Source organism: Ranitomeya variabilis, chromosome 5 (genome assembly GCF_051348905.1).
Source record: "Ranitomeya variabilis isolate aRanVar5 chromosome 5, aRanVar5.hap1, whole genome shotgun sequence".
Taxonomy (NCBI): domain Eukaryota; kingdom Metazoa; phylum Chordata; class Amphibia; order Anura; family Dendrobatidae; genus Ranitomeya; species Ranitomeya variabilis.
In genome coordinates, this window is record NC_135236.1 from 298,644,804 (window position 1) to 298,788,982 (window position 144,179).

General features: G+C 43.9%; 1 long non-coding RNA gene across 1 annotated transcript; it reads right to left on the reverse strand.

Moving 5' to 3' along the window:
* Positions 1-2,849: 2,849 nt before the first annotated feature.
* LOC143773628 (uncharacterized) lies at positions 2,850-77,445 on the reverse strand. Its single transcript, XR_013215263.1, has 3 exons — positions 77,250-77,445; positions 48,384-48,481; positions 2,850-4,310 (listed from the first exon to the last, which is right to left on the reverse strand). It is a non-coding gene; the product is annotated as an uncharacterized LOC143773628 (long non-coding RNA).
* Between the last annotated feature and the right edge of the window lie 66,734 nt (positions 77,446-144,179).

Sequence of the window (144,179 nt, forward strand, 5' to 3'; positions counted from 1 at the left end):
GCACCTGATACCTCAATACTGAGCCGATGCTGCCGTATGTGTCCCTATTACTGCACCTGATACCTCAATACTGAGCCGATGCTGCCGTATGTGTCCCTATTACTGCACCTGATACCCCGACACTGAGCCGCTGCTGCCATATGTGTCCCTATTACTGCACCTGATACCCCAATACTGAGCCGATGCTGCCGTATGTGTCCCTATTACTGCACCTAATACCCCGACACTGAGCCGCTGCTGCCATATGTGTCCCTATTACTGCACCTGATACCCCAATACTGAGCCGCTGCTGCCGTATGTGTCCCTATTACTGCCCCTGATACCCCAATACTGAGTCACTGCTGCCGTATGTGTCCCTATTACTGCACCTGATACCCCAATACTGAGCCGCTGCTGCCGTATGTGTCCCTATTACTGCACCTGATACCCCAATACTGAGCCGATGCTGCCGTATGTGTCCTTATTACTGCACCTGATACCCCGACACTGAGCCGCTGCTGCCATATGTGTCCCTATTACTGCACCTGATACCCCAATACTGAGCCGATGCTGCCGTATGTGTCCTTATTACTGCACCTGATACCCCGACACTGAGCCGCTGCTGCCATATGTGTCCCTATTACTGCACCTGATACCCCAATACTGAGCCGATGCTGCCGTATGTGCCCCTATTACTGCTCCTAATACCCCGATACTGAGCCGCTGCTGCCATATGTGTCCCTATTACTGCCCCTGATACCCCAATACTGAGTCGCTGCTGCCGTATGTGTCCTTATTACTGCACCTGCTGTGTGGTTCTCTGTGCCCTCTAAATTCTAAAGCACCCCTCTATAATGCCGGGTGCAAGTGCCCTAGAAATCAGTGCCCACATTTTGTCCCCTAGAAAGTAATAATACCCTCTGTGTGTGACCCCTTGATAGTCACAGTAACCTGAGTTCCCCTGTAAGAATAAGTGCCCACTTTACATTTAATAAAGTCCCGAGTCTCCCCCACTGTACAGCTCCCCTATACACAGTATGATGCCCCCTCACTGTATATACTGACCTCTTAATATCCCCCAAACTGGCTCCAACACTGTATGATGGCCCCGTCGCTGTAATCTCCACACTGAATGATGGCCCTCTAGTTAGCCTCCATATAGCATAATACACCAGATAGTCCTCAATATGGTATAATACATTCCCCATAGGCCTCCATATAGTATCATGCACTCCCCATAGGCAGACCTTATAGTATAATGCCCTTCACATAGGAAGACTATATAGTATAATGCAGCTCCCATAGGCAGCCTCTATAAGGAAGGCTGTAAATGTGTCCCCAATCCCCTCCGCAAGGCATAAAAATGACCTCTCATTATACTCACCAATGGCGCTCACCAAGGCATAGCTGGTCTTGACTTAAGATCGCCATCCTCCATTACTGCTTTATCTGGATGACACATCCTACGTCATCCACACAGTGTCACCCATCGCGCTCCTGTGCAGGCACACTTCTCTCTGAGTGCATATGCGCTGGGAAAGGCCAAAAGGCGCTGATTACCTGGAAATAAAGCTGGTGCATGCGCACTACAATACTGTGCTCTGACTTCAGCAGGGCAAAGAGAAGTGCGCCTGCACGGGAGTGCGATAGAGGACACTGAATGCATGATGTAGGATGCATCTTCCACATGAAGAGGGACAGCGATCACAGGAAGAGGGTCGGTGCCGGATCAAGACTAGTGACGCCCGGACTGCGCCATCCGTGAGTATAATAAAAGCTCTTTTTTGTGCCTTGCATAGAGGATTGGGGACATAGAGAGCATTCTAGAACACTATGTGAGGGCGTACAGATGCTGGCCGGACCTTATATGGTGACAGGCTCCCACATGTAAAAGCCGTCCTGCAAGATTCCAGCCGCTCGCAAACTTAAGAAAATAATCATTCTCCTTCTCATAAGCTAATCAGCAGTAAATAAATTATGTGCGAAGACACTTATCGATCACGTCAGTTTTCAGTGTCTGTCCAGATTGCAGGATAAACAAGACATACAAGTTTAAGAACCTTCATTGCTTTATATACTGTGCCTGTATGTATGTATTCAAGGCAACAGATCAGACATATTAAATAGCAAATGACATGTGCCAAGATCCTCATCATGCTGTGTGGAGAGTGTCCTCTGGTCCTGGGGGCTGCTCCTCAGGCTCCTCCCAGTCAGATGCAGACATCATGTGCAGGCAGTGAGCTCAGGTCACAGTCAGAGGCAGAGTCCCCCTGCGTCCCCGGCTGCTGCTGATGATGATGATGATCACTTCTCTGCAGCACAGGAGCTTTGAAGCAGAGCGCGCTCAGCCGGGATTGGGTGAGTGGTGAGTGACCTCCCTTCCCCCTCTCCTCCACAGACTGCAGAAGAGCGATCACATGACTCACTCCCTGCACTCTGATTGGAGGCCTTCTCTTCCTTCTCTGCTGACCCCCTGTGAGCGTTTGTACCGTGCATGTTACGTTAGCTACATACACAGTACAAACGCAAGGGAAATAAAAGATAATCATTGCCCGGAGGCAGGGGCCCCTAACGCCGGCCCTGACAGTAGCGTAGCTCCGGGTGGGCCCCCTCAGAGCACAGGGCCCGGGGCGACCGCCCCCTCTGCCCCCCTGGTAGCTACGCTACTGATAACGTTCCAAGAAAGACTTGTTCCACCACAACCGGGTTTTTTTCTGTAGCAACTCCTTAAATCTATTGGTCAGTTCAGTCAAATCTCTTGATCTGGAATCTAAAACCGCACACGCATCAACGTTAAACACTTTGTCAAGTTGAACAAGCCACGTTTTTTCAAGTCCATTTCACCAGTGCAGATAGCTGTGAACACACAGAAAAGCACTAAATACAACAACCACTGATGCATGTCATTTGCAAAGCTCCAACCGGGAATACGCCCCGCAATGGACATGAAGGATAACAGGGAAACTCCACTAATGCATAAATCCTATAGAACAACTACGGAGTATAGATATCCATTGAGTCATAAGTAAAAAATGACAACTTTTATTAAGCGTAATCAAATCACATAAGTTACAAACATTACAGACAAAGTGCACGTATAATGCATGTGCGGCGGACAAACCACACTGCAGATATCACCTGTGGTATAGAAGAGGCAGAAATTGCTGACTACTCTGGGCCTGCTAATAAATCAGTAGAGCATGTTTATAAATTTAAAGTGCATAGTGCTCCTTAAAAAACGGCATGTGCCTGGTCCTTCCATCCATATCACTGCTCCATAACCCACAGTATGTATAAGTGCTAATCATATACTACTGCCAATCTTACCCAAATGTCGTTGGTGTCAGTGTGTGTCCGGCGGCCCCGACGCGCGTTTCGCGTGGGCTTCCTCGGGGGGACGTGATTGTGTGTCTAACTGGGGCTGCATTTTAAAGGACATCATCAGCTGTGGCGGCCATAGCGTTTCTTAATTGGCGCATGCGCACCGTCACTTCTGGGACGCCGCGCCCATCATCCCCGGCGCTCACGGCGCTGCGAACAGGCAGAGGAAAAATCCTCAAGACGTCATTTCCTGTTCCGCCCCTACTGAGCGCAGGTGGATGATGGTCGGCATGCCCCAGTGCGGCGCACGTGCGCGCATACACCAGCGGCCATTTTACCTAAGGGATACACTAAGGGCAACTAAGACACGTAACGTATCACTATTTATAAAAGTGTAGACCTAAAGTGACCGTGCCAAATAGAAAACAATCAAAAGAAAAGGGATGAACCAAAACAAAATGAAGAATTAGTACAACTAACTACTATAATGAGAATTAATTCTCACATAATTCATATATAGATATAAGGTGCATGACTTCGTGACTATTCAGAAATATAACAAAGTATATAATATTGGACTACGCCAAACAAAAAATTATTATTATGTGTATACCTCATGTGCCAACTGGAACCATCATATGAGCGAAGCAAACTAATACACAGTCCCCACCAAATTAGTGAAGAATGTGTAACCAGGGAGCTAGCCCCAGAACAGTCATATAGTAATACAAAGGCACCGGTCACATCATGGTCCCTATATCACAACTATACAAAGACCAACCCTATGAAAATATAAGATAAAATAACAAACAAAATTCTGATACAGGTCTTGGCCCAAATTCTGCTGTCATCCAAAGTTCTGAATTAATTCTTGGAAGATATATGACTGCAGTCAATAACTCATGAGATTCTCTTTCAATGTGTATATCCTCCAGGAAGCACAGCTGTCCAGATGTCCAATACAAGCCCAGATGAACAGACAATGAAGATGGATACGAGCATTACAGGTACTATAAATAGACAAAAAGACACACAAAATTAAAATCCAGATACAAGAGATTTTAGTGATCCGGAACTCCAAAATTATAGAAAGGGTGCAAAGCTTAGTTGTTCATTAAGCCCGTGTGGGGCCATGGTGCCTAATACACTTATCCAGCGGCATTCCAATTGTGCAAGTTTTTTCTTAAGATCCCCTCCTCTTATTCCTCCCCTAACGTGATCAATCCCAAAGACTTTTAGCTCCTTAGGGTTACATCCGTGGTACTGCTTAAAGTGTCTAGGTATAGACTTAAGAGGAACATCGTCAGTTGTCTCCTTGGCCGCCATAATGTCCCTGATATATTCACGGGTCCTAACCCTCAGTTCACGTGACGTCAATCCGACGTAAGATAGCCCACAGGTACATTTGGCCATATAAATCACAAATGTGGTACTACATGAGATGTAATCTGTGATTTTAAATTCTTTGCCATCCACAGAGGCAAATGACAATGTCCTCACGTGGTTTCTACACGCCAAGCAGTCACCACATGGGAAAAATCCCCATTTTCTTTTCCCAATACCAAAAATTGGTGGAGTTTTTTTGACGTAGTGGCTCTTGACCAAAATGTCTCTCAGATTTTTTGCTCTCCTAGGGGGGCTGTATTATATTTATATTCTATGAGGGGTGATTGCATCATACTTTATGGGGGGGCTACATTATACTATATGAGGGTGGCTGCATTATATTCCATGGGGGTTACATCATACTCTGTGGGGTGGCTGCATTATGCTATATGTGGGCTGCATTATACTGTATCAAGGACTATGGGGAATACATTATACTATATGAAGAACAATGGGGTGCATTATACTGTGGGAAGTGAATTATAGGACTGAGGACTGAGGAGTGTATTATACTATATGGAGGATTATGCGGTGTGTATTTTACAATATGGAGGACTGTGGTGCACATTATAATATATTGAGGACTATGAGGTGTATTATACTAAAGAAGTAAAATGCTGCCTATTCATCCATTGATTGGATTGGTTATGCTGGAACAGAAATCATTGTTCTCAGCAGCACATCGCCGTTGTAAACTGTAGGTGTGCTGCTGGTAACATGATACTGTATGGTGATTAGTGTTGAGCGATACCGTCCGATACTTGAAAGTATCGGAAAGTATCGGCCGATACCGGCAAAGTATCGGATCTAATCCGATACCGATACCCGATACCAATACAAGTCAATGGGACTCAAGTATCGGACGGTATCCCTGATGGTTCCCAGGGTCTGAAGGAGAGGAAACTCTCCTTCAGGCCCTGGGATCCATATTACTGTGTAAAATAAAGAATTAAAATAAAAAGTATTGCTATACTCACCTCTCCGACGCAGCCTGGACCTTACCGAGGGAACCGGGAGCCTTCTTTGCTTAAAATGCGCGCGTTTACTGCCTTCCGTGACGTCACGGCTTCTGATTGGTCGCGTGCCGCCCATGTGACGGCGACGCGACCAATCACAACAAGCCGTGACGTAATTTCAGGTCCTGAATGCCTAATTCTAGGCATTCAGGATTTGAAAATTACGTCACGGCTTGTGATTGGTCGCGTCGCCGTCACATGAGCGGCACGCGACCAATCACAAGCCGTGACGTAATTTTCAATTCCTGAATGCCTAATTCTAGGCATTCAGGATTTGAAAATTACGTCACGGCTTGTGATTGGTTGCGTCGCCGTCACATGAGCGGCATGCGACCAATCACAAGCCGTGACGTAATTTTCAATTCCTGAATGCCTAGAATTAGGCATTCAGGACCTGAAATTACGTCACGGCTTGTTGTGATTGGTCGCGTCGCCGTCACATGGGCGGCACATGACCAATCAGAAGCTGTGACGTCACGGAAGGCAGTAAACGCGCGCATTTTAAGCAAAGAAGGCTGCCGGTTCCCTCGGTGAGGTGCAGGCTGCGTCGGAGAGGTGAGTATAGCAATATTTTTTATTTTAATTCTTTATTTTACACATTGCTATTAATCCCGATACCGATTCCCGATATCACAAAAGTATCGGATCTCGGTATCGGAATTCCGATACCCGCAAGTATCGGCCGATACCCGATACTTGCGGTATCGGAATGCTCAACACTAATGGTGATCTGTTAGTGATCTATTAGTGATTGTTCTGTTCCCATCATTCTTTCTCAGATGGTGTAAAGAGGCCGGGAAACAAGCGTTGAACAGCTTCAGTATTGTCGATCACATTCTTTTAGTGGCCTGAACTCAGCGCTTGTAAATACAACAGAAATGCATCTGTGTGATGTGCAATATGTTAGGATTTGAGGCCCCATTTTAAACTTTGCCTAGGGCCCCACTTTGCCTAAAACCATCCCTGCCTGCAGGGTGGCTAATAATGAGGGCAATCTGGCCAGTTTATCCGTCTCCGGGGGGCCCCTGGCCAGATTGCCATCATGGGATTGCAGCTCTGCTGCCTGCAAGAGATAAAGGCAGCGGAGCTGCAGGGAATGGATCCATCCTGCTTCCTGCCACACAGCAGCGGCTGAATGACATCATCATTTAGCGCCACGGTTGTGTGAGACAGGAAGCTGCCAGTGATGGTGCGGCTTCAGGATACTGTGTGAGCAGAGGTGAGGTGTGTGTGCAGAGAGGTGAATGGTGCTGTGTGTGTGTGTAGGTGGAGGAGAGGGCAATGATGGCGGTGACGGGGCCGAAGGCAATGATTGGGTTGATAGAGAGGGCAATGATAGGGGTGGTGGGGCAGGAGGAAATGATGGTGGCAGTGGAAAGGACAATGATGGGGATGGTGGGGAAGAGGCAATGATGGAGGTGGTGGAATGGGCAATGATATGGGGTGGTGGGGGAGAAAGCAATAATGGAGGTGGTGAAGAGGTCAATCATGGGGGGTGGGGGAGAGGGCAATAATGGGATGCGGGGGATTTATAATGGGTTTAACAACAGGGGGAGGTGGAGGAAGACATTATTATCGATTATTATGTCTAACAGTCCCTTAGTATAAAGTGTACTCACTTATGTATAGCACAGTCCCTTAGCTTTGTCGCCTTAAAAGGAGGGGGGCCCAGGCACATTTCCTGCACAGGGGCCCCAAGCAGTCTGTGTCTGCCCCTGATGAGTACGCTGCCTGTTTTAGTACATTGTATTCATATGCACAAAGAAAACAGAACAATAAAACTGGCTCTAATAAATAGTGGTTCCTTTGGTCCACGTCTGAGACTGTGCATACAACAGTAACAAGCCAATAGGTATTCCTAGGATATGCCACAAATGGATGTGATTTTCAACTATAGGCGGGGTGCAACAAACACATTTGCCAATAATTAATCATTTTTTTCATATTGTCCAGTGGTGAGATCATGTATCAATTTATTTACAATGCAATTATTAGGGAAATGTTAATGAAAAGTATGGTGTAGGTCATCTTCTTTCATGTACTAAACAGTCTTTTTTACTTTAACCCCTTTCCAACATTTAATTTAATAGCATGCCCACATCAGACTCCCCCTGTTTAGTGCGGGCTCCGGCGCTGTGCCTGCACCTTTCCAGGTACATGTAAGCTGATATATACAGCTGACATGTGCCTGCAACAGCCGCGGGTGGAATCGCAATCCACCTGCGGCTGTTAAATAGTTAAATGCCGCTATAAATCTCTGACAGCGGCATTTAACTCACACTTACCGGAAGCACGTTGGAAATCCCGCTCATTGGTGACCCCGTCACATGATCGCGGGTCACCGATCGGTCAGCATGACAACCAGAGGTCACAAGCAGACCTCTATTGTTGTCAATGCCAGATTGCTATGCTCATAGCAAGTGAGCATTTCTGCTACACTCAGGCATTCTGATCATCGCCTGTGTGTAGCAGAACAGATTAAAGTACCGCAGCTTCTACTGAGACTATTGAAGCATGCAAAAAGTAAAAAAAAAGTTTTTGAAAATATTTAAAAAATAAATAAATAAAAGTTCAAATCACCCCACTTTCGTGCCATTCAAAATAAAACAATAAAAAAATCAAATATACACATAATTGGTACTGCCAGCATTCAGAATCTCCTGATCTATCAATATAAAAAAAAGCATTAACCTGATCACTAAACAGCGTAATGAGAAAAAGTCAAAATGCCAGAATTACATTTTTTAGTCGCCGCAACATTGCATTAAAATGCAATAATGGGCGATCAAAAGAACATATCTGCACCAAAATGGTACAATTAAAAATATCATCTCATCATGCAAAAACAAGCCCCCACCCAACTCCAGATCACGAAAAGTGGAAACGCTATGGGTATCGAAAAATGGTGCCTTTTTGTATTTTTTTTATTTTCTTTTACAAATTTTGGATTTTTTTTCACCACTTAAATAAAAAATAACATATACATGTTTGGTGTCTGTGAATTCGTAATGGCTTGGAGACTCATAATGGCAGGTCAGTTTTAGCATAAAGTGAACATGGTAAAAAAAAACAACTGTGGAATTGCACTTTTTTTGCAATTTTACTGCACTTGGAATTTTTTTCCTGTTTTCCAGTACACGTTATGTTAAAACTAATAGTATTGTTCAAAAGTACAATTCACACTCCACAAAAAACAAGCCCTCGCATGGCCATTTTGACCAAAAAATAAAAAAGTTACGTCTCTGTAAAGAACGAGAGCATAAAATGAAAACACCCCCCAAAAAAAACTCTGGTTGTTAAGGGGTTAAATGTTTTGTTTTTATTGAATTTTAACAACATTGGAACAGAACATTCAAATTACATTCAATAATAACAATTAAAAAAAGTTGATGATTATTAATATTATGCTGTTGTTAAATATTAGAATATGAGAATAATATCTTTGAGTAATTTTGAATATATTATTTTACATAAACCAAATATCTATGTATGTGCAATGTAAGGACAAAAGTATGGTGGAAAGAGAAAGAATGGGGAGGAAAGGGAGATGGGGGGAATTAAAAAAAAACACCACAATTTACTGAAGCCATCACTTTAAAGGGGTTGACATCTACCACAACACTCTATTTTAAGTATTATTTTCTGTCAGCCAAATCACCAGGTCATCCCCTCAGTATGTCCATTGGCAATGAAAGGCCTGAGGAGATTGTTATCATGTACAATCATGTTTTCCATTTTCATATTAAAATTAACCTCTTCCACACATTCACCCAAAGTGGGAGTTTTTGTGGATTTCCAGTGACGTGGAATGATTAACAGTTGTTAGACAGTGCCTAAGGATATTTTTCTTTGCCTTTGAGATTGAATCCGGAGTAATGGAGAGCAGTCCTATTTGGGGAGATGGTGTGACTGCTACCAGTAAGGCTATTGCGTAGTGAGAAAATTGAATTCCATAACCCATAAACCAGTGGGCATTCCCACCATATACTGTATGTAACATAGACCCAGCTGATCCGCCACACCGCCAGCACAAGTCGGACACAGAGAGGAACATCTCATGTAGCATAGTGTAACAGCAGTACAGTCTAGATAGGATATTGTAGTTTTTCAAGTAATAGGTAATTTGTTAAAGAATATACATTCTTTTTGCCAATCCTCCACCAAAATGTTGCTGTCCAGTTCCCTCTCCCAAGACCCAGTAAAGGGTACAGGGTCCTTTTCATTGCATGTGTCCTTTTGTGTTGCTTTGTATATACAAGATAGAAGTTTAGTACAAGGACCTATTTGTACTAAACAGTCTTCATCATTAGCTGAAGTCAATTTTTTATTTCATTTTGGAAAAAAAAAGTAATATTTGCATACTGTCTATGAATTTATGGATAGGTGTAAAAAAGGCGTACATTTATTACTGTCATTATTCTTTGCATGATAAATATGAGATATTCAGCTTGATTTCCCAGCAACTGCCCTGTAAATCCATCAGCAGAGACATGAAAATTCTCATGGCTTTCCTGCTTGGAAGCTGGGAACACTTCTACTTGTAAAGCTAGCAATTCTGGTAATAAGTACATTTCAGGGAATTTGTGTTTCCTTTTCCAGAGCTGAATCTATACTTTTAATCTATTTACATATGAGAAAAATGAATTAGTATGGATGAACAGAATGGCTATATAGGGATGCAATGTCTTAGATTACTGATTTTTTTTTTATTACAATTTGTTATATTTGGGTATAATTCTAAAAATGCATACAATCTGTGGAGATACGGGTTGGGGGGGTTGACGGGCACCCAGGTCTGCTAGCCGGAACTGCAAGAACCAACGATCGTCCCATCGTACACCCACTCTCCCTTTAATGTTGGCATAACGCTACTCAGACAACACAGGGTGAGGGTAAAACAGTGTGGGAATGCTTTATTGAACCGCAAAGCAGGCATATAACACGTAGAAGAGTCCCGGCAAAATGCCCCAAGATGGTGCACATTACAGAGCCTCACCCTTCCGCTGACTCGCCAGGATAATGGCAGCTGTTACTTCAGAGCTCCCAGGGTCGCCTACCCCACCTGTGGCACGCACACAGAGAGGAGGTAATGACAAGCAAAGGGAGATGACAGTTCATTGAGGTACAAAGCCAGTTGATTTGAGAATCACAACCTAGCTTATCCGAACATCTCCATGGAGCCATGCGGGTCCCAATCCTGGTGTTCTCCAAACATATCCCTGGTCCAGTGATGGTCAATGGAGCAGATCTGTAACCGGAGCCGAAAACCCCTAGGTTGTTTCCTGTAGAATTATAGATCCGTGTCCCTTGTGATGGTGCCATGATATTGGCTGCTATCCTGTCTCCTGTCTCTGCTATCCTTTGGATGTATGTGTCTTGGCAGAATCTTTGGCTGTTTCTCTCCCTCTGTTTGTCTGTCTCCCCCGAGGCATGTAACCTATTTTTAAATATAACAAGTGTCCTCCAATCCAGCATCAAGATAAGGGAAACCATGGTGATGAGATCAAGTAGGATTACTTGATTATTTACTCTACTTGCATAGTTTTTCCTCGCTGCTTTCGGACTCAACAAACTGGCTCCATAATACAATCCATAGTTAGCATATCAGCAAACATCACTAGTCATCAAAGATAAGCGCACACTGTTTTATATGGAATATCAGCTTACAAGTCACTATTACAGGCTTACACAAGCAAAAGTATAGATAACAGCATATTCTTCTTGGTTTGCTAAAAATAGTCGTCTGGGTAATTAAGATATAATTTGGTTTCTTCATGCCATCTACTAAAAAAAAAAACAATCTTCAACATTTATTTGAGAAACATATGGATAAATGTTGGCTAGACATGAGCAGCAGTGATGATGACAGTGGCCAGAATATATTTCCTATGAAACCTCTCTTGGGATGTTAACATTTATGGCTAGGAAATCAGTGGAAAATGATAAGGTGACCAGAGTTATTTCTGTGAACCAAAATAGCAAAAATAACATTTTCTAAAAATGGGCAAGGGATATCATGAAAACCAACAAAGGTTTTTAACTATGAGAAATAAAAGATATATATTTATGCATTAATCAAATGCTGTAGGAAGATATAGAAAATTGTAAACTCTGGGGAAAGAAAAGAATTAGTCTTGCATTTTATAAGATGCTTTTTATAGTGTATTCACATGCATCTTAATAGGTAGTACTTTTTAATTGTTTCTTTAGACCACTTTAATTAATAATTTAGCTTCTCAATAATAACACTTGCAGCGCCCCAGAGTCCTGGTCGTTGCAGTACTGTGGCTCCGCCACTAAGGGGAGCCACGGTGCGTTCGATGGCACTGAAGGAGTTCCTCCAATCAGGTATCACAGACACCAATATGTTTCACAGCTGGGCCTCCGGGGGGAGCTAAGGGTGCTATTCATTAGGCCACTCCCCACCATAGTGGGTAAACTGGGGGTCAGGCAGGAAGTTAGTAGAGAAAGCTGACTGGATCAAACGAAGCAACACCTAGTGAGAGAGGGTGTTGTGGAGGAAGAGACAGTAGGGTCTCTGCCAGGGGTGGGATCCTGGCAGAGGCTTGGCATTGAAAGAACGTAACGGGACCGTGCCTGCTCAGAATAGCGGCGGTGCCCTAAGAAAGGATTAGAAGCGAGATAGATTGTGCTGAGTGAGAAACGAAATCAAGCAGAAGGAGAATACCAGCAGGGGTTTTGTTGAAAGAGGCAGCACCTTGCTGAGGCGCATTACCGGTGGCCGGAACGCCGAGGGAGTGGAATAATATACAGCTTTAAGCCATACTCCAAACAGCGGCAGGACAGTCAGTCTCAGGCGGGCTGTCTACCACATATCACCTATGAAGTCTTGGGGGGCAATTGCGGGAGAGGGGCGTCTCTAGGGTCCCGGAAGAACTCCAGGCCTACCTGACAAACGGGTGCCGTTCTTACTGTAACATCAGGAAGGGACGGAAGATTAGCAGAAGATCAGTTAATCGAGTTGTGAGGGAACTTAAGAAACAGACACAACAGTTGTGGGGTACTTTCCGTAAGCACAGCAGGGAAGGACTACAACACAAAGCGCTAAGAAGGAAGGCACTGATTTCCACCTGTGAGGAGAACTCTGGAAGTGCCATTGGACCGGCCGGACTTGCGCAGCCTGGTGGACCGGATTCTGGACTGAGGACCGAGAGATCTCCAGTAAAGAGGTAAAGAGACTGCAACCTGGTGTCCTCGTTATTTACCACGACCTGCACCCCACAACTGCACCGCTACACCACCGTTAACAGCACCTATTTGCAACGGACGTCCCCCACTGACAGACAGGGCCACGGACCGGGTCTAGCCACCGTGACAACCCCAGGACTGAGATCCCAGAGGCCCGGCTCCGGGTACCCCTCGGCCCTGCGGCGGTGTGGGGGCGCTCCAAATCTTGGCGTCACGAACAGGATCTACTTAAGCCTGAAGAATCAGGTCATGTGTGCCTAGAGACTGTGATTTACTGTACTTGAACCGTACTTTATTGAAAAGACTGTGTGTTGTGCCATTTGCCGCCAAAATCCGCCGCCATTGCAGCGCTGAGGAGAGCGCAGGAAGAGAAGAGGGGCGTGGAGTGGCCGTAGACAAGTTAGAGAGCGCGAACAGCAATGGCCGCCCAGTCTAAATATTTCTGTGTGTTGAGGACGTGCCCGTCAACAGCTGAGGTCCGCCTCCTGATCCTGGCTGGAGGGTGGAGACCATGGGGACGGGGCCGCCCACGGAAGAGACCGCGGGAAGAAGACGCGGGAAAAGAACAAGAAATGGCGGCACCAGGAGCACAGCGCGGAGCTGACCCGGCCCAGTCCGAGGCCGCACAAGCTGGGACAGGCTCCGAAACGCCAACGCTGCGGGGTCTGACCCTCACCGAGCCACTGTTGGGCCGACCCCCTGTGCCACTGTCCGAAGAATGTGTGGCTGCAGCCGAGGCCCGACAGCTGGCCCGCCGCCTGAAGGCTGATGCCCGTGCCCTCACCCGGGTGGGCCAGCCCACCGAGATCAAGTTGTCTCCTGTTGCTGCTTACCCGGCCGCGGCGGAAGGTACGCTACCCGCACCGGGCCTGAAAATCATGCCGGATGCTGAGCACTTACGGCGTCTTATGGCAGAGTGGCGGAGCCGGCCCCAGGCGGAGCAAGTTAATTTGATTAGTGTTCCGGAGATTCCGTCCTCACACTGGGGTGTGGTGGTGGCCTTTAACCCCCGGTATGGAAGAGGGGTGATCCAGGAAATTGGAGAGCCGCTGCAGATCCGCGTGGACCGGGAGTAGGTGGAGCCTTGCAGCGGAAGGTTCGATCGTGACCTGGAGCCGGGAGACGCCGTCACCTACACGAGGTGGAGAAGGGGCACTGGAGAGACGGGCTGGTTCGCCCGAGGTGTCCAACGATGCGTCGCCCTCCAGGCTGCGGCGGGAGCACCGGAAGGAGATAATCCCGTAGGGAAGGCAGCAGGACCCGGCCCCGAGGAATCGTGAGAAGCTCGGCCTCGCCGTGCCCCGGAGGGACGGGTGCACCTGCCGACAAGGAGGACCTCCCGGCGAGGGATTTTATCGTTACTGGGACCGGAACGGCGTCCTGGCTCACCGGTGCGATCTGTTGGCCTGGTGAGGCCGGATAAGAGGTCGCCTTCCGCAGAACCCCAGTAAGATTTTATTGCTTCTAAAATGTAAATAGTTACTGTTTGTTCTTTAAGTTGCTGCTAAACCCGTCCAGGGTAAACTTTAAGAAAGGTGACCCCTTTGTTGACCCGGGGTCACTATTGTTGTTTTCTTGAAGTTTTGCACAAAGTTACACAAACTGCGAAATCATGGACTGTGCATGATTTGAACTTTCTTGTAAATAGTTTGCACCTTCTTAAAGGTGCTTCCTACTGGTTTTGTTTAAAGACATTTTGCGAGCTCCATTCCGGAGCCTTTGCATGGACTGGTAGGCTGAGAAGAAGAGCTACCTCAGAAAGACTTGATCTCCTCTTAAAGGGGAGGTTAGAATTGAACTTGAAAGTGATACTGTTTTAGAACAGTAATGTCAAGATAATGCTTTGAAGGAAATGTAACTGTTTTTCATGGAAAAGTTATGTGTGTTTAATTTGTTTAAAATGTGAAACCTAGATAATGTTCTTTGAAGAGAAAGATGCAGAAAGCCCGTAGGGGTAGATGTAGAGTTCCGTTTAACTGAAAGTAAAGAAGTAATAACGAAGGTGAGGATAGAAGGTAAACCCTGCGTCCCCATAGAAAGTTAGTTCGTTACTAAGGACAGAAAGTAGACCCGTAGGGGTTAGTGAGTGAGTCCTTATAGGAGCCAAGCAGAGTGGGCTCCATGCTCTCAAATTGAAAGGAATGTTATGTCTATACTATGTATAGTAGAGAAAGGCAGTAGGCCCTGGCTGAACGGGGCGGTCCTGTAAAAGAAAGGAGAGGCAGTAGGTCTGGTGCCATAGGGACAGGCGGTCCTGCAGGTTCAAAGTAGGAGAATGTGAAGTTACCTTGCCCTGTAATGTGATTATAGGAAGGCCTTTGATAAACTAAGAGTGTATGTTTCTTAAAGGCAATGTTAATTTATTGTTCCAGCATTTGCACTTAGTAGAATACCCGGTTGGGTAATGAGAGTTAATTGTAGCCTGTTGCTATGATATTTGATTATGTTTTGTAACGTTAAAGTGTCCTCACCTCCCATAAAGGGAAGCCTGTTCAAGTATGCTTATTGTTTTGCACTCAACAAATTTGTATGTCTTTTTGCTAACCTGTATTGTTGTTTTCTTCCCAGTCCCGGAGTACTGTGTTTAACCAGGGGGGAGTGCAGCGCCCCAGAGTCCTGGTCGTTGCAGTACTGTGGCTCCGCCACTAAGGGGAGCCACGGTGCGTTCGATGGCACTGAAGGAGTTCCTCCAATCAGGTATCACAGACACCAATATGTTTCACAGCTGGGCCTCTGGGGGGAGCTAAGGGTGCTATTCATTAGGCCACTCCCCACCATAGTGGGTAAACTGGGGGTCAGGCAGGAAGTTAGTAGAGAAAGCTGACTGGATCGAACGAAGCAACACCTAGTGAGAGAGGGTGTTGTGGAGGAAGAGACAGTAGGGTCTCTGCCAGGGGTGGGATCCTGGCAGAGGCTTGGCATTGAAAGAACGTAACGGGACCGTGCCTGCTCAGAATAGCGGCGGTGCCCTAAGAAAGGATTAGAAGCGAGATAGATTGTGCTGAGTGAGAAACGAAATCAAGCAGAAGGAGAATACCAGCAGGGGTTTTGTTGAAAGAGGCAGCACCTTGCTGAGGCGCATTACCGGTGGCCGGAACGCCGAGGGAGTGGAATAATATACAGCTTTAAGCCATACTCCAAACAGCGGCAGGACAGTCAGTCTCAGGCGGGCTGTCTACCACATATCACCTATGAAGTCTTGGGGGGCAATTGCGGGAGAGGGGCGTCTCTAGGGTCCCGGAAGAACTCCAGGCCTACCTGACAAACGGGTGCCGTTCTTACTGTAACATCAGGAAGGGACGGAAGATTAGCAGAAGATCAGTTAATCGAGTTGTGAGGGAACTTAAGAAACAGACACAACAGTTGTGGGGTACTTTCCGTAAGCACAGCAGGGAAGGACTACAACACAAAGCGCTAAGAAGGAAGGCACTGATTTCCACCTGTGAGGAGAACTCTGGAAGTGCCATTGGACCGGCCGGACTTGCGCAGCCTGGTGGACCGGATTCTGGACTGAGGACCGAGAGATCTCCAGTAAAGAGGTAAAGAGACTGCAACCTGGTGTCCTCGTTATTTACCGCGACCTGCACCCCACAACTGCACCGCTACACCACCGTTAACAGCACCTATTTGCAACGGACGTCCCCCACTGACAGACAGGGCCACGGACCGGGTCTAGCCACCGTGACAACCCCAGGACTGAGATCCCAGAGGCCCGGCTCCGGGTACCCCTCGGCCCTGCGGCGGTGTGGGGGCGCTCCAAATCGACTTGCATTGCCCCATATACAGTGGGGCAAAAAAGTATTTAGTCAGTCAGCAATAGTGCAAGTTCCACCACTTAAAAAGATGAGAGGCGTCTGTAATTTACATCATAGGTAGACCTCAACTATGGGAGACAAACTGAGAAAAAAAAATCCAGAAAATCACATTGTCTGTTTTTTTATCATTTTATTTGCATTTTATGGTGGAAAATAAGTATTTGGTCAGAAACAAACAATCAAGATTTCTGGCTCTCACAGACCTGTAACTTCTTCTGTAAGAGTCTCCTCTTTCCTCCACTCATTACCTGTAGTAATGGCACCAGTTTAAAATTGTTATCAGTATAAAAAGACACCTGTGCACACACTCAAACAGTCTGACTCCAAACTCCACTATGGTGAAGACCAAAGAGCTGTCAAAGGACACCAGAAACAAAATTGTAGCCCTGCACCTGGCTGGGAAGACTGAATCTGCAATAGCCAACCAGCTTGGAGTGAAGAAATTAACAGTGGGAGCAATAATTAGAAAATGGAAGACATACAAGACCACTGATAATCTCCCTCGATCTGGGGCTCCATGCAAAATCCCACCCCGTGGGGTCAGAATGATCACAAGAACGGTGAGCAAAAATCCCAGAACCACGCGGGGGGACCTAGTGAATGAACTGCAGAGAGCTGGGACCAATGTAACAAGGCCTACCATAAGTAACACACTACGCCACCATGGACTCAGATCCTGCAGTGCCAGACGTGTCCCACTGCTTAAGCCAGTACATGTCCGGGCCCATCTGAAGTTTGCTAGAGAGCATTTAGATGATCCAGAGGAGTTTTGGGAGAATGTCCTATGGTCTGATGAAACCAAACTGGAACTGTTTGGTAGAAACACAACTTGTCGTGTTTGGAGGAAAAAGAATACTGAGTTGCATCCATCAAACACCATACCTACTGTAAAGCATGGTGGTGGAAACATCATGCTTTGGGGCTGTTTCTCTGCAAAGGGGCCAGGACGACTGATCCGGGTACATGAAAGAATTAATGGGGCCATGTTTCGTGAGATTTTGAGTGCAAACCTCCTTCCATCAGCAAGGGCATTGAAGATGAAACGTGGCTGGGTCTTTCAACATGACAATGATCCAAAGCACACCGCCAGGGCAACGAAGGAGTGGCTTCGTAAGAAGCATTTCAAGGTCCTGGAGTGGCCTAGCCAGTCTCCAGATCTCAACCCTATAGAAAACCTTTGGAGGGAGTTGAAAGTCCGTGTTGCCAAGCGAAAAGCCAAAAACATCACTGCTCTAGAGGAGATCTGCATGGAGGAATGGGCCAACATACCAACAACAGTGTGTGGCAACCTTGTGAAGACTTACAGAAAACGTTTGACCTCTGTCATTGCCAACAAGGGATGTATTACAAAGTATTGAGATGAAATTTTGTTTCTGACCAAATACTTGTTTTCCACCATAAAATGCAAATAAAATGATAAAAAAACAGACAATGTGATTTTCTGGATTTTTTTTCTCAGTTTGTCTCCCATAGTTGAGGTCTACCTATGATGTAAATTACAGACGCCTCTCATCTGTTTAAGTGGTGGAACTTGCACTATTGCTGACTGACTAAATACTTTTTTGCCCCACTGTATATATTTTATACTATATATTGCATTGGCCCACATATTCTACAATTCGGGATCAATAAAGTGTATCGCACCGTATTTATTCACCTTATATTTTTGTATAGATGTAAATAATGCTATAATTATTCAGAAATAAGTTACACTAACATTTGGTGCATGAAGTCAGGGCTGTCACCAGAAATTTCAGGGCCCCATACCGGCAAAAATTTTTGAGCCCTCTTGAGACTCCTCCCAGGTTCCACCCCAGCTGCGCCTCCTACCCTCGAACCTTCCACAGTCCCACCACCCACTCTTGGAAAAACTCCACTTCTTCAACATGTCCTCACGAATCACACAGTAACAGTTCCCATCAAACACCATATCACATCCATAGCCATCAGCTTTTGTTTTGGCCAAAAGATTATTTAAGCAGACACCACAACATTTGTTAAAACATCCTGTCCTCTTTTTAGGTATATTTTTAATTATGTTTCTTTAAGGGAATGTGTCATATACAGTACATATTTTTAAAATGAACAGTTATACTATATACAAGGGACAAATACAGCCAGACCACATATTACTACCCCATAGTGACCGAATAATACCACATACAAGAAACAAATACTGCCACACCATGACCAGACCACATATTACCACCACATACAAGGAACAAACACCACCACACCATGACCAGACCACATATTACCACCACATACATGGAACAAATACTGCCACACCATGGCTAGGTGATATATTAGCACCACATACAAGGAACAAATACCGCCACACCATGACCAGACAACATATTATCACCACATAGTGACAGAATAATACCACATAAAGGGACAAATACTGCCACACCATGACCAGACCACATAATACCACCACATATTGACCAAATACTATAATATTGATCATTAATAAAAAACACAATACTAATATTACCTTAAGTGCCATTATACACAGGAGTTTTGTATATAGTACACAGTGTATAGTGTCAGTGTACACATAATACAGTGATCACCATTGACATTATACACAGGAGCTCTGTATATAGTGTCAGTGTACAGGTAATACAGGGATCACCAGTGACATTATACACATGAACTACATATATAGCATCCGTGTACAGGCAATACAGTGATCACTGGTGACATTATACACAGGAGCTCTGTACATAGTATACAGTGCATATTGTCAGTGTACACATAATATTGTGATCGCTGGTGATATTATGCCCAGGAACTCTGTATAGTGTCAGTGTACAGGTAATACAGGGGTCACCAGTGACATTATACACAGGACTTCTGTATACAGTATATCATCTTCATCTTCATTCAGCACAGACCTCCATAACTTCTTCCAGACAGGATTCATATCTGCAGAACACAGTTATCCAGAGCACATTCCCTAATTTTTCCCCAACTTCTATACTGTACCAGATGAAGAAAAAAAATCAACAATTTCACCCTGCACAGTAACAGGACCCTCCCACAACCCCTCCACTGAAAACAGTATCCTCAAAAATAAAATACATCACAGCAATAATAATAATATCCCTTAATTAGCCCCTATAGTAATAATGTCCCATATCCTGGCCCCCAAGTGTCTTTGCATCCTGACCCCAAGTCTCTCTCCATCCTGGCCCCAAGTCTGTCTCCACACTGCCACCATGTCTCTCCACACTGCCTCCATGTCTCTCCACCCTGCCCCATGTCTCTCCTCACTGCACCCATGTTTGTCCACACTGCCCCCATGTTTCTCCACACTGCCCCCATGTCTTTCTACACTGCCCCCATGTCTCTCCACACTGCACCCATGTCTCTCCACACTGCCCCCATGTCTCTCCATACTGTCCCATACCTCTCCATCCTGTGGCTTTACAAAAAAAAATTCCCTTGCCTGGCCGAGGTCCAGCGGTGTCCTCTCCTTGATACATCTGAGGCGCAGATGTACCAGCATATAGCAGTGATGACATGCTCGCTGATGTCAGCTGCCGGCCTGTGATTGGCTGGCGGCTGTTAACTGTTGCTTTGTGGGAAGCATTATTAGAACACAAAGAAGCAGGATAGGTCATATGAATGGGGATCACCACACATTTGGATAAGTCAAAAGTTAAACATAGCTTTATTTGGGTAAATCAACAAACAATAACACGGCACTAACATTTAAAAACATTTAAAACAGGAGCATATTTATGCCCCAAACTTTCAAGCCCCTAATAAGGCTACAACCCACACTTGACTCCTAGGCAAAATAAAAAATGACATGCAGTAAGGTATCTATATAAACAGCATTGCCCCAGTGTCTATAGAACCAATAAAGACTTAGAGCTTTAAGGATATAATAATCCTATGGCGGAGTAACCCTGTCGGTGGTCAATACTATATCAAACCCTCAGATAATCAGAGGGACAAAGACATGATAATACCAGGTACCACCAATATTAAATAAAGATAAGCAGAGTTACTACCTTGCACTGAAAAAATAACGCATAGTTAACGATCAACAATGCACTCAAATGGGTGAGTAATAATAACCCCTTAATAAATATACAGAGCAGCCCAATAGAGAACTCAAGCCTTGAAGATATACTAATCATCTGACAATGCAATAACAAACCCCCAAAACCCCAAAATAACAAAAACCCATAAATATGCTCCTGTTTTAAATGTTTTTAAATGTTAGTGCCGTGTTATTGCTTGTTGATTTACCCAAAAAAAGCTGTGTTTAACTTTTGCCTTATCCAAATGTGTGGTGATCCCCATTCATATGACCTATCCTGCTTCTTTGTGTTCTAATATTGGTTACTAGGGTTGAGCGAAACGGGTCGATCATTTTCAAAAGTCGCCGACTTTTGGCTAAGTCGGCGTCTCATGAAACCCGATCCGACCCCTGTGCTTGTCGGCCATGCGGTACGCGACTTTCGCGCCAAAGTCGCGTTTCAATGACGCGAAAAGCGCCATTTCTCAGCCAAAGAAGGTGAACGCAGAGTGTGGGCAGCGTGATGACATAGATCCTGGTCCCCACCATCTTAGAGAAGGGCATTGCAGTGATTGGCTTGCTGTCTGCGGCGTCACAGGGGCTATAAAGGGGCGTTCCCGCCGACCGCCATCTTACTGCTGCTGATCTGAGCTTAGGGAGAGGTTGCTGCCGCTTCGTCAGAAGCAGGGAGAGCGTTAGGCAGGGTCCACTAACCACCAAACCGCTTGTGCTGTAGCGATTTCCACTGTCCAACACCACCTTCGGTGTGCAGGGACTGTGGAAGCTATTTATTTTTTTTTTTTTCCTCAGCGTTGTAGCTCATTGGGCTGCCCTAGAAGGCTCCGTGATAGCTGTATTGCTGTGTGTACGCCACTGTGCAAACCAACTGCTTTTTTCAAAGCACATATCCTCTTGTTCCTTTCTGCACAGCTATCTTTTTTGTTTGTCCACACTTTTTATTTAATTTGTGCATCAGTCCACTCCTATTGCTGCCTGCCATACCTGGCTTAGATTACTGCAGGGAGATAGTAATTGTAGGACAGTCCCTGTTTTTTTTTTTTTTTGTGGGAGATTAAGATTGGCATTTCTGCTACAGTGCCATCCCTGTGTGTGCCATCTCTCACTGAGTGGGCCATAGAAAGCCTATTTATTTTTTCCGTGATTTGTGTTCTAAATTCTACCTCAACACAAAAACACTACATGAATCAGTGGTAGAAAAATATTGGCCTCAGTCAGGGCTTGTGTGCCACTGCTGTGTGTGCTATCTCTCATTCAGTGGGCTATAGAAAGCCTATTTATTTATTTATTTTTTTTCTTATTATTTGGTTTCTAAAGTCTCCCTGAAAAAAAAAAAAAAAAACAGTGGGAGAGTAATATTGCCCTTTCAGCTTGTGTGCCAGTCTTGACTCCTGGGTGTGCCACCTCTCTCTCATTCAGTGGGCCATAGAAAGCCTATTTATTTTTTTGGTTTTTTTAATATTATTTGGTTTCTAAAGTCTCCCTGAAAATAAAAAAAAAAAACTTAAAAAAAACAGTGGGAGAGTAATATTGCCCTTTCAGCTTGTGTGCCAGTCTTGACTCCTGGGTGTGCCACCTCTCTCATTCAGTGGGCCATAGAAAGCCTATTTATTTTTTTTTTTAAATATTATTGGGTTTCTAAAGTCTCCCTTAAAAAACAAAAAATACATAAAAAAACAGTGGGAGAGTAATATTGCCCTTTCAGCTTGTGTGCCAGTCTTGACTCCTGGGTGTGCCACCTCTCTCATTCAGTGGGCCATAGAAAGCCTATTTATTTATTTTTTTTAAATATTATTGGGATTCTAAAGTCTCCCTTAAAAAACAAAAAATACATAAAAAAACAGTGGGAGAGTAATATTGCCCTTTCAGCTTGTGTGCCAGTCTTGACTCCTGGGTGTGCCACCTCTCTCATTCAGTGGGCCATAGAAAGCATTTTTTTTTTTTCCTTGATTTGTGTTCTAAAATCTACCTCAACACAAAAACACTACATCAATCAGTGGGAGAAAAATATTGGCCTCAGTCAGGGCTTGTGTGCCACTGCTGTGTGTGCTATCTCTCAGTCAGTGGGCTATAGAAAGCCTATTTATTTATTTATTTTTTTTCTTATTATTTGGTTTCTAAAGTCTCCCTGAAAAAAAAAAAAAAAAAAAAAAACAGTGGGAGAGTAATATTGCCCTTTCAGCTTGTGTGCCAGTCTTGACTCCTGGGTGTGCCACCTCTCTCTCATTCAGTGGGCCATAGAAAGCCTATTTATTTTTTTGGTTTTTTAATATTATTTGGTTTCTAAAGTCTCCCTGAAAATAAAAAAAAAAAACTTAAAAAAACAGTGGGAGAGTAATTTTGCCCTTTCAGCTTGTGTGCCAGTCTTGACTCCTGGGTGTGCCACCTCTCTCATTCAGTGGGCCATAGAAAGCCTATTTATTTTTTTTTTTAAATATTATTGGGTTTCTAAAGTCTCCCTTAAAAAACAAAAAATACATAAAAAAACAGTGGGAGAGTAATATTGCCCTTTCAGCTTGTGTGCCAGTCTTGACTCCTGGGTGTGCCACCTCTCTCATTCAGTGGGCCATAGAAAGCATTTTTTTTTTTTCCTTGATTTGTGTTCTAAAATCTACCTCAACACAAAAACACTACATCACTCAGTGGTAGAAAAATATTGGCCTCAGTCAGGGCTTGTGTGCCACTGCTGTGTGTGCTATCTCTCATTCAGTGGGCTATAGAAAGCCTATTTATTTATTTATTTTTTTTCTTATTATTTGGTTTCTAAAGTCTCCCTGAAAAAAAAAAAAAAAAAAAAAACAGTGGGAGAGTAATATTGCCCTTTCAGCTTGTGTGCCAGTCTTGACTCCTGGGTGTGCCACCTCTCTCTCATTCAGTGGGCCATAGAAAGCCTATTTATTTTTTTGGTTTTTTTAATATTATTTGGTTTCTAAAGTCTCCCTGAAAATAAAAAAAAAAAAACTTAAAAAAACAGTGGGAGAGTAATATTGCCCTTTCAGCTTGTGTGCCAGTCTTGACTCCTGGGTGTGCCACCTCTCTCATTCAGTGGGCCATAGAAAGCCTATTTATTTTTTTGGTTTTTTTAATATTATTTGGTTTCTAAAGTCTCCCTGAAAATAAAAAAAAAAAAACTTAAAAAAAACAGTGGGAGAGTAATATTGCCCTTTCAGCTTGTGTGCCAGTCTTGACTCCTGGGTGTGCCACCTCTCTCATTCAGTGGGCCATAGAAAGCCTATTTATTTTTTTTAAAAATATTATTGGGTTTCTAAAGTCTCCCTTAAAAAACAAAAAATACATAAAAAAACAGTGGGAGAGTAATATTGCCCTTTCAGCTTGTGTGCCAGTCTTGACTCCTGGGTGTGCCACCTCTCTCATTCAGTGGGCCATAGAAAGTCTATTTATTTTTTTTTTTAAATATTATTGGGATTCTAAAGTCTCCCTTAAAAAACAAAAAATACATAAAAAAACAGTGGGAGAGTAATATTGCCCTTTCAGCTTGTGTGCCAGTCTTGACTCCTGGGTGTGCCACCTCTCTCTCATTCAGTGGGCCATAGAAAGCCTATTTATTTTTTTGGTTTTTTTAATATTATTTGGTTTCTAAAGTCTCCCTGAAAATAAAAAAAAAAAAACTTAAAAAACAGTGGGAGAGTAATATTGCCCTTTCAGCTTGTGTGCCAGTCTTGACTCCTGGGTGTGCCACCTCTCTCATTCAGTGGGCCATAGAAAGGCTATTTATTTTTTTGGTTTTTTTAATATTATTTGGTTTCTAAAGTCTCCCTGAAAAAAAAAAATAAATAAATTAGGTGGGAGATTAATATTGACATTAGTGCTTGAGTGACAGTCCTGCGTGTGTGTCATCTCTGTGATTTTGTGCCACAGAAAACAGAGTGTGTAACATTGTGCCTGATTTTCCTTGTGGTCTCACCAACCTGTTAAGGGATATTGAAATCATACTGAAGTTATAGCTCACCGTGTAAGTTGTTTGACAGCAACAAATAAAGTTACTTTGGTTAAGATTTTAAAACAATGAGGAAGTCTGGTGCAAGAGGTCGTCGTGGGCGTTCATTGTCAGCTGGTAATGATGGTAGTGGTAGTGGAGCATCAGGTGGTCGTGGGGATAAAAATATTCCACCTAAGTCTGGAGCTGTGGAGCCAGTTTCGTCGTCAGGCTACACAAGGCCTCGAACGCTCTCTTTTCTGGGAGTAGGAAAACCGCTTTTAAAGGCGGAGCAGCAACAGCAAGTTTTGGCTTACATTGCAGACTCAGCCTCTAGCTCTTTTGCCTCCTCTTCCGAAACTGGTAAATGTAAAAGCAGCGCGTCGCTTGTGGATGTTCACGGTCAGGGACAAGTCGCTTCCTTGTCCTCCTCAGCAAAAACTACAACAAGAGAGAAGGATGCAGCAGGCGACACAACGGGTCACTCCATGGAGCTCTTTACACATACCGTCCCTGGCTTAGAAAGTGAAACATTTAACAGGCCATGCCCATTACAAGTATATTCTGACATGGAGTGCACTGATGCACAGCCACAGCCAGAGTACTATGCTGCTCCTTTGACTCAGACCACCACATTGCCCTCTCAGGGTACAGATCCACAATCAGACCCTGATGAGACTATGTTGCCCCGCCACGAACGCTATACCACCGACCGACACAGTGACACAGACGAAGTTGCACACGAGCTCGAAGAGGAGGTAATAGATGACCCAGTTATTGACCCCGATTGGCAGCCATTGGGGGAACAGGGTGCAGGCGGCAGTAGTTCAGAAGCGGAGGTGGAGGAGGGGCCGCAGCAGGCATCAACATCGCAACAGGTTCCATCTGCCGGGCCCGTATCTGGCCCAAAACGCGTGTCAAAGCCAAAACCTGTTGGAGGACAGCGTGGCCATCCGGTTAAAGCTCAGTCTGCAATCCCTGAAAAGGGATCCGAGTCTAGGAAGAGTGCAGTCTGGCATTTTTTTAAACAACATCCAACTGATCAGCGCAAAGTCATCTGTCAAAAATGTTCAACTAGCTTAAGCAGAGGTCAGAATCTGAAAAGTCTAAATACTAGTTGCATGCATAGACACTTAACCACCATGCATTTTCAAGCCTGGACTAACTACCAAACGTCCCTTAAGGTTGTAGCACCCTCGGCCAATGAAGCTAGTCAGCAACGCAACATCCCTTCCGTCACTGTAAGGCCACCATTTTCCGCACCACCGTCAGTATCTGTGCAGGTTTCTTTGCCAGCCAAAAGCAGTCAGGGTCAGGGAACCACCAGTTTTGTAGGAGGAAATATTGCATCTAGGGCACCGGCGGAAACAATACCGTCTCCAACCGTCTCTCAGTCTGCCATGTACACCGGCACACCCGAAAGTTCCACGATCTCCAGTCCAGCTCACCCTACATGAGACTCTGGTTAGAAAAAGGAAGTACTTATCCTCGCATCCGCGTACACAGGGTTTTAACGCCCACATAGCTAGACTAATCTCGTTAGAGATGATGCCCTACCGGTTAGTTGAAAGCGAAGCTTTCAAAGCCCTGATGGAGTACGCTGAACCACGATACGAGCTACCCAGTCGACACTTTTTTTCCAGAAAAGCCATCCCAGCCCTGCACCAGCATGTTAAACAGCGCATCGTCCATGCACTCAGGCAATCTGTGAGTACAAAGGTGCACCTGACTACAGATGCATGGACCAGTAGGCATGGCCAGGGACGTTATGTGTCCATCACGGCACACTGGGTGAATGTGGTGGATGCAGGGTCCACAGGCGACATCAATTTAGGGACAGTTGTGCCTAGCCCACGGTCTAGGAAACAGTTGGCTGTAGGCGTTCGCACCCCCTCCTCCTCCTCCTCCTCGTCCTCCTGCAGAAGCTACAGCTCTTCCACAGAACGCAGTCTGCCAACCACTCCATCGGCAGATGACACTGTTGCACACCAGTTGTCCCATTATGGGCCAGCTACTGCCAAGCGTCAGCAGGCTGTATTGGCTATGAAGTGTTTGGGCGACAACAGACACACCGCGGAAGTTCTGTCCGAGTTCTTGCAACAAGAAACGCAGTCGTGGCTGGGCACAGTAGATCTTGAGGCAGGCAAGGTAGTGAGTGATAACGGAAGGAATTTCATGGCTGCCATCTCCCTTTCCCAACTGAAACACATTCCTTGCCTGGCTCACACCTTAAACCTGGTGGTGCAGTGCTTATTGAAAACTTATCCTGGGTTCTCCGACCTGCTCCTCAAAGTGCGTGCACTTTGCTCACATATCCGACGTTCGCCTGTACACGCCAGCCGTATGCAGACCTATCAGCGGTCTTTGAACCTTCCCCAGCATCGCCTCATCATAGACGTTGCAACAAGGTGGAACTCAACACTGCACATGCTTCAGAGACTGTGCGAACAGAGGCGTGCTGTTATTTATTTGTGGGAGGATACACGAGCAGGCAGTAGGATGGCAGACATGGAGTTGTCAGGTGTGCAGTGGTCTAAGATACAAGACATGTGTCAAGTCCTTCAGTGTTTTGAGGAATGCACACGGCTGGTTAGTGCAGACAACGCCGTAATAAGCATGAGCATCCCCCTAATGCGTCTGCTGATGCAAAGTTTGACGCACATAAAGGAGCAGGCGTCTGCACCAGAGGAAGAGGAAAGCCTTGATGACAGTCAGCCATTGTCTGGTCAGGGCAGTGTACAGGACGAGGTAGCGGGCGAAGAGGAGGTGGAGGACGAGGAGGATGATGGGGATGAGTATATTTTTAATGCCGAACCTTTCCCGGGGGCACAGGAAATTGGTTGCGTGTCACGGCCGGGTTCTGGTTTTTTGAGGGACACAAGTGACGTAGATTTGCCTGCAACTGCCCCTCAACCAATCACAACTGGAGATTTGACAACTGGAACTTTGGCCCACATGGCGGATTATGCCTTACGTATCCTAAAAAGGGACACACGCATTACGAAAATGATGAACGATGACGATTACTGGTTGGCCTGCCTCCTTGATCCACGCTATAAAGGCAAATTGCAAAATATTATGCCACATGAGAACTTGGAACTAATATTAGCAACCAAACAATCAACTCTTGTTGACCGTTTGCTTCAGGCATTCCCAGCACACAGCGCACGTGATCGTTCTCACACGAGCTCCAGGGGGCAGCAGACTAGGAGTGTTAGGGGTGCACACATCAGAAGTGGCGTTGGACAGAGGGGTTTTCTGACCAGGTTGTGGAGTGATTTTGCTATGACCGCAGACAGGACAGGTACTGCTGCATCAATTGAAAGTGACAGGAGACAACATTTGTCCAGTATGGTTACTAACTATTTTTCATCCCTTATCGATGTTCTCCCTCAACCGTCATTCCCATTTGATTACTGGGCCTCCAAATTAGACACCTGGCCAGAATTGGCAGAATATGCATTGCAGGAGCTTGCTTGCCCGGCAGCAAGTGTCCTATCAGAAAGAGTATTCAGTGCTGCAGGTTCAATATTAACCGAAAAAAGGACTCGTCTGGCTACCCAAAATGTTGACGATCTAACATTCATTAAAATGAACCACAACTGGATTTCGAAATCTTTTGCCCCACCTTGCCCGGCCGACACCTAGCTTTCCTATGAAAAGCTCTTGCCTGTGAATTACTTTTCTAATGTCTAATTTGCTGCAGCTGATTGTACAGCATACGACATGTTTACACCTCCCTAAATGGCAAAACTCCCCACACGGGGCCGTGGTATCGCGACTTGGCGCAAGCACCCGTGAGACTGCTGTTTGTCTGAAGAGGTGGGTGTGCTCGCTTTTGGTTGACGGCATTGCTACTGGGTCCCTCATAGTACAATGTAGTGTCTCTGGCGGTGGTGGTGCGCACCCAACGTCAGACACACCGTTGTAACATGAGGGGCCCTGGGGCGGTCCCGCCGGCCTCAAGAGAGTTCCCCCCTACCCCAGCTCAAAATGTGCTCTACCACGTGCAAAATTATGTCGCACAGCTCCACCAATCTTTAGTCTATTCGCTGACATCATTCAATGTCTGGCACTGACAATACAAATTTGTAGACATCTATGATGCAACTTAAAGTAGTCTGTGTCTGTGTCCTATATTGGCACCATTAAATAGTTACTGCCAAATTACTATGTCAAAAACTCAGTAGATGAGCCCACCCCTGTACCTAAGTATGCCACCTTTTTTTTTGTTTTGGTTGTTTTGCGAGACATTAACATCTATTTATATTTTGGGAGTACTGGGACAGACACTCCTTGCACTACTCCTCCACTCACCACCAAGCTGCCTGTGTATCCATGTAACCGCTGTAAAGCTGCCATGAGCCTATTGTTTGTTATTTTAGGCCTTTGATAGCCTGTCTGCGGTCCCTACTTTAAATACTCCTCCACTCATCACCAGCTGCCTGCCCGTGTATCCATGTAACCGCTGTAAAACTGCCATGAACCTATTGTTTGTTATTTTAGGCCTTTGATAGCCTGTCTGCGGTCCCTACTTTAAATACTCCTCCACTCACCACCAAGCTGCCTGTGTATCCATGTAACCGCTGTAAAGCTGCCATGAGCCTATTGTTTGTTATTTTAGGCCTTTGATAGCCTGTCTGCGGTCCCTACTTTAAATACTCCTCCACTCACCACCAAGCTGCCTGTGTATCCATGTAACCGCTGTAAAGCTGCCATGAGCCTATTGTTTGTTATTTTAGGCCTTTGATAGCCTGTCTGCGGTCCCTACTTTAAATACTCCTCCACTCACCACCAAGCTGCCTGCCCGTGTATCCATGTAACCGCTGTAAAACTGCCATGAGCCTATTGTTTGTTATTTTAGGCCTTTGATAGCCTGTCTGCGGTCCCTACTTTAAATACTCCTCCACTGACCACCAAGCTGCCTGCCCGTGTATCCATGTAACCGCTGTAAAACTGCCATAAGCCTATTGTTTGTTATTTTAGGCCTTTGATAGCCTGTCTGCGGTCCCTACTTTAAATACTCCTCCACTCACCACCAAGCTGCCTGTGTATCCATGTAACCGCTGTAAAGCTGCCATGAGCCTATTGTTTGTTATTTTAGGCCTTTGATAGCCTGTCTGCGGTCCCTACTTTAAATACTCCTCCACTCACCACCAAGCTGCCTGTGTATCCATGTAACCGCTGTAAAGCTGCCATGAGCCTATTGTTTGTTATTTTAGGCCTTTGATAGCCTGTCTGCGGTCCCTACTTTAAATACTCCTCCACTCACCACCAAGCTGCCTGTGTATCCATGTAACCGCTGTAAAACTGCCATAAGCCTATTGTTTGTTATTTTAGGCCTTTGATAGCCTGTCTGCGGTCCCTACTTTAAATACTCCTCCACTGACCACCAAGCTGCCTGCCCGTGTATCCATGTAACCGCTGTAAAACTGCCATAAGCCTATTGTTTGTTATTTTAGGCCTTTGATAGCCTGTCTGCGGTCCCTACTTTAAATACTCCTCCACTCACCACCAAGCTGCCTGTGTATCCATGTAACCGCTGTAAAGCTGCCATGAGCCTATTGTTTGTTATTTTAGGCCTTTGATAGCCTGTCTGCGGTCCCTACTTTAAATACTCCTCCACTCACCACCAAGCTGCCTGTGTATCCATGTAACCGCTGTAAAACTGCCATGAGCCTATTGTTTGTTATTTTAGGCCTTTGATAGCCTGTCTGCGGTCCCTACTTTAAATACTCCTCCACTCACCACCAAGCTGCCTGTGTATCCATGTAACCGCTGTAAAGCTGCCATGAGCCTATTGTTTGTTATTTTAGGCCTTTGATAGCCTGTCTGCGGTCCCTACTTTAAATACTCCTCCACTCACCACCAAGCTGCCTGTGTATCCATGTAACCGCTGTAAAGCTGCCATGAGCCTATTGTTTGTTATTTTAGGCCTTTGATAGCCTGTCTGCGGTCCCTACTTTAAATACTCCTCCACTCACCACCAAGCTGCCTGTGTATCCATGTAACCGCTGTAAAGCTGCCATGAGCCTATTGTTTGTTATTTTAGGCCTTTGATAGCCTGTCTGCGGTCCCTACTTTAAATACTCCTCCACTCACCACCAAGCTGCCTGTGTATCCATGTAACCGCTGTAAAGCTGCCATGAGCCTATTGTTTGTTATTTTAGGCCTTTGATAGCCTGTCTGCGGTCCCTACTTTAAATACTCCTCCACTCACCACCAAGCTGCCTGCCCGTGTATCCATGTAACCGCTGTAAAACTGCCATAAGCCTATTGTTTGTTATTTTAGGCCTTTGATAGCCTGTCTGCGGTCCCTACTTTAAATACTCCTCCACTGACCACCAAGCTGCCTGCCCGTGTATCCATGTAACCGCTGTAAAACTGCCATAAGCCTATTGTTTGTTATTTTAGGCCTTTGATAGCCTGTCTGCGGTCCCTACTTTAAATACTCCTCCACTCACCACCAAGCTGCCTGTGTATCCATGTAACCGCTGTAAAGCTGCCATGAGCCTATTGTTTGTTATTTTAGGCCTTTGATAGCCTGTCTGCGGTCCCTACTTTAAATACTCCTCCACTCACCACCAAGCTGCCTGTGTATCCATGTAACCGCTGTAAAGCTGCCATGAGCCTATTGTTTGTTATTTTAGGCCTTTGATAGCCTGTCTGCGGTCCCTACTTTAAATACTCCTCCACTCACCACCAAGCTGCCTGTGTATCCATGTAACCGCTGTAAAACTGCCATAAGCCTATTGTTTGTTATTTTAGGCCTTTGATAGCCTGTCTGCGGTCCCTACTTTAAATACTCCTCCACTGACCACCAAGCTGCCTGCCCGTGTATCCATGTAACCGCTGTAAAACTGCCATAAGCCTATTGTTTGTTATTTTAGGCCTTTGATAGCCTGTCTGCGGTCCCTACTTTAAATACTCCTCCACTCACCACCAAGCTGCCTGTGTATCCATGTAACCGCTGTAAAGCTGCCATGAGCCTATTGTTTGTTATTTTAGGCCTTTGATAGCCTGTCTGCGGTCCCTACTTTAAATACTCCTCCACTCACCACCAAGCTGCCTGTGTATCCATGTAACCGCTGTAAAGCTGCCATGAGCCTATTGTTTGTTATTTTAGGCCTTTGATAGCCTGTCTGCGGTCCCTACTTTAAATACTCCTCCACTCACCACCAAGCTGCCTGTGTATCCATGTAACCGCTGTAAAGCTGCCATGAGCCTATTGTTTGTTATTTTAGGCCTTTGATAGCCTGTCTGCGGTCCCTACTTTAAATACTCCTCCACTCACCACCAAGCTGCCTGCCCGTGTATCCATGTAACCGCTGTAAAGCTGCCATGAGCCTATTGTTTGTTATTTTAGGCCTTTGATAGCCTGTCTGCGGTCCCTACTTTAAATACTCCTCCACTCACCACCAAGCTGCCTGTGTATCCATGTAACCGCTGTAAAGCTGCCATGAGCCTATTGTTTGTTATTTTAGGCCTTTGATAGCCTGTCTGCGGTCCCTACTTTAAATACTCCTCCACTCACCACCAAGCTGCCTGTGTATCCATGTAACCGCTGTAAAGCTGCCATGAGCCTATTGTTTGTTATTTTAGGCCTTTGATAGCCTGTCTGCGGTCCCTACTTTAAATACTCCTCCACTCACCACCAAGCTGCCCGTGTATCCATGTAACCGCTGTAAAACTGCCATGAGCCTATTGTTTGTTATTTTAGGCCTTCGAAGCCTGTCTGCGGTCCCTCCTTCCACTAGGCCTCCACTGACCAGACCACTGCTGCCCGTGTACCCCTGGAACCAATTTTAAAGTGCCTACAGCCAGCCCATTTTATTGTGTTAGGCCTTCGAAGCCTGTCTGCGGTCCCTCCTTCCACTAGGCCTCCACTGACCAGACCACTGCTGCCCGTGTACCCCTGGAACCAATTTTAAAGTGCCTACAGCCAGCCCATTTTATTGTGTTAGGCCTTCGAAGCCTGTCTGCGGTCCCTCCTTCCACTAGGCCTCCACTCACCTGACCACTGCTGCCCGTGTACCCCTGGAACCAATAATAAAGTGCCTACAGCCAGCCCATTTTATTATGTTAGGCCTTTGAAGCCTGTCTGCGGTCCCTCCTTCCACTAGGCCTCCACTGACCAGACCACTGCTGCCCGTGTACCCCTGGAACCAATAATAAAGTGCCTACCGCCAGCCCATTTTATTATGTTAGGCCTTCGAAGCCTGTCTAAGGTCCCTCCTTCCACTAGGCCTCCACTCACCTGACCACTGCTGCCCGTGTACCCCTGGAACCAATAATAAAGTGCCTAGAGCCTAATTTTTAATTTAATTTAATATTAATAAAGCCAGGATGAACTACGATATACCACGCTATGAGCTACCCAGTTGACAATTCTTTTGCGAGAAAAGCCATCCCACCCCTCCACCTGCATGTTAAAGACCGCATTGTCCTTGCATTCTGTCAATTTGTCAGTCCAAAGGTATACCTGACAACAGACACATGGACCTGTAGGCCTGGCCACGGAAGGTTACGTGTCCTTTGTGGCTAAATGGGTTAATGTATTGGATGCATGGTCCACACAGGGGACAGCCTGCAAAGTCTGTCTGCAGTCCCTAGTTCAAGTTGTCCTCAACTGAATAAAGCTGAGCTTCTACCTTCTGGCTCTGATTAACTGCTGTTTTTAAAAAAATTGGCTGTTCCGTCCTTCTAAAGGTGTCTGCCCCTGCCTGGTGTTGTCCTCAACTGAATAAAGCTGAGCTTCAACCTTCAGTTCCAAACATACAACAGAAAACTGGTACAATACAAAAAGTGGCCTCCAGCTACAAAAACTTTCTCCTACAAGTAGTTAACTGACAGTTTTTTTTCCAGTGAAAACACAGATATGGCATCCAACGAGTGTTGTCCTGTCTCGTCTTCTTTATATTATTGCCAAGAAGCTGCAACTGAATAAAGCTGAGCTTCAACCTTCAGTTCCAAATTACCATTTTTAAAAAAGCAATTGGCTGTTCCGGCCTACTAAAGGTGTCTGTCTGCCCCTGCCTGGTGTTGTCCTCAACTGAATAAAGCTGAGCTTCAACCTTCTGTTCCAAATTACCATTTTTAAAAAAGCAATTGGCTGTTCCGGCCTACTAAAGGTGTCTGTCTGCCCCTGCCTGGTGTTGTCCTCAACTGAATAAAGCTGAGCCTCAACCTTCTGTTCCAAATTACCATTTTTAAAAATGCAATTGGCTGTTCTGGCCTACTAAAGGTGAATGTCTGCCCCTGCCTGGTGTTGTCCTCAACTGAATAAAGCTGAGCTTCAACCTTCAGTTCCAAATTACCATTTTTAAAAATGCCATTGGCTGTTCCGGCCTACTAAAGGTGTCTGTCTGCCCCTGCCTGGTGTTGTCCTCAACTGAATAAAGCTGAGCTTCTACCTTCTGCCTCTTACTAACTGCTGTTTTTTTAAAAAATTGGCTGTTCCGGCCTACTAAAGGTGTCTGTCTGCCCCTGCCTGGTGTTGTCCTCAACTGAATAAAGCTGAGCCTCAACCTTCTGTTCCAAATTACCATTTTTAAAAATGCAATTGGCTGTTCCGGCCTACTAAAGGTGAATGTCTGCCCCTGCCTGGTGTTGTCCTCAACTGAATAAAGCTGAGCTTCAACCTTCAGTTCCAAATTACCATTTTTAAAAATGCCATTGGCTGTTCCGGCCTACTAAAGGTGTCTGTCTGCCCCTGCCTGGTGTTGTCCTCAACTGAATAAAGCTGAGCTTCAACCTTCTGTTCCAAATTACCATTTTTAAAAATGCAATTGGCTGTTCCGGCCTACTAAAGGTGTCTGTCTGCCCCTGCCTGGTGTTGTCCTCAACTGAATAAAGCTGAGCCTCAACCTTCTGTTCCAAATTACCATTTTTAAAAATGCAATTGGCTGTTCCGGCCTACTAAAGGTGAATGTCTGCCCCTGCCTGGTGTTGTCCTCAACTGAATAAAGCTGAGCTTCAACCTTCAGTTCCAAATTACCATTTTTAAAAATGCCATTGGCTGTTCCGGCCTACTAAAGGTGTCTGTCTGCCCCTGCCTGGTGTTGTCCTCAACTGAATAAAGCTGAGCTTCTACCTTCTGCCTCTTACTAACTGCTGTTTTTTTAAAAAATTGGCTGTTCCGGCCTACTAAAGGTGTCTGTCTGCCCCTGCCTGGTGTTGTCCTCAACTGAATAAAGCTGAGCTTCAACCTTCTGTTCCAAATTACCATTTTTAAAAATGCAATTGGCTGTTCCGGCCTACTAAAGGTGAATGTCTGCCCCTGCCTGGTGTTGTCCTCAACTGAATAAAGCTGAGCTTCAACCTTCTGTTCCAAATTACCATTTTTAAAAATGTCATTGGCTGTTCCGGCCTACTAAAGGTGTCTGTCTGCCCCTGCCTGGTGTTGTCCTCAACTGAATAAAGCTGAGCTTCTACCTTCTGCCTCTTACTAACTGCTGTTTTTTTAAAAAATTGGCTGTTCCGGCCTACTAAAGGTGTCTGTCTGCCCCTGCCTGGTGTTGTCCTCAACTGAATAAAGCTGAGCTTCAACCTTCTGTTCCAAATTACCATTTTTAAAAATGCAATTGGCTGTTCCGGCCTACTAAAGGTGAATGTCTGCCCCTGCCTGGTGTTGTCCTCAACTGAATAAAGCTGAGCTTCAACCTTCAGTTCCAAATTACCATTTTTAAAAATGCCATTGGCTGTTCCGGCCTACTAAAGGTGTCTGTCTGCCCCTGCCTGGTGTTGTCCTCAACTGAATAAAGCTGAGCTTCAACCTTCAGTTCCAAATTACCATTTTTAAAAATGCAATTGGCTGTTCCGGCCTACTAAAGGTGTCTGTCTGCCCCTGCCTGGTGTTGTCCTCAACTGAACAAAGCTGAGCTTCCACATTCTGGCTTTCGCCCTATACTATCAGATATTAAACTGCATTTGGCCTACTAGTGTGGTTATGCCCTTGAAACAGTGTCTGCTGCTCTTGGGTTTGCTACTCCACTGAACAAAGCAATGCCGCCTGTTTAGTCCTGTTACCAATTTTGAACTGCATTTAGCCTACTTTATTCTTTGGCCCTATATCTGTTTCCTCCTCATCCTGCCCATTGCCCAGCCACTGCTAGATGAGTCTGCTGGTACATTGACCTAGACCACTACATTCCCCTTATACTCTACACAGCCAGAATCTGACCCTGCTGAAAGTAAGGTTCCCCTTCCCGCATGTTATACCACCTTACACAGGGACAGAGAGGAAGGTGCAGATGAAAGTGCAGGTTCCTTCATCAGGTGGGGGGGCATACTCGTTGGCGACGTCACTGGCACAGGGCCCCTCAGAGTACGCAAAAGTGTCGCTGCTGGTGGGAGGCGCCCCCGCCATGCAAACACACATCGCTGTACTTTGAGGGGCCCTGTGCCAGTGCCAATGCGAACGAGTGGGCCCCCCCTGCTTGCTCAGGATCACAGCACTTGCAACGTTGAAATACTTACCTTTCCCTGCAACACCGCCGTGACGTAGTCCGCATTTCCTGGGCCCACGAAAAACTTGAGCCGGCCCTACTCCCCCCCACAACTTTTGCCAAATGACCCCCAATTCCCTATGCCCAACTATTATTATAAAGTTAATTAAGATTGACAAGCTTCAGAAACAAGAATGGATGTTTTTGGCATTAAAATGGGCACTGTAGGTGTTTTCCTGGCCTCCACTCACTGCCGACTATGCTTCCCCATTGACTTGCATTGGGTTTCGTGTTTCGGTCGATCCCCGACTTTTAGCGATAATCGGCCGACTGCACTCGACTCGACTCTGGACAAAATCGGGTTTCACAAAACCCGACTCGATCTTAAAAAAATGAAAGTCGCTCAACTCTATTGGTTACTTTATCTTGGTGTGATCCCACTGACCGTGGTGCCCCCTCTATTTATATTTTTTTGTGGGAAGCTTTCCCACACGGCAATATAGATCTTAACTGAACGTCCGAGGACCCATGTTCAGTCACTAAACCGGCAGAATCCTGACGCTGGGGCCCGGTGAGCAGAGGAGAGTGGGCCCGGTTTACTATAGAAACAGTGATATCATACTGCTTATGTATGTATGGTTACATATATGTGTCGCCATATACTGCACAGAGAAATAATGCTGCCATGTAGTGTACACTCAAATTACGACACTACAAACCGTACAAACAAATAATACTGTCATATTGTAGACACAAATAATGCAACCAAGTATTTAAAGAAATAATACTAACATATTGAAAATTCAACACCAATCTAAATGTGACCAAGCATTAGCATTATAACATTATTTGCAACAAATGAGTAGATAAATAGACACATATAAATCTACATACACATGCATGCCCATTTTCTTTGAATATCCTATAGTGTGCATGGTACTTATTAGCTTTTTTCCTTTACTGTCTTGGCTCTCCTGCACCAATTCTACATGTATACTTGAAAGCAAGTAGTGACCTGGGTGATTAAATGGTTCATCTCTGTATCAGAGTACAACTGTATGTGCAATAGCTAGCATTCTGGAGAAATAAACTGCTGCTATATTTTGTAAAATAATTACAAGGATTATCTGTTTCATTTATTTTTATGGGGGGGGGGGGATTGCAGTTTATTCATTACAGATGTTATTTGAATTTCTTTCTACTCCTAAAGCTAAGTTCCCATAATGAGTTATTGATGCAGCAGATTTTCACTGTACAAAAAAAACCTGCAGCATCTTACAGTTCCAGCAAAGTGCATAGAATTCACAAAACTCTCATGCCCACTGTGCTTTTTTTTTACAGAGCTTAAAATGACCTGCAATGCATTTTTTTAAATCAATGTCAATTTTCCTTGTGACAAATACGTGTCTTGTTTGCAGATTTTCCCCATAGACTTGAATGGAATGAAGAAAATCCGCAAGTAAAAATGCAAATGCGATTTTAGCGCATTTTCAAAGAGTAAACACACTAACAACGCGTATAATCTGTACAAAGAAGGTTTCATCAACGCTAAATAACACATAATATATCAAAAGAAAAGAAAAACCTCAGCTGTAAAAAAAGTGATACAAATGCATTCAAAAACACAACGCAATTAACGTAATTTAGTTCATAGGTGTTAAAATACTGCAGAAAATCTGCAACATCAAGAGCACCAAATGCTCATCGTGTGACTGTAGCCTAAAGTAGTCTTAACATGCAAATTGTCTAGGGTCCCCGAATAGCTATTTACTATATTCCAGTTCCAGTTAAAATGATGTCATTTTAACTTGTAACACATCATCGGTTGAGAATTCTAAGCAGCTTTATAGTATATGCTGTCCTCCTAATTCAAGATACTCTGCCAAGTCAGCAAAATATATTTTGGGATAATGGCACCAAGTTGGTTAACATTGTTTGGTTTGGCAGACAGCACCTGTCGAATGTCCAGGCAGTGCTGTCAGACTGTCTTTCAGTCCTCTACATTTGTTATTCACATTGTGAGGACACTTACTGTAAATATTCTGACCAGTGGGAGCCAGCGGCTGCAGAAACGACTGCAGACTGATTTATGAGAAACTGTATAAAAATAGCTGGTTGGTCTACAGGTCTAAAAATGCAGAAACAGGCAGTTCTAGTACAAAATGTGCCACGGAGGCTGAGATGTCAAAGCTCAACAAGTTCCAACAGTGTTTACTGTCAAGGCTCCTATGATCTGCAGCTAACATACTGAATGATCGCGGACGGGACTGTGATAAGCCCTGTTATTTGATCTTAAGCTTATACCAAGAGGATCAAGGAATCATTACAACCATTGAGGACAGACTCTATGTTTTATCACAGGATCATTTATGGGATGATCTAAATGTCTTTTTGGAACATTAATATAACCAAAGAAGAACATAACAGGACCTCATTACAAAGTATATGTGAAAGATTCCAAATATAAAAATGCTGTATTGCATAAAACTATCCATAATGAAAATTGAAGCCAGTGTCGGAGAGGGAAAAAAGTGAAAGTATATGGTCAAGCACACACAAGTCATTTTCTGTGAGACTTATGGAGAAAGCCACACATAACGCTATGTGCATGTGTCAATCTATAGGAAGTAGCAATCCTAAAAGTCAATATTGACCCTTTAACGAGCCTTGTCAAATGAAGTAGGACAGTAAGCCAAATCAAATACTCCATTTGCAGACATGTGTTTCAGGGTGTTTGCCCCTCATCAGTGCAAAGCAAGAGATCTGATTTGGCTAGGTGAGAGATTTCTGACAAGGGGGTCTAATGGGGAAAATTTCTCCTTGTGGAGAATGTCAAGCTGGCATAAGGAGACGTTTAAGCCATGCAGTGCTCCTCTGGGAATTTCAAAATGGAAAACACCTCTTCAGAAAGTAAGAGGATTTGAACTTTAGCGTCAACTATGGCTGCATTCACACATCCATTGTACATGTCTTTGTGCTGTCTGTTATTTCAGAGACAGCACACTGACCCATACAGTGGGTTTGGAAAGTATTCAGACCCCTTTACATTTGTCACTCTTAGTTTCATTGAGGCCATTTGGTAAATTCAAAAAAGTTCATTTTTTTCACATTAATGAACACTCTGCACCCCATCTTGACCAAAAAAAAACAGAAATGTAGAAATTTTTGCAAATTTAATAAAAAAGAAAAACTGAAATATCACATGGTCACAAGTAGTCAGACCCTTTGCTCAGACACTCATATTTAACCCCTTTCTGACCTCGGAGGGGATAGTACGTCCGAGGTCAGATCCCCTGCTTTGATGCGGGCTCTGGTGGTGAACCCGCATCAAAGCCGGGACATGTCAGCTGTTTTGAACAGCTGACATGTGCCCGCAAAAGCAGTGGGTGGAATCGCAATTCATCCTCCGCTTTTAACTAGTTAAATGCCGCTGTCAAACACTGATAGCGGCATTTAACTAGCGCTTCCGGCCATCGGGCCGAAAAAGAGCGCATTGCTGACGCGTCACATGATTGGGGGTCAGCGATGCATCGGCATAATGTAGCAGAGGCGATCGAGTTGTGCCAGCTTCTAGCCTCCCATGGAGGCTATTAAAGCATGGCAAAAGTAAAAAAAATGTTTTAAAAATATGAAAATATGAAAAAATATAAAAGTTTAAATCATCCCCCATTCGCCCCATTCAAAATAAAACAATAACAAAAATCAAATATACACATATTTGGTATCGCCGCATTCAGATTTGCCCGATCTATCAGGATAAAAAAGGATTAACCTGATCGCTAAACGATGTGGCAAGAAAAAAATTTGAAAAGCCAGAATTAAGGGTTTTTTTGTCGCCGCGACAGTGCATTAAAATGCAATAACGGGCGATCAAAAGTACATATCTGCACCAAAATGGTATCATAAAAATGTCATCTCGGCACACAAAAGATAAGCCCTCACCCGACCCCAGACCACAAAAAATGGAGACGCTACGGGTATCAGAAAATGTTGCAAAATTTTTTTTTTTTCTATAGCACAGTTTGGAATTTTTTTTCACCACTTAGATAAAAAATAACCTAGACATGTTTGGTGTCTATGAACTTGTAATGACCTGGAGAATTATAATGGCAGGTCAGTTTTAGCATTTTGTGAACCTAGCAAAAAAGCCAAACAAAAAACAAGTGTGGGATTGCACTTTTTTTGCAATTTCCCTGCACTTGGAATTTTTTTCCCGCTTTCTAGTACATGACATGATAAACCAATGATGTCATTCAAAAGTACAGCTCATCCCGCAAAACATAAGCCCTCACATGGCCATATTGACAGAAAAATAAAAAAGTTATAGCTCTGGGAAGGAGGGGAGCGAAAAACGAAAAAAACGAAAATACCCATGGTCATGAAGGGGTTATGTCACATGCTGTCCATTTCCTTGTGATCCTCCTTGAGATGGTTCTACTCCTTCATTGGAGGCAAGCTGTGTTTAATTAAACTGATAGAACTTGATTTGGAAAGGCATACACCTGACTCTCGTATAAGACCTCACAGCTAACAGTGCATGTCAGACCAAATGAGAATCATAAGATCAAAGGAACTGGCCAAGGAGCTCAGAGACAGAATTGTGGCAAGGCACAGATCTGGCCAATGTTACAACAGAATTTCTGCAGTACTCAAGGTTCCTAAGAGCACAGTGGATTCCATAATCCTTAAGTGGAAGAAGTTTGGGACCACCAGAAGTCTTCCTAAACCTGGCCGTCCAGCCTAAAGGCCCCGTCTCACATAGCGAGATCGCTAGCGAGATCGCTGCTGAGTCACAAGTTTTGTGACGCAACAGCGACCTCCATAGCGATCTCGCTATGTGTGACACGTACCAGCGATCAGGCCCCTGCTGCGAGATCGCTGGTCGTGTCGGAATGGCCTGGACCTTTTTTTGGTCATTGAGGCCCCGCTGACATCGCTGAATCGGTGTGTGTGACACCGATCCAGCGATGTCTTCACTGGTAACCAGGGTAAACATCGGGTTACTAAGCGCAGGGCTGCGCTTAGTAACCCGATGTTTACCCTGGTTACCAGCGTAAATGTAAAAAAAAACAAACAGTACATACTCGCCTTTCGGTGTCCAGGTCCCTTGCCGTCTGCTTCCTGCTCTCACTGACTGCCGCCGTACAGTGAGAAGTGAGAGCACAGCGGTGACATCACCGCTGCGCTCTGCTCTCACTGTACGGCCGGATCTCAGTCAGAGCAGGAAGCAGACGGCAAGGGACCTGGACACCGAAAGGCGAGTATGTACTGTTTGTTTTTTTTGGTAACCAGGGTAAACATCGGGTTACTAAGCGCGGCCCTGCGCTTAGTAACCCGATGTTTACCCTGGTTACCCGGGTGCTGCAGGGGGACTTCGGCATCGTTGAAGACAGTTTCAACGATGCCGAAGTCGTTCCCCTGATCGTTGGTCGCTGGAGAGAGCTGTCTGTGTGACCGCTCCCCAGCGACCACACAGCGACTTACCAACGATCACGGCCAGGTCGTATCGCTGGTCGTGATCGTTGGTAAATCGCTTAGTGAGACGGGGCCTTAACTGAGCAATCGTGGGAGAAGAGCCTTGGTGAGAGGGTAAAGAAGAACCCCAAGATCACTGTGGCTGAGCTCCAGAGATGCAGTAGGGAGATGGGAGAAATTTCCACAAAGACAACTATCACTGCAGCCCTCCATCAGTCGGGCCTTTATGGCTGAGTGGCCCGAAGGAAGCCTCTCCTCAGTGCAAACAGTGAAATATATCGTGGCACAGCTGTGTTGGTGCACTAGATAGGTTCCCCAAACCAGTGAACATATAGTAAATAATTAGGCACTCAACTTATTCGTGGTTGTAGCTTTGAAAAAAGTTTTTTTATTCCAGTCCAAAATAAAACGTTTCGGTCAACACGAGACCTTCTTCAGTAAACCGACTGCTCAAGTGGTAAGTATAGCAGGTGTCCCTGTACATCAATTGTGTCCAAATATATGGGGTACAGCCCTAAGTGACCTAACAGGAGAGTAATCACCCAGTCGTTGTTATGCGTCTAATGTGACGTGAAGGCCAAAAGCTCCAAATTTATATTGTGTCAATAACTGTTATAAGTCACTAGAAGTGGGCAGAGCCGGTGTGGCTATATGTCTAATCAGGCATCAAGGTCCAGGGCTTCAAATTTGTAGTAGGGAGGACAAAAAGCAGGTTAGCGGATTATAGTTGAATACGTCACTTGGATAAAGGAGGGCGAACCAGCAGCGGACACGGCGTTAGAGGCGCAACACTACAGACACTTATGGGCACGCATATCCACTGAGTTCGCCCTCCTTTATCCAAGTGACGTATTCTACTATAATCCGCTAACCTGCTTCTTGTCCTCCCTACTACAAATTTGAAGCCCTGGACCTTGATGCCTGATTAGACATATAGCCACACCGGCTCTGCCCACTTCTAGTGACTTATAACAGTTATTGACACAATATAAATTTGGAGCTTTTGGCCTTCACGTCACATTAGACGCATAACAACGACTGGGTGATTACTCTGCTATTAGGTCACTTAGGGCTGTACCCCATATATTTGGACCCAATTGATGTACAGGGACACCTGCTATACTTACCACTTGAGCAGTCGGTTTACTGAAGAAGGTCTCGTGTTGACCGAGACATTTTATTTTGGACTGCAATAAAAAAACTTTTTTCAAAGCTACAACCACGAATAAGTTGAGTGCCTAATTATTTACTATATCTCCTCAGTGCAAGACATATGAAAGCCCGCATAGAGTTTGCTAAAAAACACATGAACGACTCACAGACTATGAGAAATAAGATTGTCTGGTCTGATGAGACGAAGATAGACCTATTGGTGATAATTCTAAGCGGTGCCCAATACATTCCCAACAGTGAAACATGGTGGTGGCAGAATCATGCTATGGGGGTGCTTTTCAGCTGCAGGGACAGGGCGATTGGTTGCCATTGAAGGAAACATGAATGCGGCCAAGTACAGAGATATCCTGGATGAAAACCTCTTCCAGAGTGTTCTGGTCCTCAGACTTGGCTGAAGGTTCACCTTCCAACAAGACAATGACCCTAAGCACACAGCTAAAATAACAAAGGAGTGGCTTCAGAACAACTCTGTGACCATTCTTGACTAGCCCAGCCAGAGTCCTGACCTAAACCCAATTGAGCATCTCTGGAGAGACCTGAAAATCGCTGTCCACCAACGTTCACCATCCAACCTGACAGAACTGGAGAGGAGCTGCAAGGAAGAATGGCAGAGGATCCCCAAATCCAGGTGTGAAAAACTTGTTGCATCATTCCCAAGAAGACTCATGGCTGTACTAGTTCAAAAGGGTGCTTCTACTCAATACTGAGCAAAGGGTCTGAATACTTATGACAATGTGATATTGTAGTTTTTCTTTTTTAATAAATTTGCCAAAATTACTACATTTCTATTTTTTTCAGTCAAGATGGGGTGCAGAGTGTACATTAATGAGAAAAAATGAACTTTTAAAATTTACCAAATGGCTGCAATGAAACAAAGAGTGAAAAATTTAAAGAGGTCTGAATACTTTCCATACCCACTGTACAATTTCATTGGTTCATACACACATCCAATTTGGAAGTGGATCCATGTGCCCAGTCCGTGAGACTCAGGGCAGATCTTATTTTTATCCATTTTGCAGATCAAACTTGACCATTTAAGACTATAAGGGTCTTGTGACACTAGTAACTACTCAATGTGACACCAGTCACTAGTCACAGACTACAGTGAGGCGAAATATTCAAGAGCTCCGGGGTCAGTACCAAGAAGGCTCATAATAGACAAAGGGAAAACAAATCAGTAACAGTCTGAGGTCAGAGTATCAGGAAGGTAGCGGATCAAGACAAAGAAGTAAGTCAAATGGATTGTCAAAAAGGTAATCCAAGGCCGGCAACATAGATCAGAATACAACAAAGAGCACAGAGCAAGCACACACATGCACACCACTTGCGCAAAGCTACAATTGGCAAAGGTTTGGCAATTGTCAGAGTGCTAAATAGCCCAGTAATCACACAGAATAGATGACACCTAGAGAAGATCCCACAGACCCAGCCAAATGGGACAGCTCAGCTGTCACTCACAATCCTGACAGCTCAGCAAGCCCTCAATTCCATAGGGCGGCAGAGCTGTAATTCACAGCGTCCTAAAACAACATAAGTGGTGGAATCGCGACAGCTCCATTAAGCATAGATAAAAACGAAAGACATCCTGCTTACTACAGTGTTCAGATAGTTTACTTCCATCAGTATTTCAAAAGAGATGAGGAAAAAACAGATGCAAAACAAATGCAAAATGGAGGCAAAACAGATATGACACAAGAGAGAAAAACGATGCGTTTTACATGGATGTGTGAATGTCACCTAAATAAAATACTTAATTGAAGAAATATATTTGGCCCAATTATGTATTGCATTTATGCCTTTTTATTCTAGCTATTGGTGTTTTTCACCTGTTTTGCATTTGTGCCTTATAATTCTTTTAATTTGATCATTTTCTAAAGTTTATTTTTATGTTTTCACCATTGTATGCTATGGTTTTTGGTTTCCAGATGTATTCAGCTGATTCATCAATTACAACTTTTTAAAAAGTCACAAAATATTTCAAGATTTTAGTGAAATATGTGAATTGCTCAAAAAAGCACAAAAAAAGGCAAAAGACAAAAATTGCAGAGCATTTTTGATTTTGCACAAAATTCATGAACTACACTGTGTTCCAAATTATTATGCAAATTGGATTTAAGTGTCGTAAAGTTTTAATTGTTTTGTTTTTCAAATAAACTCGTGGATGGTATTGTGTCTCAGGGCTCAATGGATCACTGAAATCAACCTGAAACACATGTGATAATTAGTTTTCCAGGTGATTCTAATTAAAGGAAAACTACTTAAAAATGATGTTCCACATTATTAAGCAGGTCACAGGTTTCAAGCAATATGGGAAATAAAAAGGATCTCTCTGTTGCTGAAAAGCATCAAATAGTGCAATGCCTTGGTCAAGGGATGAAAACAATAGATATTTCCCGAAAACTTAAGCATGATCATCATACTGTGAAGAGATTTGTGGCTGAATCTGAGCACAGATGTGTTCGTGCTGATAAAGGCAGAATGAGGAAGGTTTTTGCCAGTCAAGTTCATCGGATTAAGAGAGCAGCTGTTAAAAAGCCATTTCAAACCAGCAAACAGATATTTGAAGCTGCTGGTGCCTCTGGAGTCCCTCGAACTTCAAGGTGTAGGATTCTTCAAAGGCTTGCTGTGGTGCATAAACCTACTATTCGGCCACCCCTAAACAGTGTTCACAAGCAGAAACAGATGCAGTGGGCCCAGACATACATGAAGACTAATTTTCCAACAGTCTTGTTTACTGATGAGTGTCGAGCAACTGTGGATGGTCCAGATGGATGGAGTAGTGGATGGCCACCATGTCCCAACAAGGCTGCGACGTCAGCAAGGAGTGGAGGAGTCATGTTTTGGGCCGGAATCATGGGGAAACAGCTGGTAGGGCCCTTTAAGGTTCCTAAAGGTGTGAAAATGACCTCTGCAAAGTACATAAAGTTTCTGACTGACAACTTTCTTCCATGGTATAAAAAGGAGAAATGTGCCTTCAGGAGCAAAATCTTCTTCATGCATGACAACGCACCATCTGATGCTGCAAAGAATACCTCTGACTGATTGGCTGCTATGGGCATAAAAGGAGATAAACTCATGGTGTGGCCACCATCTTCCCCTGACCTCAACCCTATAGAGAACCTTTGGAGTATCATCAAGCAAAAGATCTATGAGGGTGGGAGGCAGTTTGCATCAAAACAGCAGCTCTGGGAGGCTATTCTGACTTCACACAAAGAAATACAAGCAGAAACTCTTCAAAAACTCACAAGTTCAATGGATGCAAGAATTGTGAAGGTGATATCAAAGAAGGGTTCCTATGTTAACATGTAACTTGGCCTGTTAGGATGTTTTGGAGTTAAATAGCTTTTTGGTTCAGTGAATGTGACCTCCTAATGCCGCAAATTCCACAAATGAGCATTTTCAGTTCTTTCAAATCAAATGTTTAGAAATTATACTGTGCCTAATAATTTGGAACAGTGCATTTTGAGTTTTTATTCATTTTGGAGATTATACTGTTATCATTGGGAGGTTTCTCAATAAAATTCAATGTATATTCTAACGGGTGATGACTTTTATTAGACTGACTGTCATTTGCCCCAACCTTTTAGGAAAATCTGAGAAAAATGTAATTTGCATAATAATTTGGAACATAGTGTATATGCACCACTTTCTACCTATAGTCAGCAAATAGATGCTGCAGGTTCACAAAACTGAGCTTTTAGAGTTGGTTCCTAAAACTGTTTAAGATGTGTTCAGTTAAAAATGACATGATCTAAGGATTAATTTACACCAGCATTTTAAGGAACCCTCCTCCCCCCACTCAACAAATAGCTTAAAGTGCTATTATATTGAAAGTGACAGATTAAGTCGCGCAGCACAAAAACAATATCTATGCATGCCTAAATTTAATGCATCCATTAACTCTAAGGCTATGTGCACACGTTCAGGATTTTTGGACTTTTGTCAGTGTTTTTTCAGCCGTTTTCCGCCGAAAAACGCTAAAAAAAGCTTACATTAGCATCCCATTTTTAACACATTCCGCATTTTTTGTGCACATGCTGCGTTTTTTTTCCGTGTTGGAATCACATTCCAGAAAAAAATGCAGCATTTTCATTCTTTGTGCAGAATCGCAGGGATTCTGCACACATACGAATGCATTGATCCGCTTACTTCCCCCATGGGGCTATGCCCACCATGCGAGAAGTAACTGGATTATGTGCGGTTGGTAACCAGGGTGGAGGAGAGGAGACTCTCCTCCAGACCCTGGGAACCATATAATTGTTAAAAAAAAAGAATTAAAATAAAAAATCGTGACATTCTCACCTTCCGGCGTCCCCCGCAGCCTTCCCGCTCCTCGAGATGCTCCCGTTCCCAGTAATGCCTTGCGAAAATGACCTGTGATGACATAGCGGTCTCTTAAGACCGCTAAGTCATTTGGGGTCATTGCCGCGAGGCATCACTGGAAACGGGAGCATCACGAGTAGTGTGAAGGCTGCGGGGGACGCCGGAAGGTGAGAATATCACGATTTATTAATTTTTGTATTATTTTTAACATTATATGTTTTTACTTCTCATGCTGCATAGGCAGCATCAATAGTAAAAAGTTGATCACACTTGTCAAACACTATGTTTGACAAGTGTGACCAACCTGTCAATCAGCTTTCCAAGCGATGCTACAGATTGCTTGGAAAACGCTAGCATTCTGCATGCTAATTACGCTAGTGCTTAGCGGGAATACACATGCCAATTCTGCATGCGATATACTCGTGGCAGGGATGCAGAATTGCTGCGGAAATTTCCGCGGAAATTCTGCAATGTGTGCACTTAGCCTAAAAGGCAACCACTAACAGCTTTGGCAGTGGCAGCTCCCAAGAACTTCCTGGTGTTCAACCTGTAAAGCCGTGTTCACACACAATAGTAACATAACTACATAATAAAAAAAATCCTTAACAAAATGGAGAATATAACTGTTTAATGGGAGTTATTGAAATTTGTATTTGAAGAAAGTAACATGCTGAATTAAAATGAATTTATAACAATTCTTGTATCATTCATGAATGCTGGAACATCTGAAATGTGATAAAGCACAAATCAAGCCAAATTAGTTTACTTTATTGACAGCAACAGGTTATCCAATGCAGCATGTGCCCCTTACAGATATACATATTCTTGGATTACTAATAATTGTGCTTTAGGTTATTTTTCATATCCAGAAGCACATAGTGAAGAAAGAGTATCATGATTACGTTTCATTCTGCCATAGTAACATACATCAAACATACTGAACCCTAAATCCAACATGACTTTTTGCTGACCTTTGGGAAGAGTTGAAACACCACAAAAAATATAAAAGGGGTTGTCCGGTATTAGGACTTGTAAATCCTCACATCTTGCGCACTGCCACACTCTGACTAGACAGTCTCCAATCTCACTCAATACACTAGCACTGAGCGAGGCGGCACCCATCTAGTCAGCACATGACTGCATGAATGCATATCACATACTATATTTACGGTCACGTGTCCGCCGCTTCCAGTGCCTGTGAGGGAGGTCCTCCCATCACATGAAAACAATGTCCTTTCTGCAGCCTACCTTCTGCTTCACCTTCTGTACCATCAGGGTCTCATCGGGCTGGCTGAAGATCCGCTGCTTCCATAGTTGTACACTAAGAGACAGAGTCCATTTCAAACCTATAACGAAGAACTTTACTCTTTACTTGTCACAGCACATTCTTGTCAGTTACAACATCAGCATCAGGTTCCTTACAGTCCACATTCTCCGCTCTCCCTATGCTTTCTCCCACGTCCTTCAGTATATTACTGGGTCGTATCACCTCTTGCGCTAACACAGCATCCTCCCTGTGCGAGCTCACTATGCCTGAGAATTCCCTCGTCCGTTTAGCCCCAGAACATGCAATGATCTGCCACATGGCTAGCGACCTGTGTCCCTGTACTAGTCAAGTGCAGCTTCTCATGCTCCTGCCCCAAGCTGCAGTAACGCTGCTGCTCCAGCTGTACTTCTGTCCATCCGGACTGAATGGCTGGGTACCTTGTTTAACATTGCGGAGCTGTCCACCCAACACGAGCACTAGGCCCCTGCTGAATACAAACTGGAGGATACTTTCCTCCTAACACAGCCAGCCCCTCCTAAATAACTATGTATAATATTGTGCCCATCTAGTGTCAGATTTAGGCTACTACACTTACCCTATCACTACTGACATATACATACAGCAACATGTAATATGTACATATCTAACAAGTAGCAAAATACTACATACATAGCAGCATGACTTACTATTAGTGTTGAGCATTCCGATACCGCAAGTATCCGAGTTCCGATATTTTTGTGATATCGGAAATTGGAATCGGAAGTTCCCAGTGTATGGTTCCCAGGGTCTGGAGGAGAGGAGACTCTCCTTCAGGCCCTGGGATCCATATTCATGTAAAGAATAAAAATAAAAAATATGGATATACTCACCCCTCCGGCGGAGCCTGGACCTTAGCGGTGTAACCGGCAGCCTCTGTTCCTAAGAATGCAGTGAGTGTAGGACCTGCGATGACGTCGCGGCTTGTGATTGGTCGCGTGAGCGGTCACATGAGCGGTCACGCGACCAATCACAAGCCGTGACGTAATCGAAGGTCCTTCACTCTGCATTCTTAGGAACGGAGGCTGCCGGTTACACCACTAAGGTCCAGGCTCCGTCGGAGGGGTGAGTATATCCATATTTTTTATTTTTATTCTTTATTTTTTACATGAATATGGATCCCAGGGCCTGAAGGAGAGTTTCCTCTCCTTCAGACCCTGGGAACCATCCAGGATACCTTCCGATATTTGTGTCCCATTGACTTGTATTGGTATCGGGTATCGAAATCGGCGAGATCCGATATTTTGCCGGTATCGGCCGATCCAATCCGATACCGATACTTTCGAATATCGGAAGGTATCGCTCAACACTACTTACTATACAACCTTTAAGGGGTAGAGGCGTGGCACCCCCTTACACGCCGGCACCAGAGAATCCTCAAGGCCACAGTGTATGAAATGAGAAGAATTGCTAGTCTGCAAACAAACCCTTTAAGCAAAAACATGTAACTTGCACTACCATAAAGTAAGGAATCCAGTCACCTATATGCATGAATCATTATACGTATAGCAACGAAAGACAAAAGAATGCATGTAAAATAGTGAAGATTCTCAGTCAAAGGTCAAAATAGACACATAGGAGTTAAAGATACTTAAGAAATAAACTATTATACATGATACAGACAGGGTGTGCTCCTAATATATTCACACAAATGAATATGTATCACTATGTATATTTGTGATATATATTTGTAAATTTGATCACTTAGTTATTGTTTTATAACCAGACTGCTTAACAGCTTATCAATTATGTCTATTCTGGAATATTGGCTGACAATCTACTACTTATAGGGAACAGGAGCTTCCGTTTTTTTCAGTCTAGTGTGGACTTACACTATCTGTATCATGTACTTTAGAGTACTTTTTAAATGATATGTGTGTGTGTTCTTGTGAATCCTCACTATTTGTATGCATTCTTTTGTATTGGGTCACCTCCATACACATTTGATTTTTGCCAAGTTCTTGACTAACATTCATCTTCTGTGTATAGCCACCTTTAGAGAGAGAGTTCTTATGATTATTGAGGAAGTTGGGAGCTATTGTATAAACTTAGGCATTAGATGTTTTGTGTGTTCTGGGGAAGGATGAGCTATAGGATCAAGGAGAGATGAGTAGAGATTATATAGGACACAAGGTTTTGGGGAGTTAAACTAGAAATGTCTTGTAAGGGCTCATAAATCCTTGCCTGATGTATTCTTGGATTAATTCTGTTAACCCAGCAATACACAAGATTTTACTCGCTTTAAGGGAATTGTGCACACAAAGTCTTTTAGACACCAGTGTACCCGCTGAGTTTTTGAAGGAGAAGACGCTTCAGGAATACATTGGCCGTGTTTTTCCTGAGAAGCCTTCTCTGGCATCTATTTGTTAATTTTTATGGCAGTTTTTTTTGTTTTGTTTTTTTAAACTATATTTATAGATTAGTGAGCACTTTCCAAACTGAGATGCCTGAAGAATGGTCAGGCCACTTCCTTTAGCCACCTCTAGGCTTTTGAAGACTGAAGTAGTTAAAAAAAAATCAAGACTGAACATAAGCACAGCAAGTCATTTTGACAATGTAGTTCACATGTTAAATAAACCTGTCAGCAGCATTTTGCTAAGTAAACTGCAGACACTGTCATGTTGGCACAGTTATACTGATTAAAGGGAATCTGTCACCCCAAAATTCGCCTATAAGCTAAGGCCACCGCCATCAGGGGCTTATCTATAGCATTCTATAATGCTGTAGATAAGCCCCCAATGTTTCCTGAAAGATAAGAACAACAAGTTAGATTATACTCACCGGGGGCGGTCCTGATGCGCTCCTGTCAGATAGGAATCGTGGTCCAGGTCCAGCGCCTCCCATCTTCATACGATGATGTCCTCTTCTTTGCTTCCTGCCGCGGCTCCTGTGCAGGTGTACTTTGTCTGCCCTGAAGGCAGAGCAAAGTACTGCAGTGCGCAGATCGTGGGAAAGGTCAGAGAAGCCCGGCGCCTGCGCACAGCAGTACTTTGCTCTGCCCTCAACAGGGCAGATAAACTACACCTGCGCCAGAGCCGCAGCGTCAAGACAAGAAGAGGATGTCATCATGTGAAGATGGGAGGCACCAGACAGCGACGCCCATTGGACCGGACAGCGCCAGGACCGCCCCTGGGTGAGTATAATCTAACTTGTTTTTCTTTTCTTTCAGGTTACAATGGTAGCTTATCTACAGCATTACAGAATGCTGTAGATAAGCCCCTGATGGCAGTGGCCTTAGCTTATAGGTGAATTTTGGGGTGACAGATTCCCTTTAAAATGATACCTGGGGTGAATAAATCCATCTTGTGGTTCAGTGTAAGTGTTCAGTTAAAGATATTTCTGTGCTCCGGGGCAGGACAGTAGGCAGAATCTTATCTTCCTGCTCTAAGCCAGAGAAACCAAGGAAAGACCTGTCCACAGGACACCCCGAAGCACAAACATGTCCCTCATCATAGAGACAGACATCCAGCAAGAGAGAGAGACAGAAAGAGAGACAACCTAATAAAGAGACAGGCCGAGAGAGAGGCAGCCAGCCAGATAAAGAGAAATACAGCCAGACAGAGAGAGCGAGCTAGACAAAGAGATATAGACATACTGCCAGAGAGTTTTCTTCTCTGTCTCTCTCTCTCTATGTTTCTTTATATGTCTCTCTCTCCCTGTCTCTCTGTCTCTATCTCTCTGTATCTCTCTCCCTGTCTCTCTCTATCTCTCTGTATCTCTCTCACTGCCTCTCTCTCTCTCGCTCTGGCTGTCTCTCTGTGGCTGGCTATCTTTCTTGCTGGCTGTTTTTCTCTCTCTCTGAAAGCCTCTCTGTCTTTGGTGGGCTGTCTCTCTCTTTGGCTGTCTCTCTCTGTCTGTCTCCCTTTCGCTGGCTGTCTATCTCTCTCTCTGGCTGTCTCTCTTTTGCTGGCTGTCTCTCTCTGGCTGGCTGTCTCTCTCTCTCTGGCTGCCTCTCTCTTTCTCTGGCTGTCTCTCTTTTTGGCTGTCAAATTCAAATGGCTTTATTGGCAGGACCAAAATACAATTAGTGTTGCCAAAGCAAGAAAAATATGTCTGTCTCTCTGGCTGTCTCTCTCTGTCTGGCTATCTTTATCTCTCTGGCTGTCTCTCCATCTGGCTGTCTCTTTCTCAGGCTGTCTCTTTCTCTCTGACTGTATCTCTCTCTCTGACTGTATGTCTTTCCTTTGTTTCTCTGGCCTAGGGCAGGAAGACAAGACTCTGGCTACAGTCCTGCCCCGGAGAAAGGGCATATCATTAACTGAAAACTTCTAACACTGATTGCACAAGGACCACAAGATGGATCTCTTCACCCCAGGTATCATTTTAATCAGTGTAACAGCAGCAACATGACAGTGTCTCTAGGCTACTTAACAAAACCCTGCTGACAGATTCTCTTTAATCCTTTAAAGCATTTTTCTGGTGGACTTCAGGTAAAATATGCTATATGTACATACCCATAGCTGGCATGTTTTACAGGAGTTACACATGCTGTGATCTATGGCTAAATTAAGATGTTGGTGTTCAGGGTCTCTAGAGATCAGGTGGAATTGTGCATTATGATAAGCTACTAGACTGCAAAAGACCCATATACTGTTTTCGCACAAGGGCTCTCTTCTGTCTGTGTCCACCCCTTCAATATGTATACATGTCACAGTATTTTTCTGTTCCCCGACATAGCCTGGCATATATGATAAAGTAGAATTTTCTTAAACCAATTAATGTTAGGTTTACCATTTACCTACAAGGAGCCATGGAGCACTGCCTGGCAAGCAATTTGTCTCAGCAATAGGATATGATAATCTTTAGGATATTGTAAAATGTCTCACAGGAAATTAAAAATCTTTGAACTTTCAATAATTAGTGTTCTATAAACAGAAAAACACTGCCCTATAATCTTGTAACTACTATCTAGGGGGGACACATGGTATAATTAGTGCCAACATTGTTCTCTAATTCCTGCTTCTAATGATATACAGTTAACATCACACAATACATATAGTCATGGCCGAAACAGTTGGCACCTTTGAAATTGTTCCAGAAAATGAAGGATTTCTCCCAGAAAACTATTGCAATTACATGTTTGGTTATACACATGTTTATTTCTCATGTGTGTATTGGAACAACACAACTAAACAGAGAAAACAAATGCAAACTGGTGTAGTGCAACAGTAGCACACTTATGCAGTTAGGAAGCAGTGACCCAACAAATTTTCAACATAAAGTCTCTTTAATGCGGTTTCATCACAGCATTAATGTCCAATTCACACAAGTATGTATCATTAAAGTCGAATTCACAGCACTAGTAGCCGGTATCCTCCAGATAGCTGCCGGAAACTATATCCTCCGGATTACAGTCACTAAACATGCCACAAGACAGTCCGCCTCTGAGACCGGTTGCCGTGGGGGACTGCACCTCCGAGTTAATGTCTCTTTACTCACAGCTTTCCACAGTTCACAATATCCTTCAGTTTACTGTCACTAAACACACCAGTCCTCCTCTGACCAGTTACTATGGGCAACTCCACCACTGTGCACACTGTGGGAGCCAGGCGTCTCAGCTCCCTTGGCTGCTTGGCTCCGCTTTCCTGTGTTGCCTCACACAGGAGCTCTACAGAGCTGACTGCTCTGCCCTCTAGCATACACCAGACTGATACTGACTCTGACTCTGACACACCCAAACCCTTTACTGCAGGGATTTTAACTGAGATCTGTGGCCTTCAGCCACATGGAAAACCCAGGCCTGGAATGAAATGGACTGCACGACTACCATCCTGCAGTCTGTTTCAAAATACAAAAACCCCAGAGCGGGTTTTCCAAACTTTGCCCTGGACACAAACATGCCCAAGACTAACACTTATTTTTAGCCTGCATTGCACATCCTGGGGAGAACATACAGCTACCCCTACCTGTGACACTGGTCACTGCCTCACACTCAACATAATTTCACACAAAACTCCAAAAATGGGCTAGACAAAATTGTGGGTAAACAACTTTGTTTCAAGCTTGTGATGCTTGCTCAAACTCACCTGTGGCAAGTAATAGGTGTGGACAATATGAAAATCACACCTGAAACCAGAAAAAAGGGGAGAAGTTGACTAAATCCATCTACAGAGATCTTGATGTTTCTTTGTCTACAGTGTGCAACATAAGAAGTTTACAACCCTTGGCAGTGTAGTTAATCTCACTGGACATGGCCAGCAGAGAAAAATTGATGACATGTTGTAACATAATATAGTCTGGATGGTGGATAAGCAGCCCCAATCAAGTTCCAAAGAAATTCAAGCTGTCCTGCAGGCTCAGGGTGCATCAGTGTCAGTGCAAACTATCTGTCGATCTTTGAATGAAATTAAATGCTATGTGTCACTAGTGATCTGGGGGTAGAAGATCTCTGTGTATTGTGCATCGCAGATCTTCCATTTAGCCTGTGTGTTTGGATCCCATATTAAATTAGTTTTGATTTCTTTGGTGCTTAAGAGGTTAACGACTATTCTTATCATGGTCAAAAACGTGTAGCTCCATTTTCAGTTGCTTCTATTCCTATAAAACCTTGCTAGATCCTCTTTGTCTTGCCAGTGAAAGCTCTACTTCCTTGCGCTTTGGATACACTGTGCTGAATAGGAGTTTGTTGTTGCTATTGGAGATTCGTCTTCCTGTGCTGTGTGCTTAAGCTAAGTGTTTGGAGAGAACTTGTTGTGGAGGTGTTCTATAGTACACGGGTGTATATCTCATGGTCCTTGTTCCTGTTCAGTTTATTCCTACCTGTCCCTATCCTATTTCCTATTATTGGTTGGTGCTTTTGTATGACAGAGGTTTTCTGTTATTCCTGTTTTGTCTTTTGTGTCTTGTTCACATTACATTTTTTTTCCCATGCTCCATAGAATGGGGGAGGGGACAGACCAGGAATTTACAAGAGCATAGAAAGGTCGGAATCTCAGGCCTCTCTACCATCAAGAACACCCCTGGGACAGGGATAGTTAGGGCCCCAGTTGCAGGGACAGTTTGAAGCCCCCCTCCCCTACCTAAGACCGTCACAGCATCACACTATGGCAGGAGCCCCAGGAAGACCCACAGCTGATGCAAAGACATGAAAAGCTAGACTGCAGTTTGTCAAAATGTACATGAGTAAGCCAAAATCCTTCTGGGCAAGCATCTTGATGGCAGATGAAACCGAGATAGAGATTTTTGGTAAAGCACATCATTCTACTGTTTACCGAAAAGTGGAATGAGGCCTACAAATAATAGAACACAGTACCCACAGTCAAATATGGTGGACGTTCAAAGATGTTTTGGGGTTGTTTTGCTGCATCTGACACAGGGCGCTTGACTGTATGCTTGGCATCATGAAATCTGAAGACTACCAAAGGATTTTGGGTTGCAATGTAGTGTCATGGGTCTTCCAGAAGGAGAATGACCCCAAACATACTTCAAGAAGCACCCACAAATGAATGAAAATAAAGAGCTGAAGAGTTCTAAAGTGACCAGCAATAATTTTGGATTTAAATCCCATTGAACAGAAATATAAAAATTTTGTTTGGGAGAAGACACCCTTCAAATATCAGAGATCTGGAGCAGTTTGCAAAAGAAAAGTGGTACAAAATTTCAGTTGAGAGGTGTAAGAAGCTCGTTGATGGTAGTAGGAAGAGACTGCTTGCAGTTATTTATTCAAAAGGGTAAGCAGTTAAATGGTAAGTTGAGGGTGCCAACAATTTTGTCTTGTCCATTTTAGGGATTTTGCGTGAAATTATGTCCAATTTGTGTTTTTTCTCAGTTTTTTTTGTATTGTTCCAAAACACACAAAGGAAATAAACATGTGTACAACAAAAACATATACTGTATAGTTGCAATAATTATCTGGGATAAATACTTCATTTTCTGGAACAATTTCAATTTCAAGGGTGCCAACACTTTCCTCCATGACTGCATATTTACAAAGAATATATCTAGTGATGATCACATTAGTTGGACAGTTCAAAAATATCCATGTTAGTATAAAGTCTGACTCCTCAAATAGTTGTAACAGCTTCAAATGCAAGATTTTGGAGTGAGTCTGTGAGAATGCATGTGCAGCGCCCCAGAGTCCTGGTCGTTGCAGTAATGTCGCTCTTCCACCAGGGGGAGTGATGTTACGTCTGATGGTACTAAAGGAGTTCACCTTGCCAGGTATCACAGTCACACACTACACTTTACACTCCAGTCCACCAGGGGGAGCAAAGCTTCTATCTACTAGGGCACTCCTCACACACGGGTAAAACTGGTGGGTTGGATAGGAAGTTAGAGAGAAGCAGACTGGGCTTCGACCAGATAACATCGAGGGAGAAGCAGCCTGGGTTTGACCCAGAGAGGTCCTGTCAGGGGTGGGATCCTGACAGAGGCCTAGCAAGAGATAGAACGTTACGGAGCTGCGCCTGCACATCATTGCGGCAGCATCCTAAGAAAGGACACGAAGCGAAGTATATTGTGGAGAGTGAGAACCGAAGTCACAGCACAAGGAGATAATACCGGGAGGAGTCCTGCCCCGAGATCGGCAGCCTCCTTCCTAGGCGCATAGCCGGTGGCCGGAACACCGAGAGAGTACTGACTCTATGCATTACTCCAGACAATGGCAGGACAGTCAATTCCAAGTTGGCTGCCCAACCTAAATACCTAAGAAGACACGGAGGCAATTGTGGGAGAGGGGCATCTCTAGGGTCCCTATAAATTAACTCCAGGCCTACCCCGTCATACGGGTTGTCCTATCCATATCATCTGGGGGACAGAGAGTGAGAACATCAGAAACATCTACAAAGGTTGTGAGGACTTTCCCGTGGTGCTCAGCAGGGAGGTACTACAAATACACAGGCGCTAGTAGGAAGACTACTGATTTCCTCCTGGCTAAGGGAACTCTGGATGTGCCTTCGGACCGGCCGGACTCAGCCAGCCCTGTGAGCGGTACTCTGGACTGCGGACACTGAAGTCTTCAGTAAAAGGTAAAAAGACTGCAACCTTTGTGTCCTCGTTATTCATCGCGCCTTACAACGCCCAATATCACCATCCTCACACCTTGGGAAACCATGGGGACATACTTCACCTGTGGGAAGGTATACCATCTAGCTGCCATTCCATCACCCCAGCGGACCCCTAGCAGCATCGGTCATCCTGACCGAACACCACAGGTGGCGTCACGAGCACTTGACAAACTATCACCTTTAATTGGGCGCCCCTCAGCAGGGCCACGGACCGGGTCGGGCCACCGTGACATCCCTAGAACCGAGACCGAGGGACCCGGTGCCAAGTACCCCATTGCCCTGCGCCTGGGGGCGATCCACATGCCAAATAGTAATAAGCGAACGTGCTCGGATAATGTCTTATGATGTACAGTATATAGTGGTGTGTGCTCAGAAATATCAAAGGAAGTGCACCCACTGACCTGCGCGAGTCATCAGATGGGCAAGGGTGCATCACAGTGATGGCGCAGATATCAGCATGCATGTGATGCATCAAGCATCTTCATCAGATTCACCTGGAGTGAGTACTATATATACATCCAACATTCACTTTGGAATAGCCCCACCCCTCGAAGAAAACATTGCGAAGCGTGCTTTTGGGTATGCAGGTGTACACTTAGTGACTCTATAGGTTTATTTCTAGGAATCTGCGTGGAAAAATCCACGGCATATTCCGCAACGTGTGCACATAGCCTCATTGTTCCACTGCTGTTTCTGCATTACAAATACTGATGTGAAATACTGAACATTCGAACGAGAACTAATCGTTTAATTCACCAAAACCACTTAAAAAATTGCAGTGAAAAATGCCGTTGCAATATCTGCAGCTTTTTTATTCTTTCATTGCTTTCTACGGGTGAAAACACACTGAAAGAAGTGACACGCTACAGATTTAAAAAGTGCTACAGTTCTGAAATCCAGTCAGAAAACAAACAAGCGCCTGCAGGAGATTTCAGAAATCTCAAATGTTTTGCTGGCACTTTGAAAAGCAGCTTTTCGCCATGTTCATATGCAGAATTTTTGCAGCTCTTTCTTCTGCAAATAATAAGTTTACAGCATTTTACAGCACAAGCAAAAACTGAGATCTTCAGAAATCTCCTGCGCACCCTTTTATTTTCCCCTGACTGGATTTCACAACGGCAGCGTTTTTTACATCTGCAGCGTGTCACTTCTTTCAGCAATTTTTTTCACCCGTAGAAAGCAATGAAAAAGTTTAAAATATGCTGCAAATGTTGCAACGTTGTTTTTCGCTGCGTTTTTTGTGAATAACACTAATTTTATTAAACATGTACTGTAGACAAATGCATACTGTAAAAAACAAACAGCAAAAGCTCTAAGGGTATGTGTCCACAATCAGAAAACGCTGCGGGTCGGCTGCTGTGTACTTGTGCAGTGTCCAACCTGCAGCGGCCAAATGTTACAGTATAGTGGATGGGATTTCAAGAAATTCCATCTCTACTATGCGTGCACTGACACCCGCACCTCACCCGCAGAGACGGACATGGGGCGCGTCTGTCCAGGCTGCAGCATGCCAATTTATATGGCATAGACGAGAGTCTCCGCAAGAGAATTCTCACCCCTGCAATGTATAGGACGCGGTGATTCCGCACAGATCAATGAACACACGCGGAATCACCTGTGAACAAAAGATGGCAGCACTTTGGAGGCAGCACATGTCCACTGCATCCAAAGGGCTGCCATTTCCGGATCCTCTGCACATACCCTAATGGGTGCTTTGAAAGCAGTGTTTGTACTGCCAAGAGAGCAGGTTTTGGCTGCAAAAAAAATGCACTAAAAACACTGATTCCTATGCACACCTGTGCTATATATGTGTATGATTTACGCTTATTATTTCACGTGGGAATTCATTTATTTCTATATAATAAATGCCCTGATTCAGCAGACAATATTCCTGTCTTGTGTCATCCAGACAGTAGTGACAGCAAGTGCCCTGTCAGATTACAAGCACTGATTTAGTGGCTGTGGTCAGAGCCTATGCTGATGGCTGCTGTATGTGACTGTGAAACCTGATCCTACAGCAAACAGCACAGAGCTCCGGGAGCACATGAGTAAATCACAGCACTGAGGGGGTCTCAGGGGGGGTTTGGGAGACACGTTCTGGGACCGCTGCTTCACTGCTGTACACCCTCTGGGCACTTCATACAGGGGTTGCAGATGCAGGGGGCCCCCTTGTAGGTGGGGGCCCCAGGCGTCTGCCTGGTCTGCCTGTGCCAAACACCGGCCCTGGTCTTGCACAAACTATTTGACCAAGGCAGATTTAAGAAAACCTGCTCTGGGCTTTTGTGTTTTGAAACAGACTACAGGATGGTAGTAGTGCCGTCCGTTTCATTCCTGGACATGTTTTCTATGTGGCTGAAGGCCACAGGTTGCTTGTAAAACCTCTGAAGCAGAGGGTTGGGTGTGTCAGGTTCAGTGTCAGTGTCAGTCTGGTCTTTGCAGGAGTGCAGATCAAAAGGCTCTGCAGAGCCCTACCTGTGTGAGGCAACACAGGCAAGCAGAACCAAACAGCCAAGGGAGCTAAGAGGCCTGGCACCCACAGCGTACACAGCAGTGCAGTCACCCAAGTTAACTGGTCTAGGAGGTGGACTGGCATGTTTATCGGCTGCAAACTGGAGGATATGGTTCCCGGCTGTGATCCAGAGGATTTCGTGCACTGTGTATTGCTGTGAGTTGAACATTAACCCCTTCATGACCGTGGGATTTTTCGGTTTTCCGTGTTCGTTTTTCACTCCCCTCCTTCCCAGAGCCATAACTTTTTTATTTTTCTGTCAATTTGGCCATGTGAGGGCTTATTTTTTGCGGCATGAGTTGTACTTTTGAAAGACATCATTGGTTTTACCATGTCGTGTACTAGAAAACGGGAAAAAAATTCCAAGTGCGGTGAAATTGCAAAAAAAGTGCAATCCCACACTGGTTTTTTGCTTGGCTTTTTTGCTAGGTTCACTAAATGCTAAAACTGACCTGCCATTATGATTCTACAGGTCATTACGAGTTCATAGACACCTAACATGACTAGGTTATTTTTAACCTAAGTGGTGAAAAAAAATTCCAAACTTTGCTAAAAAAAAAAAAACAAATTGCGCCATATTCCGATACTCGTAGCGTCTCCATTTTTCATGATCTGGGGTCGGTTGAGGGCTTATTTTTTGCGCGCCGAGCTGGCGTTTTTAATTATTCCAATTCGGTGCAGATACGTTCTTTTGATCGCCCATTATTGCATTTTAATGCAATGTTGCAGCGACCAAAAAAACGTAATTCTGGCGTTTCGATTTTTTTTCTCGTTACACCGTTTAGCGATCAGGTTAATGCTTTTTTTTATTGATAGATCGGGCGATTCTGAACACAGCAATACCAAATATGTGTAGATTTGATTTTTTTTTTATTGATTTATTTTGATTGGGGCGAAAGGGGGGTGATTTAAACTTTTATATATTTTTTTATTTTTTTCACATTTTTTTTAACTTTTTTTTTTTTTACTTTTGCCATGCTTCAATAGCCTCCATGGGAGGCTAGAAGCAGGCACAACACGATCGGCTCTGCTACATAGCAGCGATCTGCTGTTCGCTGCTATGTAGTAGAAAATCAGGTGTGCTGTGAGCGCCGACCACAGGGTGGCGCTCACAGCTGCCAGGGACCTGTAACCATAGAGGTCTCAAGGACCTCTATGGTTACAATGGAGAAGCATCGCCGACCTCCGATCATGTGACGGGGGTCGGCGATGCCGTCATTTCCGGCCGCCCGGCTGGATGCGGTAGTTAAATGCCGCTGTCTGCGTTTGACAGCGGCATTTAACTAGTTAATAGCGGCGGGTGAATCGCGATTTCACCCGCCGCTATTGCGGGCACATGTCAGCTGTTCAAAACAGCTGACATGTCCCGGCTTTGATGCGGGCTCACCGCGGAGCCCAGCATCAAAGCAGGGGAGCTGACATCGGACGTACTATCTCGTCCGATGTCAGTAAGGGGTTAAAGAGACTTTTGTTTTGGAACTTTGCTGGGTTATTGCCTCATCACTGCATAGGGTGCTACTGCGGCACTTCACTATATTTATCATCATTTTGATACCTTCATAGTGTGTTGGCAATTATATACATTCCTTTATGTGGAACCATATTCCAATTTTTCATGTACAATCTTATATTGCATGATCATGGGATTTATCTACTGTTTGATTACTAAAGTTTATGTACCCTGACGAAGGACTTGATCCAAAATGCGCATTGGGGCGCGTTCCTGCCTACAGCGACATGACCACACAAGTAATTACTTCCTACGCTGCTATCCAGCTCTACTAAAACATTCTGTGGCTTTATTGTGCTCAGGCGCTGCATTACCACTATGGTGATTATCTTGTACATCAGTGAGGCGTTTGGGTGCATATCTTACATGCAGTTTATCCAAAAAAAACATTTTGCACTGTTTTGGGCTATTATTTTGATTTTCATTCCTAGTGACATTGAGCCAATTTTGTTTAACTAGATGCACATGTACTTTACTGCCACTTGCTGTGTTCTATTAGTGTAGGTTACCTGTTTATATTGTGAGTGTCATGTCGGACGCTGTTCACACTAGGGCGTCCGACAGACAGCAGTAATTCCACTTACGTCCACTACACGCTCAGTGGCGTCGGCTAGATGTTATCCAGCTTGCTCGGGGTTTATCTAGCTGGTAATCAGGTTGGAGGCTGGGTTACGCCCACGGCCTTTAAATAGTCACGCTGGACTTTGGGCATCGCCGATTATAGCTTGTGCTTTGTGCCTAGTGATTCCGGTCTGGAGTGGTGGTCTTGTTGGAGGAATATCGTATCTGGTGGTGTATTATCCTTTGTCATATTCCTCCTTCCTATATTTGTATTTGTTTTGCCCTGTGCACATTATAGTGTATTCCTGTATGTCTGCGGCGTGGTGGGTTTTTCAGTTTTCCCTGTCTGTGCTTTCTGTGGGGATTGGTGTGTGGTCTCTTCACTGGGTGGCGGGTGGTGGTCTCAGCTTAGGACTGAAACAGGAGACAGGGTCAGGCCTGGCGGCCCAGACATGCACACCTTTAGTGTAACTTCTGGGAAATGGACAGACAGGGTTTCTCTAGCCTAAGGGAAATCGCAGGGGCCCGGGTAACCAGCCTTAGTCTACCCAGTACCCCGTGACATTATAATCGCCCCCCAAAAAATAAAAATAAATAATATGTTTTTTTTGTATGTCATGGATCCCATGACTTCCATAAACCGCCAGTTGAGGGCCCTGTTCTTACAGCTCACTGAGTTGAAGGGGGCTGTTCAGCAACAGGGTCTTGTGGTATCTAATGTGCAAGTGGAAGCTGCAGGTAGAGTTGCAGAGCCAAAAATCCCTTTACCTGAGAGGTTTGCTGGGGAATGCAGTACATTTGTTGTTTTCCGTGAAGCTTGCAAATTGTATTTTCGTATGCGCCCGCTTTCCTCAGGTAATGAGGCTCAGCGTGTGGGCTTGGTTTTGTCATTGCTGAACGGAGACCCCCAAGCATGGGCGTTTTCATTACCTTCTGATTCAGCTGCATTTAACTCAGTAGAGAGTTTTTTTTCTGCTCTTGGACTCATTTATGATGATCCTGACAGATTGGCTCTAGCAGAATCTAAAATACGCGCTCTCTGCCAGGGGGAGCGAATGGCGGAGGATTACTGTTCTGAATTTCGCCGCTGGGCGGTGGACACACAATGGAATGACCCGGCGCTGCGGAGTCAGTTTGTATGTGGGGTTTCGAGAAGGGTTAAACAAGCCCTTTTGATGTATGAGACTCCTGCTTCTCTGGAGTCTGCCATGAGTCTTGTTGTCAGCATTGATTGCCGTTTGCGTCAGGGGGCGCTAGAGACGCCGCCTATGGGGGAGGTTGTAGGTGCACGTGAGGTTGCTGCAGGTGAGCCCACGGAGTCTATGCAAATCGCAGGAGTGTCGCGTCATCAAGCCCCCTCGCTCAGGAAGCAGGGACTCTGTTTTTGCTGTGGTAAAAAGGGGCATTATGTAAATGCTTGTCCTCTGTTTTCTAAAAAAAAAACGCAATGGCGGAAGACTACTAAGCTCAGAGGGAGTGGAGGAGGCCAATCTGAGCTTATGCATATCCTCCATGGTGCTCTCTCAATGTAGGCTCCCTGCCAAAGTTATGGTCGCTGGCAGAGAGCTGCCAATCACTGTTTTTGTGGATAATGGTTCGGCCACTAATCTCATTGATGAGGAGTTTGCGCGCTCGGCCGGGTTCACGGTCGAAAAATTGCCTCATCCTATCCGGGTGGTCACCATCAATGCTACCCCTCTCCCACAGGGGGAGATTACTGAGTTTGTGGCTGAGATTAAACTTCACATTGGGGTCCTACATTCTGAGCCGGGACAATGTACGGTGCTCAGTAATCTTCCTGCACAAATGGTTCTGGGTTTTCCATGGTTATCTATGCACAACCCGGTTATTGACTGGAAAACTCAGGACATAATTCAATGGAGCGGATTTTGCCAGGAGAATTGCCTGGCCACATGTGTGTCCGTTGTGACTCCAAGCATTCCTGAGTCACTGCTTGATTTCGCGGATGTGTTCTCAGAGAAGGGTTGCTCAGAATTGCCACCACATCGCCCCTATGACTGTACTATTAGGTTTAAACCAGGGGCTAAATTGCCGAAAGCAAGGATGTTCAACGTCTCTGGTCCTGAGAGGCAAGCTTTAAAAGATTACATTGCTGAGAGTTTGAGCAAAGGGCACATCAGGCCTTCGTCCTCGCCGGTGGCAGTGGGGTTCTTCTTCATTAAAAAGAAAGATGGCGGACTACGCCCGTGTCTGGATTTCAGGGAGTTAAACCAGATTACGGTTCGTGATCCATACCCTATGCCACTGATACCTGATTTGTTCAACCAGGTGGCTGGTGCTAAGTGGTTTTCCAAGCTTGACCTCAGGGGGGCTTACAACCTCATAAGAGTCCGTCAAGGTGATGAGTGGAAGACGGCTTTTAATACTCCTGAGGGTCATTTTGAAAATTTGGTGATGCCATTTGGGTTGACAAACGCGCCTGCAGTTTTTCAACATTTCATAAATGATGTGTTCTCGCATGTTCTGGGGAAATTCGTTATTGTGTACCTAGATGACATTCTCATTTATTCATGCGACCGTGATTCTCATTTAGAGCATGTGAGGCAGGTGTTACAGCTTCTCAGGGAAAATAAGCTCTATGCAAAACTTGAGAAATGTGTATTTTCGGTTCAGGAGTTGCCTTTCTTGGGTTATGTTGTGTCTGCTTCAGGGTTTAAAATGGATGCCGCTAAGGTGCAAGCGGTGCTGCATTGGGAACGGCCTGATAACCTAAAAGCACTCCAGCGGTTCCTTGGGTTTTCCAACTATTATAGAAAGTTTATCAAATATTTTTCTACCATTGCTAAACCGCTTACTGACATGACGAAAAAGGGTACCAATTTCTCTGCCTGGCCTCAGGCTGCTGTGCGCGCATTTGAATTTCTGAAGAACAGTTTTGCTTCAGCTCCCATTCTGGTGCAATCGGACGTATCAAAACCATTTACCGTGGAAGTCGATGTGTCTGAGGTTGGAGTGGGGGCGGTGCTGTCACAAGGCTCATCCTTGGGCGAGTTGCGTCCTTGCGCCTACTTTTCCAAGAAGCTGTCGTCTGCCGAACGTAATTACGATATCGGCAACAGGGAGTTGTTGGCTATCAAGTTGGCTTTTGAGGAATGGCGACACTTTTTGGAGGGGTCAGTTCATCAGGTTACAGTTATCACCGACCATAAAAATCTGCTGTATTTGGAGTCAGCCAAGCGTCTGTCCCCCAGGCAGGCTCGCTGGGCATTGTTTTTCACGCGGTTCAACTTTTTTGTTACGTACCGACCTGGGTCTAAGAACACTAAGGCGGATGCTTTGTCCAGGTGTTTTCCGGGGGGAGAACCTCGGGAAGATCCGGTACCCATCCTCCAAAAGGGTGTAGTGGTCTCGGCTCTCACGACCGAGGTTGAGGCTGAGATTGCCGAGGCTCAGGTGGAGGTACCTGTGCACATCATAGTGTATTCCTGTATGTCTGCGGCGTGGTGGGTTTTTCAGTTTTCCCTGTCTGTGCTTTCTGTGGGGATTGGTGTGTGGTCTCTTCACTGGGTGGCGGGTGGTGGTCTCAGCTTTGGGCTGAAACAGGAGACAGGGTCAGGCCTGGCGGCCCAGACATGCACACCTTTAGTGTAACTTCTGGGAAAGGGACAGACAGGGTTTCCCTAGCCTAAGGGAAATCGCAGGGGCCCGGGTAACCAGCCTTAGTCTACCCAGTACCCCCGTGACAGTGAGGTTCATTCCATGCTTGCACCTGATTATATTTATTTACATCTCTGTACTGACATATACACATTTGTGTTTTATATCTCATGTTTTTTGCTTCATGCTTTCTAGACCACATCACTTAGCATTATTTATTATTGATTTGCTTATATATTTACTACACATGTTTGTCAGTTTTACATAGGGTGTTCCTCTAGTCCGTCGTGTGCATGGCAGACACACTGGGTGTTGTCATCATTATGGTACTACTTTCTGCTTCCTTGTTTTGTTTTAATCAATAAATAATATTCTTTTGTACCGATTACATTCATTGTTGTCTTTATATTGACATACATTGGACCTTTTTGTTCGGTTCTTCCTCTTTGCTGCAAGCAATTACTTTTGCAGAAATCACTCCACTTGACTGTTTCTTTGGACTGCTAGTCAATCATCGGATTATGCACTGTTAGCCATGGAAGGCCTAACACAATAGGGGTAGGGAGACCTTCCAGAATATAACAAGAAAGGAGCTCCCTGTGAAGAGCCCCTATGCGCAGGTTAAATTCAGGTAAACTTTCCCTGATCAAGAGGTGCAGAGTCAACCGCAAATACCAGAATGGACTTCGCCAGCATACTACAGGAAAGACCATGGTCTCGTGCGAACTGAGTATTCACCATATTGGCTCCCGCTCCTCTATCCAAGAGGATGGATATCTTCTCAGTTTTCATACCTATACCACTTTTCCAGGTAAGAAAAACTGAGCTACACCTGTGGAGGAGATATATACACCCAAGTTGTTGGGGCAGCACGGTGGCTCAGTGGTTATCACTGAAACATTGCAGCTCTGCAGTCCTGGGTTCAAATCCCACCAAGGACAGCATCTGCAAGGAGTATGTATTTTCTCCGTGGGTTTCCTCTGGGTATTCTGGTTTTCCTCCCACATTACAAAAACATACCGATAGGGAATTTAGATTCTTAGCCCCATCTGGGACAGCGATGATAATGTGTGCAAAAACTGTAAAGCGCTGCGGAATATGTTGGCGCTATATAATTAGATTATTATTTATCCTCCACACAAACTGGAGCTAGACGTTTTCTGACTTTTTTTGTGCTTAGGTAAAGAAGGACAAACCCCATTCAAGTAACTCTTTTGACCACAGAAAAAACACAACCTTGTCTTGCGGCGAACTGCAGGAGACCCATATCAAGGGGAGGCCTCCCTAACTGCATTGGTTCTTCAGAGCACACAGGGAGAACTTAATTTTTAGGAAGTACCATAGGGGCCAAGTCACAACAGGTCTATCCTTAAGGCATCAATCTATACATATGGCCAAAGCCATGGCGGAGTCTAATGAATCCCTAACCCTAACAAGGAGTTTCGTAAAGCGCAAATAAGTATTTTAATCTTTCAGACATACCCTGACAGAAAGACACAGAAGAAAAAAACCCCATTGCATATTTAATATGCCAAAAGTGGGGATACTAAGTAGTATCAACCCACATTCACAATATTTTATTGACTCCGTAATGTAACTATATAAATAGGAGAAAAACTGGAGTAACCAATAAATAAGTAAGAAAGTACAAAATTTATTTCAAAAAATTTCAAGAAAAACACATATAATAAAATTGTCAATCAGGACAAGGACACGGAAGTACATACAGCAGTGAGGTGCACATGGGAGTTCAGAGGTAGTACATCTATCTGATCTACATTTGAATGCTTGTCCATGTGCTAGGTAAGTAGAGCCAAAAATAAGGCACAATAAATAAAGCCCAAGTATTGTATAATAACAGAACTGACTCTGAGAGCAGGATCATTCCACCTGGTATCAGTAGCCCATCTACAAAACTCAGAGCAGAATTTCTCTACTGGCCAGTCTCCCTGCTGGAGCTTGCGTAGCTTAGATTCAGCAAGAGAGACAAGGTCTGGATCGACATACACAAGGCCTAGAGCCTAAAAAATAGCATCAAGCAACTAGAGAGTCAGTGAGTCTGATGGAAGTGAAATGGCCCAGGATTACGGATCTCCCTGAAGGAGAGAAAGAACAACTCATTGCTCCTTCTATCTGGGAGGGCCACCTTAGGTTCTGGTTCAGCTTGACTGCCCTACAGACCAACAGTCTTCTGCTGTGAGACCCCAGATTGCACGTCTGGCAGTTCAAGCGACAGACCCTGCAATTGCTTGGCAATGACTGTGACGGGATCAATACCAAGATACAAAATGTGGGGCCAGTGAAAATGTCATGCTGTGACAATCTTAAGTATGGGAGAGTGTGCTCAAACTGTCCCTGGAACTTGGACGCTAACTATCCCTGTCCCATGGGTACTCCTGGATGTAGAGAGGCCCAGGTTTTCAACCTTAATATACAGTACAGAGCAAAAGTTTGGACACACCTTCTCATTTAAAGATTTTTCTGTATTTTCATGACTATGAAAATTGTAAGTTCACACTGAAGGCATCAAAACTATGAATTAACACATGTGGAATTATATACTTAACAAAAAAGTGTGAAACAACTGAAAATATGTATTACAGTTACGTCCATATATATTTGGACAGAGACAACAGTTTTCTAATTTTGGTTATAGACATTACCACAATGAATTTTAAACAAAACAAATCAGATGCAGTTGAAGTTCAGACTTTCAGCTTTCATTTGAGGGTATCCACATTAAAATTGGATGAAGAGTTTAGGAGTTTCAGCTCCTTAACATGTGCCACCCTGTTTTTAAAGGGACCAAAAGTAATTGGACAGATTAAATAATTTTAAATAAAATGTTCAAGACTGTTAGAAAGCAGCTCTAGCTGACTACCAAAGGAAGGATGTGTAAATCTGTCATCAGAGTGAGGCTTCGTTCACATGACCTCATTCCAAGTGCTGTCTGTGAAAAAATGGTTAGCACTTAGATCAATGTTACTCAATGAGACAGTGCAGAAGAGCAATTTTTTTTACTGACAGAATTTTTGTGTGAAAAAAATCCCAGCATGCACTAGTAAACCGAATGAGACTCACCCATTCAAGTCTATGGGTGTTTAAAAAAAAATCAGTGTCATACAGAGACACAGTATAGCATCTGTTTTTTACTTATTATACATTGCAATTCTGTAATATAAGAAACTGTAAATGGTCTTGTAAATGATTAAAAGTTGATGCTGTAAAAAAAAAGCATACTGTACGTGGACTGCACACGGATAACAAGTGAAATTAAAATTGTCCCATTTTTATGGATGAAACCATGAACAATTTTTTACATGCTCGAGTGAACCTACCCTGTTAAGGTGGTACTTTGAGGAATCTAAGGCTCAACTCATATTCTTGTTTGCTTCACATATGTTTCTTTACTACTTGTTTCCATGAGTACCTTCAATATGAATCTACAATGTGCACATTCCAATAAGAGAAAGGAAAACCATTGAATGAACAGGTGTGTTGAAACTTTTAACTTGTGCTCTCCTATATAGGATGAAATTATGAAGACTGGCGTTACTTAAACCATAAGCTCCCTAGAGAAAGAAGTGTCATATTTATAAAGAGGCACATTTACTAATAAATTTTGCATCTTTTAGGCTATCCATGTGCCAGAAAATGAAATCTATGTCAGCTATGTGCTAACGTAAATTTCAGATACAATGTATGTCCGCTTTCAATCCTTTTTACTAAGTGCCACCCATTTTTTAGAAATGTGATGTGCTGGTAAAAAAATTAAAGAGTTGTAAAATGTTTGTGCAAATACCCAGTGCACCAAATATTACCTCTGTTTTCATAGAGGGAATAGTTAATTCATACATTGCTTAGCACTGCTGCTTTGCAGCACTGGGGTCATGGAATAAAATCCCATCAAGGACATCATCTTCAAGGAGTTTGTATTTTCTCCTGTGTTTTAATGGGTTTCCTTCGGGTACTCTGTTTCCTCCCACAATTCAAAGGCATACTGATAGAGAATTTAGATTTGGAGCCCTAATAGAGACAGTGATGATGATATCCTTAACCCCTTAACCCGCAGAGTTTTTTCGTTTTTTTGCTTTCGTTTCTCGCTCCCCTTCTTTCCAGAGCCATAACTTTTTTATTTTTCCTTCAATATAGCCGTGTGGTGGCTTATTTTTTTTGCGCGATGAGTTGTACTTTTGAACGACACCATTGGTTTTACCATGTCGTGTAACAGAAAACAGGAAATAAATTCCAAGTGCGATGAAATTGCAAAAAAAAGTGCAATCCCACACTTGTTTTTTGTTTGGCTATTTGCTAGGTTCACTAAATGCTAAAACTGACCCACCATTTTGATTCTCCAGGTCATTACGAGTTCAGAGACACCAAACATATCTAGGTTCTCTTTTATCTAAGTGGTAAAAAAGAAATCCAAAATTTGCTATATAAAAAAAAAAAAATTCCAATACCCATAGTGTCTCCATTTTTCGTGATCTTGGGTTGGCTGAGGGCTTATTTTTTGCGTGCCGAGCTGACGTTTTTAATTATACCACTTATGTGCAGATACTTTCTTTTGATTGCCCTTATTGCCTTTTAATGCAATGTCACGGCGACCAAAAAACGTAATTTTGGCGTTTTGATTTTGTTCTCGCTGTGCCATTTAGCGATCAGATTAATCCTGAACATGGCGATACCAAATATGTGTAGGTTTGATTTTTTATTGTTTTATTTTGATTGGGGTGAAAGGGAGGTGATTTGAACTTTTATATATTTTTTATTTTTTTTATATTTTTAAACACATTTTTTTTAAAGTTTCACATGCTTCAATAGCCTCCATGGGAGACTAGAAGCATCCACTACTCGATCGCCTCTGCTACATAAAGGTGTTGCACAGATCACCTCTATGCAGCAGAATTACAGGCTTGATATGAGCGCCATAGCAATCTGTCATCGACGACCATAAAGGTCTCGTGGAGACCTCTGGTTGTGATGGCAACACACCGATGACCCCCGATCATGTGATGGGGGTCAGCGGTGCACGCACCTCCGGCCGCACCGTGGGGAGCGTTGTTAAATGCCGCTGTCAAAGTTTGACAGCGGCATTTAACTAGTTAATGGGCGTGAGCGGATCGCGATTCCGCTTGCACCCATTGCGGGCACATGTCAGCTGTTGAAAACAGCTGACATGTCGCGGCTTTGAGGTGGGCTCACCGCCGGAGCCCACCTCAAAGCAGGGGGATACTGCCAACTGACGTACTATTCCGTCAGCTGGCAGAAAGGGGTTAAAGCGCTGTAGAATATGATGGTACAATATAAGTGAATAAAATAAATAAATGACTGGAATTATCTAAATAACATACAAAACAATTGCCTGAGGCTGTGAACACATTGAAAAAATGAATGTAGAAATTTGAGCACCATTTCTGCATCTCTGGGCAGGAAAAATGCTGCTGCAAAAAAGCGCTTTTTTGATGCGTTTTTGTCCTGCTTTTTTACCCTGTGAATTTTGAGTGAGGTCAATGGTGAAAAATGCTGGCAAAAGCGCAGAGCGTTGACATGCTGTAGATTATTTTCTGCCCAAATCTGCAAGTCAAAAATATTCAACGTGTGCATGACACTTCAGGTTTCTCTTTCACTTTGCTGGCATCAGGATTGCTTCAGGTTTTGCTAGCAAACCTGCACTTAGAAATGCAACACAAGAAAAAAAATCTGCAATGTATGCACAAGCCCTTAAAGAAACTATAATTCATGAGTCCAGGGAACCTGCTGCCAAACTTTTTCCAATTCTAATAGTTTTGGCATTTTTGCTGTTCACCTAAACATATTCAAGATACAGTTATATAACCAATGTGGGCAGAAAGTGCAGAAGCTCAGCTTTAATTTGAGTATATTCACATCCTAACTGGAGTTAGGATTTATGAATTACAGCATTTTAATATGTAGCTGCCTTTTTTTCAAGGGAACAAAAGTTTTTGGACAACTATCTAAAAAGCTCCTTAATATGCTGCATGGGCTATTTTCTCTTTAATCCATCATCATCAGGTAAAAGATCTGGAGCTGATTCCAAGTGAGGCATTTGCATTTGGAGGTTGTTCCTGCGAATCTAGAACATATGCGGTCAAATAACTTCTCAATGGAAGTGAAACAGGCCTTCATTAGGCTGAAAAAATAAAAAATCCATCAGAGAGATAGCAGAGATGTTAAGAGTGGCCAAATCAAAAGTTTGGTACATTCTAAAAAAACGCACTTGTGAGCTTAGGCAACTCAAAAAGGCCTGGATGTCAATAGAAGACGACAGTTGTGGATGATCTTAGAATCCTCTCCATGGTGAAGTAAAACCCCCTTCACAACCTCCGCCCAGGTGAAGAACACTCTCCAAGAAGTACGTTTCAATGTCTAAATTTACCATAAAGAGATTTAATAAGTCCCAATACAGAGGGTTCACCACAAGGTGCCAACCATTAATCAGCCTTAAAAATAGAAAGGCCCGATTAGACTTTGCCATTGCCAGAAAAATTGTTAGAGGTGACCAAATCAACAGCTAAGTGAGCTTGTGAACTAAAAAATGGCCTGGACATTCACAGAAGACAACAGTTGTGATGATCGCATAATCTTTTTCATGGTGAATAAAAAACTCTTCACAACATCCACCTGTTGAAAGAAGAACACTCTCCAGGAAGTAGATGTTTCAGTATCTAAGTCTACCATAAAAAGAAGACTTCATGAGAGCAAACATGGAGGATTCACCACAAGGTGCAAACTTTTAATCAGCCTTAAAAATAGAAAGGCCAGATTAGACTTTTCCAAAAATAAAGCATCAAAAGAAACCAGCTCAGTACTGGAAAAGCATTCATTGGACAAATGAAACTAAGATCAACCTGCTGTCTCGAGTGCGTCACACCAACCTGGGAGATCCGGGGGTAGAAGATCCCTGTGCATTGTGAATCACAGATCTTCCATTTATCCTGTGTGCTTGGATTGTATATTAAATGAATTTGGTGGTGAAGAGGTTAGTGACCCTTTCTATGCTGGTCAGAAACACGCAGACCCATTTCAGTTGCTTCTGATATGGTCATTAACTCTTCCTATAAAACCTAGCCAGACCTCTCTCTCATGGCAGTGAAAGCTCTGCTTCCTTGATCTTAGGAGACTCTGTACTGAATAGGAGTTCCTTGTTGCTACTGGAGATTCACCTTCCTGTTCTGTGTGCTAAAGCTAAGTAGTTGAAGTTTGGAGTTGGAGTTGTGGTGTTCTGTAGTTTGCTGTTGTACATGTATGTTTTTCTCCTGGTCCCTTTTCCCATTTAGTTTATTCCTCCGTGTCCCCATCCTCCTCCCTATTGTTGGTTAGTGCTTTTGTATTATAGAGATTTTCTGTTATCTCTGATTTGTCTTTGTGTCTGGCTTACCTTTCATTTCTGTCCCATGCCTTATGGGGTGAGGGAGGGGTCAGATTAGGGTTTTTAAAGGAGCACAGTAAGGTTGGAGACTCAGGCCTCTCTACCTTTAAGAGCACCCCCTGGAAAGTGATAGCTAAGCTCACTGCTCCAGGGACAGCTTGAGGCAACTTTTCTTTACTGAAGACCATCACAGTGTGAGACCTACATCAGAATGATGGGAAGAGGAAAACATCAAAAAAGGTTTGGAACAACTCATGATCCAAAGCACACCAAATCCTATGCAAAACATGTTGAGGCAATGTGATGGCATAGGTATGCATGGCTTCTAATGGCACTGGGTCACTAGTGCTTATTGATGATGTGACTGAAGACAGAAGCAGCCGAATGTATTCTGAAGTGTACACGGCTATACTTTTTGCTCATATTCAACCAAATTCAGCAAAGTTGATAGGACGGCGCTTAGCACAGAAGGACAATGACCCAAGACATACTGCAAAGGTAACCCAGGAATTGTTTAAGGCAAAGAAGTGAAATATTCTGCAGTGGCTGAGTCAATCACCAGATCTCAACCACATTGAGCATGTATTTCACATGATTAAGACAAAACTTAGGTCAGAAAGACCAACAAGCAAGCAACAACTGAAGTCATCTGTAGTAAAGCCCTGGCAAAGCATCACAATGGAGGAAACCCAGCGGTGGTAACATCCATAACTTCCAGGCTTCAGGCAGTAATTGCCTACAAAGAATTCTCTACAAAGAGTTAAAAATTAGCATTTTATTTATGATAAAGCTAACTTGTTCAACTACCTTTGAGCCCCTGAAGTGAGGACGCTTTGTAGAAAAATGGTTACAATTCCTAAATGTTTCACAGGATAATTTTGCTAAACCCATTTAATTAAACTTGAAAGATTACACTTGAAAATTCGGTCACCTAAGTGAATTAGGTACTGGATCTAAACTGTACATGAAAGTATAATTAACAGACTTTGCTGTTTGTTTTTTTATTTAGCTATAGGTTATTAGAAACAAAACACTACATTTCTAGTATATTTATGATATGGGATAGTAATGCAAGTATTTACCAAAATATAAAAGTATTTCCATGTATTTGATCATTTACCTCTCCCTTCTGCAATACAATATTCTGCTGTTTATAAGGAACCTGTAGTCTAGTCTCAGTCTCAAATCTTTTAAATGATATATTCGTGAAACACAGATGGCTTTCAAATTAAGAAAAGATCTCATATGGCTGTGAAAAAAAACACAACAGCTACTTGTATTCTATATGCCCATGACCTACAATTGTAGTTTAAAGCTTGCTACATTAGCAATCATACAATAAAATGATTAGGTATGAGTCTGGTATAGAGAAACATTTAAGCCTCCTTATAATGTCCATCATAACCTGGACCTCACACATGTAAATTACCATTGCTTTCAATTATGTTATAAATCTGGTTCATTATAAAAAAAAAAAATGATTGTTATATTTTCCGCTTTAAAGTGTATGAAAATATTGCATGTCTGTATCCAGTTTTGAGATGTAACAGTCTAATTATCCTTTACGCCCATCTGTTTCTAGTTTTGTCTTGGTTTTAGCCTGCGAAGCCTGTTTTCTAAATAGGCATTATTAGAATGTCTGTTGCACATAATGATGCGGGAATTACATAACACAAACTGTACAAGGACAATTGTCTGGACACCATGTCCCTGAAGAATGTTGAACAACAGCTTGAAGTTATGCACGGGGCATATACAGCACTGCAAAGTATCTCAAGCCGACACAAATGATGGAGGAAGGGCCTAAGGATGATGACAATTGCTGTAAGCGCATGTTCAGTAACAGGCACAAATACAAAGTTGATGAAGTAAGCAGGAAAGCAGTTGTCATCATATTGTTTCATGTATTCAACTTCAAGCAAGCTAATAGCATTCTTTCATCTTATGGAGCCTAATGCGAAGTTACAATAAATGTATTTTTCTACTTCTGCTTTGGAATAAACAACTGTTTACAGTACAAAACGTATCTCATTACTGTCAATTATGTGTTGCAACTAAAAAAAGGAGGTTAATCATGTATAAAAGCCATAAAAGAAAATTGTATATACTTACTATCTATTCCCTCTCATAGCCCATCATTGCTGAAGCCAGAATATAATATTACATTACAAATGCTTATCACTAGGGTTGTAACAAACAGGACAAATTGATTGGTGCACTATTAGGCTAAAAATGTCAAGATCAGAGAATAACCAGTATAATTTTTTTTTATAACTTCAGTGAATCTAGCATAAAAAAGGCAACATTTAGAATCGTCTTTATTATGAATACGTTATCATTTTGTGTCTGCAGCAGCTATGCAAAGCCATTTGTCCACATGGTAACAACAATCTGATATTTCCTCCTATTTCTGCTTGTCTATCACTTATTTGTAACATTTACCTGGTAGATTATCAAGAAATCGTGTCCAAATGTAAGGGAAAATGACTGCAGGATTAGAAAACACGGGGTTTAACCCCTTCAGTCCCAAGCCTGTTTTCACCTTCCTGATCAGGTCAAAGTTTCCAATTCTGACCGGTGTCAATTTATGTGTTAGGCTACTTTCACACTAGCGTTAACTGCATTACGTCGCAAATGCGTCGTTTTGCCGAAAAAACGCATCCTGCAAAAGTGCTTGCAGGATGCGTTTTTTCTGCATTGACTAACATTAGCGACGCATTTGCGACGCAATGACACGTCGCAACCGTCCTGCGACGGTTGCGCCGTGCTGTGGCGGACCGTCGGGAGCAAAAAACGTTACATGTAACATTTTTTGCTCCCGACGGTCCGCTTTTTCCGACCGCGCATGCGCGGACGGAACTCCGCCGGAACTCCGCCCCCACCTCCCCGCACTTCCCCGCACCTCACAATGGGGCAGCGGATGCGCTGGAAAAACGCATCCGCTGCCCCCGTTGTGCGGCGGGGACAACGCTAGCGTCGGGGACCTCGGCCCGACGCACGGCGACAGGCCGAGCCCGACGCTAGTGTGAAAGAAGCCTTAACAACTCTGGAACACTTAAACGGATCCCAGTGATCCAGAGATGGCTTTTCGAGACATATTGAACTTCAGGTTACTGGTAAATTTAGGCCAATCATTTTTGCAATTTTCCAATTATATTTTTATGCCCTTAAACCAGATAGTTATATCACAAAACATAATTAAAAAATAACATTTGCCACATGTCTACTCTACATTAGCATCATTGTTAAAACATAATTTTTTTTGTTAAGAAGTTAGAAGGGTTTAAAATTGATCATCAATTTCTCAATTTTCCAACAAATTTTTTAGGGACCACATGGCATTTGAAGTGACTTTGAGGGTCTATGTGACAGAAAATACTGAAAAGTGAGACCATTTAAAAAACTGCACCCCTCAAAGTGCTCAAAACAGCATTCAAAAACTTTATCAAATTCACAGGAATTAAAGCAACGTGGAAGTAAGAAATGAAAATTTCACTTTTTCCCACAAAAATCTTGATTTAGCCCCAAATTTTGCATTTTCACAAGGGTATCAGGAGAAAATTACCACAAAATTTGTTTTGCAATTTCTTCTGATTACGCCTATACCCCATAGGTTATGCAAAACTACTGTTTGTGGGAACGGCAGGGCTTGGAAGGGAAGCAACTCCATTTGACTTTTGGAAGGCAAAAATGTCTGGAAAAGATAGTGGACGCCATGTCATCTTTTGCATAGCCACTAATGTACCTAAACAGTGGAAACCTCCAACAAGTAATCCAGTTTTGAAAATTAGACACATGATGAACACCTTCAACCCAAAGGTGCTTCACAGAAATTTATAACGTTGAACAGTGAAAATGAAAAAATGTTCCCGCAAAAATGTTCTCATCTGGAGAAAATGGACTGTGGAATTTGTTTTGCAATTTCTCCTGAGTAAACCAATACCTCATAAATGGTAGAAAACTACTGTTTAGGCACAAGGCAGGACTTGGAAAGGAAGGGAGCTCTATTTTGCTTGAATAGATTGCAGATGCCATGTCATATTTGAAGAGCTGTGCCATGCCAAAACAGCAGAAAGCCCCACAGGTGACCCCATTTTGGAAACTACACCTCTTGAAGAATTCATCTGGGGGTATAGTGAACATTTTTAACCTTCCCTGCAGATTTGTATAACCTTCTAGTAATGGAGGAAAATGGGATGAGGAAAGTCAGCTCACCACGTTTAGATGTACTTGTGTTCTGTTGCAATCATCGCACGGAGCTGTCTTAGTCTGGGACGTGAAACTCAGCATGCACAAAGGAAAAGAAGGTTGTCCTCCAGCGATGACTAATTCAAAAAGTGAAAAAAAATCGTTATTTATATATTTAAAAAATGAATAAATGCACTGGTCACCATGAAAATCCAAGCTATGTTTCAACTAGAAACCTTAATAATGGTATCTAACGATAGTCAAAAAAGTTTTTATATCAATATAGCTCTGAGTGAACATAGATGTCTGAATAAATTAATTAATCAATCAAGTTCACCTGAAATGCAACTCTGTTGAGTAAAGAGAGAGCTGGATATATGAAACCTATAGATGAGCAAAAGAAATGCATAAATAAATACACTATGGAAAAACAAACAATTGTTATCATGCAAAGGTTACAAAGGTTTTTTCCCTCGGACAATTTTGAGTGTTCCTGATAGATTTTTTCATGCTGATTTCAGAAATGACTTCAGATTTTTCCTATCACATAAGGTTTTTGAGAAATGATACAAAACATTATAATATGTTATAATTCTAAAAACTCATATTCTTTATTTTCCACTGAAATAACATAAATCGCTGATCAACACATATGCAAGCACTTATTATGTGAATTGGCGCAGGCGCAGTGAATCATTCGGCTGACCGTGTTCGGAGCATACCACATCTCCTGGGCAGGGGAGGAATCAAAAGACAATACTGACATTACAGCAGGGGATCACTGAGGATTCATTTTGTGAGGTAAAATATTTCACTGCGCAACAAATTTCAGGGAAGTTCTTGTCTCCTGAGAAAATTTTATTGTATCTTATAGATTTTGATATGCTGACCACGAATATGTGCTCCAAAAGTCTGTATCACGTAAGGTTTTTAACCCCTTCATGATCGGAGCTTTTTTTGATTTATCGTTTTCATTTTTCGCTCCCCTTCTTTCCAGAGCCATAACTTTTTATTTTTCCGTCAATATGGCCATGTGAGGGCTTATTTTTTGCAGGACGAGTTGTACATTTGAACAACACCATTAGTTTTACCATGTCGTGTACTCGAAAAAGAGAAAAAATTCCAAGTGTGGTGAAATTGCAAAAAAGGAGCAATCCCACACTTGTTTTTTGTTTGGCTTTTTTGCTAGGTTCACTAAATACTAAAACTGACCTGCCATTATGAATCTCCAGGTCAAAAAAAATAAAAATTGTGCAATTTCCAAGACCCTTAGCGTCTCCATTTTTCGTGATCTCGGGTTGGGTGCTGGCTTATTTTTTGCGTGCTGAGCTGAAATTTTTAGTGATACCACTTTTGTGCAGATACGTTCTCTTGATTGCCCTTTCTTGCATTTTAATGCAATGTTGCGGCGACCAAAAAAAGTAATTCTGGCGTTTTGATTTTTTTTATCGCTACACTGTTTAGCGATCAGGTTAATTCTTTTTTTTTGATAGATCGGGTGATTTTGAACGTGGCGATACAAAATATGTGTAGGTTTGATTTTTTTATTGTTTTATTTTGATTGGGGGTGAAAGGGGTTGATTTGAACTTTTATATTTTTTTATTTTTTTTATATTAACAGAGCATTACCACTGCCGCCGTCCACAGAGGAGCCCCACCGCCACCGAAACACAGCTGAACCAGACTGGGAAGGGAGGCTGCATTGCCCTGCAGCGTCGGACTGGGATCACTGCCTTAGAATTTGTAAGTATATTCCGACCATAAGACGCACCCCCATTTTCCTCCCAAATTTTTGTGGAAAAAAAGTGCGTCTTGCGGTCCGAAAAATAAGGTACAACATCCTTATATTGTGGACTATATTGTGCTGAAATTGTTATGAACGTTCCCTTTTCATTTACGGTACTTTATTACTTTTTGATGGGAGATTTTTCCGACCTATCCCATTTACGATATTCTCTGCTCTTATAAGGGTGCAGTTAGTATGGCCTCTATGTTTAAGTCTATTCACTGTGCTGGATTTAGTGTTGTACTTCTCATGAGAGGGATGTTTTATTTCAGTTCTAATAAGTTCCCCAGTAGGGATATTATTAATAACATGGGAAGGATGGCAAGAATTGGCTTCTAAGATATCGTTGCTGTCCATGGATTTTCAGTAGGGAGGGATATCAATATTTCCCGCAGCAACATTTCCAGTTAATAATTAGTACTTGTTGAAGACTAGTGTTGAGCGATACCGTCCGATACTTGAAGGTATCGGTATCGAACCATATTAATGTGCAAAATAAAGAATTAAAATAAAAAATATTGCTATACTCACCTCTCCGACTCAGCCTGCACCTTACCGAGGGAACCGGCAGCGTTGTTTGCGACCAATCACAACGCCGGAACGTAATTTTAAAATCCTGAAGGACCTAAAATTACGTCACGGCTTGCTGTGATTGGTCGCGTCGCGGTCACATGGGCGACGCGACCAATCACAAGCCGGGACGTCACGGGAGGCAGGACACGCGCGCATTTTAAAATGCGCGCGTGTCCAGCCTCCCGTGACGTCACGGCTTGTGATTGGTCGCGTCGCCCATGTGACCGCGACGCGACCAATCACAACGCCGGAACATAATTTTAAAATCCTGAAGGACCTGAAATTACGTCACGGCTTGCTGTGATTGGTCGCGTCGCGGCCACATGGGCGGCGCGCGACCAATCACAAGCCGGGACTTCACGTAAGGAAGTTAAAGCGCGAATTTTAAGCAAACAACGCTGCCGGTTCCCTCGGTAAGGTGCAGGCTGCGTCGGAGAGGTGAGTATAGCAATATTTTTTATTTTAATTCTTTATTTTACACATTAATGTTGTTTCGATACCGATACCCGATACCACAAAAGTATCGGATCTCGGTATCGGAATTCCGATACAGCAAATATCGGCCGATACCCGATACTTGCGGTATCGGAATGCTCAACACTATTGAAGACATATTAAATGGAAAGGTTAGATTAAATTTGTTGTTATTCATATACTAAATAAATTTATGTACTTCCACTTCTGATCGCAACTCAGAAGAAGTTAATAAAGTTCATCATAGGATGCTTAAAAATCTACAAGTATTGGAGGATTCCATATCTAATATAAAGAAAACCAAATTTGAGAGAGTTACTAGAGAATACGATACCAATGAGGTGTATACATGGAAATCTCATAAACCTCATACCGCCATTTTGAGAAACTAAACGCATAATGGACCATACAAGAAAAGAGAGGGGCGGAAAGTCAGTTTTTCTAATCTGAATTTGTCTTCAAATGTTTCCAACTTCCATTTCAATTCTTCGGAAGAGCTTTCAGATGATTCAACAGCTTGTACTAGAGAATATTCTGCCACACAAAGGACGATGCGTACTCCATAAACAGTTCCAAAAAATGGCATAGACGAGTAGCGAGGAAACATAGGCACAAGAAGATATCCACAATCCACAAATGCTATTAAAGGGCCACTGTCACCCCCTCCAGCCGTTATAAACTAAAAGAGCCACCTTGTGCAGCAGTAATGCTGCATTCTAACAAGGTGGCTCTTTTAGTTTTTGGTTCAAGTATTCCCAAAATAAAGCGTTTTGAAACTTATCCAAAATACCTGTCTTTAGACAGGGAGGTGGGTCCTCACTCCCCAGCTTGAACCGCTACTCTGCCGTCACTCCAATCTTCAGGGGCTTTCGGCACCGCCCCCTCAGCGCTGTTTACGCTTCAAAACCGGCGCCTGCGCTGTGTACTACTGTGCTGCGCAGGCGCAGTAAGCTCTGGCCGTCTGACATCCCAGCCAGGCTTGCAGACTGCGCCTGTGCGGGCATTGCGGCCACCCACCTTGGGAATCCCAGCCCCGCAGTGTGTTATGCATTATGCACAGTGCGGGGCTGGAAGGCGGGGGACCTGGCGGAGCGTCTGACACATGCAGTGCGCATGCCCAGGAATCCTAGCCCCACACTGTGCATAATGCATAACACACTGCGGGGCTGGGATTCCAAAGGTGGGTGGCCGCACTGCCCGCACAGGCGCAGTCTGCAAGCCTGGCTGGGACGTCAGATGGCCAGAGCTTACTGCACCTGCGCAGCACAGTAGTACACAGCGCAGGTGCCGGTTTTGAAGCGTAAACAGCGCTGAGGGGGAGGTGCCAAAAGCCCCTGAAGATTGGAGTGACGGCAGAGTAGCGGTTCAAGCTGGGGAGTGAGGACCTGCCTCCCTGTCTAAAGACAGGTATTTTGGATAAGTTTCAAAATGCTTTATTTTGGGAATACTTGAACCAAAAACTAAAAGAGCCACCTTGTTAGAATGCAGCATTACTGCTGCACAAGGTGGCTCTTTTAGTTTACGGCTGGAGGGGGGTGACAGTGGCCCTTTAATTTGTCCTATCAGGAATTTATCCAGTTACATCCTATCTTTAGCTCAAATGACATTACCATCAAAGGGACTTGGTTTTTCTTCTACATGGAAGTTTGATATTTTTAAAACGCTGCTGGATGTGAATAAGCTAAATTTCCCAGAGGAGCATTGCATGGCGAATAAGCCTCCTTACCTTAACAAGCCAGAGCTGGTATGTCACTCTCCATAAGGAGAAAACTTACCCCTTAGACCTCAGTTCAGAGCCTCTCACCTAGCCAAATCAGTTCTCATGCTTTGCACTGACGAGGGCCAACAGCCCGAAACACCGTGTCTGCAAATTGAGATACTGATTTGGCTTTTATCCTAAGTCATATTACAAGACTCTTTAAAGGGTTGATTGTGACTTGTAGGATTGCTACTTCCAACAGGTGGCGCTATAGAGTTCAATTCCTCTTTTTCTCTGAAGAGGCAATTTGCATATTACATTTCCCAGAGGAGCATTACACGGCGAATAAGCCTCCTTACCTTGACAAACCAGAGCTAGTATGTCACTCTCCACAAGGAGAAACCTTACCCCTTAGACCTCAGTCAAGAGCCTCTCACCTAGCCAAATCAGTTCTCATGCTTTGCACTGACGAGGGCCAATAGCCCGAAACACCGTGTCTGCAAATTGAGATACTGATTTGGCTTTTATCCTAAGTCATATTACAAGACTCGTTAAAGGGTTGAATGTGACTGGTATGTCACTCTCCACAAGGAGAAACCTTACCCAAAAGCTATCCAGGAACTTAATACTCAAATAGCATTTTGTAAAGGACACACAAGACAATTTGTCTAACAACTTTAATTTACAGAATGTAAAAAACGAAGCACTGCCAACAAACAATATTTTTTCCTTTTCAGAGTTGCAGCATCTCACAATATTGAGAAAACTAGAAACTGAATCACATCTTGCAGTTGATTACCTAAATTAATTGCTCACCATTAGTGATGAGAGAATACAGGTACAGATAATCTTACGTGACAATATAGCAGTGGCAATAATCTTCATTACTCTACATTTGGAGTGTGTCAGCAAGTCGATTGAAAAAAAATCATAATTTTCTATTGGTTTAAAAAATAGCATATCTTTAGCAGTTGTGCAACTGGTGCAATCCGGGTAGAGATAATCTTACGTGACAATTTAGCAAGGGCAATAATCTTCATTACTCCACTGTTGGAGTATGTCAGCAAGGGAATCAGAATAGGGAGTAAAAGTTTCACCAAGTTTTCACAAAGTACAAAACATTAGCCACGTGGGGTATACATACTTGACCACTAAGTACTTGTTGCAGAAGCAGGAGGAGGAGGTGATTTCATGAGCAAAATGGGTTTGGATGGTAAGGGATGGATGTTAAGACACATTCCCAAACAAAAAATTTGGGCTGCTTTTACATTATGTTGCTGTTATCCATAGGGCTTACAAAGTCACTGGAAACCCAGCCCTTGTTCAATTTTAGAAAAGTCAGCCTGTCTGCATTTTTCGTTGACAGAAATGTGCACCTATCTGTTATGAGTGCACCAGCCAAGCTAAAACCTGCTCTGACAGCACACTTGCACAGGGCATAGCAGCACCTCCAAGGTGCAGAAGGACAGGTCAGGCCAAATGTGGAGCTTGGACAACCAATAGTTAAATGGCACTGACGAAAAATGAAAAATGCTGGTATACAGTAGTAACTTAAGTAGTTGTTTACCATCTTGGTCAACTCCTCCCTCCTCGACATAGTTACACCTACAGATAGCCCTTGCTGATGTGACGGTCTCATGAAAATTTGTCAGTTGACAGATATTTCCCCTATCTGAGTTGCACCTGGTATGCATGGCCCTTCCCTGTAATCCTTGTGGGTGAAAAAAGCAGGTACCTCTGCCAGCAGCGTTGTATGAGGGTAATTTTCTTAGCAAGACTTCCACATTGTCCCTTTGGCATACATCCACTGAAAATGGCATGTTTGCCTCTCACATTAGAGAAGCAAATTTCTCCTTGTATCATGGGTCAAGAAAGGTGCACAGCCAGTATTTCATGTTCAACAAAGTGTGTTTCACGCAAGGGTCTTGGGAAAGGCATCTGGACATAAACTCTGCCATGTGTGGCAGACTACAAAGAGTGAAATATTCAGTGTCCTCACCAGGAAGAACACTAACCATCCTCTTCTCCTTACAACACATAGCCTCCTCCTCCTCCTCAGGCCATCCATGCTGGACAGGTATAAAGCTGGGATTGGAAGTCCTCTCCGTAGCACAGACCAAAAACTCCTGTTCCACCTCATCCTCCTCCTGTTCCTCGTTATTACCCAATGTGGCTTGAGAATATTGTTTGAGGCTGGGCTGTATGGTATCAGCCACTGTAAAATCTTGCTCCATAGCCACCTGCTCGTCATTCATAGCTTCCTCTTTGAGATTCTGCAGCGAACGTTTTAACAGACAGAGCAGCGGGATGGTTACACTGACAATAGCGTTGTCAGCACTTAGCACCTTGGTGCAGTACCCAAAGTTTTGAAGAACCTCATAAATGTCATCGATCCACACCCACTCAGCAGTTATTATGTGTGGGGGCTGAGTGTTAGTTTGACGGGCATTGAGAAGCTGAATTCAGACACTGATCTCTGCTGCTCACTAAGCCTTGCCAACATATGATCCGCCTACCGCCTCAACACATTTAGCTAACTATCCCTGTGTTGCCCATTCAAAATTTTCTTCATAGCCAGGATCCTTGTATCTTGTTCTCACATGCTTTACGCATTTAATAGCCCTCTATGTCTGCACTTTTACACATACTAGTTGGTAACCAGTTCATGCAGCATTACATGAACACCTGATTTCTTTCATTATGGCTGAGCAGAACAATGAAAGCAATTGTTACCTTCCACCTTTTGTGTCTCCCCTATTTCCTCATAGAGTGTAAGCTTGCGAGCAGGGCCCTTACTCCTCTTGGTATCTATTATTTATGTGATCATTGTTATTCTGCAACGTCTTTTATTGTTTGTACAAGTCTCCTCTAAAATGTTAAGTGCTGCGGAATATGTTGGTGCTACAGAAATAAAATAATTATTTATTATTATTATTATTATTATTATTAAAGTTCGAATTATAGCGTCAGTTGGTGACGAGGCAAAGTAAAGCACTGCTGCATCAAAGCTAGTCTGCTGAAAGCCTGAGATGACTTTTGGAAATGAGTGCTGACATGCTGTACCTTGGCAAGTAGGACAGGCAAGTCAGGGTATTTTTTCAAAAACACTGTACAACCAAGATCAGCACCTGGGCCATGTATGGAACGTGTTTACCAGCTTGCCGAGCTTTAAAGTTACACCCATTTTCGCACTCAACCAGACGTGGTTGGAGGTTCAGCGGGGAGAGCCATTGATCGGTCTGTTCTTTTATCACATTCAACAGCTCGGCTGCTTTGTGAGCTTTATCACCTAAACAGATGAGCTTCAGCAGAGTGTGCTGCCGTTTTGCCAAGGCAGTGTTACAGACCTCTCAGCTGGCGAGTGATGGGGAGGGTACTTTTGGTGAGGAGGAGGAGAGACAGGAACTGTAATACGAAGAGACTGAAACCCTGATGGAAGTTGGGACCGCTGTTCTTGGTGTGGGTAAGATGTGTGATGTGAACATACACTCACCGGCCACTTTATTAGGTACACCATGCTAGTAACGGGTTGGACCCCCTTTTGCCTTCAGAACTGCCTCAATTCTTCGTGGCATAGATTCAACAAGGTGCTGGAAGCATTCCTCAGAGATTTTGGTCCATATTGACATGATGGCATCACACAGTTGCCGCAGATTTGTCGGCTGCACATCCCAAAGATGCTCCATACAAGGCAGGATGGATCCATGCTTTCATGTTGTTTACGCCAAATTCTGACCCTACCATCCGAATGTCGCAGCAGAAATCGAGACTCATCAGACCAAGCAACGTTTTTCCAATCTTCTACTGTCCAATTTCGATGAGCTTGTACAAATTGTAGCCTCAGTTTCCTGTTCTTAGCTGAAAGGAGTGGTACCCGGTGTGGTCTTCTGCTGCTGTAGCCCATCTGCCTCAAAGTTCGACGCACTGTGCGTTCAGAGATGCTCTTAGGCCTACCTTGGTTGTAACGGGTGGCGATGTGAGTCACTGTTGCCTTTCTATCAGCTCGAACCAGTCTGCCCATTCTCCTCTGACCTCTGGCATCAACAAGGCATTTCCGCCCACAGAACTGCCGCTCACTGGATTTTTTTTCTTTTTCGGACCATTCTCTGTAAACCCTAGAGATGGTTGTGCGTGAAAATCCCAGTAGATCAGCAGTTTCTGAAATACTCAGACCAGCCCTTCTGGCACCAACAACCATGCCACGTTCAAAGGCACTCAAATCACCTTTCTTCCCCATACTGATGCTCGGTTTGAACTGCAGGAGATTGTCTTGACCATGTCTACATGCCTAAATGCACTGAGTTGCCGCCATGTGATTGGCTGATTAGAAATTAAGTGTTAACAAGAAGTTGGACAGGTGTACCTAATAAAGTGGCCAGTGAGTGTATATTCCCTTTAAAAAACTAATCTTTAATAATTCCAATATTTAAAAATCACACCTACCCAATGAATAACAAGTGGTTAGATACCAAAATTTGAAAAAAGACCACAAAAAAACCTACAAAACCATGCAATAGATCTAATCCTGAACCTGCTTCGCTGTGGAGGTTGGCACCCTATAACAACGATTTTTTGGTGCCCCCACCCACCGATTTCACCCTATCCCTCACTCCCCTATTTCACCCTAACAATGTAGGTGGGAAAACATATAGTTATAGAGAAGGAATGAAACAAAACATGTATCCAGGCGCATAGGAAATCCCCTGCAGGTGTTTGATAGACAAAACAGATGAAATACCAATAAATATAAAATAATACCATCCATCACCATGACAAGCACTCTAACAGGTGCAATAAACATGATATATGATAAACTTTTCCCATTAGATAGATCTAAGCCAGGTGTACATTTCACAGTCAATAAAAAACAGGACATGTGCCCAATATAAGAGAGTACACTTATCATGGATAGGACGTGCCCCAACACGTATCCCCGTTGTCACGGTTCATCAGGAGGCCCAAATGATGACACAGATATTGAAAATGCCGGATGCCATGATGGATGGACACCCTGGTACAAAATAAGATGTGTGATGTCCCAGCATCTGACTCTGTTCCTGACTCCACCAGGTTCAGCCAGTGTGCCATAAGGGAAATGTAGCGTCCCTGTCCACAAGAACTTGTCCACATGTCTGTGGTGAAGTAGACCTTCCCTTTACTGGGTTGACCAGAGCACGGCTGATATTGTGTAACACTTGCTTATGTAACTGGTTGACAGTACACTGGGAATAAAAAATGACGGATGGTAATCGAGTACCATGGAGCCGCCACCGCCAAGAGATAGCGGAAAGACTCGGTTCCCACAAGTCAAAACAGTAACATTTCCAGGGCTACCAATCTGGCTATGTGAGTGTTTAGCGTTTTGGCCTGTGGGTTGATATTTCTGCATTCTGCTAAACGTCTGGGGTAGGGACAGGTGAACGCTGTGTTGGGACAACGAGATGGATGTGATTGCTGACTGTTGTGTCTGTGCAACTGCAGGCTGTGGGCAGGAGGCATCAGTGCCTGCTTCTTGGACAACAGATTGGGAAGGCCATAACACAGGATAGGGGCAGTGGTTTCACCATCAGACAAAGATTTTATACCCAGGCGTTCCACCCACCTACTGGGGTGCTTGGCTGCCGTGTGCTTTTGCATGCTGGTGGTGTTCAGGTTGGCAGTGTTCTTGCCTCTTCTTAGCTTGGTTTGGCAGATGATGCAAATTACAGTTGTTTTGTCTGAAGGAATTTCAGATAAAAACTGCCATACAGGGGAACAATGCACCCTTGGCCTGTTATCTAGCTGAATGCGGGGGGCTCTGTGGAACAGTTGACCGAGTTCTCCCTCTGGTCAAACCACTACCTCTTCTTGCCTGTTTTTGTGCTAAGGACCAATCCCTGTCTGCACTGCTGTGCAAGCTAGGTGTGCCACCATGCAAGGATGGATCAGTGGCCTCATCATCGACCACGTCATCTTCCAATTCCTCAATCTGATCGTCCTTCTGAGTTGCGATTTTAGACGGACCTGATGGCAACTGTGCGTCATGATTATCCTCCACCTCTTCAGACATGAATTGACCTTCCCCAACATGGCTTTCTCCTGGCCGTGGGTGCTCAAATTTTTGGGTATCACTGCACTCCACATCCTCATGACCCTCTTTAATGGTGCATGTTAAGAGGCTTGAGAAATTACAAGGGAACGTAAACAGTTCCTCAGTGTGGCCAGCGTTGGGGTCATATGTCTCCTGGGACTCTTGATGGTAGGAGGAAGGAGGACCAGGTTGAGGATTTAGAGGCCCAGCCTCTTGGCTACTGAGACTGGACCATATGGAAGACTGTTATGATCCTAGTGGCAAGGATCGCAAGTTTGACTAGCTAAGTAACTAAACCGACGACCAGCTCTGGGAAGTGGTATCTGGATTGACCGCAACCTGATCCTATCCGCAAACAACTATAGGCAGCCGTGGAACGTTACCTGAAAATCCTAGACGTCTCTTCACGGCCTGAGAAACTACCTATTCCTAGAGGGAAAGTAAAGTCCTTACTTGCCTCAGAGAAATGACCCCAAAGATATAGAAAAGCCCCCCACAAATATTAACGGTGAGTTAAGGGGAAAGCACAAACGCAGAGATGAAATAGATTTAGCAAATGAGGTCCGCTAACACTAGATAGCAGAAAATAGGAAGGGAGCTGTGCGGTCAATAGAAAACCCTAAGCAAAATATCCACGCAGAGATTGCTCGAGCCCCCGCACCAACTAACGGTGTGGGGGAAGCAACTCCGTACCCCAGAGCTTACCAGCCGCAAGAACTCACATATTAGCAAGCTGGACTAAACTCATAATACACTGAAATCATATTGCAGACTGATGAGCAAAAAATAATCAAACAGAAACTTAGCTTCTCCAGAAGAGACCGAAAACGAAGATAATCAGGGGAGATCAGAATAGCACTGAATACATCGACAGCCGGCAACAAGTGGAGGTGAAGCAGAGCTAAATAGGAAACTCCCTAGTGCATAACGAGGCAGCTGATTCAGCCACAGATCCGCAGGATAACAAACAAAGCCACCAGGGGGAGCCCAAAAACAAAACTCACACAATACCACGTGTGACCACAAGAGGGAGCCCGAAAACAGAGTTCACAACAGTACCCCCCCCTTGAGGAGGGGTCACCGAACCCTCATCAAAAAACCCCAGGGCGATCAGGGTGAGCCACATGGAAGGCACGAACCAAATCAGCCGCATGAACATCAGAGGCGACAACCCAGGAATTATCCTCCTGACCATAGCCCTTCCACTTAACCAAATACTGAAGCCTCCGTCTAGAAATACGAGAATCCAAGATCTTCTCCACCACGTATTTCAATTCTCCCTCAACCAGCACAGGGGCAGGAGGCTCAACCGAAGGAACCACAGGCACCACATACCTCCGCAACAACGACCGATGGAACACATTATGAATAGCAAACGATGCTGGGAGGTCCAAACGAAATGACACAGGGTTAAGGACTTCCAAAATCTTATAAGGACCGATAAACCGAGGCTTGAACTTGGGAGAGGAGACCTTCATAGGAACAAAGCGAGAAGACAACCACACCAAGTCCCCAACGCGAAGTCGGGGACCCACACAGTGACGGCGGTTGGCAAAGCGCTGAGCCTTCTCTTGTGACAGCTTCAAATTGTCCACCATATGATCCCAAATCTGATGCAACCTATCCACCACAAGATCCACTCCAGGACAGTCAGAAGGCTCCACCTGACCCGAGGAAAAATGAGGATGAAACCCCGAATTACAAAAAAAAGGCGAAACCAAAGTAGCAGAACTAGCCCGATTATTAAGGGCAAATTCGGCCAATGGCAAAAAAGCCACCCAGTCGTCCTGATCAGCAGAAACAAAACATCTTAAATAGGTTTCCAAGGTCTGATTAGCTCGCTCGGTCTGGCCATTCGTCTGAGGATGGAAGGCCGACGAAAAAGACAAATCAATGCCCATCTTAGCACAAAAGGTCCGCCAAAATCTAGACACAAACTGGGATCCTCTGTCGGAAACAATATTCTCAGGGATCCCGTGCAAACAAACCACATTTTGAAAAAACAGCGGAACCAACTCGGAGGAGGAAGGCAACTTAGGCAAGGGCACCAAATGGACCATCTTAGAAAAACGATCACACACCACCCAGATGACAGACATTCTCTGAGAGACAGGGAGATCTGAAATAAAATCCATGGAAATGTGCGTCCAAGGCCTCTTCGGGACAGGCAAAGGTAACAGCAAACCACTGGCACGAGAACAGCAAGGCTTAGCCCGAGCACAAATTCCACAAGACTGCACAAAGGAACGCACATCCCGCGACAAGGAAGGCCACCAAAAGGACCTGGCCACCAAATCTCTGGTACCAAATATTCCAGGATGGCCTGCCAACACCGAAGAATGAACCTCGGAAATAACTCTGTTGGTCCATCTATCTGGGACAAACAGTCTCTCCGGTGGACAACGGTCAGGTCTATCCGCCTGAAACTCCTGCAGCACTCGTCGCAAATCTGGGGAGATGGCAGACAAAATCACCCCTTCTCTGAGGATACCAGCCGGCTCAGAATCTCCAGGAGAGTCAGGCACAAAACTCCTAGAAAGAGCATCAGCCTTCACATTCTTCGAACCAGGCAGGTACGAGACCACGAAATCAAAACGAGAGAAAAACAACGACCAACGAGCCTGTCTAGGATTCAGCCGCTTGGCCGACTCGAGATAAATCAGATTTTTGTGATCAGTCAAGACCACCACACGATGCTTAGCTCCCTCGAGCCAATGTCGCCACTCCTCAAATGCCCACTTCATAGCCAACAACTCCCGATTACTGACATCATAATTCCGCTCGGCAGGCGAAAACTTTCTTGAAAAGAAAGCACATGGCTTCATCACAGAGCCATCAGAGCTTCTCTGCGACAAAACAGCCCCCGCTCCAATCTCAGAAGCATCAACCTCTACCTGGAAAGGAAGAGAGACATCTGGCTGACATAAGACCGGAGCCGAGGAAAACCGGCGCTTCAGCTCCCGAAAGGCCTCCACAGCCACAGGAGACCAATTAGTAACATCAGAACCCTTCTTGGTCAAATCCGTCAAAGGCTTAACAACACCAGAAAAAATTAGCGATGAAGCGACGGTAAAAATTAGCAAAACCCAAGAACTTCTGAAGACTCTTAACAGATGTAGGCTGAGTCCAGTCATGAATAGCCTGAACCTTGACTGGGTCCATCTCAATAGTAGAAGGGGAAAAAATTAAACCCAAAAAAGAAACCTTCTGGACTCCAAAAAGACATTTTGAGCCCTTCACAAATAAAGCATTGGCACGCAGGACCTGAAACACCATCCTAACCTGCTTAACATGGGACTCCCAATCATCAGAAAAAACCAGAATATCATCCAGATACACAATCATAAATTTATCCAGATACTCGCGGAAGATGTCGTGCATGAAGGACTGAAAGACAGAAGGAGCGTTAGAAAGTCCAAAAGGCATCACCAGGTACTCGAAATGGCCTTCGGGCGTATTAAATGCAGTTTTCCATTCATCACCCTGCTTAATACGCACAAGGTTATACGCACCACGAAGATCTATCTTGGTGAACCAACTAGACCCCCTAATGCGAGCAAACAGATCAGATAACAATGGCAAAGGATACTAAAATTTGACCGTGATTTTATTTAGAAGGCGATAATCAATACAAGGTCTCAGGGAACCATCCTTCTTAGCCACAAAAAAGAATCCCGCACCCAGAGGGGAGGAGGAGGGGCGAATAAGTCCTTTCTCCAAAGACTCCTTTATATAACTCCGCATAGCAGCATGCTCCGGCACTGACAAATTGAAAAGTCGTCCCTTAGGAAACTTACTACCAGGAATCAAATTTATAGCACAATCACAATCCCTATGAGGAGGTAGAGAACTGAGTTTGGGCTCATCAAATACATCCTGGTAGTCCGACAAAAACGCAGGGACTTCAGAAGGAGTGGATGAAGCAATTGACACCACAGGAGCGTCACCATGAATTCCCTGGCAACCCCAACTTGACACAGACATTGCTTTCCAATCCAGGACTGGATTATGAGTCTGCAACCATGGCAGACCCAACACGACAACATCATGCAAATTATGCAGAACAAGAAAGCGAATCACCTCCTGATGAACAGGAGTCATGCACATGGTCACTTGCGTCCAGTACTGAGATTTATTCACAGCCAATGGTGTAGCATCAATACCCCTTAGTGGAATAGGGAATTTTAAAGGCTCCAAAACAAAACCACAGCGCCGGGCAAATGACAAATCCATCAGGCTCAGGGCAGCACCTGAATCTACAAAAGCCATAACCGGGTAAGATGACAGGGAACAAATCAGGGTAACAGACAAAATGAACTTAGGCTGTAAAGTACCGATGGTGACAGATTTATCAATCTTTTTTGTGCGCTTAGAGCATGCTGAGATAACATGAGCTGAGTCACCACAATAAAAGCACAACCCATTTTGCCGTCTATAATTTTGCCGTTCACTTCTGGTCAGAATTCTATCACATTGCATAGACTCAGGTGTCTGTTCAGAAGACACCGCCAAATGGTGCGCAGGTTTGCGCTCCCGCAAACGCCGATCAATCTGAATGGCCAGAGTCATTGACTCATTCAGACCTGCAGGTGTAGGGAACCCCACCATGACATTCTTAATGGCTTCAGAAAGACCCTTTCTGAAATTTGCAGCCAGGGCACACTCATTCCACTGAGTAAGCACCGACCATTTCCGAAATTTCTGGCAATACACCTCTGCTTCATCTTGCCCCTGAGAGAGGGCCAACAAAGCTTTTTCAGCCTGGTTCTCAAGATTAGGTTCCTCATAGAGCAATCCAAGGGCCAGAAAAAATGCATCCACACTGAGCAATGCAGGATCCCCTGGCGCCAATGCGAAGGCCCAATCTTGAGGGTCGCCGCGCAAGAAAGAAATAATAATCTTAACGTGCTGAACGGAATCACCAGAGGAACGAGGTTTCAAAGAAAGAAACAATTTACAATTGTTCTTAAAATTCAGGAACCTAGATCTATCTCCAGAAAACAACTCCGGAATAGGTATTCTAGGCTCTGACATAGGACTGTGAACAACAAAATCCTGAATACTTTGTACCCTTGCAGCAAGATGATCTACACTGGAGGCCAAACTCTGGATATCCATGTCAGCAGCTGAACTCAGAGCCACACCAAGATTAAGAGGAGGAGAGAAGCTAGACACACAGCAGCTAGACACACGGCAGCAAAAAAAAAAAAAAAATCCTCAAGGCTTCTCTTCTCCTGCTTCTGCCATGCAATTAACACTTTATGGGCCGGCTGTACTGTTATGATCCTAGTGGCAAGGATCGCAAGTTTGACTAGCTAAGTAACTAAACCGACGACCAGCTCTGGGAAGTGGTATCTGGATTGACCGCAACCTGATCCTATCCGCAAACAACTATAGGCAGCCGTGGAACGTTACCTGAAAATCCTAGACGTCTCTTCACGGCCTGAGAAACTACCTATTCCTAGAGGGAAAGTAAAGTCCTTACTTGTCTCAGAGAAATGACCCCAAAGATATAGAAAAGCCCCCCACAAATATTAACGGTGAGTTAAGGGGAAAGCACAAACGCAGAGATGAAATAGATTTAGCAAATGAGGCCCGCTAACACTAGATAGCAGAAAATAGGAAGGGAGCTGTGCGGTCAATAGAAAACCCTAAGCAAAATATCCACGCAGAGATTGCTCGAGCCCCCGCACCAACTAACGGTGCGGGGGAAGCAACTCCGTACCCCAGAGCTTACCAGCCGCAAGAACTCACATATTAGCAAGATGGACTAAACTCATAATACACTGAAATCATATTGCAGACTGATGAGCAAAAAATAATCAAACAGAAACTTAGCTTCTCCAGAAGAGACCGAAAACAAAGATAATCAGGGGAGATCAGAATAGCACTGAATACATCGACAGCCGGCAACAAGTGGAGGTGAAGCAGAGCTAAATAGGAAACTCCCTAGTGCATAACGAGGCAGCTGATTCAGCCACAGATCCGCAGGATAACAAACAAAGCCACCAGGGGGAGCCCAAAAACAAAACTCACACAATACCACGTGTGACCACAAGAGGGAGCCCGAAAACAGAGTTCACAACAGAAGACTTTGTGGTGCTGCTTGTCAACACACGGGAGCCTTTGTCTACCATCCAACCCACAACATCCTGGCAATTGTCTGGGTTCCTCAGTGGTGTACCGTGCTGACCACATTTTGACAGGAAGCTAGAACGAGATCCAGTCACCTTCTGATCTGTAATAAGGCCTTGGCGGGCACCACCACATCCACGTCCCTTAACGTCACCCATTCTCATATTGAATGCTTTATGCTTATGAAAGAAAACTTCCTGGCTGTATTTTTGCCAAGTACCCTCACAGCGGTGTTATGTACAAATTCAATATATCTTGCAATGTGTGGCAATTCTTTTTAAGATATCAGCTTTATTACACACGGCAACAGCAGACTCATGAAAATTAGAGATACATAGTCATGTTTGTGTATCTCTGCAGGCTTTGTGCCAGTCACACAACTGCTAGATAAAGATCAGCTATTTATTAAGCCAATAGAAAATGCGTAGGCTTGTGCAGATTGGTCAATGGCACTCCTGTGTCTTTTCCCTTGTGGAGGCTGCTTCCAAGTAAAATGAGGTTGCACATGTTCCTGACATGGGTTTCAAGCCTGACAGACTGACCACAATATGGGCCCTCGCTTGCATACACTGTATTCAGAATTTAATTCTAATGCTTTTGGTGTCTGGTGGAATCCAATTTACTAACATTGATCATACAGCTCCCCCAACTCTTGTATTATATTCACCTTACAGCGCCTTCTGTCATGATTCTCAATGGCGAGAGAACATAGCCCAGCATATATGAGAACTAGCTCTTGGAAGATGGAAACTATACTGACCATGAACTAAACCTGCCGCACAACTAGAAGTGGCCGGGTAGCATGCCTACGTTTTTTATCCCTAGATGCCCAGCGCCAGCCGGAGAACTACCTAATCCTAGCAGAGGAAAAGACAGTCCTGGCTCACCTCTAGAGAAATTTTCCCAAAAGGCAGACAGAGGCCCCCACATATATTGGCGGTGATTTAAGATGAAATGACAAACGTAGTATGAAAATAGGTTTAGCAAAATCGAGGTCCGCTTACTAGATAGCATGAAGACAGAAAGGGCACTTTCATGGTCAGCAGAAAACACTATCAAAACACCATCCAGAAATTACTTTAAGACTCTAGCATTAACTCATAACACCAGAGTGGCAATTTCCGCTCACAAGAGCTTTCCAGACACAGTAACGAAACAGCAGCTGTGAACAGGAACAAAATGCAAAAACACACAAGGACAAAAGTCCAACTTAGCTGGGAGTTGTCTAGTAGCAGGAACATGCACAGAAAGACTACTGATTACATTGTTGACCGGCATGAAACTGACAGAGGAGCAAGGTTATATAGCGACTCCCACATCCTGATAGGAGCAGGTGAACAGAGGGGATGATGCACACAAGTTAAATTCCACAAGTGGCCACCGGGGGAGCCCAGAATCCAATTTCACAACAGTACCCCCCCCTCAAGGAGGGGGCACCGAACCCTCACCAGAACCACCAGGGCGATCAGGATGAGCCCTATGAAAGGCACGGACAAGATCGGAGGCATGAACATCAGAGGCAGTGACCCAAGAATTATCCTCCTGACCGTATCCCTTCCATTTGACCAGATACTGGAGTTTCCGTCTGGAAACACGAGAGTCCAAGATCTTTTCCACAACGTACTCCAACTCCCCCTCAACCAACACCGGAGCAGGAGGCTCAACGGAAGGCACAGCTGGTACCTCATACCTGCGCAACAATGACCGATGAAAAACATTATGAATCGAAAAGGATGCAGGGAGGTCCAAACGGAAGGACACAGGGTTAAGAATCTCCAATATCTTGTACGGGCCGATGAACCGAGGCTTAAACTTAGGAGAAGAAACCCTCATAGGGACAAAACGAGAAGACAACCACACCAAGTCCCCAACACAAAGCCGAGGACCAACACGACGACGGCGGTTGGCAAAAAGCTGAGTCTTCTCCTGGGACAACTTCAAATTGTCCACCACCTGCCCCCAAATCTGATGCAACCTCTCCACCACAGCATCCACTCCAGGACAATCCGAAGATTCCACTTGACCGGAGGAAAATCGAGGATGAAACCCCGAATTACAGAAAAACGGGGACACCAAGGTGGCAGAGCTGGCCCGATTATTGAGGGCGAACTCCGCCAAAGGCAAAAAAGCAACCCAATCATCCTGATCCGCAGACACAAAACACCTCAAATATGTCTCCAAGGTCTGATTAGTCCGCTCGGTCTGGCCATTAGTCTGAGGATGGAAAGCAGACGAAAAAGACAAATCTATGCCCATCCTAGCACAGAATGCCCGCCAAAATCTAGACACGAATTGGGTCCCTCTGTCAGAAACGATATTCTCCGGAATACCATGCAAACGAACAACATTTTGAAAAAACAGAGGAACCAACTCGGAAGAAGAAGGCAACTTAGGCAAGGGAACCAGATGGACCATCTTAGAGAAACGGTCACACACCACCCAGATGACAGACATCTTCTGAGAAACAGGCAGATCCGAAATAAAATCCATCGAGATGTGCGTCCAAGGCCTCTTCGGGATAGGCAAGGGTAACAACAATCCACTAGCCCGAGAACAACAAGGCTTGGCCCGAGCACAAACGTCACAAGACTGCACAAAGCCTCGCACATCTCGTGACAGGGAAGGCCACCAGAAGGACCTTGCCACCAAATCCCTGGTACCAAAGATTCCAGGATGACCTGCCAACGCAGAAGAATGAACCTCAGAGATGACTCTACTGGTCCAATCATCAGGAACAAACAGTCTACCAGGTGGGCAACGATCAGGTCTATCCGCCTGAAACTCCTGCAAGGCCCGCCGCAGGTCTGGAGAAACGGCAGACAATATCACTCCATCTTTAAGGATACCTGTGGGCTCAGAATTACCAGGGGAGTCAGGCTCAAAACTCCTAGAAAGGGCATCCGCCTTAACATTCTTAGAACCCGGTAGGTAAGACACCACAAAATTAAACCGAGAGAAAAACAACGACCAGCGCGCTTGTCTAGGATTCAGGCGCCTGGCAGACTCAAGGTAAATTAAATTTTTGTGGTCAGTCAATACCACCACCTGATGTCTGGCCCCCTCAAGCCAGTGACGCCACTCCTCAAAAGCCCACTTCATGGCCAAAAGCTCCCGATTCCCAATATCATAATTCCGCTCGGCGGGCGAAAATTTACAGGAAAAAAAAGCACAAGGTCTCATCACGGAGCAGTCGGAACTTCTCTGCGACAACACCGCCCCAGCTCCGATTTCAGAAGCGTCGACCTCAACCTGAAAAGGAAGAGCAACATCAGGCTGACGCAACACTGGGGCGGAAGAAAAGCGGCGCTTGAGCTCCCGAAAGGCCTCCACAGCATCAGGGGACCAATCAGCAACATCAGCACCCTTCTTAGTCAAATCAGTCAATGGTTTTACAACCTCAGAAAAACCAGCAATAAATCGACGATAAAAGTTAGCAAAGCCCAAAAATTTCTGAAGACTCTTAAGAGAAGAGGGTTGCGTCCAATCACCAATAGCCTGAACCTTGACAGGATCCATCTCGATGGAAGAGGGGGAAAAAATGTATCCCAAGAAGGAAATCTTCTGAACCCCAAAAACACACTTAGAACCCTTCACACACAAGGAATTAGACCGCAAAACCTGAAAAACCCTCCTGACCTGCTGGACATGAGAGTCCCAGTCATCCGAAAAAATCAGAATATCATCCAGATACACAATCATAAATTTATCTAAATAATCGCGGAAAATGTCATGCATAAAGGACTGGAAGACTGAAGGGGCATTTGAAAGACCAAAAGGCATCACCAAATACTCAAAATGGCCCTCGGGCGTATTAAATGCGGTTTTCCACTCATCCCCCTGCTTGATTCGCACCAAATTATACGCCCCACGGAGATCAATCTTAGAGAACCACTTGGCCCCCTTTATACAAGCAAACAAATCAGTAAGCAGTGGTAACGGATATTGATATTTAACCGTGATTTTATTCAAAAGTCGATAATCAATACACGGCCTCAAAGAGCCGTCTTTCTTAGACACAAAGAAAAAACCGGCTCCTAAGGGAGATGACGAAGGACGAATATGTCCCTTTTCCAAGGACTCCTTTATATATTCTCGCATAGCAGCGTGTTCAGGCACAGACAGATTAAATAAACGACCCTTAGGGTATTTACTACCCGGGATCAAGTCTATGGCACAATCGCACTCCCGGTGCGGAGGTAGTGAACCAACCTTGGGTTCTTCAAAAACGTCACGAAAGTCAGACAAGAATTCAGGAATCTCAGAGGGAATAGATGATGAAATGGAAACCAAAGGTACGTCCCCATGAGTTCCTTTACATCCCCAGCTTAACACCGACATAGCTCTCCAGTCGAGGACTGGGTTATGAGATTGCAGCCATGGCAATCCCAGCACCAAAACATCATGTAGATTATACAGCACCAGAAAGCGAATAACCTCCTGGTGATCCGGATTAACACGCATAGTCACTTGTGTCCAGTATTGTGGTTTATTACTAGCCAATGGGGTGGAGTCAATCCCTTTCAGAGGTATCGGAGCCTCCAATGGCTCCAAATCATACCCACAGCGTTTGGCAAAGGACCAATCCATAAGACTCAAAGCAGCGCCAGAGTCGACATAGGCGTCCGCGGTAATAGATGACAAAGAACAAATCAGGGTCACAGATAGAATAAACTTAGACTGTAAAGTGCTAATTGAAACAGACTTGTCAGGCTTCTTAGTACGCTTAAAGCATGCTGATATAACATGAGTTGAATCACCACAATAGAAGCACAACCCATTTTTTCGTCTAAAATTCTGCCGCTCGCTTCTGGACAGAATTCTATCACATTGCATATTTTCTGGCATTTTCTCAGTAGACACCGCCAAATGGTGCACAGGTTTGCGCTCCCGCAGACGCCTATCGATCTGAATAGCCATCGTCATGGACTCATTCAGACTCGCAGGCACAGGGAACCCCACCATAACATCCTTAATGGCATCAGAGAGACCTTCTCTGAAAATCGCCGCCAGGGCGCACTCATTCCACTGAGTAAGCACAGACCATTTGCGGAATTTTTGGCAGTATATTTCAGCTTCATCTTGCCCCTGAGACAAGGACATCAAGGCCTTTTCCGCCTGAAGCTCTAAATGAGGTTCCTCATAAAGCAACCCCAAGGCCAGAAAAAACGCATCCACATTGAGCAACGCAGGATCCCCTGGTGCCAATGCAAAAGCCCAGTCTTGAGGGTCGCCCCGGAGCAAGGAAATTACAATCCTGACCTGCTGTGCAGGGTCTCCGGCAGAGCGAGACTTCAGGGACAAAAACAATTTGCAATTATTTTTAAAATTTTGAAAGTGAGATCTATTCCCCGAGAAGAATTCAGGCAAAGGAATTCTAGGCTCAGACATAGGTGCATGAACAACAAAATCTTGCAAATTTTGTACCTTTGTGGCGAGATTATTCAAACCTGTAGCTACACTCTGAAGATCCATTTGAAACAGGTGAACACAGAGCCATTCAAGGATTAGAAGGAGAGGAAGAGAGGAAGGCTGCAGTATAGGCAGACTAGCAAGTGATTCAATTAAGAGCACACTCAGAACTAGAGGGAAAAAAAAAAAAAAAAAATTGTAGCAGACTTCTTTTTTCTCTCCTTTCTCAGCCAGTAATTTAACCCTTTTTTGGGCCGGTCAAACTGTCATGATTCTCAATGGCGAGAGAACATAGCCCAGCATATATGAGAACTAGCTCTTGGAAGATGGAAACTATACTGACCATGAACTAAACCTGCCGCACAACTAGAAGTGGCCGGGTAGCATGCCTACGTTTTTTATCCCTAGATGCCCAGCGCCAGCCGGAGAACTACCTAATCCTAGCAGAGGAAAAGACAGTCCTGGCTCACCTCTAGAGAAATTTTCCCAAAAGGCAGACAGAGGCCCCCACATATATTGGCGGTGATTTAAGATGAAATGACAAACGTAGTATGAAAATAGGTTTAGCAAAATCGAGGTCCGCTTACTAGATAGCATGAAGACAGAAAGGGCACTTTCATGGTCAGCAGAAAACACTATCAAAACACCATCCAGAAATTACTTTAAGACTCTAGCATTAACTCATAACACCAGAGTGGCAATTTCCGCTCACAAGAGCTTTCCAGACACAGTAACGAAACAGCAGCTGTGAACAGGAACAAAATGCAAAAACACACAAGGACAAAAGTCCAACTTAGCTGGGAGTTGTCTAGTAGCAGGAACATGCACAGAAAGGCTACTGATTACATTGTTGACCGGCATGAAACTGACAGAGGAGCAAGGTTATATAGCGACTCCCACATCCTGATAGGAGCAGGTGAACAGAGGGGATGATGCACACAAGTTAAATTCCACAAGTGGCCACCGGGGGAGCCCAGAATCCAATTTCACAACAGCCTTCACACACTATGACAGTTGTTCCATTGGGATCCGGTGGCAAAAATGAACAGTGGAGCTTACAAAATGGAGGTTTCACAGCACCTGCTGGCCCTCTGCTAATTGTCAGCGAGGGCTGCATAATAACATGGCAGTAGACATGGTGGTGGTGGCGGGCAAAGCCCAAAATTCAAATGGGCATGTTTTAGCTGGCATTGTAAAGTGAGGGGGAACATGTATTCCACTATCTAGCTAACTATTTGGCATGAGGGAGGGACCTCCCGAATGTAGGACTGAGAGCTCTCCCAAATGTATGATACAGGGTCACCTGAGGGCCCTTACCAAACTCAGGTTTCACAGCACCTGATGGCACTCTGCTAATTGTCAGCGAGGACCGCATAATGACATGACGGTGGGCATGGTGGTGGTGGTGGCAGGCGATGTCCAAAATTCAAATGGGCATGTTTGAAATGGCATTGTAAAGGGATGGGGAATATGTATGAGGGTCCTCCCAAATGTAGACATGAGATCCCTCACAAATGTAAAGTAAAAAATAAATCCAAAACGCTCCATCTGAACATATGCTAAAGGGGAGGTATAATTTTTTTTTTTTGTTTTGTGTTACATGTAAACTATGAAGGAAATAATGTTTCTTAGCATTTTTCCTTTTAAAAAAAAAATTTGGTTTGGTTTGGTAGGTCTTTTTAAAAATCCGTAAAACGGGCGCAATAGTCTGACAACATTATTCCCAGATACCATGTGTGAGTCAGAAAGGCATGCAGGCATTTTCTCCATGCTGTTCCCATTTAGTTTTAGCTCTTTCCCATCCATTTCAGCTTTTTTTCTCATTCCCCCCGACTTGTTTGTTGGGTCCAGCAGAAAAATATTCGGTCATCACTACTCACCAATACATAACCCTTTATTCTATCCATTTCAGTCTAGACCACAAACAATTGGATCAATTCCTGGAACTTGTCGAGAGGGAACTACTTGTATTAGATCAGAACAGTAAAATTCATGATGATAATCTCTCCCCTAGCGAAAGATTGGCATTGACAGAACTAAACCACATTGATGATCTACTTATACGACAAGCAGATAACGGAGGAGGGTTTGTAATATTAAATGCTTCTCTATAGTAAAGGGAAAATATGAAAATTATTAATGATAAGTTTTCCTACAGTAAACTTAAAAGTGATCCATCTACTAAACTTCTAAAATAAGTATCCAAATTGTTAGAGGAGCGACTATGTTAGGCGAGCAATTCACACCAAACTTGCTGAGCATTTGTATACTGATCACACCATTGTGCCTATATAACACGCTCTCCCCAAAATACACTAGCGCATTTTCCCTCCTCCTTTTAGACCCATCATTGCATCCATTGGGGCATTAGGAGAAAAATTAGGGGAATGGGTTGATCTTTATCTCCAACCTTTGGTTAGGACATTGCCAGGTTTTATTATTGATACCAAAATGCTTATAAGATCCATGGTGTTCTACCTTTAAGTGGCTCAGCTGCGATGTGATTAATTTGTATTATTTGATCCCATATAATATTGCATTATCCAGTTTACAATATTTCCTTGATAAACATAGTACATTATTATTATTATTATTATTATTATTTATTTATATAGCACCATTGATTCCATGGTGCTGTACATGAGAAGGGGTTACATACAAGTTACAGATATCACTTACAGTAAACAAACTAACAATAACGGACTAATACAGAGGGGCGAGGACCCTGCCCTTGCGGGCTTACATTCTACAGGATTATGGGGAAGGAGACAGTAGGTTGGGGGTTAGTACATACACCAAAGATATCCAAGAATTTATTGTATTAGCAGTATTTTTTTTGCTATCTCACTAGTAAAGTTTCCCCTTCTTTTGCTAATATTGTCGTAGCAGTTTGGGAAAGAGGTTCATTTTTTCCAGCAGCAATATTTTAATTAAATTAGAATCTTATGGTCGCTATATCGATTAATTAATTATCATTTGTTCCCCATCCTGGTATATATGGCCAACCCATTCTGGTATATATGCCCCTATCCTGGTATATACTGTATGTCTTCATCCTAGCAGGTATATATGGGCCTCCATCCTAGTATATATGCCCCCCCTTCCTGGTATATATGCCCCCCCTTCCTGGTATATATGTCCCCATACTAGCTGGTATATATGGCTCCCCCACCCTGGTATATATGGCCCCCCATTCTGATATATATGTCCCAATCCTGGCTGGTATATATGGCTCTCCTATCCTGGCTGGTATATATGCCCCCCATCCTGGTATATATGGCTATCCATTGTTGCATATATGCCCAAACTCATCTTGGTATATATGGCCCCCTTCCTGGTATATATGGCCCCCATCCTGGTATATATGGCCCCCCATCCTGGTATATATAGCCCACCATCCTCGTATATATCCCCTATCCTAATATAGATGGCCCCCCATCCTGGAATGAAATCCGTGCTGTGAAAGTAGTATGTGTGAAACCAATTTTAAAGGTATGTTCCCGTAAGGTGTTGTATATGCAGCTGATTTTTCACCTAGATTTTAAGGATAGAAAATAAGCTGCACATTAAAGTAGCATCTTATAAAAGAGATTTCGTAAAATCTCTGTTATCATGTATGGATAAATTCAGCTGCATAAATTGATTGGTGCTGTGAAAATGAAATCTGAAGCATGTCTATATATGCTGGGGGTTTATATTTGATTTCATCTCTAAGGTAAGGTACCCATAACTCCGCGAGTGCATGGCACATGCGCGGGATTAAGGCGCCACAACTGCACATTGTGACATGCATGGGAGGGGGTGCTATTATAAATGAAGTGAGGAGGCAGGGATTTCTTTCAGACACAGCACACCCCAGATACTGGAAGAAATCATTAACATAAAAGATAAAAAATGGATTTCTCAACATCTAGACTGCAGCTATGAGGCATACAGGTAACACTGGTTTAATCATTCTATTACCTGTATGCCCATAATAATAGCTTAAAAGTGTCCAGTAGGTGACAGATTCCCTTTAAGATATGAAACTAGAATGTATTTTGCTGTAGAATACTGTGAGTGGGAAATTTGTTGGGTTTTTTATTTACTGAAAGTCAATGTTCAATTAATTCCTTCATTTAATAAAATGAAAACTAAAACTTAATTTCTTATGCAATGAATATACTGTTTTAAAAAATAATACAGGGTGATTCACTCACTACTGTACCTGGAAAAATTGCTGTAAATTCTATAAGAGACGATAGACCGTACTGAAATTTGGACTGTACATAATTTGGTTCATGAGAAGTGAGATTGCAGTGAACCTCAGCGACAGCATCCAGTTGTCTTGCCGACTTGTAGCCCCGCCGGTCATTTCTACAAGATAGACTTACTGCACACCTTTCTGAGCGTCGGTGGTGTATATGTGGTGCTTGCTTTTCACTCCTGCCAAATTCCTTCTTCATTTGTTAACAATGTACAGATAGAGTTTGGAGGAGCGTGTTTGCATTGTGAAGACTTATTGAAAAACTGAGTCCTTAAAGAGTTGCCAAAGTGAGATTCTAAAGAAATTTGGAAGTCGAAATCCACTGAATAAGCTGGAATGTACAGGAACATTACTGGATAGGCATGACCATGTCTGAGGAAACAATTCAAGATGTGAAACAGCGACTTCTGGTGTCTCCACATAAATCGTTGCATAGGCTTACCATGGAGACTGGCATGTCGTATTTCACATATCAATGGGCAGCCAAGAAAGGTCGTGTTCGCCCATACAGAGTCACTGTAGTTCAGAAATTGAAAGGACCCGATCAAGAGAAAAGAATTCGTTATTGTTGGATTTTTCCCTTTGGGGCCATTTAAACGGTTGGGTGTACAGTAACAAGCCACAAACATTACAGGCACTCTGAGAGAGAACAAAGCGAGAAATTCAGGCTATTACCCCAAACATCCTGCAGAATACATTCAACAATATGAACGGCGCATGCAGGCATGTGTTCATGCGAACAGTGGACATTTTCACACCTGCTTTAAAACATCAATTTAACATGAACAAAGGTATATACAGAATTTCAGTATGATAGATGTTCTCTAGAAGTTACAGCAATTTTTCTGAGTCATGTAGCAAGATTATAAATGTTTGAGTATGCACGACCCATTTAACACTTTGGGCTTATACCGCGTTTCAAATTATTATGCAAATACTATTTTTTCTCTGATTTTTCCAAATGGTCAATGCGAATGAGTCGGTATAATGTTCAAATCAACTTTTAGAGTTTAAATCAAATTTCATTGGACAGTTCCCAATGATAAAAGTATTTTTTTCAATACCCAAAAAATTCAAAATGCACTGTTCCAAATTATTATGCACAGCAGAGTTTCCAAACATTTTATAGGCTGAAAGAGCTGAAAATGGTCATTTGCTTAATTTGCAGCATTAAGAGGTCACATTACATGATAACATAGGAACCCTTCTTTGAAATCACCTTCACAATTCTTGCTTCCATGGAACTTGTGAGTTTTTGGATAGTTTCAGCTTGAATTTCTTTGCAGGATGCCAGAATAATGTTTGGGTATGAACTGCCTCCAACTATCATAGATCTTTTGCTTGAGGATACGCCAAAGGTTCTCCATAGGGTTGACGTCAGGGGAAGATGGTGGCCACACCATGAGTTTAAATCCTTATATGCCAATAGCGGGCCAATAACCTAGGGGTATTCTTTGCTGCATGATATGTTGCATTGTCATTCGTGAAGATGATTTTACTATAGATAGCAGGGTTTTTCGTTTTGTATCATGGAAGAAAATGGTCAGTCAGAAACTCTATATACTTTGCTGAGGTAATTGTTGAACCTTCAGGGACCCTAAAGGGTCCTACCAGCTTTCTCGTCCACATGATCCTAGCTGAAAATATAACTCCGCCACCTTTTTGCCGATGTTGCAGCTACCGGGGGGAAGATGTGGCCTGCCCTGGGTCCCACACTCTGAGAGGCCCAGTTGGAGCTATGCTACTATTAAATGTATCATAATCACATGTTTAACATAATCGCATGTTTACTGTGTTAATAATAAATATGCTTGAGGTTATCCTGATAATATAAAAAAAAAACATTTGAAAATGGCACAAGATGCGCCTGCGCACTAGCAGCTATCGGTGTATACAGAAGTGATCAGATAGCTGCTATTGCACAGGCACCTGCGGCTCCATTTTGCTAGAGAAGGAAAAAAATTCTTCCTCCAAGGTGGTGCCACCTGCGCCTATGCAGTAGCAGCTATCAGTGTACACAGAGGTGATTCGATAGCTGCTACTGCGCAGGTACGGGCTGCGCCATCTTGGAGGAGGAATTTTTTTTCACATCTAGCAAGACCGCCGGCGCCTGCGCAATACCAGCTATCGGATCACCTCTATATACACCGATAGCTGCTACTGTGTAACGAATGGAAATGGAGGCACAGATGGTGAAGTGCACATTCGTTTATTGAACTTATTGTGGAACCATTGGACCACTACCAAGGGGGCTCAGAAGGGGGTGTGACTAAGCAAGCCCTGGACTTCCATAGTTAGACCCTTCAAGCAGGGCTAGAATGGAAGCCCAGGAGACGCAAGGTGCTACCTCCAGTTAGACCCTGAGTATGTGGTAGTTGACTCGGCCGGACTTGTGGGCAGGCGGGTTCTCCAAGCAACGAAGAACCAGACAGGAGAGGGGTGGCACAGGCGGGTGGCAAGCGTAGTTTCAGGAGGTGTGGAAGCACGGTGGACACACTGAGGAAACAAACAGTGTAAATAAGATGCAAGCTGAGCAAACACACAGGAAACCTGAAAACTAACAACAGGAAACACTTGCTGCTCAGGCACCTCCCTAATGACAGAGGTGCCTGAAGTAGTGCGAGACACTCAGCCATTGGCTGACACATAACTAGAAAATAGCACGCTGTCTCTTTAAGAGACCAGGAGTGTGCGCCCTTAGTGTTAGCGGCATGCTAGGAGGCCTGTGGGATGCGTGCAGCGTCCCAGAAGCAGCAGGAACAGGCAGCACTGTACATGGGAGGGGAGCCCCAGGAGACCAGCAACCCCGCCGGGCACCGTGCCAAAGTGACAGCCCCGAGGCAACAGGTCACGCCAAAGGGCAGACCGGGGACGGGACGGGGCGCTACATACTGCACCATATTCAAATGGATTTTTTTGGATGCACCTGCCTGCAGAAGGGTTTTTATTTTCTGCACGTACATATTATGACAGGGTCACTGGTGCTTTACATGATATGTGTCACAAAGGTTGCTTTCCTGCGTGATGTGAAAGCCAAAGTGTTTTCTCCAGTATGATATGTGCTGAGCAGAATCCTGTTGCTCTATGGGTATGGCTTTTATGGCGTGTAGGTCAGAGATGGAAGGGAAGCCTACCCACCATATCTCCACCTCCAGGGTGTGGCTGGAGGGAGTTAAATGTCCAGCTAGTTTTTTTTGCTCTCTGTGTTGTGTGGAGGAAGGAAGCCACCATACTGCTAGCTCCTGTGAGAGCTGCTATACGTGTTGTGTATGAACTGCTTACTTTCTTTTGAGCCAGAAAGTCTGTTTTTCTGTTACTAGTATGGGGCTTTGGTTTATGAAGTAATAAACCACCCACAGACTTTAAAAAAACATGGTCCTGTGTCTAGCTCGAGAAGTAGCTAAAGTGAGCTGACTTTCCACAATATATTCATTATGTAAACTAGGGGGCAGATCAGTGAGGGATCAGTGACCTGTCAGCAATCTGCATTATTAATACCTAATCAGAGCACCACAAGAAGACCCCTCCACAGGCTGCCCCGGAGCACGAGCATATAATTAACTCAAAACTGAAAATAAAGATTAAACAACAACCACAAGAAGGATTTCATCACCCAATGTATCACTTTAATCAGTATAATGATGACGACCTGACACTGTGTGTAGGTTACTGTGTACAATTCTGCTGACAGGTTCCCTTTAAATGGTTTTCCTTTAATTTGGCTCACCTGGCAAAGTAATTATCACAGGTGTTTGAGATTGATTTCAGTGATCCAAAGAGCGCTGAGACAATTCCATCTACAAATTTTTGTGAAAAACAAAAAAATTACATCTTTATGACACTGAAATCCAATTTGCATAATAATTTGAAACACGGAGTATTTACATATGGCACATTTGTTGTATTCTGCTCTTCTCTCACTCATTTGAATGGGGTCAAAAGAAATATATGCAAGTTACAAAAATAAGTATTCATAGACCAAATTTTGGCTTTTGTATTGACAGTTTAAAATAATTATGTAATTTTATCAAATATGCCTCTTTCTGAAGAAAAAAATTGATGAATGTGTGTGGCCACTGTTAGTGTAAGTAAAAAAAAACAGTAAAAATAAAATAAAGTCCCAACCCAGTGCAAACTTCTAATGTCTTGCAAGCATTAAACCACAAGGAATGCAAATGGGCAAAACCGAGTGAAAAACTGATACTACATCTTGTTCTTTCTTTACAATACACAGGAAACTATTCAGAAATCTGACGCCACTATTGAGAAGTGTGATTTCCTGCAATAAGATAAAATTGAAATGAAAAATTTAATACACAAGACTGAAAAAGGGCAAGGTATAATAAAATAAGTACACAGCCTGAGAGGTGACATTTTATTTTAGGGGACTGACCATTCAGGGGCCAAAAAATAACATTAATCAACAATGGATATAAAGGCGTTTGCCCCTGCTGGGTCAAAAATAGAACATACATAAATGTGTACTAACTTTAGATATGAACTGCCATAAACCAGCAGGCAATCTGTTCTGTATATTCAGGATATAATCTCTTTGGGAAGCCGGTAAAATAGTTTATTTTTAACAGCCAGACAACAAAAATAGTTTTGAGGTTAAAAAAAAAAAAGGGCAAAAATATTAGAAGCTTCAATTTATGTGTGGCCAAAATATTCAGTTTCATAAAACAAGGTTAACTTTTACAAATGTTACAGTATTTTCATGCTGGGTGGGTTATTTTCTGGATACAAATAGATCAAAATGCAAGTGGGTGCAAACAACCATAACGAAAATCATAAAGGAATGAAGGATGGATCCCATTTGCAGTATGCAGTCATTCAACTAAATAGTTATATTGTAACTCTCATCAAAAGAATGGACCACACTTTCAAATATTAAACTTTCTGTCTATGAATCTGTCTCCTTACTTCCTTTCACCCTACTATTTGCATCAGTGACCCTATTCCCTCTCACTTTCTTCAGTCCCTCTCCCTGGCTGTCACTACCTACCTAGCTAAACTTTTTGACCTCTCTCTTTTTTCCAGTATCTTTCCCTCATCCTTCAAAACACACCATCTTTAACTCATTACTGAAAAAAACTCCCCTGACCAGAACTCCGTCTAACTACAGAACTGTCTCAAATCTCCCCTTTATCTGTAAACTCCTGGAACACTTGGTCCAATTTTGTCTAATATGCTATCTCTCAGATAACTTTCTTTTTGACCCTTTGCAATCCTGTTTGCATTCTTTACACTCTACTGAAACTGCCCTTACTAAAATCTATATTGCGCTACTAACAACTAAATCTAATGGTCACTACTCCCTGCTCATTCTTATGACTTTCTCTGTAATATTTGACACTGTGGATCAGCAGCTCTTCCTCACTGTGCTCCGCTCTGTCGGCCTCAAAGACACCGCTCTCCCTTGGTTCTCCTCCTACCTCTCTGACTGCTCCTTCAGTGTATTGTTTACTGACTCTTCTTCACCTTCTCTTCCCCTTACTGTTTACTGTCAGGGTTCCTCAGAGTTCAGTCCTAGGCTCCCTCTTTTCTCCAAACACCACCTTTATTGGACAAACCATCAGCAGATTTGGTTTCCAGTACAATCACTATGCTGATGACACCCAATTATACATTTTATTCTGACTATCCTTAGAATCCTGGGAGGCACACAAGAAATGATTGACAAAACTAGTAATTAAATCAAATAAATGGTAAAACTGGAGAGACAAAAAGCACAAATAGGGTGTTATCTGATAACCAAGTAGTATGTAATAATTATAGGGGATAACTCAGGTGACTCTTTGCGTGGAACAAGACAACTACAGAACACAGTTTTATAAGTGGTAAAGTCTATATTATCACACGGTGATTCAAACAGGTGCAGAGAGAAACTCAAGTCCACAACACTTGGTGCAAATATCAAATGCAGCTCAGCAGTCTATAGGAAACTTCAGAGGAAAATGCAATCACGCAGAAAGTCTATGAAGCACAATCATTCTTGAGGATACTTGACACGAATAAGTCCTTGCTTAGTCCACAACACAGATAGATATGCTTATAAGGCAGTTCAAATAATATCTTAGCTCAACGAGGGAGGTCTGGGTAATAGTCTCAGGTTCTTGCAGAGCAGAAACAGCTTACATGTCCAGCAAATGCAGATGGAAGCAAACACAAGCAGCAGATGAAGGAGGATTACTGGAACTGGTGTATGCAGCAGGAACTCAGAGCAGAGTAGCAGGATAACCCCACAGGTTCACAGGAGCAGGTATATAGCCAGGGAGTCACCAGAGGTCAGGAGCTGGATGCAAGGCAGAATACTCTAGCACAGACTGAAGGCTGAGGTGGAGTTTTATAGCAGGAAGACACAGTGCACATGAGACCAAAGACGCCATCTTGGAAAAGGGCAGTAATGCATAAAAAGGTAATAAAAAATGTTCAGAGTCCTGACATTACTCCCTCCTTAGGAGCAGCCTCAAGACAATCCTGGACCTGGTTTCTCAAGGAATCTCTGATGAAAACGAGAAATCTTCTGTTGGGCATTGATGTTTTCCACAGGCTCCCAAGAGTCTTCCTCAGGGGGATATCCCTGCCATCTTATCAGATATTGGAGCCGATTCCTGCGAATCCTGGAATCAACAATTTCCTCCACCACAAATTGTTCTTGCCCATCAATCACCACAGGCTGCGGAGGTGGCTCAACACGTCCCTGGAAGGTATTAGGAGATACAGGCTTTAGTAAAGATACATGAAAAACTGGGTGTACCTTCATAGTCCTAGGCAGCTTCAGCCAGCAGGCCACAGAGCTCACAATACCGTTGATCTTGAAAGGGCCAATGAATTTCTATCTAAGTTTTTGTGAAGGAACGTTTAACTCCAGATTATTAGTTGCTAACCACATGGAATCTCCTACCTTGAACATGGGTGCAGGTTTACGGAATCTATCAGCCGATCTCTTATAACGTTCTTGAGCTGTGGTCAGGGATTCCTTCAGAACCTCCAGATTTTGCCTCATCGCAGTCAGCCTTTCCTCCACTGCCGGAACCTGAGAATTCATTGGAGACCTAGGTAAGATACACGGATGATAACCCAGATTGGCAAAGAAAGGTGTAAATTTAGTGGAGGCGCTCTGAGAATTGTTATATGAAAATTCGGCTAACGGCAGCAACTCCAACCAATCATCCTGGAGATGTTGACATAGCATCTTAGATATTGTTCCAGCGTCTGGTTGGTACGCTCAGTCTGACCATTTGTCTGGGGATGGTAAGCGGAAGAGAGACAGACATTACTATTGAGTGCAGAGCAAAACCCCTTCCAGAATCTTGAAGTGAACTGCACTCCACGGTCAGAGATGATCTCATCCGGAACCCCATGCAACCGAAAGACATTTTGTATAACCAAGTTCACTGATCTGTTGTGCAGCTCCTTGCAGATGATGCCTCCATTCTTTGAAAGCTGCAATAATAGCCAGCAATTCCTTGTCTACCACGTCGTAATTCTTCTCTGCTGAGGTTAGTCTACGGGAAAAGAAAGCACAAGGATGTAGCAGACCCTTCTCTCCAGTTCTTTGGGAGAGAATAGCCCCCAAAGCATTATCAGGAGCCTCCACCTCCACAATGAAAGAAAGTGTTGGATCTGGGTGTATCAACAGCGGTGCTGATGTGAAACAGATCTTAAGCCGATCAAAAGCTTCTTGAGCCTGTGATGACCACTTAAAGGGCTTTTCCTTCTTTGTCAAGGAAGTAATGGGGTGGACAATATGAGAAAAATTTCCAATGAAGCGTCTGTAGAAATTTGCAAAACCAATAAAACGTTGGACCTCCTTAACGTTCTTGGGTACCGGCCAGTCAAGGATAGCCTGAATCTTATCAGATTCCATGTTCAGCCCCTGGAGAGAGATGATATAACCTAAGAACTGTATCTCAGAACGATGGAACTCGCATTTCTCCGACTTAATATACAGATGGTTCTCTTTCAGACGTCTCAAAACAGTTTTGACATGTTCTTTATGTTCCTGTAGAGAGTCAGAAAAGATTAGTATATCGTCCAAATAGATCACTACAAACTGGTCCAAGAAATCTCTGAAAATGTCATTAGCAAGGTGTTGAAACATTGCAGGGGCGTTACAAAGCCCGAAGGGCATCACAAGAGATTCAAAGTGTCCATACCGGCATCTGAATGCTGTCTTCCACTCATCCCCTGGACGAATACGCACCAAATTATAAGCCCCACGAAGATCCAGTTTAGAGAACACCTTAGCATGGTGGACTCTTTCCAGTAATTCGGGAATCAGAGGCAAAGGGTAACGGTTTCGTATGGTTACCTTATTCAGTTCCTGTCACGGGAGACCTAGGCAGGAAAGAGCTAATAACCCGGGCCCCTGCGATTTCCCTCAGACTAGGGAAACCCTGACTGACGCTCTCCCAGAGTTTACACTGATGGTGTGCATGTCTGGGCCTCCACCCTCGCCCTATCTCCTGTTTCAACCCTAGGCTGAAACCACAACCCACCACCCAGTGAAGAGTCCACACTCCAATTCCCACAGTTAGCACAGACAAGGATAATGGAAATATAAGCACCACGCCGCAGTCACTCAGGAATACACTATAAATGCAAAGGGCAAAACAAATACAAATATAGGAAGGAGCAAATAAGACAAAGGGAAATACACCACCAGCAACGATACTCCAACTACTAGCTCACCACTCCAGAACGAGATAACATGCACAAGACAGAAGCTATAATCAGCGACGCCCAATGTTCAGGAGAACTATTTAAAGGCAGTGGGCATGACCCAGCTTCCAATCCGAGCACCAGGTAATTTAACCCTGGACCAGCTAAATAAAATCTAGCCGACGCCAATGAGCGCATAGTGGTCAAAAGCGGAATTACCGCTGTCTGTCGAACGACCTGGTCTGAACAGCGCCCGACATGACAGTTCCCGATAGTCAACACAGGGTCTCAGGATCCCATCCTTCTTCTTTACAAAAAAGATAGGTGCCCCTGCTGGTGAAGAAGAAGGACGTATGAAGCCTTTGGCCAGATTTCCATCAATATACTCCTTTAAGGCTTGAAGCTCAGGTGCCGCCAAAGGGTATTTGTTACCAAAAGGAATAGCTGCCCCTGGAAGCAACTCAATGGGACAGTCATAATGCCTGTGTGGAGGAAGCTGATCTGCATTCTTCTTGTCACAGATGTCAGAGAACTCTTTATATGCTGGAGGTAAAGAAAATACCTGTATATGTGGTTCCGTAGCCGTGGACTCAGGGACAGCTTCTGTTAATGCTGAGTTGCTCCTTGTTGGAAAGATAATCTCCTTGGTCTCCCAGTTGATAATTGGGTTCTGAGAACGCAACCAAGGAATGCCTAAAATCACAGGAAAATGAGAAGAAATTAGCAAGAAAGAAAGTTGCTCCTGATGATTAGGCTCCAACAAAATTTCAAGGGGTACGGTCTCCTGATCCACAGGCCCAGAGATTAAAGGTGACCCATCCACTGTTTCCATGGTAATTGGAGAGGCTCTTTGCTGAATTTCAATACCATGTTCCTTGGCAAATGCGATATCCATGAAATTGCCACCTGCACCAGAGTCAATCATAGCTGCACTGGAAATCCACTGTCCTGAACACAGGATCTTAATAGGGAGAGAACAGTGAGAGTTCTTTTCCTTAAGCTCCTTGGGGGGTGAAGTCATAGAAAGTGAATGGAATACAGCGTTTAAAGGCAGGCTACATTCAGAGATATCAGATTCATCATCACAGTTGTCATACTCCCCTACTGCTGCTAGCACCTTGTTAGGCCGTCTAGGACACTTAGGACAATTGATCAAGAAGTGGTCAGACTGGCCGCAGTAGAAAGATAAGACTTTCACGAAGGTGATGCTCCCAGCACTCATTGATCTCGCGCCTCTGAACGGAATCAATTTGCATGGGCACCTCCTCCACCTCCCGAGATGTTTTACCTGCAGGCTCTTTGGAAGGAAGGGAAAAGTTAGAAATACGGTTATATGCAGCAAACTTCTCCTGCCTACACTCAGTAAGGCGAATGTCAATGCGCACACAATGCTGTATAAATGTCTCCAGCTCTTGTGGTGACTCAGAGCGAGCTAGTTCATCTTTTACAATACTAGACAGACCCCTTTTAAAAATAGGCAATTGTGCATAACTGTCCCAATTGGTATCTACCGCTAGTCTCCTGAATTCAGTGGCATACTCAATAACAGAACGTTTTGCCTGGCGTAAAGACAATAAAGCAGATTCAGCGGTTGCACGGTGATTAGGATCATCAAACATTAATGCCATAGCGGCCAAGAAATCATCCAAGTTATTTAACCGTGGGTCACGAGACTCAATCATCGGATTCGCCCAGGCAAGCGCTCATGCGGTCAGCAGCATTATTACACACAATACTTTGGATCTATCATTAGGAAAACGGTCAGCATGCATATCAAAATATAGCATACATTGTTTCACAAAGCCACGAAATTTGTCGCGATCACCATTAAATCTGAATGGGGGCAACATAGGTGGGCTAGCTGGTGGCGGTTGCCCAGAGGGAAAGGTCGCTTGTGCAGCTATTTGCGTGCTTATGTCCTGAAAAGCCCGTCCATACTGGGATTCTATGCCAGCAAGTTTGTTTTCCTGGGCTGCCATGCGGGTGCTTAAGTCCTGAAAAGTCTGTCCAAACACTTGTTGATTGAGTTCAAAGCTTCCAAACTTCTTTTGCAGACCTTCCACATCTTTCTGCATTGATCTAATTATGGAAAACACCTGCTCTAGTCTGCTTTCTGCAGTCATTGTTCCAGCAGTCTCCTTTTTTTTTTAGGCTAGAGTATCCTGTAATAATTATAGGGGATAACTCAGGAGACTCTTTGCGTGGAACAAGACAACTACAGGACACAGTTTTATAAGTGGTAAAGTCTATATTATCACACGGTGATTCAAACAGGTGCAGAGAGAAACTCAAGTCCACAACACTTGGTGCAAATATCAAATGCAGCTCAGCAGTCTATAGGAAACTTTAGAGGAAAATGCAATCACGAAGAAAGTCTATGAAGCACAATCATTCTTGAGGATACTTGACACGAATAAGTCCTTGCTTAGTCCACAACACAGATAGATATGCTTATAAGGCAGTTCAAATAATATCTTAGCTCAACGAGGGAGGTCTGGGTAAAAGTCTCAGGTTCTTGCAGAGCAGAAATAGCTTACATGTCCAGCAAATGCAGATGGAAGCAAACACGAGCAGCAGATGAAGGAGGATTACTGGAACTGGTGTATGCAGCAGGAACTCAGAGCAGAGTAGCAGGATAACCCCACAGGTTCACAGGAGCAGGTATATAGCCAGGGAGTCACCAGAGGTCAGGAGCTGGATGCAAGGCAGAATACTCTAGCACAGACTGAAGGCTGGGGTGGAGTTTTATAGCAGGAAGACACAGTGCACATGAGACCAAAGACGCCATCTTGGAAAAGGGCAGTAATGCACAAAAAGGTAATAAAAAATGTTCAGAGTCCTGACATAGTATAAAATATTATAGGTATGCTCACCTGATGTGGCTGTGACAGTCACAACTCCTATAGGAGCATGTAAAAGCTGCAGCAGGTCCACCACGGAGATACATTGCAATAAATGAGGAATACTGTTGTTCAGAGTTCGCGCTGCCTGAGGTTCAAAGATATGATCACACACAAAGGTGAAGCATGAATGCATTTTATTATGTCAACCAGTTTCAAGGTTTTTGTAATTTTCTTTTGTACGTCTCAAAATTGTATCTTTGAACCTTGCGCAACGCGGACTCTAAACCACCGTATTCCTCATTTTTGCAAAGCTTGGAATTAGACAAAAGACAAGATTAGGCTAGGTTCACTTTTGTTCATTTGCAGAATAAAATTAATTGTAAGGGGAATAAAGTTTATAGGGGATTAGTTTGTAACGCCACCTGTGGTGTTCGGCAAAGGACGGCCGACGCTGCTTAAGGGGACCGCTGGGGCCGATGGTGACGCAGCTGGGATGGTTCTGCTCCCCACTGGTGGAGCGGGGCCCCAGGGCTACCGATACTGTTGTAAGGGATAGTGGACATTGGAGTGCAGGACTGAGGGTGCGAAAAATGACTGGAGGTCACAAGGGTTGTAGTTTTTTTTTACCTTTACTTGGTAGCTGAAGGTGCAGTCCGGGGCACAGGTAACAGGTGGTAATGGAGATCCGGGCAGCCTGGAAGCAATTTAGGAACCACCTGGCCAGGTGGGTTTGGAGGTCCTCCATCTGTGTGAACCTGTTAGGTCCTTGCTGCTTTAAGCTCCTCTCAAGTCCCAACTCACTGTCTGGCAGTCTAAACAGTACCCACATGACAGGTCGCTTGAGCTTATTACAGGTGTCAGTCCTTTGTGGCGGCTCTGGGCTCTGGGATGCTGCTGGGCCGCTGGGTGTTAGATGGGCCAGGAGACCTGCAGTCTCCTGTCCTCCAGATTTAGCTGCCCAGACTTCAGAACCTGAGCAACCACGGTTTCCTGTTTCTAGCGCTCAGCTTTGGGTAGAGCTTGGTTACAAGCTCCACTCCCCAGGTTATCCTTGACTTCTCTCCTCTTACTCTCTCAGAATCAGACTAACTAGCCTCCAGGCCAGAGGGAAGCTCCCTGAAACTGGGTGTTAGAGCTCCCCCTTCTGGTCTGGAGTAGGAAAAGTGCTGGATGCTGGAGTTACCTGGTAAGGGGACCCCTCCTTACTTCCAGGCATGACATCACCCCTTGTGAGGGAGGCAATGCCACTGTGGCAACCGGACTCCAGGGGTGCCACAGATACATTGCCATATACATCGAAAGACAGTTCTTTGCAGTTCAGACATATACATCTTAAAGAATGTATTGCATAAAGCTAGCTTTAGAGGTAAGCTGGGGTCAAGATCAAGTCAAAATACTCAAAACAATTCATTATGGATCAAGGAAAACATTGTACCTCAGTTACCAGGCAGTGTCTGGTTTTATACAGCGCATGAAGTTATCCTACAGTGTCAAGAGCCGAATTCCGGAAACTGGAAGAGCTGGCACATGATTGGGAACCTTTAAGTGATGTAGTGACTAGGGATGGTGGGCACCTACCTGATCTGTCCCTGTCCCCCGGATTACCCTGGAAGGTGTAGATGCCAGGGTCATGTACCTTGCTATGCTCCTAAATAAAACCTTATCTGATCTCTCCCACACCCATGGTACTGTGTGGTCAAAGTGTATATTATTACAAACAAGTAAGGGTAGACAGACACTGATGAAAGAAAACTACAATCATACAAATATACAGTACTCACAAAACAGCAGAGTAGAAAACAGGGAAAAGGTGGGTTGGGCTTTTATTTTTGGAGCGAACTACAGGATGGTAGTGGGGCAGTTCGCTCCCTCCAGCACGAGTCTTACAAGTAGCCCATGGCCACAGATTCCATTTAAAACCCCAGCAGCAAAGGGTTGGGTGTGTCAATCTTGGTTTGCAAACTGCAGAGCAGGTGGCTCTGCAAGGCTCAACCAGTGTGAAGTACACGGAGCCAAGTGAAGCCAAAATGCCTGGCACCCTCAGCATGACACGGTAGTGCAGTCGCCCCCGGCAACCGGTCTCTCTCGGATATGGACTGTATTGATTCCCAGCTGCAATCTGGAGGATACTATTTGTTTTCCGTTTGTGAGTATGTTTGATATTAAAGACGCTTTGTTTTGAACTTTCATGTGGTCACTGCCTGTCTGTCACACTGCACCAACACCGCTGCACTTCAGCATGCAAATCAACTCCAAGCAGAAATGTCCTGAACAACTTTCCAACCACCTACTTGAAACATTGAATTTCTCCTCCAACACCTAACCGGGAAGTAGAATTATACTGGCAATTACCAACTGCCAGTGGCAAACATATATACCAGGGGGGAATAGCCAACACAGAACAGCTAAAGCAAATCAGAATGGAGAGCTCCAGGAGATCAACTGAATGGATGAATTCTTGCCATGACAGAGTAAAGAAAAAATATGTATTGTTTAATAGGATGGTGAAGCAGTTCTATTCATTGCAGGATTTTGTGTGACCAGACGCTGCGATCTTCTGGCCCCTATCTGTCCCAGCATCCCTGTGACACTACCTTCCTACTAAGAGGGACCTATGGAACCTCAGAACCAGGTTTATCTGGATGAGAGGCATGAAAAGACTGGATCAACCTGATAGCATGAACATCAGATGATGGTACCCACATTCTCTCTTCAGGACCCCTTAACCCCATAACCCTTCCAATGTACCAGATAGTGAATCAAATCAATAATTTTCGCTATCAAAAATTCCAGATTCTCATCAACAATGACTGGGAAGGTGGTGGTGGAGATGGTTCAGAGGAAGAAATGTATTTTTTGAGAAGAGATCAGTGAAACAGTTTATGAATCTTAAAAGCGGGTGGCAAAGCAAGGCGAAATGCTACTCAATTAACAACAGCAACTATATTATAGGGGTCAGTGAACCTGGATCCCAGTTTCCAAGAAGGAACCTTCAACTCTATGTTATTTGTGGACAACTACACCAAATCACCAACACACATATCCAGATGCACTAAGCATCACCGATCAGCCATACTTTTATATTTGGACCCCATCTTCAAATTATTATGAACCACTTGCCACACTGATGTAATAGATGCCAAAAACAATTTCTCCTGATGAACAATTCCTATTGAAGGAGCAGAATTGAGGATGAAAAACGTATGCCCTGAAGAATGGGGACTTATAAGTAGATTCATGGCAATGGTTATTTACAGCGAGCTCAGCTAGAGGTGCAAAAGAAACCCATCCTCCTGATTGGAATCCGCTGTAATTTCAAAATATCTTTAATAAAAATTTGCGCCAAGCTCTTGGCATTCGATAAACCAGGTATCACAATGAAATGAGTCATCTTGCTGAATCTGTCAACGACCACCAATTTTACAGTGTTACCTGCTGATATGGGTTGATCAGTAATAAAATCTACAGTTAGTCCATAGTCTACAGAGAGTTGCCAAAGGTTTAAGGGCCTCGGTTGAACGAGTATGTGGGGTCTTAGAATGCGCACAAGTACTGCAGGCAGCTACATATTTTTGAACATGCTGGTGCACAGACCACCAAAACCGATGAGTAATAAGATCTGTGGTCGCTTTACTACCAGGATGTCCAGCTACGATCAAATCATGATATTCACTCAAAATAAGGCGAGGGTTCACAGGAACAAATACTTTGCCTGAAGGACAGGCACCAGGGGTGTCCCCTGAGCCTCTACGACCTCCTTCTCCAGATCAGAACTTATAGTAGCAATAACTACCCCTTTCTATCATATAGGAACTGTCTCACAAGTACCTCCTCCCCCAGAAAAACTACAAGATAAAGCATCTGCCTTACTGTTCTTATCCCTCAGCCTATAAGTCACAAAAAAGTTGTATCTGGTAATAATGACCTTGATCTTGCCTGTCTAGGTATCAAACATTTTTCAGATTCCAATCACAAAAGATTGTTATAAATGGTGATTACCATGACCAGTTGAACTGCCACCTCAAAAAAATTATGCCCCTTCTCAAAGGCCTATTTTATTGCCAAGAGGTTCCATATTACCAATGTCATACTTTCTCTTGCCGGACAACAGTTTCTTGGAAAAGTACGCACATGGGTGCCTTTACTTGGAGATGAACCCTGTGACAATACAGCCCAAACACCCACCTCTGACACGTCAACCTCTACAAAGAATAGTTGACTGACGTCAAGCTGTATAAGAATCAGCACAGAAGCAAGATCACTTTAAAGTAGCAAGTGCCTAACTGGCTGGAAGGGACCATTTAGAAAAGTCAGTCCCTTTCCTTGTCATATCTGTCAGTAGTTTGGCCACTACCAAAGAGTTCTTGATGAACTTAGTAATAATCGGCAAGCCCTAAAAACCTGTTTAAAGCTTTTAAGTCTTTAGGATGATCTCAATCCATTACCACCCGCACTTCCGCCGGATCCATGCGAAAAATGGTGAATGATAAGAAATAACCCAGAAAAGGGATCTTCTGAACTGAAAACATATATAGACATATACAGTAATTTATTCTCCCTGAATATTTGTAAAACCTGACTGATATGCACCTGATCTCAATGTCTGGCGAATAAATCAATATGTCATTCATATAGACTACCACAAACCTTCCTGCCAAATGACAAAAAATGTAATTTACAAAGTGCTGAAAGACTGCAGGAGCATTAGTCAATGAAAAATGGCATAACAAGGTTTACGTAATGTCCCTATAGTGTATTAAAAGGAGTCTTCCACTCATCACCCTCTCTTATACGATGAGATTATATGCCCCCTTAGTTCCAGATTAGAAAATGACTTTTTCCCTGATGATTTGATTAAAGAGGTCTGGAATGAGAGGGAGAGGATTTTGATCCCCAACCGTGATCCGATTTAGTTCATGGAAATCTAGGCAGGGGCACCTTTTTTATTCACAAAGAAAAATGCTGCTGCAATGGGAGAAGAAGATGGTCTGACAAGACAGTTAGCTAGACTTTCTGAGATATAGACCTTCATGGCCTGCCTCTCCAGACCTGAAACATTATACAACCTGCTATTAGACAATTTAGCCCCAGCAATTAAATTAATGGAGCAATCATAAGGATAAAGAGGAGGAAGTTCTTGACATCCTTATTCCGAGAACACATCCTCAAAATCAGACAGGTTTTCCAGGAGAGACTGGGTATCAACCCTGGCTAAACGGGTGCCCAAGCAGTATGTTTGACAGTACTCTTAGTACCTCCTGAGTCTGTCAGTCCTCCACAGGATTGTCCAATGTAACCCTAAGTAGAAACAGAACAGAAGCAAGCCCTCTAGCACATAACAATTGACTGTTTCCAAGTGCATGGCCCCTACCTGTAGATGTATCTTTCGAATGAGCTGAGTAAAATATCCCTGGCTCAAGGGTGCAGAATCTATTGCGATTATAGGTTTAGGTCTAGACAATTTATGTGGATTGAGACCCTGATCCTGGATTAACAGAGCAATAATCCGATTAAACCATGCCCCACTGTTCAAAAAAGCTGAAATAGCCACCTTACTTTCGCCAAAATGAATCTTGACCGGTAAAAAAAGTTGTGACCTACCTACAGAGGAAATATGCACACCCAGGCTGCTAACCTCCACGTGCTACTTAATTTTCCCGGGGCTGTTTGCGATTGCATATGGATAAACAAGTATCCAACAAAATTACCCTTCTTACCACAGAAAAAACACATTCTCACTTGCGCCAAACTGCAGAAAGACTGATAAAATGTGTAGTTCTCCCCTCCAACTACATGGGTTCCTCAGTTGACATAGCCCTAGGTTTCATTGACGCCTCATTGACGCCATCTTATCAGATATTGGAGCCGATTCCTGCGAATCCTGGAATCAACAATTTCCTCCACCACAAATTGTTCTTGCCCATCAATCACCACAGGCTGCGGAGGTGGCTCAACACGTCCCTGGAAGGTATTAGGAGATACAGGCTTTAGTAAAGATACATGAAAAACTGGGTGTACCTTCATAGTCCTAGGCAGCTTCAGCCAGCAGGCCACAGAGCTCACAATACCGTTGATCTTGAAAGGGCCAATGAATTTCTATCTAAGTTTTTGTGAAGGAACGTTTAACTCCAGATTATTAGTTGCTAACCACATGGAATCTCCTACCTTGAACATGGGTGCAGGTTTACGGAATCTATCAGCCGATCTCTTATAACGTTCTTGAGCTGTGGTCAGGGATTCCTTCAGAACCTCCAGATTTTGCCTCATCGCAGTCAGCCTTTCCTCCACTGCCGGAACCTGAGAATTCATTGGAGACCTAGGTAAGATACACGGATGATAACCCAGATTGGCAAAGAAAGGTGTAAATTTAGTGGAGGCGCTCTGAGAATTGTTATATGAAAATTCGGCTAACGGCAGCAACTCCAACCAATCATCCTGGAGATGTTGACATAGCATCTTAGATATTGTTCCAGCGTCTGGTTGGTACGCTCAGTCTGACCATTTGTCTGGGGATGGTAAGCGGAAGAGAGACAGACATTACTATTGAGTGCAGAGCAAAACCCCTTCCAGAATCTTGAAGTGAACTGCACTCCACGGTCAGAGATGATCTCATCCGGAACCCCATGCAACCGAAAGACATTTTGTATAACCAAGTTCACTGATCTGTTGTGCAGCTCCTTGCAGATGATGCCTCCATTCTTTGAAAGCTGCAATAATAGCCAGCAATTCCTTGTCTACCACGTCGTAATTCTTCTCTGCTGAGGTTAGTCTACGGGAAAAGAAAGCACAAGGATGTAGCAGACCCTTCTCTCCAGTTCTTTGGGAGAGAATAGCCCCCAAAGCATTATCAGGAGCCTCCACCTCCACAATGAAAGAAAGTGTTGGATCTGGGTGTATCAACAGCGGTGCTGATGTGAAACAGATCTTAAGCCGATCAAAAGCTTCTTGAGCCTGTGATGACCACTTAAAGGGCTTTTCCTTCTTTGTCAAGGAAGTAATGGGGTGGACAATATGAGAAAAATTTCCAATGAAGCGTCTGTAGAAATTTGCAAAACCAATAAAACGTTGGACCTCCTTAACGTTCTTGGGTACCGGCCAGTCAAGGATAGCCTGAATCTTACCAGATTCCATGTTCAGCCCCTGGAGAGAGCTGATATAACCTAAGAACTGTATCTCAGAACGATGGAACTCGCATTTCTCCGGCTTAATATACAGATGGTTCTCTTTCAGACGTCTCAAAACAGTTTTGACATGTTCTTTATGTTCCTGTAGAGAGTCAGAAAAGATTAGTATATCGTCCAAATAGATCACTACAAACTGGTCCAAGAAATCTCTGAAAATGTCATTAGCAAGGTGTTGAAACATTGCAGGGGCGTTACAAAGCCCGAAGGGCATCACAAGAGATTCAAAGTGTCCATACCGGCATCTGAATGCTGTCTTCCACTCATCCCCTGGACGAATACGCACCAAATTATAAGCCCCACGAAGATCCAGTTTAGAGAACACCTTAGCATGGTGGACTCTTTCCAGTAATTCGGGAATCAGAGGCAAAGGGTAACGGTTTCGTATGGTTACCTTATTCAGTTCCTGTCACGGGAGACCTAGGCAGGAAAGAGCTAATAACCCGGGCCCCTGCGATTTCCCTCAGACTAGGGAAACCCTGACTGACGCTCTCCCAGAGTTTACACTGATGGTGTGCATGTCTGGGCCTCCACCCTCGCCCTATCTCCTGTTTCAACCCTAGGCTGAAACCACAACCCACCACCCAGTGAAGAGTCCACACTCCAATTCCCACAGTTAGCACAGACAAGGATAATGGAAATATAAGCACCACGCCGCAGTCACTCAGGAATACACTATAAATGCAAAGGGCAAAACAAATACAAATATAGGAAGGAGCAAATAAGACAAAGGGAAATACACCACCAGCAACGATACTCCAACTACTAGCTCACCACTCCAGAACGAGATAACATGCACAAGACAGAAGCTATAATCAGCGACGCCCAATGTTCAGGAGAACTATTTAAAGGCAGTGGGCATGACCCAGCTTCCAATCCGAGCACCAGGTAATTTAACCCTGGACCAGCTAAATAAAATCTAGCCGACGCCAATGAGCGCATAGTGGTCAAAAGCGGAATTACCGCTGTCTGTCGAACGACCTGGTCTGAACAGCGCCCGACATGACAGTTCCCGATAGTCAACACAGGGTCTCAGGATCCCATCCTTCTTCTTTACAAAAAAGATAGGTGCCCCTGCTGGTGAAGAAGAAGGACGTATGAAGCCTTTGGCCAGATTTCCATCAATATACTCCTTTAAGGCTTGAAGCTCAGGTGCCGCCAAAGGGTATTTGTTACCAAAAGGAATAGCTGCCCCTGGAAGCAACTCAATGGGACAGTCATAATGCCTGTGTGGAGGAAGCTGATCTGCATTCTTCTTGTCACAGATGTCAGAGAACTCTTTATATGCTGGAGGTAAAGAAAATACCTGTATATGTGGTTCCGTAGCCGTGGACTCAGGGACAGCTTCTGTTAATGCTGAGTTGCTCCTTGTTGGAAAGATAATCTCCTTGGTCTCCCAGTTGATAATTGGGTTCTGAGAACGCAACCAAGGAATGCCTAAAATCACAGGAAAATGAGAAGAAATTAGCAAGAAAGAAAGTTGCTCCTGATGATTAGGCTCCAACAAAATTTCAAGGGGTACGGTCTCCTGATCCACAGGCCCAGAGATTAAAGGTGACCCATCCACTGTTTCCATGGTAATTGGAGAGGCTCTTTGCTGAATTTCAATACCATGTTCCTTGGCAAATGCGATATCCATGAAATTGCCACCTGCACCAGAGTCAATCATAGCTGCACTGGAAATCCACTGTCCTGAACACAGGATCTTAATAGGGAGAGAACAGTGAGAGTTCTTTTCCTTAAGCTCCTTGGGGGGTGAAGTCATAGAAAGTGAATGGAATACAGCGTTTAAAGGCAGGCTACATTCAGAGATATCAGATTCATCATCACAGTTGTCATACTCCCCTACTGCTGCTAGCACCTTGTTAGGCCGTCTAGGACACTTAGGACAATTGATCAAGAAGTGGTCAGACTGGCCGCAGTAGAAAGATAAGACTTTCACGAAGGTGATGCTCCCAGCGCTCATTGATCTCGCGCCTCTGAACGGAATCAATTTGCATGGGCACCTCCTCCACCTCCCGAGATGTTTTACCTGCAGGCTCTTTGGAAGGAAGGGAAAAGTTAGAAATACGGTTATATGCAGCAAACTTCTCCTGCCTACACTCAGTAAGGCGAATGTCAATGCGCACACAATGCTGTATAAATGTCTCCAGCTCTTGTGGTGACTCAGAGCGAGCTAGTTCATCTTTTACAATACTAGACAGACCCCTTTTAAAAATAGGCAATTGTGCATAACTGTCCCAATTGGTATCTACCGCTAGTCTCCTGAATTCAGTGGCATACTCAATAACAGAACGTTTTGCCTGGCGTAAAGACAATAAAGCAGATTCAGCGGTTGCACGGCGATTAGGATCATCAAACATTAATGCCATAGCGGCCAAGAAATCATCCAAGTTATTTAACCGTGGGTCACGAGACTCAATCATCGGATTCGCCCAGGCAAGCGCTCATGCGGTCAGCAGCATTATTACACACAATACTTTGGATCTATCATTAGGAAAACGGTCAGCATGCATATCAAAATATAGCATACATTGTTTCACAAAGCCACGAAATTTGTCGCGATCACCATTAAATCTGAATGGGGGCAACATAGGTGGGCTAGCTGGTGGCGGTTGCCCAGAGGGAAAGGTCGCTTGTGCAGCTATTTGCGTGCTTATGTCCTGAAAAGCCCGTCCATACTGGGATTCTATGCCAGCAAGTTTGTTTTCCTGGGCTGCCATGCGGGTGCTTAAGTCCTGAAAAGTCTGTCCAAACACTTGTTGATTGAGTTCAAAGCTTCCAAACTTCTTTTGCAGACCTTCCACATCTTTCTGCATTGATCTAATTATGGAAAACACCTGCTCTAGTCTGCTTTCTGCAGTCATTGTTCCAGCAGTCTCCTTTTTTTTTTAGGCTAGAGTATCCTGTAATAATTATAGGGGATAACTCAGGAGACTCTTTGCGTGGAACAAGACAACTACAGGACACAGTTTTATAAGTGGTAAAGTCTATATTATCACACGGTGATTCAAACAGGTGCAGAGAGAAACTCAAGTCCACAACACTTGGTGCAAATATCAAATGCAGCTCAGCAGTCTATAGGAAACTTTAGAGGAAAATGCAATCACGAAGAAAGTCTATGAAGCACAATCATTCTTGAGGATACTTGACACGAATAAGTCCTTGCTTAGTCCACAACACAGATAGATATGCTTATAAGGCAGTTCAAATAATATCTTAGCTCAACGAGGGAGGTCTGGGTAAAAGTCTCAGGTTCTTGCAGAGCAGAAATAGCTTACATGTCCAGCAAATGCAGATGGAAGCAAACACGAGCAGCAGATGAAGGAGGATTACTGGAACTGGTGTATGCAGCAGGAACTCAGAGCAGAGTAGCAGGATAACCCCACAGGTTCACAGGAGCAGGTATATAGCCAGGGAGTCACCAGAGGTCAGGAGCTGGATGCAAGGCAGAATACTCTAGCACAGACTGAAGGCTGGGGTGGAGTTTTATAGCAGGAAGACACAGTGCACATGAGACCAAAGACGCCATCTTGGAAAAGGGCAGTAATGCACAAAAAGGTAATAAAAAATGTTCAGAGTCCTGACATAGTATAAAATATTATAGGTATGCTCACCTGATGTGGCTGTGACAGTCACAATTCCTATAGGAGCATGTAAAAGCTGCAGCAGGTCCACCACGGAGATACATTGCAATAAATGAGGAATACTGTTGTTCAGAGTTCGCGCTGCCTGAGGTTCAAAGATATGATCACACACAAAGGTGAAGCATGAATGCATTTTATTATGTCAACCAGTTTCAAGGTTTTTGTAATTTTCTTTTGTACGTCTCAAAATTGTATCTTTGAACCTTGCGCAACGCGGACTCTAAACCACCGTATTCCTCATTTTTGCAAAGCTTGGAATTAGACAAAAGACAAGATTAGGCTAGGTTCACTTTTGTTCATTTGCAGAATAAAATTAATTGTAAGGGGAATAAAGTTTATAGGGGATTAGTTTGTAACGCCACCTGTGGTGTTCGGCAAAGGACGGCCGACGCTGCTTAAGGGGACCGCTGGGGCCGATGGTGACGCAGCTGGGATGGTTCTGCTCCCCACTGGTGGAGCGGGGCCCCAGGGCTACCGATACTGTTGTAAGGGATAGTGGACATTGGAGTGCAGGACTGAGGGTGCGAAAAATGACTGGAGGTCACAAGGGTTGTAGTTTTTTTTTACCTTTACTTGGTAGCTGAAGGTGCAGTCCGGGGCACAGGTAACAGGTGGTAATGGAGATCCGGGCAGCCTGGAAGCAATTTAGGAACCACCTGGCCAGGTGGGTTTGGAGGTCCTCCATCTGTGCGAACCTGTTAGGTCCTTGCTGCTTTAAGCTCCTCTCAAGTCCCACTCACTGTCTGGCAGTCTAAACAGTACCCACATGACAGGTCGCTTGAGCTTATTACAGGTGTCAGTCCTTTGTGGCGGCTCTGGGCTCTGGGATGCTGCTGGGCCGCTGGGTGTTAGATGGGCCAGGAGACCTGCAGTCTCCTGTCCTCCAGATTTAGCTGCCCAGACTTCAGAACCTGAGCAACCACGGTTTCCTGTTTCTAGCGCTCAGCTTTGGGTAGAGCTTGGTTACAAGCTCCACTCCCCAGGTTATCCTTGACTTCTCTCCTCTTACTCTCTCAGAATCAGACTAACTAGCCTCCAGGCCAGAGGGAAGCTCCCTGAAACTGGGTGTTAGAGCTCCCCCTTCTGGTCTGGAGTAGGAAAAGTGCTGGATGCTGGAGTTACCTGGTAAGGGGACCCCTCCTTACTTCCAGGCATGATATCACCCCTTGTGAGGGAGGCAATGCCACTGTGGCAACCGGACTCCAGGGGTGCCACAGATACATTGCCATATACATCGAAAGACAGTTCTTTGCAGTTCAGACATATACATCTTAAAGAATGTATTGCATAAAGCTAGCTTTAGAGGTAAGCTGGGGTCAAGATCAAGTCAAAATACTCAAAAGAATTCATTATGGATCAAGGAAAACATTGTACCTCAGTTACCAGGCAGTGTCTGGTTTTATACAGCGCATGAAGTTATCCTACAGTGTCAAGAGCCGAATTCCGGAAACTGGAAGAGCTGGCACATGATTGGGAACCTTTAAGTGATGTAGTGACTAGGGATGGTGGGCACCTACCTGATCTGTCCCTGTCCCCCGGATTACCCTGGAAGGTGTAGATGCCAGGGTCATGTACCTTGCTATGCTCCTAAATAAAACCTTATCTGATCTCTCCCACACCCATGGTACTGTGTGGTCAAAGTGTATATTATTACAAACAAGTAAGGGTAGACAGACACTGATGAAAGAAAACTACAATCATACAAATATACAGTACTCACAAAACAGCAGAGTAGAAAACAGGGAAAAGATGGGTTGGGCTTTTATTTTTGGAGCGAACTACAGGATGGTAGTGGGGCAGTTCGCTCCCTCCAGCACGAGTCTTACAAGTAGCCCATGGCCACAGATTCCATTTAAAACCCCAGCAGCAAAGGGTTGGGTGTGTCAATCTTGGTTTGCAAACTGCAGAGCAGGTGGCTCTGCAAGGCTCAACCAGTGTGAAGTACACGGAGCCAAGTGAAGCCAAAATGCCTGGCACCCTCAGCATGACACGGTAGTGCAGTCGCCCCCGGCAACCGGTCTCTCTCGGATATGGACTGTATTGATTCCCAGCTGCAATCTGGAGGATACTATTTGTTTTCCGTTTGTGAGTATGTTTGATATTAAAGACGCTTTGTTTTGAACTTTCATGTGGTCACTGCCTGTCTGTCACACTGCACCAACACCGCTGCACTTCAGCATGCAAATCAACTCCAAGCAGAAATGTCCTGAACAACTTTCCAACCACCTACTTGAAACATTGAATTTCTCCTCCAACACCTAACCGGGAAGTAGAATTATTACTGGCAATTACCAACTGCCAGTGGCAAACATATATACCAGGGGGGAATAGCCAACACAGAACAGCTAAAGCAAATCAGAATGGAGAGCTCCAGGAGATCAACTGAATGGATGAATTCTTGCCATGACAGAGTAAAGAAAAAATATGTATTGTTTAATAGGATGGTGAAGCAGTTCTATTCATTGCAGGATTTTGTGTGACCAGACGCTGCGATCTTCTGGCCCCTATCTGTCCCAGCATCCCTGTGACACTACCTTCCTACTAAGAGGGACCTATGGAACCTCAGAACCAGGTTTATCTGGATGAGAGGCATGAAAAGACTGGATCAACCTGATAGCATGAACATCAGATGATGGTACCCACATTCTCTCTTCAGGACCCCTTAACCCCATAACCCTTCCAATGTACCAGATAGTGAATCAAATCAATAATTTTCGCTATCAAAAATTCCAGATTCTCATCAACAATGACTGGGAAGGTGGTGGTGGAGATGGTTCAGAGGAAGAAATGTATTTTTTGAGAAGAGATCAGTGAAACAGTTTATGAATCTTAAAAGCGGGTGGCAAAGCAAGGCGAAATGCTACTCAATTAACAACAGCAACTATATTATAGGGGTCAGTGAACCTGGATCCCAGTTTCCAAGAAGGAACCTTCAACTCTATGTTTTTTGTGGACAACTACACCAAATCACCAACACACATATCCAGATGCACTAAGCATCACCGATCAGCCATACTTTTATATTTGGACCCCATCTTCAAATTATTATGAACCACTTGCCACACTGATGTAATAGATGCCAAAAACAATTTCTCCTGATGAACAATTCCTATTGAAGGAGCAGAATTGAGGATGAAAAACGTATGCCCTGAAGAATGGGGACTTATAAGTAGATTCATGGCAATGGTTATTTACAGCGAGCTCAGCTAGAGGTGCAAAAGAAACCCATCCTCCTGATTGGAATCCGCTGTAATTTCAAAATATCTTTAATAAAAATTTGCGCCAAGCTCTTGGCATTCGATAAACCAGGTATCACAATGAAATGAGTCATCTTGCTGAATCTGTCAACGACCACCAATTTTACAGTGTTACCTGCTGATATGGGTTGATCAGTAATAAAATCTACAGTTAGTCCATAGTCTACAGAGAGTTGCCAAAGGTTTAAGGGCCTCGGTTGAACGAGTATGTGGGGTCTTAGAATGCGCACAAGTACTGCAGGCAGCTACATATTTTTGAACATGCTGGTGCACAGACCACCAAAACCGATGAGTAATAAGATCTGTGGTCGCTTTACTACCAGGATGTCCAGCTACGATCAAATCATGATATTCACTCAAAATAAGGCGAGGGTTCACAGGAACAAATACTTTGCCTGAAGGACAGGCACCAGGGGTGTCCCCTGAGCCTCTACGACCTCCTTCTCCAGATCAGAACTTATAGTAGCAATAACTACCCCTTTCTATCATATAGGAACTGTCTCACAAGTACCTCCTCCCCCAGAAAAACTACAAGATAAAGCATCTGCCTTACTGTTCTTATCCCTCAGCCTATAAGTCACAAAAAAGTTGTATCTGGTAATAATGACCTTGATCTTGCCTGTCTAGGTATCAAACATTTTTCAGATTCCAATCACAAAAGATTGTTATAAATGGTGATTACCATGACCAGTTGAACTGCCACCTCAAAAAAATTATGCCCCTTCTCAAAGGCCTATTTTATTGCCAAGAGGTTCCATATTACCAATGTCATACTTTCTCTTGCCGGACAACAGTTTCTTGGAAAAGTACGCACATGGGTGCCTTTACTTGGAGATGAACCCTGTGACAATACAGCCCAAACACCCACCTCTGACACGTCAACCTCTACAAAGAATAGTTGACTGACGTCAAGCTGTATAAGAATCAGCACAGAAGCAAGATCACTTTAAAGTAGCAAGTGCCTAACTGGCTGGAAGGGACCATTTAGAAAAGTCAGTCCCTTTCCTTGTCATATCTGTCAGTAGTTTGGCCACTACCAAAGAGTTCTTGATGAACTTAGTAATAATCGGCAAGCCCTAAAAACCTGTTTAAAGCTTTTAAGTCTTTAGGATGATCTCAATCCATTACCACCCGCACTTCCGCCGGATCCATGCGAAAAATGGTGAATGATAAGAAATAACCCAGAAAAGGGATCTTCTGAACTGAAAACATATATAGACATATACAGTAATTTATTCTCCCTGAATATTTGTAAAACCTGACTGATATGCACCTGATCTCAATGTCTGGCGAATAAATCAATATGTCATTCATATAGACTACCACAAACCTTCCTGCCAAATGACAAAAAATGTAATTTACAAAGTGCTGAAAGACTGCAGGAGCATTAGTCAATGAAAAATGGCATAACAAGGTTTACGTAATGTCCCTATAGTGTATTAAAAGGAGTCTTCCACTCATCACCCTCTCTTATACGATGAGATTATATGCCCCCTTAGTTCCAGATTAGAAAATGACTTTTTCCCTGATGATTTGATTAAAGAGGTCTGGAATGAGAGGGAGAGGATTTTGATCCCCAACCGTGATCCGATTTAGTTCATGGAAATCTAGGCAGGGGCACCTTTTTTATTCACAAAGAAAAATGCTGCTGCAATGGGAGAAGAAGATGGTCTGACAAGACAGTTAGCTAGACTTTCTGAGATATAGACCTTCATGGCCTGCCTCTCCAGACCTGAAACATTATACAACCTGCTATTAGACAATTTAGCCCCAGCAATTAAATTAATGGAGCAATCATAAGGATAAAGAGGAGGAAGTTCTTGACATCCTTATTCCGAGAACACATCCTCAAAATCAGACAGGTTTTCCAGGAGAGACTGGGTATCAACCCTGGCTAAACGGGTGCCCAAGCAGTATGTTTGACAGTACTCTTAGTACCTCCTGAGTCTGTCAGTCCTCCACAGGATTGTCCAATGTAACCCTAAGTAGAAACAGAACAGAAGCAAGCCCTCTAGCACATAACAATTGACTGTTTCCAAGTGCATGGCCCCTACCTGTAGATGTATCTTTCGAATGAGCTGAGTAAAATATCCCTGGCTCAAGGGTGCAGAATCTATTGCGATTATAGGTTTAGGTCTAGACAATTTATGTGGATTGAGACCCTGATCCTGGATTAACAGAGCAATAATCCGATTAAACCATGCCCCACTGTTCAAAAAAGCTGAAATAGCCACCTTACTTTCGCCAAAATGAATCTTGACCGGTAAAAAAAGTTGTGACCTACCTACAGAGGAAATATGCACACCCAGGCTGCTAACCTCCACGTGCTACTTAATTTTCCCGGGGCTGTTTGCGATTGCATATGGATAAACAAGTATCCAACAAAATTACCATTCTTACCACAGAAAAAACACATTCTCACTTGCGCCAAACTGCAGAAAGACTGATAAAATGTGTAGTTCTCCCCTCCAACTACATGGGTTCCTCAGTTGACATAGCCCTAGGTTTCATTGACGCCTCACCCCACGAAAAATGAGGCTCCATTTTTTGTCTCTGACATAGATGGCGGTCCACATGGATAGCTAGAGATGTGGCCGGCTCTATGGAAAATGGGGTCTCATGCTTTACCCTCTCAGAAAGCCCCTGACAGAACTGACTATGGAGCTCGGGGTCATTCTACCTAGTATCCACAGACCACCTACAGAACGGGGAGCAATACTCCTCCACTGGCCGGTCTCCCTGCTGAAGCTGATGTAGTTTACACTCAGCCAGAGAGACACAGTCAGAGTCGTCATAGATAAGATGCAGAGCCTGAAAAAATTCCTCGACTGTCTAAAGCAACTAGGAGTCAAACGGGAGAGAAAATGCCCATCCTTGAGGGTCACCCACAATTTTTGTTCATGTTGTTGTTATTATTATTGGATTTTCTGAAAGTTGAATTATTAATAAATTATCACTATTATCATGTTTTGTATTTGCCTATAAATTGTTTTACCCACTAGTTCTGTATAAATCTACTTACATTCCAGCGCATGACTGTCCATGAAATGTGATCCTTGATTAGTACGGCCAAATACGTATCACAGAACAAGTTAGGTGCGACAGAGAGTCTACAACTTTGGGCTAGAAACAGATTTCTATATTCTGAGCTGTATCTGATCCAGGAATTTACATTGCTCATGCGAATATTGCATTCTTCATTCTCGTATTACCTTACAGATCTGGATAGATTGCACACGTGGGACTTCACATAACTGTGATAAACACGGCTATGATTAAGGAGTTTGTTCAGTGCTCAATGTTCCAAGCAAATAACTAACTTAATGTTTTGCATTCACAGCATTTTGAACACATCAAACTAGAGGTCATGTCTAAACAGTTAGGTGTTTATTTACACATAATCCAAAGTGATAAAAATGATGTGAATTATATTTATCCAAAGATATTTATATTCTTATTGTGGTTGGACACAGTTTATTACGCATATGGATACATCTTGTAACCCATTGCGCTAAGAAATACAGCATAGCAACATTCAGTTGGGTGGTCATTGTGCAAGAAAACACTGTACAGTAATGGCATATTCTAAAACCTCACTTGATTAAAACAACATGACTAATTTTAATTTGTGCCTAAAACAGCATCACATTTGTTCACAGATTGTGCATGTTATTACAGCTCGACCACATTCACTTCAGTGCAGTTGGGAAGGAATGGCAGACATGTAAAAGGGTTGAGAATGTGTCCACCACCCTCAAAAAAGGATTAAAGACTTGTGCTACCCAAACCCACTATTATGTCCATTGTTGTTTTTATAGTTTTCTGTTGAACTGTTGCAATGGAGAAACAACCTGCTTACCAAAGTGGCCATGTTTTTATTCAAATAGCAAATTTATTCTACTGCCATAATTAGCGATGATAGAATCTGCTTCAATTTGAATTTGGCAAATCACTCAAATTTTGAATGAAAGGCATTGAATGCAAATTAATTATTACTTAAGCTCTGGGGTCCCTCAAAGCATAACAAATGTAGGATGCAAAAAAAAATAAAAAATTAATACTTGACTTACTACTCACATGTAGTGCCACCTCAGCAGACCATCATCCTTTCCTCAGTACCTCTGCTTTACTTCTTTCCCTGTGAGAATGCATCACCTTCATTCTGTTTCAATCTGACAAGTCCTCTGATGTCACTGTACGATATGTCATCGTGGCTAACACCATGAAGTTACAACATGCGTTACCCAAGGCCTATTCAGCGCCTGGGAGATGCATGTTGTGAAGTCACAATGTGCGAAGTGTCAGCATGGCATGCAGTGATTTCAGAGGCCTACTTTTCACTGGAAGCCCCGGTGCAAGGTGAAGTAGACTTAACCTTTTGCAATCCCTCTATGGTTTAGCAAAATGGTGGCAGTGAGGTTTTCTAAACATCTATGAAATCTAACCACAGATTTTCTGTAGATGAAGGTTTATGCTAATCCTTTTGTCTCTTCATATAATCTCAGACAGACCCAATGATATTGAGATCAGGGTTCTTTGAGTAGCATATCATCGTTTCCAGTACTCTGTCTGTTACAGACAAACTTTTAAAATTACAGAGCACCTACTGCCAGTAGATGGGTTTTGCTGGGTCCTACTGGTAGATCCTGTTTCTGTGCTAAGTACAGTGGGTACGGAAAGTATTCAGACTCCTTTACATTATTCACTCTTTGTTTCATTGCAGCCATTTGGTAAATTAAAAAAAGATCATTTTTTCTCATCAATGTAAACTCTGCACCCCATATTTACTGAAAAAAACTGAAAAGTATACATTTCTGCAAATTTAATAAAAAAGAAAAACTGAAATATCACATGATCATAAGTATTCAGACCCTTTGCTCAGAGTTCTACTCCTTCAATGGAGTCCAGCTGTGTTTAATTAAACTGATAGGACTTGATTTGGAAAGGCACACATCTGTCTATATAAGACCTCACAGCTCACAGTGCATGTTAGACCAAATGAGAATCATGAGGTCAAAGAAACATGCCCAAGGAGCTCAGAGACAGAATTCTGACAAGGCACAGATCTGGCCAAGGTTACAACAGAATTTGCGAAGTACTAAAGGTTCCTAAGAGCACACTAGCTTCCATACTCCTTAAATGGAAGAAGTTTGGGACCACCAGAAGTCTTCCTTGACCTGGCCGTCCAGCCAAACTGAGCAATCGTGGGAGAAGAGTCTTGGCGAGAGAGGTAAGAAGAAGCCCAAGATCACTGTGGATGAGCTCCAGAGATGCAGTAGGAAGATGGGAGAAAGTTCCACAAAGTCAACTATCACTGCAGCCCTCCACAAGTTGGGCCTTTATGGCAGAGTGTCCCGACGGAAGCCTCTCCTCAGTGCAAGTCATATGAAAACTTGCATAGAGTTTGCTAAAAAAACACATGAAGGACTCCCAGACTATGACAAATAAGATTCTCTGGTCTGATGAGATGAAGATAAACCTTTTTGGTGATCATTCTAAGTGGTATGTGTGGAGAAAACCAGGCACTGCTCATCACTTGCTCAATACAATCCCAACAGTGTAATATGGTGGTGGCAGCATCATGCTATGGGGTGTTTTTCAGCTGCAGGAACAGGACGTCTGGTTGTCATTTGAAGGAAATATGAATGCGGCCAAGTACAGAGTTATCCTGGATGAAACCCTCTTCCAGAGGGCTCTGGACCTCAGACTTGGCTGAAGGTTCTCCTTCCAACAAGACAATGACCCAAAGCACAGCACACAGCTAAAATAACAAAGAAGTGGCTTCAGAACAACTTTGTGACCATTCTTGACTGGCCCAGCCAGAGCCCTGACCTACACCCAATTGAGCATCTCTGGAGAGACCTGAAAATGGCTGTCCACCAACGTTCATCATCCAACCTGATGGAACTGGAAAGGATCTTCAAGGAAGAATGGCAGAGTGTCCCCAAATCCAGGTGTGTAAAACTTGTTGCATCATTCCCAAGAAGACTCATGGCTGTACTAGCTCAAAAGGGTTCTTCTACTCAATACTAAGCAAAGGGTCTGAATACTTATGACCATGTGATATTTCAGTTTTTCTTTTTTAATACATTTGACAAAAAAATCTACATTTCTGTTTCTTTTTCAGTCAAGATGGGTGCAGAGTGTACATTAATGAGAAAAACTGAACTTTTTTGAATTTACCAAATGGCTGCAATGAAACAAAGAGTGAAAAATATAAAGGGGTCTGAATACTTTCCGTACCCACTGTATGCATGTTGTGTTACTCATCTGCTGCACTATGTGACTTTTCCTCATGATGGTCTGTTTATAACAATGCACACTTGGTCTCCAGCTGGGGACCATACAATGGCATGTAAAAGTTTGGGCACCCTAAAGGTACCTTCACACTAAGCAACTTTGCAGCGAGTACGACGACGACTGTGACGTTGCAGCGTCCTGGATAGCAATCTCGTTGTGTTTGACACGCAGCAGCGATCTGGATCCCGCTGTGATATCGCTGGTTGGAGCTAGAAGTCCAGAACTTTATTTCGTCGCTAGATCACCCGCTGTCATCGCTGGATCGGCGTGTGTGACGCCGATCCAGTGATGTGTTCACTTGTAACCAGGGTAAATATCGGGTTACTAAGCACAGGGCCGCGCTTAGTAACCCGATATTTACCCTGGTTACCATTGTAAAAGTAAAAAAAAAAACAGTACATACTCACATTCTGATGTCTGTCACGTCCCCCGGCGTCCACAGGGTTACGCGCTGCTGCTTAGAGCTTCCTGCACTGAATGTGTCAGCGTCGGCAGTAAAGCAGAGCACAGCGGTGACGTCACCGTTGTGCTCTGCTTTACTGCCAGCACTGACACATTCAGTGCAGGAAGCTCTGAGCAGCAGCGCGTAACCCTGTGGACGCCGGGGGACGTGACAGACATCAGAATGTGAGTATGTACTGGTTTTTTTTTAATCTTTACAATGGTAACCAGGGTAAATATCGGGTTACTAAGCGCGGCCCTGCACTTAGTAACCCGATGTTTACCCTGGTTACCCGGGTGCTGCAGGGGGACTTCGGCATCGTTGAAGACAGTTTCAACGATGCCGAAGTTGTTCCCCTGATCGTTGGTCGCTAGAGAGAGCTGTCTGTGTGACAGCTCCCCAGCGACCACACAATGACTTACCAACGATCACGGCCAGGTCGTATCGCTGGTCATGATCGTTGGTAAGTCGTTTAGTGTAACGGTACCTTAACTCAAAATTATTGTTATTGTGAACAGTTGAGCAAGTTGAAGATGAAAGCATCTCTAAAAGGGCTTAAGTTAAAGATGACTCGTTTACTTTGTATTATAGGCAAAAAAAAGGATATATATTTTTATTATTTTTTCATCTTTTAGATTTTAGAAATTACAAAAAGGAAAATGGGGTGATGCAAAAGTTTGGGCACCTTAGATGGTTTGTACCTAGTAGCAGGGGCGGACGCTGACAACTTGGGGCCCCTGTGCAATAAATGTGTCTGGGCCCCGCTCCAAGCTACAGATATATATATACTGTACATAGTCTCATTTATTATGTATATTGTCATCCCTTATTACACAGTGCCCTCTCTTGTTATGTACAGCACCATCTCTTACATATCAAATTATATAGGGCCCTGTCCTTTATTACATATCATCCTGTCTTGTTAGATATATAATGCAATGAAGGCTAATGGAGCATGGGAAAGCTTCTTTTCTAATGGAGGAGCTGATGGACTGGTCGTCTGGTCACTGGCTGCTCCAGCAGCAGTCATTTTATATCTAACAAGAGAGGGGACTATGTAATAAAAGAGGCCACTATGAATAACAGAAAGAACAAGAATACACTATGCAGAAGACAGCACTGTACATAACAGCAGAGGAAGCTATATCACAAGGGATGACACCATATATAACTAGAGAGGATGGTACATAATAAGGGACAGTGTTATACATAATAAAAGAGAAAACTATGCAACTAAGGGCATTGTTGTACATAATAAGTGACTACACTATATACTAAGGGACTCTGCTATACATAATAAGTGAGTACACTATATGCTAAGGGACTGTGCTGTACATAATAAGCGAGTACACTACATACTAACAGACTGTGCTATACATAAGGCTACATAAGCGAGTACACTACATACTAACAGACTGTGCTATACATAAGGCTACATTCCTGTATCTGTGTGCAGTGTCAGTGTGCTGCGAGCTTTTTACAGACCCATTGAGCATGTCCTATTCTGATCCTCAAAATCAGATCAGAACAGAACATTCTCTTATCCTCAGGGATCTCATTCTCAGATCCGTGATTTTTATGTATGTGAAAATGAACCTATAAAACTCTATGATCCCATGTGCCATCCTATAAAAAACCTGGAAGCACACGGACATTTCACAAAAATGTGAGAATGTAGAATAAGGAATTTTACAAATAACATTATCACTATCACAGTACGTACCCATATATGAGAAAAAAAACGTTCTGATATCAGGACCAAAAAAACGGACGAGTGCCATGCAAGTGCCATGCGAGCGTCATGTGAGTGTCATGCGAGTGTCTTGTGATTTTTAAAATAGAACATCCGTATGTCATGAGTATGCAATCCGTATGCAATGTGTTTTCTATGGAGATAGAAGGCCAAAGCAAGCTTCATTTGTGTGCTAGCCCTATATAAAGCTAGTTAACAACTTGTGTGCTGGTAAGCACATCCATATTTAGAGTTTTGGCTGTTGGAATTAACTCCAAGCAAGTATGGCTGCTTGGAATCTGAGATTGGATCCTACCAAGGTACTCCTCTTCAACTGTGTGTTATTCTGGGAGTATGGGGTTGGATATTGCCCTGTTGTTCTTCCGAGGAGGCGGCATAGATTTTGGGTGCATCCAGTTCTCACCCAGCATCCTAAAAGAGGCCATTTTGCCTACACGAGGATGTCACTTGAGACATTTGACATTCTACTGGCTGAGGTTCGCCCAGCAATAACATTTCAAAATTCTCGTTTTTGCAAATGCATTTCTGCGGAAGAACGGCTTCTGCTTATCTTGAGGTATTTTTTTGTTTTTATTTGCCATATGTGAAACATATATTAATGTATGTTAGGAACATACCGAATTACCATATTTTTGTAGGTAATCTTTGAATATTGTTTGGTATAATTCTTAACACGACTTCAAGTAGAATGTCTGCCATTCCTCTACATTAATGTCAACTTTCCCTTCATTTGCAACTGTATTTACATTTTAGGATTCTTGCAACGGGAAAGTCTTATGCTGCCCTACATTTAGAATTTCTCCTTGGATGAACAACCATCTCCAATATTGTAAAGCACACCTGTACACAAATCTGGGATCACCTTAAGGAGAAAGTCATGCCGGAGCCAACCCCCGAACCCTGGGAACGCATCTCAAATGGGATATACCTGAGTTGTTAGTTTCCAAATTGTCTGGGTGCTTTAGATGGGAAGCACATCCAGGTCAAGAAGCTGCTGAACTCAGGGTCCCAATAATACAAATATGAGGGTTTTTTTCAGTAGTGTTGCTGGCATTAGTTGACAGCCAATACAATTTTATAACTGTAGATACTGGGGCTTATGGAAAATCTGGAGATTCTCAAATCTTCAATTCTTCCTTAATGGGTTGGCGGCTTAAGACAATCAAATGGGTGTTCCACCCAAAAGGAGTCTTCCTGCTTCAGGTGGTCCACCAATACTTTTTGTGATAGTGGCTGATGAGGCTTTTCAACTCACGCGCTATGTCATGAGGCCTTATCCTCTGCATCAGTGGTGTCAAACTGCGTTCCTCGAGGGCCGCCAACAGGTCATGTTTTCAGGATTTCCTTAGCATTCTGTGCAGGTGATTAAATTATCACCTGTGCAATACAAGGAAATCCTGAAAACATGACCTTTTGGCGGCCCTCGAGGAATGCAGTTTGACACCTCTGCTCTGCATGGTCTTGACAGATGTCGTAGGATTTTTAATTACAGACTAACGAGGGCACGGCGTCTGGTGGAATGCGCCTTTGGCATTTTGACCACAAAATGGAGGGTATTGCTTAGTGTCTTCCAGTTAAGAGAGCAAAATGTGGACATTGTAATTAAGGCGTGTGTAATATTACACAATTTTACACGTATCCATGATTTGTGTGTGTCTGAGAATGCCGAGGGAGGATTGGCTAACAATCCTGGTCAAATTGCCCAAGCTTTGCCCAGAGGTACAGAGCTTCCAGGACTTCGTGAAATTCTGACTGATTATTTTCTTACACCTCAGGGATCCATACCCAGGTAAGAAAATGTTGGCCCATGATGTTTTGTTTAATTTTTTTTTATGATGATGCTCATTTCAATAATACTATGTGTTCTTTTATTGGCTTTGCACAATGCCTGCATGAATTGTTTGAGGAATAAACTATATTTTGCTTTGAAAACAAGATTTCCTTTTATTTTGAGCCAAATACAAATAAAACACAGCCTTCATTTTGGCTTAACTAAGAAATAGCCAACGTTGCCAATGATTTTGCTATTATAACAATAACAAACCTTGCAAATCCACAAAGCACTGGTTGGTGACAGGGGATTGTTGGGGTTTTTGGGAAGAGTGCTTTGCGGACGTGTTGTTTGGTTTGGATTCATGGCTGCTGGGGAGTTGTGCTGTGTTGGTATTGGTTGTTGGCGAGTGGGCACATAACCCACTGGTCCCTGATAATACCAAGCAGGTTCATGTGTATGTTGGCGGTAAGATCTTTGACTGTGTTGGACAATATTTGAAGTTTGTTGTGGAGGTCCATGATGCCAGCCTTCACCCTGGAGAACTAAATGGGATTGCCTGTACTGCACATAGTGTGCTTAGTATGTGGGACATGCTGGCTGAGTAAGTGTGGGGGGATTATTGGTGGCTGTGAAGTCCCTACTAAAGGAGGTGGTTGGCCTATGGTGCCATGCTCCTGTACATATGGGCCTTCCACACTCGTATGACGTTACCTGTTATGATTGAACTGGTGGTTAGGAGCACTAGAAATGACCAGATGAGCAAACTAGTAATACAGGACGAGCTCTGGGAAGTGGGAGCTCTGCTGACCGCAAGCCCTAATACTATCACAACAACTAGAAATAGCCGTGGAGCGTTCCTGACTCTGCCTAGACGCCTCTTCACAGCCTAAGAGCTAACTACCCCTAAAGATAGAAAATACAGCCTACCTTGCCTCAGAGAAATTCCCCAAAGAAATAGGCAGCCCCCACATATTGTTGTGAATTCCGTTCTCGGGCTCCCTCCTGTGGTCATGAGTGGTACTGTGTGAGTTTGTTCTTGGGCTCCCTCTGGTGGCCTTTAGCGATATGCTGGGCTTAGCTGCTTCATTTCCTTCTATGCTGGGCCTATTTAACTCACCTGGACCTTCATTTGTTGCCTGCTGTCGGTGTATTCAGTCCTGATTCTCAGCTCTCCTGAATATTCCTTGTGACCAGTCTCCTGCTGGAGAAGCTAAGTTTGCTTGTTCATTTTGCTCATTATTTCCTTGAAAACGTTTCTCAGTATATGATGAGTTCAGTCCAGCTTGCTTTCATGTGATTTTTTGCTTGCTGGTTAGTTCTGGGGTGCAGAGTGCGCCCCTCACATCGTGAGTCGGTGTGGGGGTTCTTGTATTCTCTGCGTGGTTTATTTTTGATAGTTTTGTACTGACCGCACAGATTCCTATCTATTTTCTGTCTATCTAGTGTTAGCGGGCCTCATTTGCTAAACCTGTTTCATTTCTACGTTTGTATTTTCCCCTTAATTCACCGTTATTATTTGTGGGGGGGCTGTCTATAACTTTGGGGTTATTTCTCTGAGGCAAGTGAGGTCTTTGCTTTCTCTCTAGGGGCAGTCAGTTTCTCAGGCTGTGAAGAGGCGTCTAGGTTTTTAGGTAACGCTCCACGGCTGCCTTTAGTGTGTTGGATAGGATCAGGATTGAGGTCAGTATAGCTTCCACATCCCCAGAACTTGTCCTAACATTCTGGTTATATGTTTCAGGTCAGTTTTGAGATCCTACCACCGGATCATAACAGTACAGCAGGCCACAAAGCGTTAATGCAGCAGAAGAGGGAGAAGAGAAATCCTGAAGTCATTTTTTTTTCCTTCTCTGCACTGTGTTTAGCCTCTCTCCTCCCCTTAATCTCTGGGTGGTTCTGAACTCAGCTGCAGATATGGACATTCAGAGTCTGTCTTCTAGTGTGGATAATCTCACTGCAAGGGTACAGGGCATTCAGGATTATGTAGTCCGCAGTCCTATGTCAGAGCCTAAAATACCAATTCCTGAGCTGTTCTCCGGAGACAGATCTAGGTTTTTGAACTTTAAGAATAATTGTAAGTTATTCCTTTCTCTGAGACCTCGCTCCTCTGGTGATTCTGTTCAGCAAGTTAAAATTGTTATTTCTTTGTTACGTGGTGACCCTCAAGATTGGGCATTCTCTATGGCGCCAGGAGATCCTGCATTGCTAAATGTGGATGCGTTTTTTCTGGCGCTTGGAGTGCTTTATAAGGAACCTAATCTGGTAGACCAAGCAGAGAAGGTTTTGCTGGCTCTCTCTCAGGGTCAAGATGAAGCAGAGGTTTACTGTCAGAAGTTTAGGAAGTGGTCTGTGCTCACTCAATGGAATGAGTGCGCCCTGGCGGCGATTTTCAGAAAGGATCTTTCTGAAGCCCTTAAAGATGTTATGGTGGGGTTCCCCACGCCTGCGGGTCTGAATGAGTCAATGTCTTTGGCCATTCAGATTGATCGGCGTTTGCGGGAGCGCAAACCTGTGCACCATCTGGCGGTATTTTCTGAGCAGAAACCTGAGCCTATGCAATGCGACAGGATTCTGACCAGAGTTGAACGGCAAAACCTCAGACGTCAGAATGGGTTGTGCTTTTACTGTGGTGATTCTACTCATGTTATCTCAGAGTGTTCTAGGCACACAAAAAGGTTCGCCAAGTCTGTCACCATTGGTACTGTACAACCTAAATTCATTTTGTCTGTTACTTTGATTTGCTCTCTGTCATCCTACTCAGTTATGGCCTTTGTGGATTCAGGTGCCGCCCTGAATTTGATGGATTTGTCATTTGCCAGGCGCTGTGGTTTTATCTTGGAGCCTTTACAATTCCCTATCCCACTAAAGGGAATTGATGCTACGCCATTGGCCAAGAATAAACCTCAGTACTGGACCCAAGTGACCATGTGCATGGCTCCTGCACATCAGGAGGTGATTCGCTTTCTTGTGCTACATAATTTGCATGATGTTGTAGTGTTGGGTCTGCCATGGCTGCAGGCTCATAATCCAGTCCTGGATTGGAAAGCAATGTCTGTGTCAAGTTGGCGTTGCCAGGGAATTCATGGCGATGCTCCTTTGGTGTCAATTGCTTCTTCTACTCCTTCTGAAGTCCCTGAATTTTTGTCGGACTACCAGGATGTATTTGATGAGCCCAAATCCAGCGCCCTACCTCCTCATAGGGATTGTGATTGTGCTATAAATCTGATTCCTGGTAGTAAGTTCCCTAAGGGACGACTTTTTAATTTATCTGTACCAGAACATGCCGCTATGCGGAGTTATATAAAGGAGTCCTTGGAGAAGGGGCATATTCGCCCGTCCTCGTCCCCGTTGGGTGCGGGGTTCTTTTTTGTGGCCAAGAAGGATGGTTCTCTGAGACCCTGTATTGATTATCGCCTTCTAAATAACATCACGGTCAAATTTCAGTACCCCTTGCCACTGTTGTCCGATCTGTTTGCCCGGATTAGGGGGGCCAGTTGGTTCACCAAGATAGATCTTCGAGGAGCGTATAATCTTGTACGCATAAAGCAGGGCGATGAATGGAAAACAGCATTTAATACGCCTGAAGGCCATTTTGAGTACTTGGTGATGCCTTTTGGGCTTTCTAATGCCCCCTCTGTGTTTCAGTCCTTCATGCATGACATCTTCCGAGAGTATCTGGATAGATTTATGATTGTGTACCTGGATGATATTTTGGTCTTTTCTGATGATTGGGAGTCTCATGTGAAGCAGGTCAGGATGGTATTTCAGGTCCTGTGTGCCAATGCCTTGTTTGTGAAGGGCTCTAAATGTCTCTTCGGAGTCCAGAAGGTTTCCTTTTTGGGCTTTATTTTTTCTCCTTCTACTATTGAGATGGATCCAGTCAAGGTCCAGGCTATTTATGACTGGACTCAACCTACATCTGTGAAGAGTCTTCAGAAGTTCTTGGGTTTTGCTAATTTTTACCGTCGCTTCATCACTAATTTTTCTAGCGTGGTTAAGCCTTTGACGGATTTGACCAAGAAGGGTTCTGATGTGACAAATTGGTCTCCTGCGGTCGTGGAGGCCTTTCAGGAGCTGAAACGTCGATTTTCTTCGGCTCCTGTCTTGCGCCAGCCCGATGTCTCTCTTCCCTTTCAGGTCGAGGTTGATGCTTCTGAGATTGGAGCAGGGGCTGTCTTGTCGCAGAGAAGCTCTGATGGCTCTGTGATGAGACCATGTGCTTTCTTTTCAAGAAAGTTTTCGCCTGCCGAGCGGAATTATGATGTTGGTAATCGTGAGTTGTTGGCAATGAAGTGGGCATTTGAGGAGTGGCGACATTGGCTTGAGGGGGCCAAGCATCGTGTGGTGGTCTTGACGGATCACAAGAATTTGACTTATCTCGAGTCTGCCAAACAGTTGAATCCGAGACAGGCTCGATGGTCGCTGTTTTTCTCTCGTTTCAATTTCTTGCTTTCATATCTTCCAGGTTCGAAAAATGTGAAGGCTGATGCCCTTTCTAGGAGTTATGTACCTGACTCCCCGGAAGTTTCTGAACAGACTGGTGTCCTCAAAGAGGGGGTGATTTTGTCTGCCATCTCTCCTGATCTGCGACGGGTGTTGCAGGAGTTTCAGGCCAATAGACCTGACCGTTGTCCACCGGAGAGACTGTTTGCCCCGGACAGATGGACCAGTAGAGTTATTTCCGAGGTTCATTCTTCGGTGTTG